Source organism: Microcebus murinus, chromosome 6 (assembly GCF_040939455.1).
Source record: "Microcebus murinus isolate Inina chromosome 6, M.murinus_Inina_mat1.0, whole genome shotgun sequence".
Classification (NCBI taxonomy): Eukaryota; Metazoa; Chordata; class Mammalia; order Primates; family Cheirogaleidae; genus Microcebus; species Microcebus murinus.
The window spans coordinates 93,298,959-93,443,137 of NC_134109.1; the positions used below are offsets into that span (position 1 = coordinate 93,298,959).

At 34.7% G+C, this 144,179-nt stretch overlaps 1 protein-coding gene and 1 pseudogene across 5 annotated transcripts; both read right to left on the reverse strand.

Annotated features, from left to right (window-relative positions):
- Positions 1-15,346: 15,346 nt before the first annotated feature.
- ZNF280D (zinc finger protein 280D) lies at positions 15,347-115,662 on the reverse strand. 5 transcript variants are annotated; one of them, XM_012783057.2, is made up of 22 exons: positions 115,535-115,592; positions 96,762-96,807; positions 96,582-96,643; positions 93,835-93,981; positions 90,899-90,964; positions 90,659-90,798; positions 81,192-81,309; positions 77,832-78,002; positions 77,576-77,685; positions 72,998-73,221; positions 70,439-70,596; positions 69,685-69,785; positions 68,623-68,769; positions 63,295-63,429; positions 61,154-61,461; positions 60,869-61,009; positions 52,923-52,985; positions 46,364-46,482; positions 46,180-46,216; positions 33,168-33,213; positions 26,388-26,443; positions 15,347-23,213 (listed from the first exon to the last, which is right to left on the reverse strand). In XM_012783057.2, the coding sequence occupies exons 3-22, from the start codon at positions 96,607-96,609 to the stop codon at positions 22,589-22,591; spliced, it is 2,940 nt and encodes a 979-aa protein (XP_012638511.2). In that variant the 5' UTR covers positions 96,610-96,643; positions 96,762-96,807; positions 115,535-115,592; the 3' UTR covers positions 15,347-22,588. The 5 variants fall into 5 exon arrangements, with proteins under 5 accessions (XP_012638511.2, XP_012638510.2, XP_012638512.2 ...); XM_012783056.3 differs by having other exon boundaries at positions 96,582-96,650; XM_012783058.2 differs by lacking the exon at positions 96,582-96,643 and having other exon boundaries at positions 115,535-115,662.
- On the reverse strand, positions 102,026-102,165 carry LOC142871587 (uncharacterized; annotated as a pseudogene).
- Positions 115,663-144,179: the final 28,517 nt, after the last annotated feature.

Here is a 144,179-nt window from a genome sequence, read left to right on the forward strand (position 1 = left end):
CCTAGAAATTTTGCCTTGGTGGTCTTGCGTAAGATCTGGGAGAGTTCTTGGGTTTATCAGGCAAACTCTCACTCTCTTCTCTCACTTTCCACCAAACAGAAATAGTCTTTCTTTGTGCTGGGCTGCTTGGAGTTGGGAGAGGGGTGACTTGAGCATTCCTATGGCCACCACAGCTGACACTGCACTGGTTCACACCAGAAGCCAGTACAGTACTGGGTCTTGCCCACAACCTGTGGCAACTACTGCCTTGCTGCTACTATTCTCTTTATGCATGGTATGGCTGGGGAATCAGGAAGGGGTGGTTTAAACAATGCAAGACTGTCTTTCCTACCCTCTACAGTGCTTCTTTCCTTGATATGATGTCAACACCAAGTACTGTGATTGCTCTCCTGAGTTTTTGGTTGATATTCAATTTGGTGTTTCTGCAGGGGCTGATCCCTGGAGTGTTCTATTTGGCCAACTTGCTCCCTAATTTTTTAATACCTACATTCTGAGTGTTGCTTCTTCAATAAAGACTTTAGCAATTCTGGGGCCTCAATCAGTTGTCTCCAGTATAACCATTCCACTGGATCAGTATATGTAGTTTTAGGCTCTTTTCTACATTTCAGCAAAGTACTATTTTAACTAATTTCAGATATTCATTTGGGTTTAGATTCTTTGGCATAATCAATATATTACATTTTTAGCCATCATTTATTTTCTCTATCAGTGAAGTACATGACATGTCTTCCCTAATAGTTCATCAAATTCTTCAATTTAGACTTTGGTTTTAACTGCCTGTTAAAGAACATTCATCTTGTCCCTCAGCACCAGTTCTAAGTTAGTTAACCTATCTTAGCCTTACTTTCCTTATCTTTAAATTATAATAATAGTTGTTTTACCAAAGAAGATTGTGATAGGTCATACACAAAACATTTTTAGTATAGTTCTTGGCACATAATAATAAGGTTGTGAATTATAAGGGTCTTCTGACAAATATACCTTTCTTTGGAATCCTCCAAAACAAACAATAATCTGTTTATTGAACAACAACATGAATTAAATGTTAGGTACAAAATAGTAATATAGAGTATTAGGTAAAAACAGTGGGATATATTCCAAAACTCCAGTGTATGAAGAACTTTTTAAATATCTCTTTTTAAAATGAAGGCTTAGGTTACATAAAGGAAATTTGGTGACTGATACTCTAGCCCTGAGATGATAATTTTAGCAGTTATTTAGCAGTTAAATGCCACAGAATCATTTCAGTGAGCCACATTAACATCTATCTGTTGGATTCTATTACTGTGTTTGAAAAACTTAAAAAATTTATATTCATAGTTTTTATTGACCTAAACTGGCCACATTTAAACTGCTAATGGTTCCTATTTTTACCAGATAAAGGATGGAAAAACATCTCTCTGTGAAATGTGTCATCCTCCAGGAGTTTCATCAAATTGTTTTTGCCCACCAGCTACAATAAAGCTAATGCATTTACTAACATAAAATAATGTGCTTTTTTTGAGGTTTATTTACTGTTCTAATGATTATTTCAGTGAGGCTAGGGCTCCAAATGACAACCACGTGGATAATTGCATTGTAATGTGTTTTCTTTTCAATTTAATCAGGTTTAATGCTGCATCTAACAGAACTAGTGCCTTACAAATGTTGTGGTTGGTATAATATGAATGAAAAAGAAATGATTTATTTGTAAAATGTTTGCACATGTTAGTTCTTATACTATCTACTACATTCTTTTCAAAATACTGCTTAATAGCAATAATAAATATCAACAAGTCATTTATTGTTCATTTGACAAACTATAGAATATAGTCTTTATTGTTCATTTGATAAATTAATTTTTATATCTGAGAATAAGAATTCTAAATTTATTATAAATTCTAGTGACTAGGAAAGGAAAGATTGTCAGCTCTCTCTCCTGCAAACTTTGAGCTCTGTGATTGCTACACAATCCTACAAAGGCCACTTACTGGAACTCTTGCTTGTCATGGAATTGGCCATTTAAATTCTAAAGCACTGTCACTTGCCTCTTTATTCTCCTTACAGTATCTTTTGACTAATAGAAGATCTTGATTGCAATGTAGCAAAATTTATAAATTTTCTTTTATGTTAGTGTTTGTATTCTGTTTAAGAAAGCTTCTATATCCCAAAGTCATAAAGACATTCTTTAATATTATCTCTCAAAGTTTTATGATTTAGTTTTTCACACTTAGATTTATCATCCACCTTGAATTGTTTTCATGTATGATGTGAAGTAAGGTAAATGGTACTTTTTCATCTGGATTGGATTTTCTTTCCCCTCCAAACTGCAATACTATCTTTGTCATAAGTCAAAGTTCATCTATGCATGGCTTTGTTCTAGGCTTCCTATTCTATTTCACTGGTCTGTTTAAGAAGTTAGCAAGCCTTTTTGTAAAGCCTTTCTCATGGGCCAAAAGGTGTGATAGAAAATATTTTGGGCTTTGTGGGCCAAGAGGGAAAATTGAAGATATTATATAGATTTTTATGTAATGAGAGAAAACAAATTTCTACAAATTGCTAATTGATAAAAATCAAAATATGATCATAAAAACTGAGTACAATTTCTTATAATACTGGTCTACTAGTGAGAAGAATGAAATTCTTTTTTAATGGCAGGGGTAACATTTTGCTAAATTGGGATTCAGAGTTAATGTTCACTAGCATAAAAATTAATTGCAAATGTTCATATGGTAATGTAATGAGATTTTATGGATTTCATCAAAAATATCTTTTCCCACAGAAAGCATAGCAAAATACTGATATTAATTCACCCATATTTTAATTAGGCATATGATGACTTGAAAGGCACTGATAGAATTTTTAAATTTTTCTCTTAAGGCATTAGCTTTTAGTATGTCATTACATTACAGGTTAATCACTTCTAGTTAAAGGGTTATGTGGAAACTCCTCAATTGCACAGCTAAATGGATTTTTTGAAATATGGATATTCCCTTTGCACTTGCATCAAGGTCCCCAAAACTCTCCTGGAAATGTAGTTTGAGCTGGGAAAAAATTTCCACAGCTAATTTGTGTAATAATGAAGATGTTTTTTCTTATTTCAACTTTTGCCAGGACAGGAAGTGTATAAAGTTGCTTGCCATTTTATGTGATTCAAAAATTTATTGTCAAAATGAGTTTAATCCAGTATCAGTTTCACATTTAAGCATTGTTTTGCCTTGTAATTTTAGGTTAAATTTATTAAACAACATTACTGATTTTTCAGGAAAAGATAATTTTTAAAGCAATCAGTATTTGATATAGTGGTTGAGGTGGCTCTTATTGTTCAGAGAAATTAAATTACAATCTCAGCCCTGAGCTTAAAAATCACAGTAAAACTTTACCACTACTAAGCCACAGAACTGTTTGGTAAAGAAAGTCTGAGTATTCTAATTCTATTTCTGACAAAAATTCTTGGAAGTGATGAAGGGTAAATCCATAAGAGCATATGAAATTCACTGTTGTCCTACTGGTTCAATATCACAAGATAGATTATAATATTTTTCTCACAGTGCCTGTTAATGGATAATACAATGAAAAACCAAAGGCTTTAAACAACTTACATTTTTGTAACCTTTGTAAATTTGTCCACCTAAGCCTTTTCCTGATCCACATCTTTTTATCACCACCATCAGCTCTAACACATCTTAGTAGATTCCACTTCAGGTTTTACTGAATTAGTGTTTTCCCAATTTCTCTGAAAATATTCTCACTTGTAGTTTATTCTACATAGACTATTCATAGAGTCTAATACCTATTTAAATTTGGCATTGACTCTTAAAATAAATATTAATAGTGCACCAAGCAGCAGGGTGTTGGATACCACACATGATCTCTATTGTAACTACTCAACTCTGTCATTATAGTGTAAAAGCATCAATAGGCAACATGTAACCAAGTGAGTATAGTTGTGTTCTAATAAAACTTTATTCATGATCACTTAAATTTTATATAATTTTCAGGTATCACAAAATATTCTTCTTTTAATTTTTCCCCAACCATTAAAACATGTAAAAACCATTCTTAGCTTGCAGCTTGCATAAAAAAAGGCAGCAGGACAGATATGGCCCATAGGCCATAGTTTCCCAACTCCTGACACAGACAGTCATCCAGAATAGTATTTATCAAAATCTGTTTTGAACAACTTTACTCCTAGACAATATTTCTCAAGAATAAAAAGTAAAATAACTTTATAGAAAGCCATACACTATATATCTCATCTAGATTCATGCTATGCATAGTAAATGCTCTGAAAACTTCTGCAATACAGAAACTCATTTATCTTTCCCTAATCCTGATGTAATGATATTTATTTGCCAGGGAATTGTTATTTACACAGAATTCCTATTTGCATGCCTTTGAACCAAGGTGTGGCACATAATTCAAGAAATGCTGATATAGTCCAGTCTATATATTTTGCAAATGAGTAAAGTAAAAAAACAAAATGCTGAAAATATAAAAAGGTTTTATTCTTCTAGAAAAATGCTGCCCATTAATTGGCCCTAATAACAATAACTTCCAGAACCAGTTTTAAACCCATGCTAATCCACCAATAATGACATCAATAATCAGCCAATCAATGATAGCTCCCTTTAAAAGTTAGCCAAACAACAGCCTCACTCTAGGACACGTGCTTGTGAAAGTCAGCCAATCAACAATACTCTCATTTAAGTATTATAACTACACTTCAATAGCTAAAGGTTAACCAGTCGTTAAACACTGGTTTCAAACCTTCAATCACCTTTTAATATGAACCTTCTCTTAATATTTGTTCCATTACACATAAGCCTAAAGATTTGAACACAGTGTTTAAAGTGTGATTAACCTTTAGCTGTTGAAGTGTAGTTACTTAAATGAGAGGTTAAAGGTTCCCGTCATCTGTCCTAGAAAAGGACTACTTGTTCTCTGCCAGTAGCATAACATAACCCCCCGAATCAGGTTTCAAACCCATCCCAATCTATCACTGACAACTTTGTATCAGTAACCATGCTCCTGAAAGCCAGAACATTTGTCAAGTTTATACTTTCAGCCTGTCCTATAGCCTTTCTTAAGATAATCATTCAACTCTTTATTGAATACCTATTATTTATTATAATGTTTTAGGTCAGTCGTTTTCAACTTTGATCCTACATAGAGATCACCTATAAAGGTTTAAAATTATGATGCTTGGATTGTAATCACAGCAATGCCTCCCCCTTCCACCTGCCTGACACCTGATGAATGCTACTACTACATGTACACGTAAGTGTTGATAAATTAATAACCATTTGATGGTGATCACATGTGCTGCTTGTTTTTCCATTATTGTGATACTTCACTTAGTAGAATGGGCTCTAGCTCTATCCAGGATAATACAAGAGGTGCGAGATCACCATTGTTTTATTTGTTTGTGTGGCTGAGTAGTACTTCATGGTATAAATATACCACATTTTATTAATCCATTCATGTATTGTAAATTTTTAAATTCTTTTTTTCCTCTCTGTTTCATCTTGGACAGTTTCTATTGCTATGTCTCCAAATTCACCAATCTTTTTTTCTGGTATGTCTGATCTGCCATTAATCCCATCAGCATAATTTTTAGCCCAGACATTGTCATTCTCATCCCTAAAAATTCAGTTTGGGTCTCTTTAGTAACTTCTTAACTGTTCTAATGTACTCTACTAATTTTGACATCTATTCCAGTTTTGGTTGGCTATTTTCCTCATTATGATCATGTTTCCCTGCCTCTTTGTATGCCTAGTAATCTTTGATTGGATGCCAGATGTGAATTTTACCTTTGTGGATGCTATTTTCTGTATTTCTATTTATCTTGAATTTTATTCTAGGACACAGTACCTTTACTTAGAAATTACTTGACCCTTACAGGGCTTGCTTTTATGATTTGTTAGCTGGGTATAGATCAATGCTTAGTCTAGGGCTAGTAATTCCCTTACTACTGAGGCAAGACTTTCCTGAGTTCTCTATCCAGTGCCCCATAAATTGTAAGGTTTTTAATTATGGGTTGTGGGATTATGCACTGTTTCTGGCCCTGGTTTAAAGTGCCAAGCACTGTTCCTCTTAATTCTCTCAGATTTTTCTTTCCCCCACCTCAAGTAGTTTCTTCACATACAACATAATAGTACTCTGTTGAATACTTCAAATCTTTCTGATAGCTCCCTCCTCTTTGGAACTCAGTCCTAAGAACTCTCATTCTCTGGGTCTTTCTGGGCTCTCAGCTCTTTCTCAAGGACTCCCCTAGCTTTTCCTTAGTTCCCCTTCTCTGTTCCATGGCTTGGAAACTCTCAGGGCAGGAAGCAGAGGTAATCAAAGGGCTCTCCTCATTTGTTTTCTGTCTCTCATGGATCACTGTCCTTCATTCTTGATGTTACTATCTTGAAAACCATTGTTCCATGTTTTTTTTCAGGTGGGAGGGTTAATCCAGTCCTTATTACTATAAATTGGTCAGAGTGAAAGTCCTAAAACTATTTTTAAATTATACAATATGAGATGATATTTTAAAATCCCTAAAGGGACTAATTATAAAATTACTATGCAGGAGAATAGCTTGCATAATAAAAGATAGAAAATGCCGAGATAGATCTGAAAAGGTCAGAAAATTCTGATATGAGTCCTTTGGCATTCTCATAAAAAGATTTTCATGATGTTATTAAGTCTATCATCAGTTAGGATAGGTTAGAATGACATTGTAGTAACCATCCCCAAATCTTAATGACTAAACACGAGAAAGATTTATTTCCCACTCGTTTATTAAAAAGTCTACTGCAAGTTGGAAGGCTGATTCTCTGCTCATTATAGTAACTCAGATGACAGCAACCACCATCTCAAATGTTGCCAATAAACAAATTAGAAGAAAGACAAAAATCTAGAGGGTCTCAAATCGGCAATTTAACGCTCCAGTTCAGAAGTGACATGTCATATTTTCCCACAACTCACAATCCAGAACCAGACAGATGGTCCCACTCAACCATAAGGGAAGTGTAATCCTGCTATGTGTATGGTTCTCCGGGGAGAACCACTATTATGTGGTGAACAGCTCTAATGACTGTCACAGATAACCCTTCTGGTTAATAGTTATTCAGTTCAGCCTCCTTCTCACAGCCAAAACATTCTCTCTTCTGAAGACAGATAACTCAAAAGTCCCACTGTCATCAGATGGCATAAAAATTGGCATCAAAAGTTCTATATTGGCATCAATGGCATCAAACTTAAAGTCTATGACCTCCTGCTAGTCTCTAAATCAAGAGACGGTATGTATTAGTCTCCTCTTGATCTGTTAATCTATGGACTAAAAAGTTGCCTATAGGCTACATATACAAGTTTGGAAAAGGGATAGAAAAACTATAATAAATACTTCTACTGAGAAAGAGAAAGATGGGAGACACACAGGCAGTCATTGATCTCAACCAATTCTCTGCTACAAACCCCTCGAAAATAGGGGTATGAAAATTCCTGATTAGAATCTGATTCTGCTCCTTGGAAAGGGACCCCCAATTTATTGCTGTCCAAGGCACTTGATCCTATCATCCAGGAAGTGCTTCCTTTTACCTTTATCCTTATTCACCACATTTGAGGTGGCTGATGGGAAACATGTTCTATTTGGGATCCAAACAGCTTGTCTGTCTGCTACCAGCTGTAGTAGCTTGGGGGTTCAAGAGTCATAAATCTTCAAACAGTCATAAACTTTTAAGCCAGGCTCATGGTTCCTTTCACAGTATAACTCTCTCAAAAATTTTGGCTTTTGTTTATATGATTGGAGATAGCAATGAGCCAAGAGGCACATCCACAATTCTTAAAGATATGTCTCCCCCAGCTCCTCCCTACCTTTAATCGGGGTACCTTGGGCCCATCAAAAAATTGGTGGCAGATTGACACTTTAGCACCTGTTTCTAAGCCATTTGTCTAACTGAAAATATTGGTTGGGCACTGGTATTTCCAAATTCCTGACCAACATTAATATTTAGGATGTGAGAATGAAGTATCAAAATTTCTGGGAATTCTAGGGAATCCCCAAATTATATAGCATCACCATTCTGTTTTTTTCATAACATTATACTTAATATATCTTTAAATAATTGTGAGTGACCATAATAAACACTGAATCTTTTTCTGTGATAGTTATACTAAATATTTTAGAAATTTTCTCTTAATAAAAACATAATAATAAATGTATGGTTTATTATTATTATTACTATGAACTAATATATTGTGATAAGATGCTATATTATAATATCATTATTTCTGCTTGTTATAGATATTAATAACAAAAATGAAAGAAACAGTAACATAAATGCCAAATAAAAGTCATTTTAAAAATTGAAGTACCACAAATATTTGTTTAAAAGTTGGTCTCAAAATAAAAGTTTAAAGCACACAAAGCATTAATTGCCATATCCAATAATCTTTATCTTTGTAATAAATGCTTCAGATATAAAAATATTCTCTTATTTTGCATTGATCTTAGTTAAGTGGTTAAGATTTCTGTCAAAAATATGCTCAAGTTAGCGTCACGTTACATGTTGCTTCATAGATTTTTTTTTTCTTTTTTCAATGATAAATATTTTGTCTGTTTTCCCTGATTTTGAGTTTGCTGTTAAAATTGATATTGCTTTTGCTAATTTAGAGTTTAGATCAGTTTTTGATTTGTTTTTGGAATATTCTATGACATTCACATCTTCTTTTCTTTGCATTTCTTATTGAAGCATTTGCCTTTGGCAAAATAATCAAACTCTAGGAAGTGCCAACAAATTTATCTGGTGGTATTTGAAATATGTAACATTTGGATCTCTTGGTAAGGTTAACAGAACTACACAGAATCACAAGTCAAAACTGTCAGTTTAAGGACTTAACTTTGCTCTCACAATGTGTTGTTTCTTGGAATACCATTGATAGGATTTGTATAAAGTATCCTCTCCATATAAACCTATTGATATTTATTATACTTAGAAGGAATGACTCTCCATTAGCAGATAGGACATGAACACATACTTACTTACAACATGGCAATAGTTACAGATAAGACTGAGCAATTAGATCGTGACCACTTCTCTTCTATGTGCTTCTGTTCTGCTTCCTGAAAACCATATCATTACTCTTGAACTTCATGTGTCTGCATTCCCTGCTCTTGCTTTTGAGCTTAACTGTAATAGATTCCTTCAAAGAGTAAATGGCTCTAAGTCGGTTATTAAGCTTTAATTCTCACAAGAGAGTCACAATACTTTTCCCTGTTTCAACAATTTGCTGACTAATTTGTCTTGAGATTCAGAAAATATACAAATTTCCCAAAAATGCTGTTACAAATTCCCACACAGAAACACTGTGGATGGGACTTTTCCTTAACTTAGTTAGAAGTTTTAACAGTTACTATAATGCCCATATTCTTTATTCAATTAAGCTTTGTTGCTTAAAAGACTTCTCCTTTTAATGATTGAGGATGAGAAATTGTTGCTTCTTTCAACCTTGCAAGTATCTGAAATTCTAGACTTTTTCTATTCTCTTTTGTTTTCACTTACCATCCTACCATTTCTCATTTGAGTTCATTTTTTTTCTTAAAATATGTTATCAAATGCAGCCAATATAACCCCAATGAGATACTACCTTACCCCTGTCAGAATGGTCATTGCTGAAAAGTCAAAAAACAATAGATGTTGGCACAGATGCAGTGAAAAGGGAACACTTATACACTGTTGGTGGGACCGTAAACTAGTAGAATCTCTATGGAAAATAGTATGGAGATTCCTCAAAGAACTAAAAGTAGACCTACCATTCAATCCAGCAATCCTACTACTGGGTATCTACTCAAAGGAAAAGAAGTCATTTTATAAAAAATACACCTGCACCTGAAAGTTTATCACAGCACAATTCACAATTGCAAAGATACAGAATCAACTTGAATGCTCATCACCTGATGAGTAGATATGGAAAATGTCACACACACACACATACACACACACACACACATATATATATATATGGCATATATTTATATATGTCATAAAAAAGAATGAAATAATGTCTTTTGTAGCAATTTAGATGGAATTGGAGACCATCATCCTAAGTATCTCAGGAATGGAAAAACAAATACTATACATTCTCACTTATAAATGGGACCCAAACAAGGGATATATATATATATATATATATATATATATATATATATATAGCCATAAAGCTGAGTAATAGAAATTGAAAACTAAGAAGGGGGGAGGGTGGGAGAGAGGTAAGGGATAAAAACCTACCTATCTGGTACAATGTACACTATTCTGGTGATGGGCACTCTGAAAGCCCTGACTTTAGCATGATACAATTCATCCATGTAACAAAAAACATGTGTACCCCTTAAATCTACTAAAATTTAAAAAAATGTAGCTCATATATGAATCAAAACATGCTATTAACATTCTGTTATCCAAAGTATTCCAATAAAGATACAAGTTCATTAAGTACGCTATTTGTCTTCCAAGTATTTTAGGCAACAGTTTAGCAAATCTTCAGCCATAGCAGAATGTGGATCACTTTGTGTAGCCTCACCATCTGTCACCTAAGCCAATGTAATAGTTTAGTTTATGTTTGATTTTTTTATAGCAGCAATCCACTTTCAGGATTAATTCCTCTACTGGTCAAGGTAGTCTAGGTTATGCTGCAGAAACAAAAGTTCCCTAATTGCTGTAGCTTAGAACAAAAATACTTATTTCTCCCTTACATGTCCATCTGAATAAACAAGGAGCCTCTGTTTATAATAATCCCTCACCAACCCAGCCTGATGGAGCAATCACTATCTCAAATATGATTAATTACCAGGCCAAAGGAAAAAAAGAGCTCTAAAGAGTTTCATGCCAACAATTAAATGTCCCAAACCAGAAGTCACTTTCACTCACAACTCAGTGGCCAGGAACCAGTTACATGGCCACACACAAGAGAAATATTTGCTGAAGATCAAGAATGAATATCACATTAAGTTTTCAAAAAGTAATAAATAAAATTGACTTTGAAAAGTCGAAGAAAAAAAATCAAGATGAATAAATCCTTAAGTCTTAGAATTTTATGCTAGGACAAGAAGCTTTCCACAAGTATTGTGGTAGGAGAATTTCCACATGTTACTTTGTAAATGTAAATATTATTTTCATATTTTTCTATAAAGATTATGTTTATTTGATAAAAATCAGTATGGATTTTTTTTTTTTGAGTCTCGATCTGTTGCCCTGGGTAGACTGCAGTGGCATCATCATAGCTCACTGTGACCTCAAACTCCCGGGCTCCAGTGATCCTCCTGTCTCAGCCTCCCAAGTAGCAGGGACTACAGGCGCATGCCACCAAGCCAGGCTAATTTTTTTCTATTTTTGGTAGAGACACAGTCTCACTCCTTCTCAGGCTGGTCTCAAACTCCTGAGCTCAAGCAATCCTCCTGCCTCAGCCTCCAACAGTGCTAGGATTACAGGCATGAGCCATCGTGCCTGGCCCAATATTTATTTTTAAATTAAAAAGCTAAAGACCCTTCAATCCAATAAATCACACACTTAGAATTCTAGTACAGGTAATAAAAATGTGGACCAAAATTTATAAACTAAGTTTCACTGTAGTATTATAATAGTACAAATAAAAAAATGGTTATAAAAGTATGATATGACTATATAAAAATATAAAATAAGGGTTGGCAAACTTTTTCTTAAAGAACCAGACTGTATATATTTTAGGTCTGTGGGCCATACAGTCTCTATCTCATGCTATTGTAGTGCAAAAGTAACAACAGAAAATATGTAATTAAATGGCATGGTTGGTTTAATAAAATTTTGTTTATATAGACAGGTGGCCAAATGTGGATCATAGTTTGCTAGTCCCTAATATAAAGCAATTAAAATGTTTTTTAAGGCAGTAGGTAGGTGTGTGTGTGTGTGTGTGTGTGTGTGTGTATGTTTTTCGGGTTTTTTTTATTTTGTCTTTTTTTTTTTAGACAGTCTTGCTCTATCATCTCAGCTAGAGTGTATCATAGCTCACTGCAACCTCAAACTCCTGAGCTCAAGTGATCCTCTTGCCTCAGCCTCCTGAGTACCTTAGACTACTGGTGCACACTACCACACCCAGCTAACTTTCCTATTTTTTCTAGATACAGGGTCTTGCTCTTGCTCAGGCTAGTCTTGAACTCCTCATCTTAAGTGATCTTCCTGCCTCAGCCTCCCAGAGTGCTATAATTTCAGATGTGAGCCACCGTGCCCAGCCCAAGACTTAAAATATTTTAAAGTTTAAAACTATACTTTATAGCTCCTAAATGCTCCACAAAGGACATGCTTTAATATTTAGGGGAGAAAAGGTCATTTTCAAAAAATGTTTGGAGTGGATGAGTAATACAGTGTCAATTTTTCTGTTCTGTTTTTGGAAAAGTGAAATGATCCCAGATGTACCTGGGGCATCTTCTAGAAACCAAAATCCAAGGTAACTTCTGTGAGCAGCTATCATTCAAGCCATTAACATCTGCAGCTACAGCTTCATTTATTATAGTGTGGTCCAATAATCTTCATAATGATGACATACTGTGTCATCAATGAAGACTAAATTATGCATAGCATATCCTTTTAAATAATGAAGGTGATTTTACAGTACTTTTAACAAGCAATTAAAAGTTAGCTTTAGCTAACTGTAAAAGTAATTTCATCCAGGGTACTTCATCCCTTGATGATATTATAAGTGTTGCTACAAATATGTTCAATTCCTTATTAAATGATCTGAGTGTATCTTTTAATTTTAAGATTTTAAATTGAAAATTAAATATTGTCATGATTTTCAAAAATCTATTTGACTATATTCATTTTGTCTACATTGATCTGAAAATGTGCCTCAGGCGAAAAAAAAATACAGTCGTGCATCACTTAACAACAGGAATCCATTCTGAGAAATGTGTTTTCAGGCGATTTCATCATTGTGCGAACATTACAAAGCGTACTTACACAAACCTAGATGGTATAGCCCTCTGCACACACAGGAGCCTTTTGCTCCTAGGCTACAAACCTGTACAGCATGTTACTGTACAGAATACTGTGGGCAACCGTAACACAACGGTAAATATTTGTGTATCTAAACGTATCTAAACATAGGAAAGGTACAGTAAAAATACAGTATAAAAGAAAAAGTGGTACACTTCTATAGGACACTCACCATGAATGGAGTATGCAGGACTGGCAATTGCTCTGGGTGAGTCACGGAGTGAGTAGTGAGTGAATATGAAGGCCTAGCACATTACTGTTCACTACTGAAGACTTTATGAGCACTGCAAACTTAGGCTACACTAAATTTATTTAAAGAATACTTTGCTTTCTTCAATAATAAATTAACCTTAGTTTAGAATAATTTCTTTGTAAATTTTTAAAGCTTGACTTTTGTAATAATACTTAGCTTAAAACACAAACATACTGTACAGCTGTACAAAAATATTTTCTTCTTTATATCTTTATATTATAAATATTTTTCTATTTAAATTTTTATTTTAACTTTTTTATTAAAACCACAAGCACATTAGCCCAGGCCCACAGAGGATCAGGATTATCACGATGTCACTAGGCTGTAAGAATTTTGCAGCTCCATTATAATGTTATGGGACCACCATCATCTATGGTCTGCTGTTGACTCAATCGTCATTATGAGGCACATGACTATTTAAAAAATAGTTGTTGCTCTTTTTAAGCTTAGAAATAGGTAAGTTAAGTGTTTCATTATTTAACTGAATAAGTCTTAGTGTTATAGTAATCTAGTAAAAACAAAATACTTGAAATCCTCTTTGAGTATGTACATACATACAAAACTCCTATTTCATTAAAGTCAGTACCAATGAGCAGTCTTGAAGTAACAAAGATAGAACAAAAATGATCATATCAGCTATGAAGTCTAACAAGGACATTAAGAATATAATGATATTAAAGCTTCAATAATTATTTTTTATGATAAAATTAAAGATTTTTGACTTCTATATCTTGATGATCTTTTCTAAGCATTTTTTAAAAAATTCAATAGATTTAGGGACTACAAGTGGAGTTTTGTAACATGGGTATGTGGTATAGTAGTGAAGTCTGGGCTTTAGGTGTACCTATCACCCAAATAGTGTACTTTGAATCCAAGAGGTAATTTTTTGCCCCTCATCCCTCCCTCTCCCTTTGGAGTCTCCAATGTCCATTATGCCACTCTGTATGCATAGCCTCCACTTGTAAGTGAGAACATGTAGCATTTAGTTTTTTGTTCCTAAGTTACTTTACTTAGGATTATGGCCCCCAGTTCCATCTAACTTGCTGCAAAAGACATTATTTTATTCTTTATTATGGCTTAGTTATAGTCCACGTATATACATATACACACCACATTTTCTTTATCCAGTCTTTAGTTGATGGGCACTTAAGTTGACAACTTATCTTTGCAACTATGAATTATGCTGTGATAAACATATGAGTACAGGCATCTTTTTGATATAATGAATTATTTTCCTTTGACATTTGACTTTTTAATAGTAGCCATTCTGATTGGAGTAAGATGGCATCTCATTGTGGTTTTAATTTGCATTTCTCTGATGATTAGTGATGTTGAGCATTTTTTCATATAATGTGTTGGCCATTTATCTCCTTTACAAATGTCTGTTCATGTTGTTTGCCCACTTTTTCTTTTGTTTTTCTTGCTAGGTTGCTTAAGTTCCTTATAGATTCTGGATATTAGTCCCTTATCAGATGCTTAGTTTGTGAGTAATTCCTCCTATTCTGTATGTTGTCTATTTTCTCTGTTATTTCTTTTGTTGTTCAGGAGATTTTTAGTTGAATTAAGTCCCATTTGCTTACTTTTGTTGCATTCGCTTTTAGGGTCTTAGTCAAAAATTCTTCACCTAAGCCAATGCCCAGAATTTTTCCTGGGTTTTCTTCTAGAATCTTTATGGTTTCAGGTCTTAAAAGGCAGCCTTTAATCCATCTCAAGTTGATTTTTGTATATGGAGAGAGATAGGGATTCAGTTTTATTCTCCTGAATATGGCTATCAAATTTTCCCAACACCATTTATTGAACATGGTGTGCTTCATTCTTTACCAGTATGTTTTTGTTTACTCTGTTGAAGATCAGTTGGTTGTAGGTATATGGCTTTATTTCTGGGTTCTCTATTCTGTTCCATTGATGTGTGTGTCTACCTTTATGATAGTACTCTGCTCTTTTGGTTATTATAGCCCTGTAGTACAATATGAAGTTAGGTCATGTGATGCCTCCAGTTGTATTCTTTTTGCTTAGGATTGTTTTGTCTATTAGGTCTCCCTCTCCCTCTCCCCCCTCTCTCTCCCCCTTCCCCTCTCCCTCCCCCCACCCCTTCTGGTTCCATATGAATTTTAGGACTTTTTTTTCTAATTCTGTGAGAAATAATGTTGGTATTTGGCTAGAAATTGCACTGAATCTGTAAATTGCTTTAGGTAGTATGGTCATTTTTAACAATATGATTCTTCCAATCCATGAGCATGGGATGTTTTTCCATTTGTTTGTGTCTTCTCCAGTATCTTTCATCAGTGTTTTGTAGTATTCCCTGTAGAGATCTTTCACCTCCTTGGTTAAATATATTCCTAGGTATTTTATTTTAATTTTTGCAGCTATTATAAACGGGACTCAGTTCTTGATTTGGTTCTCAGATTGGTTATTATTGGTATATATAAATGCTACTGATTTGTGTAGGCTGATTTTCTCTGAGACTTTACCGAATTCATTTATCAAATCTAGGAGTCTTTAAGAGGAGTTTTTAAGGTTATCTATGTATAAGATCATATCTTTGACAGATAATTTGACTTCCTCTTTTTCAATTCAGCAGCACTTTGTTTCTCTTGCCTGATAGCTCTGGTTAGGACTTCCAGTATTATGTTAAACAGAAGTGGTGAAAGTGGGCATCATTGTCTTGTTTCAATTTTTAGGGGGAATGCATTCAACTTTTCCTCATTCAGTATGATGTTGGCTGTGGGCTTGTCATATATGGCTTTTATTGAGATTTGTTCCTTCCATGAGTAGTTTGTGGAGAATTTTTATCATGAAGGGATGCTGGATTTTATCAAACGCTGTTTCAGCATATATTAAGATGATCATATGGATTTTATTTTTAATTGTTCATGTGGTGAATCACATTTACTGATGTCTGTGTGTTGAACCACCCTTGCATCTCTAGGGTGAAATCCACTTGATTGTGGCGAATTATCTTTTTGATGTTCTGTTGCATTTGGTTTGTTATAATAGTATTTTGTTGGGCACTTTTGCATCTATGTTCATCAAGGATATGAGTTTGTATGTTTTTTGTTGTGTTCTTTTCTGGTTTTGGTATCAGGGTGATACTGGTTTCATAGAATGAGTTAGAGAGGATTCCCTCCTTTTTGATCTTTTGGAATACCTGCAGAAGGGTTGGCACCATTTCTTCTTTGCATGTTTGGTAGAATATGGCTGTGAATCCATCTGTACCTGGGCTTTTATTTTTGTTGAGAGTTGTTTTTTTTGTTGTTGTTGTTGTTAATTACTAATTCACTCTCACGGCTTGTTACTGGTCTGTTCAGGGTTTCTACTTCTTCTTGATTCAAGCTTGTGAGATTGTATGTTTCCAGGAATTTATCCATTTTCTCTACATTTTCTAGTTTGTTGGCATAGAAGTCTCAGATGATCTTTTGTATTTCTGTGGTATCAGTTGTAATGTCTCCTTTTTCATTTCTCTTTGAGCTTCTTTGAATCCTCTTCTTTTTGTGGCTAATCTAGCTAGTGCCTTTTCAATCTGTTTATCTTTTCAAAGAACCAACTTTTCATTTTGTTGATCCTTTCTATTCTTTTATTTTGGGGGAGGGTATAAAACTTGTTTAGTTCCACTCTGATCTTTGTTATTTCTTTTCTACTGCCAGCTTTGGGTCTGGCTTATTCTTATTTTTCTAGTTCTTTGAGATGTGACATTAAACTGTCAATTTGTGATCTTTTTTATGTAGACAGCACTATAAACTTCCCTCTTTGTACTGTTTACTGTATCCCAGAGGTTTTGATAAGTTGTGTCACTATGATCGCCTATTTAAAAAAGTTTTTTAATTTCCATCTTGATTTCATTGTTTACCCAAAGATCATTCAGCAGGTGGTTTAATTTTGATGTATTGGTATAGTTTGAGAGTTCCTCTTAGAACTGATTTCTAATTTTATTCCTCTGTAGTCTGGGAATATATATGATATCATTTTGATTTTTTAAAATTTATTAAGACTTCTTTTGTGTCTTAACATATGGTCCATCTTGGAAAATATTCCATGTGCTGTTAAGAATGCATATTCTGCAATTGTTGAGTAGAATGTTCTTTAAATGTCTGTTAGATCCATTTGTTCTAGAGCTTTTTTGATTTCCTGCCTCAACTAGTGCTGTCAGTGGAATGACGAAGGTCCCCACTATTACTGTATTGTTGTCATTCTCTTAAGTCTATTACTATTTATTTTATGAATCTCGGAGCTCTGGTGTCAGGTACACATACATTTAGGACTGTTATATCTTCTCGTTGAATTGACCCTTTATCATTATATAATTACCTTTTCTTTTTTTACTGTTGTATTATCTAAGTATAGCTACTCCTGCTCGCTTTTGGTTTCCATTGGTGGAATATTTTTTTTCCACCCCTTTACCTGGAACTTACAAAAATCTTTACCAGTTAAGTGAGTCTCTGAAAGGCAGCTGATATTTGGATTGTATACTTTTATCTATTATGCCAATCTATATCTTTTAAGCGGGTATTTAGTCCATTTACATTCAAAGTTAATACTGATATGTGAGATACTCTTCCTGTCATTATGTTACCTAGTTGCTTTGCATTCTCAGTTGTATTGTGAACTTCTATGCTGAGTTTTATACTTTAGTGTTTTTATAATAGCAAGTACTGACCTTTTGTTTTGAAATTTAGAACTCATTTAAGTATTTCCTGTAGGGCCAATCTAGTGGTGACATAGTCTTTTAGCATTTGGTTGTCTGGGAAGGACTTTATTTCTGCTTCATTTATGAAACTTAGTTTTATAGGATACAAAATTCTCTGATGACAGTTATTCTGTTTAAGAAGACTAAAAATGGGACTCCAATCCCATTTGACTTGTAAGGTTTCTGCTAAGAAGTCTGCTGTTAGTTTGATGGGATTTCCTTTAAAGGTAATTTGATTCTCTTTCTGATCTTCAGATTCTTTCCCTCACACTGACTTTATAGGCTGATGACTCTATGCCTTGGTTGTTCTTCTTACAATGAATCTCCAGAGTTATACTCTTATATCTGGATGTCTAAATCTGCAGCAAGACCAAGAAAGTTTTCCTCAATTATTCCCTCAAATAGATTTTCCAAACCTTTTGCTTTTTCTTCTTCTCCCTTCAGAATCCCTATGAATCTTATTAGGTTTGAACGTTTTAAATGGTCACATATTTCTTGGAGTCTTTGTTTCTTTAATTTTTGTTTTGTTTTGTTTATTTTTGTCTGACTGGGTTAATTCAAAGCCTTGTCTTCAAACTCTCAGATTTTTTCTTCTTCTTGGTCTAGTCAATTGTTAAGACTTTCCACTGTATTTTTTATTTCCCTAAGTGAGTCTTTCATTTCCAGAAATTATGTTTTAAGTATCTATCTCTTTATAACATTTTTCATTCATATCCTGAATGGTTTTTTTGTGTGTTGGATTTCAACTTTCTTTTGGATCTTTATAATCAGTTTTTTGAATATTTTATCTGATATTTCAAATATTTCATTTTGGTTTGGTTTGGATTCATTGCTGGAGTGTTAGTATGATCCTTCAGAGGTATTGTAAAACTGTTTACATATTACCTGAATTGTTTCTCTGATTCCTTCTCATCTGGATAGTCTATTTCTTCTTATTTTTGAATTTCCTTTCAATTGGACTGGGTTTGTTTTTCCTTGCCCACTAAGGATGTGACTATAATGTGTATTATTTATGACAACGTGCCTTCAGCTCTGGGTTCTTTCTGTGGTGAAGACTCTGTATGAGTTCTTTGGTTATAATCTTTGTGTGACAGCTTTCTCAGATGCCCCTTGTAGTAGCAATGTACTGGGTGTGTGAGCAGGTTCACTGCCTCCTTTGGGGCTCAAATGGCAGCATTGTCATGAAGTTCCCCAGTGTTTTGCACTTTTCTTTTCCAGCACTTTTTACACTGGGTCAGGCAGTTTAGCCTGCAGGCCAGTAGGTGACACTCATGAGTAAAAATCGGCTACAGCAGAAGCAGGTGGGTATATGGGATACCTCAATTGCAGGCAAAAGCCCCGGCCCTGATGAACGTGAGGAGAGCTCCTGGTGAAATGTACTGAGGTCTCTGCAGGGAGAAAGGAAGGAGCCACCTCAACTCTACTATCAAGCCATTAGGAAAGCAATCTGCCTCCCCATCATGTCCGTTTTGGTGCTCAAGATATAAAGATCAAACTAACACTACTATCCATCTGCAGAATTCTGCCCTTTCATGTAGAGAGGGGGAAGGATTCCACCCCTTGTGCAAGCCTGAGCCTGAAGGACACACCTCCAGTGTGTAGCTGCTCTGAAATGCCCTAGATACGTTGTCCACACTGAGCTCCTAAAGGAGAAGCCCCACCTGTGTCCCCAGTAGTGGGCAAGGGGGAGGGAAAGTCTCATTCTCCACTTTCCTTCACAAGCACCAGGGCTGCCCAACCTCTACGGCAGAACCACAGCCTTCCCCCACAAATCCCAGCACAGAGCCTGTGCTTCTGCTGAAAGAGGTGCAAGCAGTCCCTGCCTATAGGCAGGAAGTTCTGGGACACAGAAAAGCACATGCTCTTGTTTCCTGTGTTCCATGTGCTGCTCCCTTGGTGGGGTACACTCCCACTTCCTACTCCCTGAAGGCTACACCCACTGGGAATCCTGCTGCTCCTCTGGGTCTAGCTTCCCTGTGGAGCTATAGCAATCCCAGCAGGTGCTGGGAAATGCCTGTGGGGAGATCTGGTGGAGTTAAGACATAATAGTTGAAGGTCTGTGGGCAATACAAAGTCCCACAACAATTGTCAACCCAGTATGGCACCTGCCACCACATGTCGGGTACTAGGGAAAAGGGACCCTGCATGAACTGGCAGCCTGATGTCATGCCTCAAGAAGTCCCCAAATAGCAGTGCATGGCAGTAATTGGGCTCACAAGGGCAAAAACTTCAATAATTATTTTATAAATTATATCTTTATATGATATCTTTCCTATTAATAAAATGATTCACTAACCCCTCCTCTTTTGGTAAAAGTCCTCAATTTTTATTAATAAAAGAGATTATGGGTCCTCTTTCTACAGGTTAAGAAATCTTTGATTCCATATGCATATAGTCACTGCAGGGAAAATAAATAGAACTATAATTAGCACTATCAATGGGAGGGTTATTTGCAAAAAATGAGTTATTTTAAAAGGGAATATTCAATATAAATACTAGGAACCAGAGGAGTGATGGAAAAACAGTAACTTGAATCAGATCAAATCAGGTTCAAATCTTGGCTTGGTAACCTTAGGCAATAATTGCCTTTGGTTTTCTCATCTTTTTACTTATAGCCCAAACAAAGTGACCCATATCTTACTAGTTCATTTTACTAATGTTTAGAATAGTTCTTTTAAAAATCATAGAGTGAAAAAAATTGTAATTTCTTCCTTAAAACACTGGAGAGATGCAAAAGGGAAGAAATAATACAAATAAATAGGGTATGTAGATTTTCAATACAAAAGTACCATCAAACAAAAGGAATACAATGTTTCTTAATGTCATTAAACTGCACTTATAATCGATCATAGTTATATTGTTAGGTAACAGGGAGCTGTAATACATTAAGGCAGCTTGATATTTCTTTGGCAGTCACTAGAGTGCATCTCTGGCTTTCATATTCTTATCAAATAAGTCTAAGTACTCTAAAGCAGGAGTATTCAAACTTTAGTCCATGGGCCAAATCCAGCCAATGTCCTCTTTGTGTTTATAAAGTTTTACTGGAACACAAACAGGTTTCTCATTTACATGTTATCTACAGTTGCATTAATGATACAAGGCAGAGTTGAATAACTGCAACCACATGGCCCACAATTTTTTATCATCTGTCCTTATAAAGAAAAAGTTTCCCAACCACTGCTCTAAAGCACTGCTACCAAAGGTTTGGTTTGCATACCTGAATTGCTTGTTCCTGACTGGAGATGAGATAATTACCACTAATTTTAACATGAAATTTCTTTGAACAAATATACAATTTCTAAAGACACCAAAGGTAATCTGAATCAAGCAGCGATCTGAAAAATAAAATTATTCAGGGACATATTTTTATTGCAAATATTTACTCAAAAACTACTATATACAGCAGAATTTCAATAGACATTTAAAACATATAACATTCAGTGAAACAAAACTGAAGAATTCGAAGCATATTTGAAGAAGTAAAAATGTAGCATTTTAAATAAAATTTTATTAGTACTTCAAAGCAAACTACTGTTCTTCATATTATTCATTTCCATATCTATTATTTTCTAGATGATAAAAAACAACTGAAAAATCAATTTAGCAGCCATCTTATGGATAAATTAGGCTAAATTTCCAAAACCAATTTTTTACATCACTGCTTTAGGTCCCATTTGAAGTTTCTATTTTACAATTAAAGAAAAGTCACTTAAACATGGCTGAATACATTTCAGCACATGTTTTCAGTTTACTGCTTTACAATATCTACATTATACCATACTTTGGTTTGGCTTCCAGACCATTTTTATGGGTCTATTTCTAAAGAAGATCATTAAAACAATATTAAAAGCATAATAGCTACAGGAGTTTCTACAGTGGGTTTCTACTTTATACAATTAGTACATCAAGGAGTTTCTACACAGCTAACACAGACTAAAAAGCACAAATATAAATTTTTATTTTAATAATATCACTTTCACTGAAAGTTTAATTAAGGTAAGCTTACAGCCTGGCAGGCTAACACTTGTATGGAGGTACACAGATTCAAATATTCTGTTTACATGCTTCTGACAGACTGGAATGTTATATTAAATCCAAAATTAAGTTTATGTTGATCCAAATTCTCATTAGATCAATTTAGCACTCTAAGCATGCTCCATTTACCAGTGTCATATGCAAAATAAAGCCTTTATTAACAATGCCAATCAGCCATTATTTTAAATCAATTATTCCCAAAAGGTACAAAGTTTCCAAATCTCTTCCTTAATTAAAAAGGGTATATAGGTAATAAGGATTTAAGGACTGATGGAAGTTTGAAAAGTTTTATTACTATAACTAATATTCTTACGATCAACTCATATTAGCAACTAAGTCCCATTTCCTCAAAAACTATTAAATGAGATCTTTCTGTTGTAAATTTAACTTTCTTTAGAATCCTGTTCATGTTTTTAAAAACTTCTTAGAAATCCATGCTAATAGTGCTATTATTGGTGAATTGACTTGTTTAATGAGCCATTTTGAACATACAGGTAGACTGTATGATTGACCTCCCTCATATTTTTCTGTTTCTTAACTCTACACCACCACCACTGAGTTCACCTGATAGCAGTGTTCCAAATGCCCTTACCGTTGGTATACTAAAACTTAGAATGACTAATTTCAACTTCTTTCTTTTTCATCTGCCGGGTCTACTGTTGTCTCTGTTGTGCTAGGGTTATTTTCTCCAGGAATGTGATCTGTTTGCTCAGACACTACTTCATCAGTCTTGGCTGAAGGATCACCACTACCTTTCTGAAGAATTTCTGTGGCTTCATACTCAAGTACCTCTGATGGAGTCAGAGGTTCCAAATGAATACTGCCTTGCTCGCTAACATCAGAACTAACAGATTCAGGTTCATCTCTTCTCCTTAAAAACTGATCAATGCTAACATCGCCTGATGTTAACCGCAAATCCTTAATATTCTTCGAAGAAAACTTAGCTTTGCTGGAGCTGTAATCTTTAATCTGATCACATAAAGTTATGTTTTCTGAACTTTGGCACATCTTCAACTCCATTTCCTGACAAACATGCTGTATTTGTTCTTCCTTTTCCACTTTATCTACACCAATATTTGAGTCGTAATTGAAGATTTTCTTTGAGCCACTTTCCGGGTCTGCAAGACAAGTAACATTTTCCTTATCTGAAACCGTTGCTAGGCTTTCTTCACTTTTTGTTGCCGATGAGCCTTCAAATGAATTTGCATCACATTCATTTTTTTCTCCTGAAGCAGTTTTATCTTGTTTACTGAAAAAAACAAAGCCATTTATTATCTATTCCATCATAAAACAATGTTTTTGAACCCTATCAAAATAAAGATACACTCTAAAAAATAAAAAAAGTCAAGTTACATTTTCCCACCAAAAAGGAAAACAAATCCAAGTCCCTAGTCCTTGCCATGACATTACAATTTAGAAGGAAGCCAATTTCTTAGGCAAGATTGTGAGAGAAACTCTGGAATCATATATTAAAGGGAGACCTGGGGAGTTCATCAACTGGTTTCAGTCCTGGCTGTCATTATTTTCATCTGTTTATATCTCTTGCTTATTTTTAACTAAAACTTAAGTGTTCTTGTTAATTTGTAAGAGCACCTAAAATAAGGAATATATTTGGGGAAAAAATCTACTTTTCTTCTATGATTTAAACTATCTTGGCTAGGCGTGGTAGCTCATGCCTGTAATCCTATCATTGTGGGAGGCCGGGGTGGACGGATTGTTTGAGCTCAGGAGTTCAAGACCAGCCTGAGCAAGAGCAAGACCCCGTCTCTACTAAAAAAATAGAAAGAAATTAGCTGGACAACGAAAAAAAAATACATACATACATACATACATATATATATGTGTGTATATGTATATATACATGTATATATACATATACATGTATACATGTACATGTATATATATATGTATGTATATGTACGGGTATGGTGGCGCATGCCTATAGTCCCAGCTACTTGGGAGGTTGAAGCAGGAAGATCACTTGAGCCCAGGAGTTTGAGGTTGCTGTGAGCTACGCTGACGCCACTGCATGCACTCTAGTCCAGGCAACAGAGTGAGACTCTGTCTCAAAAAAAAAAAACAACAACAAAAACCCTATCTTATGGTTAGAATTTCTTTTCCTATACACAATTAGATAAGCATTCAGAATCATTTCCTTAAATGTTAATAGCCTAATTTAAAATATATAAACACATATCTGAAAAAATATGTATAAACATACAACATATCTATATTTGCACATATATTTATTTGTGTATGTTTGATCCTGATATGTTAACAGAAACTATTTAGTGAATCATAAAATATGAAAAAAGATTTCTAAGATCTCCAGTTCCTTATCCAGATCTAAGGATGCTTATTCTACCAACAATAAATTTAATGTTCATATACACCTTATGTCTCACATTTAATTAACCTGATATTTGGACTTTTTTCTAATGAATTGCACAAATATCTGAGGAACATTTTCAAATGGCCATTTATTATTTACTTTGTTATTTATTTGTATAAGGTTATTTTCTGCTATTTATATTATTTTGTTCTACTGATCTATCTTTAGACTATTCCTGGGCCAATGGCACATAGTTTTAATAATTGTTGATTAACAATGTACTTATTATCACTCACATTCTACAACTCTTCCCCATAAATTTCATAGTTTAAAAATGTAAAAGATATTTGTCAAGGATGCTCATTAAAACAACGTTTGAAATAGTGAATACAGAAACAATCTAACATTCAATTATAGAGGAATGAGTAAATATAGTATTAATAAATGGAAATAATGGTATTAATAAATGGAAAAATATGAATGTTATTTTAAGGTGTCAGTATCTAAAACAAATCTCATTGAGATTTTCAAATAAATGTTTATTAAATCCATAAATTAATTTGTAAAATGGTCTGTCATGTAAGTTAACGTATAATTTTCTATCACAGTATATTTTTACTTTTCTTCATTTAGCTTCTATAAATTTCTCATTTTTGTTACTAATGTGAATGAACTTGTTTGTCCATTATATTCTGTAATCATATGTTAGTGGTATATTATAAAGATCCTTATTTTTATACCAAGCTACTTTAATTAATACTTTCATTGATTTCAATCATTCTTAGTTCATTTCTTGGATCTTATTTGACCAATCATATCATATGCAAAAAAAATTAATTTTTTTCCTCATTCCAAATTTGTATAGTGCTTATTTTTGTTCAGATCATATTGGACTAACTATGATTACAAAAAATTTAAATAATACAGAGATAACTAGTCTGCATTTTCTAACTCCTTAGTTGAATTGTTCACTTTCATCCCAGAACTGTAGGAAAAATGTCAGGTGAAGAAAAAGCTAGATAACTTTACTAGTGAAGTCTAAGAAACACCTTCATAAAGACGTATTCCATAATTTGCTTTATAGGGGCAATAGGTTAATTAATCTCAAAAGATAAGCAACCTATCATAAAATAAATGGCATAAAAGAAAAGGGAGAAATTACTTAATTTTAAAAGACAAAAATAAAATCATCTTTATCTGGAATAAAGTTCTAATTAGAATGCTGGGTTTCTCTTTTGCTAAAAAGGTTTGTGAAATGTCTTGTGTCCCTTAGTGTTCTACCTAAACATTACAATTTTAAAAACCATCTCCAGGTTTAGAAACTCTTATGTTGAGATCCTACCACAGAAGTAGCTTCACAGCTTTTTGAAAACAGTTAAAAAAAATAGATTTTATGATTACCTATTAGCAATCATTGTCCCCATCTTGTAACATGAAGCATCATGTAACTATTTTCATTTAAAAAGGCAAAGAAAATTTGTTAACAAGGCCGGGCGCTGTGGCTCACGCCTGTAATCCTAGCACTTTGGGAGGCCGAGGCGGGCGGATTGCTCAAGGTCAGGAGTTCGAAACCAGCCTGAGCGAGACCCTGTCTCTACCAAAAATAGAAAGAAATTAATTGACCAACTAAAAATATATATACAAAAAATTAGCCGGGCATGGTGGCACATGCCTGTAGTCCCAGCTACTCGGGAGGCTGAGGCAGTAGGATCGCTGAGCCCCGGAGATTGAGGTTGCTGTGAGCCAGGCTGACGCCACGGCACTCACTCTAGCCTGGGCAACAAAGTGAGACTCTGTCTCAAAAAAAAAAAAAAAAAAAAAAATTTGTTAACAGTTTACTTACCAGTAAGTAAATTTTTTAAATTTAGCAACTTATAAAATGTACTCTATATTTTAAAAGATTTAAAAACCAAGAATCTAGAGTATATTTTTGTTGTATTAAAATTTTATTTTAATTAAAAGCCATTACTGAAAGCAACACTATACACAAAAATTTAAATAGCCCTTCATCAATTAATTGTGAAATAATTCAGCTCAAGTGTTTTTATAAATACTTGAATTTCAAAAGATTCTATTTTTCCTTATATTTACCTTTCAGTATTTGATGTTTCTGTTTCTCCTTCAGCCATATTAGGTCTTGTAACTTCCTGAAAAGATGAATAATATATTTCTTTTACATACATAGCTAAGCTTAAAGAAAACTATGCTCATTATATTAAACTTTTAGATAAAAGGACTGTAAGTGTACAACTTATTATAACTAAGAAATACAAAAATAATTTTTAAATATAAAGTATGTGCTAGAATAATTCTCATAAATAAAAACAGGATTAAAACAATTTTTTTTAACCTATAAGAATTTCAGTGTACCAAAAGGTTCTGAATCAAGGCCAAGAAGCAGTTACCCAATTACATCATACCTGCTTTCCCTAACCTCTATTTCAAGGGTGAGTCATAATTACAATTACTTGAATAGAAAACTAGCAAAATAAAACTTGAATCTGAACACCAAATATATCCACAGTACTTTATGTAAACATATTAAGTACAGACATTTAGATAAAACATTTCTGAATTTATGATTTCATAGTTAGAGTCATGGTAACTCTTCCACTGTCAAACCAAGAATATGAAACCAACAGACAAATTAAAAAAATATTCTTCTTATTTCAAATGTTTTATGAGGACGAAAAAATACAATAAAACCTCAGTAAGCCAGAGGCCAGCCTAACAGTTTGTAACGATTACCAGTTATTGGGCACATATGATGTGTGAGGCAGCAGTATGTTAAGAACTTTACATTCGCTAACTCATTTAATCCTCATATTAGATATTATAAACACCATTTTTACAAATGAGAAATAAGATTGAAGGGGTTAAGCAGAGAACCCAAGGTAATACCACAGTAAGTGGTAAAGATTAAAATCTAGGTCTAGCTCTCAACCACTATAATACATTGACTAGAGCCTGTGAAATTGATAATGGTGTATTAATCACACACATTTATCTCCTTACCTCCCAAAACCCTGCTAAAATGAGGGCAAATAAATAAAAGATTTTCACTCATGAAGACCAAGAAAACAAAATACTAATTGCTAAAGAGATCTGAACAAATTTTCAGAAGATGGAAAGTAGTTGGAGTTGTGACTCAGCATTATGGAGGAAGTTACAACAAAATGTCTGCAGTGGAGGAGTGCAAGTAAAAGAGTGTCCATTTGCCCAGAGAACCTAAGATATCTGGTATTTGGAGGAAGCTGGTACAATATGTAGTACACAAGGCATAAAAATGATGCACAGGGACTGCTGGTTAATCTAAATGCTCCTTCCCCCAACTCACACAACAGGTGCCTATCCCTTCTCCTCCCAAAGAGGCTACAGGTTAACTTTCTGAACTGAAGACAGTCTAGACTTTTGAATATCAGGAACAGCAAAGGGCAGGTATGAGATACTGAAAGAAAACAGAAGGATTTAGTAAAAAGTCAACATACTGAGTAGAGAGATCCACAGTCCCTTCTCCCTGCCTGGCTCCCAGAATGCCAGCAGCCAGCGGACTCACTCTCCATCCTATCATCCCCAGCTAGAATCTAGAAGATTTATCTTTGGAGAAAATTATCAGCCTGAAAGAAAGATTTCTCATAATGACTTTGGAGAGCATCCTCCTCATCAAACTAATCAGTCAGCTCAGCACCTGATTTTCCTACATTGAAGTCTAAACAATTCCCATGCTGATTGTGCAGGTCGTACAGTGCACAAATCCAGAAGGCAAGCTTCACATTGAAATTTACATCAGTGGTCCTCCAAGTGTGACACATGGACACCTGGGGAATGCACGCCACTTTCAGGAGGCAAGCGAGGTCACAACTCTTGGTACATAAACAGTGGTGAGTAAAAATGCTGGCACTTTAACACAAATCAAGGCAGTGACATCAAATTCAAATTGTACTAGTAGTCACTGTATTCTTCACTACCACACACAAGCAATAAAATTTATTTTATTAAATCACAATTTTTGAGGTCATATCTTTTTCAATGTTTTGGGTGACAAAATGGAAATTTAAGCATAAAGCACCGTTGTTGCATACTGGAAACAGGTGGGTCTATGATTGAGTTGAAAGCTGTACTTAGCTACATTTTTTTTTCATGGAACAACATTTTTATTTTGAAGAGTAACAATCAAACTATGGATATTTAGACTTGGGAATTTAGTGGGCATTTTCTTGAAAATTAACAAAGTGAGCCTGTCATATCAAGGAAATAATGAAAGTATTTGTTGCTAATAATAAAATCAAGAAAAATTATCCTTCAGGAAAATTGGTATCAACCACTGATTAGATTAATACTAACACTAATGGACGTGACTGCTTGATATTATATAATGAAATATGCCAACATTTAGAAGATCTATGTAACTTAGTGAACCAATATTTTCCAAATGACCAACGCCCAATGTTACAAAATAATGTATGGATAAAAGAACTATTCAAAGTGTAAAACAGACAAATAGAGTTTTATGTAACAAAGTGCAAAAAGTTCAGTGATATGCAGTCAAATTCCACATTTCAACAAACAAACACAACAACAAATCACTGGGTAAGGCAAAATATTCCTCAGACATTTCAACCAAATCAACATATCACAACAGACTGAATAGACATAAGAATCCAGTTTTCTTCTGCTAAGCTCAAGATTAAAGAGATACATAAAAGTCTAAAATGATGCCATTCTTCTTACTAAATTTGTTTTGAACAAGTTATTTTTCAAAAATATGTTGTTTATATTAATATGTAGTAGGTTTATGATTATTTTTGGTAATTAATAAGTATTTTTTTAATTTCACAATTTTAATTTCTAATATGGTAAACATTGATAATTTTTGAGGATACTAAGCGGTATAATATAGTATCCTCTGGAGTTCTGCCGTACACAATCTGTATGGTTATGCAAGGTAGCCCTGTTCCCATCAAAACACACAGGGTTTTCAATGAATATTTTAGGCTCACTCTTCAATTATGTATGGGCAGCCAAGGATCGCTACACAACTAATGATATCCTTTAACATGAGAAAGAGTGAAATAAACAAAAAAGAATAAAGAAAGAGACTTAGAGACCTCAGAGACATTGCTGGGAACAAAAGAAAAAATATATATATATAATTAATATCCCCAAAGAGGTATGTTGTTTTACCCATTAAAAATAGCAAGAAACTATAAAAACATAATAATTAAAGAACAAATAAAAAATTAAAGAGCTCTTCAAAATTACAAATACGGCAACTAAAATAAGTAATTAAGTTCAGAAAAATCTTTTCAAAAAGATCAAACCAAAAAGACAGAAAGATGGAAGGCATGAAAAAAAATACCATGCAATAAAAGGAACTGATGATTCAGAAGGCCCAATGTCAGATCAATAGAAGTTCCCAAAAGAAAGAGAACAGAGCAAATAAAAGTGAAAATTTTACCAAAGAAATAATACAAAGAAAACTTCCCCCAGACAGAAATCTCCAAACTGCAAAGGCTTGTCAAATGCCTACCAGGATGAATAAAAAAGGACAATGGGTGAACATATGAAATTTCAAAACATCAGGGATAGACATAATCATTAAAGTTCCCAAGAACAAAGCAACTAAATGGAAACTGGAGCGAGAATTTTTATCAGACTTAACAAAAACAATACTAGACATAAGAAGATAGTGGAACAATATTTTAAGAACTGCGTAGGAATTGTTTTCTATATACTTCAGCCAAATTATCATTCAAGTAAATATATTTTTAGATATACAAGGACTGAAAAAAGATACACTCCTTTTGTGGAAGCTAGTAGAGGGTACAATTCATCAAAATGATGAGTAAAGCAAGAAAAGAAGAACTCATGGTTCAGCAAATAGGACATCTAACACAAGAGAGTAGCAAAAGAAAATTTTACAAGCTATATACAAGTTTAAAGAGCAACCAGTTTAACTTGAGGCAAGAGGTCTGAGAGGCAATCTCCAGACCCTCCAACAATTTTCTTTTGATGGGTGTGAATGTTTGGAAAAAATATTTCTAAACATAAATGGATAAATTGTGACATTTTTAAAAACAGCATTGGTGCACAGAAAACTAAACAAATGAGTAAAAAAGATATATATTATTAACTCCAGAAAAATCAAACAAGGTATATAGGAAAGGAAAAGAAATCATAGTATACTTTCTGGCTCAGCATATGTTATAGCCTCAAAAACTGTGATGTAATTATGCTGGGATCAGTGCTGTGCCAAGCTATAATGGGGCCTGAGGCAAAAGGAAAAATGTGTGCCCTATATATAAATTTTGTGTACCTTTAAACTTTTTCCCCCAGAACATTAAAGTAGTCAAAAATATTGAAAAACTGAAAAGTAGGTGAACTGAAACTCAGAACACTAACTTAAGTCTAAACATTTTATTTCTCAGGGAGGAAGGGGGAGGAAAAAACAATAAACATTTTATTTCTACCAAAACCAGAATTTATCATATTATTTTCCTGACCATAATGAAAGGAAATATCAATAATATATTTCTAAATCTAATTCTTTTTTTTTAGATCTTGTTTTCAAATGAGCAAATTGTCCTGTTTGACAACTTCTCTTGACCAAGTGGCAATCTCAAAAATTTTTAAATTAACTTCAGTTTACTAAAACTTTTGATGAATACCACTTCCAATCTGTATAAGATTAAGCAAAATATGTTAATAAGTTTTAGAAAACTCAAACAAATCTTGGTTTTTATATTACAAATTATTCATATTATATGTTGCTTTAAACCATTTCATATGAAATTTCTATAGAACTTAAATTGTCAGAATATTTTAAGGGCCAATTAAGTGGCTGCATTCTGTAAATCAGATGTACTTATAGAAAATAGTTTTCTCCAGCTTATAAATTCAAACTCTGAAGATACTTCATTTAATTTTTCATATCTCTATTTAAAATATGAAATTAGGGTATTTATAATCTTAATTTCTATTTGATAAACACTTTCCTCATCTTTATTGATACCCTTCACCCAGTGATTCATGCATTTCTGATTACTTTTCTTATTACTTTTCGAAGTTGAGAAGAAAATGGATATCTCTTGCTAAAGTTTTATATTCATCAAACATACTTTCCAAATTACTTTTAGTTGTTGTAAGCAAAAAGACAGGCCTTTTATTAAGTGTGTAGCTTTCACATATAGTCAGGATTTCTGATTGTAATTACAGCTTTAACTTCTACTTGTCTCAAAAATATCATCCCATGTAGATAATCTGCATAAAAATTTGTTATCTATTTGTATCAACATACTTTCAATTTCAGCATAATGTATTTTGTCATTTGATAGTGTATCTTTTAATATTTAATAAACATCTCTAATTTGTGTACCAACTGTCTTGATTACATTTGATCTTGATGTCCAGTGATATCTGTATGTGGTTTTACTAAAAATGTTTTTTAGAATAGACAAGAATATCCTATTTGCTTATTGAACTCCCCTGCTCCCAAAATATATATCCTTTGTACAATACTAAAAAAGATGATTATATTTCAATTCACAGATCCAGCATTCTTTCATGTTAAATTCTGATTATGAGTTAAACAAGGCACAAATTTGGCATAATTATTTTAGGGGGAAAATATTGGCCTGTACACCCTTGTATATACCTGCCATATTTGCTCCAGGAGAATTTTTAATGGAAGTGTGTTCTCTCTCTCTCTCTCTCACACACACACACACACATAGAAATGGAGAGCTACATAAACAAATAAAAAGCATAGAAATGGTAAAGATAAAGGTGAATATAAAGTTAATTTTTTAAGTTTTAAATTTAAAGATAAATGTCTAAAGCAAAATTGAAACACTATACTCTGTCTTTATAACACATATAAAAGTATGTCTATATGACAACAATAGGAAAAAAAACCACATATATTACCAGTATCAGGAATGAAACACGGGATATCACTGCAGATCCAACAGACATTAAAAGGATAAAAAGGGAATACCTCAAGCAACTCTATATATGTAACTGTATGGAGTTTAACATCTTTGATAAAAATGTACAAATCCTTGAAAACCACAAGCTAACGAAACTCACTCAAGAAGAAACATGATGAAAAAAATCTTGTGTCTGTTAAAGCAATTTATTTGTAGTTAACAACTTTTTAAACAACAGAAAACTTTACATGGTAATAAAGAAAGCTGCTTGGAAGAAAGCTGCTACTTCTGCCTACATTTATTTCACTTATGTACCATCCAAGACAAAAATAATGTTCAAAAGATAAATGACAAAGCTGTTTCACTTTATTATACTCAAAAAGAGGCAAATAATATTAACCAATATTAAAATAAATTAATATCAAGAAAGCAAGTACTCAAGGAAAATTGTTTCCATACTCAGACTGTCTAGTAAATAATATGTATACAATAATTCTGAGACTTATTAAGAGTATCTGTTTAAGATAGCTGAAATATATTTAATATATATTCAAAATATTTCTATTTTAAAGTTAGTTAAAACCTTTGACAGTTTAAATGTCCCAGAAAATTAAATCATCTGGGAAGATTAATTTTACAATGTACCAAATGATTGAGTTTTTACAAATTTCAGATATTTATAATTCATAAATTTATCTCCCTTACTCACTAGTTGAACTAAATAATAGACAAGTGAAATTTATAATGTCTTTGTCAAAACAAAAACAACTTACAATTTTACTCACTCATCTAATAAAAATTTTAAAGTCTCAATTATCTTCTTCCTGACAACATCTAGTTATTACTGATGCATGTATATTGAAACTGAAATTTTTAAAAAAATCACACCAACAATACTTTCAAATGAATAAACCTTTAAGGTATAAAATTAAACGAACTTTACCTTACACCTAGGTTCTTGTTCCTTGGTGAGAGCTTCATTTTTTAATCTTGAAAACAAAATAAGCATTGAATATATTATTTTATACTTATGATAATAAATTATGAAACACTTCTTTTTTTGCATGCCCAAATAATTAAAACATAAATCTAAACTAATGTACATTTTATACTATAATGGTAAATGACTTCTGTAAAAAATAAAATGTATGAGAATAAACAGTAGATTCAATGAATGTGCTAAATACATAAAGACATATATGAAGGTATTTCGTTCTCTAAAAGCAAGAGCACTTAAGAAATGTTCTCTTTGCTAAGTACAATTTAAAAGATATATACATTAATAAAATAGTTTCAAAAAAAGAATTAACTCTTTAAAAAATAAAAGCAGGTTATATGCTTATATATGTAATATGCCTCAGCATTTATTATCAGACTTAAAAAGCGAAAAAAGGTAAACATTTTATCTTTTGTGAAATCCAATATGATAATGTCATTTCAGTACCTATCACAATTAACTTACTCTGGAGGCAGTAAAATCACACAAATAATAAGAATTTTGAAGGATACATTCTCTTAAAAATTTTCATAAACATTATTCAAATATTAACTATAAATGTTTTAAACTTCTTAATTTCTAAAAAATATTAATTATAACTTATTATGTTAACAAAAGTATATGCCATCTAGGAAATCTTGCAAAATAATCAATTTAATATAAAAGCTAGCTTATCTAAAGGGTCTTTGTTTTAGAAACTGATTCCGAATACTAATTTTGATATTATATACTAAACTCAATTTTAATCTGCATGAGTGTCTACCTGATCTGAAATGCCATTAATCAAGAGTTAAGTGATTCATAACTTTATGAAGGCTTAATAGCTACACCTAAGGAATAATATATTTAACATAAGCAACAAGTATATTGATTTAAGTTTCACTGACAAAAATAAAGATATCTAATAGGATAGAAATGCCAACCTTTATGGCTAGTAAACAAAATATGGAGTTAGCAAACATCTTCCTTCTTTATCCATTCTTTGAGGGTACATTTTAAAAATTAGGGCTATAAATGCTTATGCTTTAGTGGATATTAATAAGCTGTTAATTATCTATATATATTTTATTTATTACATCAAATTACAAACAACTTAAAATAGATCATGTCCTTTTTTTGGCAGAACCACTATATTGGTAGTCCATTACAATAATTTATAAGTAATTTTTCAAACAAATTGAAATGAATAAAACTTGCATAAAAAATTGACAAAATATACAAATGTCAATCATATTTTGGGTTAAAGATTTTATAACTGTCTCAAGCATTTGTGAACAATAGTTTTATAAAGATGAGATTACATTAAGCATATAGTAAAACTTCATTGCTTTAATGACGTACATGGGAAAATAATAACACTTTTAAGAATAACATGTATAAAGCATCAAGAAGAAATCATGAAAGCATCAATAAGAAAACATGAAAAATTATTCTAAAGCAAAAAGTAGACAGTGAATTAAGTTTTGAAATAAATTTGTATATTACAACTGATTTTTATTTCTAAGCATTTAATCATTTTAAATCAGTTTGAAAAACTGAAATAAATTGGTCAAAGGAGTTCAAAAATATTTTATAAAAGATTTTTTCCTTTTCAGCTTACTGTTGTAAAAATTATCAACGTAGGACCTTATATTCTTATAAAAGAAGTATTACCACGCTAATCATTTTCACATATGGTTAGTGTAATAAATTAATTTTATGCAGCAATTAAAATGAGAGCCATTAAGCATGTTTAATTATAACTGCTGGCATTTCAATTGGGGAAACTGAGTCCCCTTAGTATGCAATGAGGGTTGGTTACAGAGGTTTTTAAAATTACCCTCCATTTTACTGGCTAAGAAACTGTGGTAGGTGAAAACACAATAAGTTACTGAAATAACTAGTATTAAAAGGCCCATGATCTTAACTAGTATTAAGAGGCCCAATCTTGTTTTACGCCTTTTTACCTTTCTAAGGGATCGATTGTAATAATGAGTGAAAACATTTAGCAAAACAAATGTAAAAAAAAATTTAGAAAAGTACATTATAAATTTTGAGTTATAAATTCATCACTAAAATGTACACTACATCTTATAACTATAAAAGTATACTTTAATAAATTTTAATACAACTAATAATACAGGATTAATACTTTTAGAAAAGAAGTTTTCTTACCTTTCTTACTCATTAAAGATACCTGCTGAAATAGTAATAATTTCAAATATTCAATTGCTTTAGTAGACAACAGTGAAATTTGCTAAGCTCAAAGTTCTGAGCTAATGACCTGCCATTAGGAATTATACTTCCACCCATGAATGTTGCGATAATTTTGTATATAAAAATGTAGTGTAATATTTAGAACAAACCCTATTTAAGATTTCAATGCAAGGAGGACTGAAGCACAAACTGGAGATTGATTTCAACATCATTATTGATCAAGATTGCAATTAAGTAATTTTTCTCTTTTGTGGAAACCTCCTGAAATAGATCTTTCTGATATATTTCTAGAAGACAAACCTTTCCCTCTAAAGTCTATAATTAAGTAAATGGCCTTATTTACATTTTTCTGCAGGTCATATGACCAATCCAAGGACCCACACAAATGAATATTCTGGTTTACTTACACCAATATGTTCCTTTGAGGTTTCGTTCACACTATAAACATACCATGGGGGTAAGGAGTGGAGAGGTAAGGGGGAAAATATTCAGATTCATTTGAGCAAGGCCACATTCTGTTTTTTCCAATAAATTTAAAAGTTTAGAATTTCAATGCTGATTTTTAAAACATAATCTTCAATTTAAGAATCTTTGTAAATATATTAAAAACGCTGAAAAGAGGCTGTATGATAAGCCAGTAGTAAAGTCAACCAGTTCTCATGACCTTCCATTTAGCTATTCAGGACTAAATTTAAGATAGTAATCATCACACTAAGAAATAGCAGTAAAACAATTATTGTACCATTTCTAAGTATTTGTTCTGAGATGCATTAATAGATTTCTATGCAGAAAGGGTAACTGAGCTAAACATTTAACAGGTTGCACATACATCAGGTACTGTGTTAAATGTTCCAGTCCAAAGTTAAAAAAGACAGTCTCTCCTCTCAAGGAGTCTGTTGTCAAGAAAACAAACTGACGCAAATATTTAAAGAATTGTGAAAAGTTTTAGAAAAGAGACATCTATATGATGCAATAGCTATACAAAGAACTGCACATAGGGGTGGGGAACCTGCAGCCTTCTGATTTCAAGATTGTTCTTTTTTAAGCACCAAATGAGGCAAGAAAAGCTTCATCTTTCTCTGCTGCAGCCCTTTTGATAAAAGGATTTGTTCTGCAAAATTTGTATTCAGTCAAAAAGCTGCACTCAAGGATCCAGAAGGCCAGATGTGGCCCCAAGGCCCAAGGTTCCCCACCCCATTAATGTCATGCTAAAGTGTTCACGCTAAGAATATTAAAGCTAATAGAAAAGTATGGTCAAATTTGTGCATCAGAAAAAGAAAGGGCAGTACTGGCAGAAGACAAGCTCTAGTCTAGGAGTCCTGTTAAGAGACAGTTAATGATCAGGATCTAGAATTTGTTTTAAAAAGAGAGAGAGAGACAGTTAATCACTGTCTCAACTAAAACAGCAGCAGTGCCAATGGAAAAAAGGAAGCCTTAGGGACATGGTAAGTTAAAAACAAGAGAATAGAAGCACCCACTGGATAAAGGTAAATGAGGAGAACAAATATGACCACCCCCAAATGTCTACCTTGAATGGCAAGAGATTAATCAAAATAATGAACTCAGAGGGGGTAAAAAAGTATATTTTATGGAGAAAAATTAATTCCATTTTTGACATACTGAATTTGTGATGCTTGCAGAACATTCGTATGGAAATATTTACAACTCAGACCTTCTCACTCTTGTGTATGTCATCCTTATGAACAATTACAACCATCAGGTAACTTCTATTCAGGTAACTCCAAAATCAACATCCAGAGCATGACACCTCCATTTTTATTACTATTTATTATTTTTCAATCAGTTGACAATTCAGTTCAGAAATATAGTATATTAGAGTTAGACTTGAATCCTAAGAGATTACATCATCCAACTGCCCCCATCTTCTGGATGAGAAAATATGAGTCCTAAAAATGCTTAAGTTATGAAACCATTAAGCAATAGAACCAGAATTAAATATGTGGGTTTATGTCAAATTTCCACTGCAATACCTTGCAGCACATTCCTCTCCTGCGAATCAGGCTCCCTTATGATTATGCCAGGAAAAGTGATAAAGCTTAACAGATCTGCCTCTAAATGTTTTTTACTCTAAAACATGCTGAGTATCACTGCCAAATTAATCTTACTAAAAGAACAATTTATGCCATTCTTTGTTCAAATGTTCTATTGTCCATACATCATAGAAATACTGCCCTAAGATTGGGAGGCTAAATTATTGTCCCAATGCTATGGCTGTGTCAGTTGCTGCCTACCCCTCTGCAGAAAGGTCTTCACAATGAAGCTTAGTCCTACCCAGTTCCTTAGCCAATCATATGCAAGGCAAGTACATTTGGATCCACAAGTACAAGCAGAGAAGCAATAGTGTAAAGTACTCAATAGTTTAGTCTCTGGAGACAACTAAAATTTAAATTGAGGCTCTCCACTTAACAGCTATATGACTTTGGGCAAATTATTTAACATATATCTGTACCTCAGTCTTCTCATCTATAAAATCAGGACAATAAAAGTTCATATTTCACAAATCTGTTAGAATTAAATGAGCAAGTAAATGCGAAACACTTTGAAAAGTGTCCGACATATTGTATGTGCTCAGTAAGTGTTAGCTATTATTACTGCTGCGGGTAGTCTGGAATCAATCTTCCTGCTCAGAATTTGCTTGAGCATGTACAACACAGGCTCCTTTTACAACCTAAGTTACAACCTCTTTTACAACCTCTACTGTTTTGAGATTCCTTTGCCTTTCTTCTACCACACCTTCAAACACATCATATTAGACATTAATTTTGATTGTTGCTTTACTCCCCTTAGGGGCAGCCCTATTTGCTCCACTATGAGATGATTTACCCATTTCAAAACACCTGGGTATGCTTTGGTCATCTAAAGCAAGCAAAGATAGCGCAGAAAAATCATTCTAGATCAAGTGTCCTCAAACTATGGCCCATGCGCCACATGTAGGTGTTTTTGCCCGTTTGTTTTTTTAATTCAAAATAAGATATGTACAGTGTGCGTAGGAATTTGTTATAGTTTTTTTTAAACTATAGTCTGGCCCTCCAGCAGTCTGAGGGACAGTGAACTGGCCCCCTGTTTAAAAAGTTTGAGGACCTCTGTTCTAGATGCACAGAAGAAAAAACTAGGTAAAGACAGGGAGACAAGGAATCAAAAAGACCAAAATATTTGTGTGTAAAAATGTGAAGATAAAAATAAGACAATCAATGTAGGCAGAAGATTTTAATGCCAGACTAGGGCTCTATTTTATTATCTTGCTTTGTTGGCAATATTGAATTACAGCCTGGATATTTAATTTATAATCTATAAGCAACTATCCTTAGAACCAAAAAACAGAAAAAATAGCAGTAACCTCAGAATAGAGGTTGGTATCATTTGTCCTAAATGAACTAAAGTTTCATTTATCTTTCCATCTTGCTGGGTATGATATTCTTCCCTGCTTAGCAGATATCAAAAGAAGTCCACACCACCAGAAACCACCATATCTTGACACACAGGTCCTGTCTACTGACTTGCAATTACATAAGAGGGGCAAATATATTACAACTATTTTGAAAGGGAACAAATATTTTATAATTCCCAAAGATCTGGTTTGAGATATTAACGTCTGGCATAAGATGAGAGAATCTAGGAGCATGAGCCCCCAATATCTCCAATCCCAATCACATTTCAAAAGTTTAGAGAAGGAAACAAGCCCAAAATGAATTGATCAATTTGCATTTTTAAAAATTTCTGCTAAATTAAATATATGAAATGAAGACACACTAACCACTTTCAAGATGTACAACTCTCTAATTTGGATTCTGACCAGAGCCAGTAACTCTTCCAAGTAAATTCAGAATCTCACAGGAAAATAATGGAATGACCTGTTACATATTCTTTAATGGTGACAGATTCAATGACTAAACATTTTTAACTGAAGTAATCTTTTCAAATTTAAGACTTATAAAGTGGTTGAATACAGTGATATCTGACTTTGGGAATAGGTCTAGATTCCCATCTGGTATAGCATTTCACAAAAATAATAATGACATATACATGGCATTAGTGATTTAACTGATTATGAAAATCCTGGCTGGGCATGGTGGCTCACGCCTGTAATCCTAGCATTTTGGGAGCCGAACCAGGAAGATAGCTGCAGCTCAGGGGTCCGACACCAGCCAGAACACAGTGAGACCCCCATCTCTATACTCTAGAAACAAGAAACAAACAAACAAAAAGACAAAAAAAAAAAATACACAAAACCCAGCCGGGCATTGTGGCGTGCACCTGTAGTCCCAGCTACCTGGGAGGCTGAGGCAGAAGGATCACTCACAGTCCAGGACCTGGAGCTTGAGGTGATTACAATCACTGCACTCTACCCAGGAACACTGAGTGACACTCTGTCTCAACAACAACAACAAAAGGGAGGGGGGAAGTAAATCAATTGACTGGCTGGCTCTGTGAAAATGTGGATTCGGTGTCTACATTTCTGGCTCCCTTATTCTGTAATTACCTTGGTGGCATGAACCACATCTATGTTTTCATTTCCAATACCTGACACAGTGTTGTGGACATAGAGTATCAATATTCAGCGTCAAGGAATATATGGAAGAGTTATCTATATATACTATGCAAGAGCCATGTAGTTAGTATCGTGCCAAGTATAAAACTTAGTATCTCTTTTATCCACTATGAAATAAGACAGAGGAACCCACAGTTTCAAGAAATGTCAGTTTTCCATTTTCATTTCTTCCCAGTACTCTTTAAATTAGGGGACTTAATAAAGTATACTTAATAAAGTATAATACACATTTTCATCATATATACATCATATTGTATACACATACTATATTGTATTCATGCTGCATCTCTTTTAAATCTTCAAAACAAAGATTATTTTCAATACTATGTCATAGGTGAAGAACTGAAGTAACTTTACCATAAAGTTAGTGAGACAACTGGGTCCTGAACTTTTAACATTCTGACTCCAGTCAATGCCCTTTCCATCGTATTTTGCTTAGAACAAATTTGGAAGTCACTCAGAAAACTAAATGAAATTTTAAAATCACTTCAAATTGTGGATTTTGGAACATTTGTTCAATAAAAAAAAAAAAAAACAAAAACAGACAACTGGCTAAGTAGCCTAGTTTTCCAAGCTTGAGTTATGAATTTACTATGGATTCTTATGCTCTGAAGATGTGCTACAGGGAATTATCTATTCTCAACTTTTTGTCAAGAAAAAGAAGCTTACAAAATCTTTACTTCTATTCTATGTTATAATTAATTTATCCAGGCAGATATACTGGAGAGAATAGCGGAGGAGGGAAATAGAGATAAGAGGGAAACAGAAGAGAGCAGTTTCATGATTGAGTTACAACATCTCTAACATCTGAGAAAGGCAAGTTTTTAAAAAATCATTTCAAAGTTCTACAAAAGAAACAGCTACATGACTATTGCTAACTAGTGCAATAACACATTTTCATAAGTAGTATTGAATAAGTAGCCAAGATTTCTGGAAATAAATGCCTGGTAATAATTAATAAAAAGTTTTCTTTAAAAAAGGGATTCTTCTCTGAGAAGAGAAGCTAAATAAGCTAAAAAGAAATGTTTTCCTTTTAAACAGAGAGAATTCTGTATTAGTTTTCAACAGGGCAGTGTTGGTTCATAGCCTTTAGATAGGAAAAGCCAAAATTACACTCAATTCTGACATTAGATTCAATTAAAGCACTGTAATAAGATGCCATCCACCCAGCAGTCTGGAGGAATGTACTCCAAGACTTGTGAACTCTTAAGACAAAATTACAAATAACCACAATGTAGATGTATTGCCACTAAAATAGTCAATAATGGGAAGATTTCACTGATAAGTAGTTCTCAGGCCTCCTGTCATTAGGAAGTAGAGGTAAAAACAGTAGTAACAGCAGAAATAACAGCTGCAATAGCAGCAGCAGTAACAGTAATAGTGGTGGTAGTAGCAGCAGCAGTAACAACAACCTGCTGACAACAATAAATGCATGTGTATTTATTGAGTGCCTACTTTGTGTAAGGACAGTGCCAAGTAATTTAAATATTTAGCTAAATTAAATAAATGTATTTAGATTAATAATTTAATTAATTTTGATACCTTATCTCTATTTCTTACTGCTACCCTGCAAGGAATTACTATATATCTTTCAGTGATGAGGAAGCTGAGGTTTACAAGATTAAGTAATTTATTCAAGGCTACAGAGCTGGTTAGACACAAAACTAGTAAATCTTGGACTACCTTATTTCAAAGCTGCACTCCTTTCACAACACCATACTTCACAATGGTATGAATAAACATATTTTTCAGTGTAGAAGATTAAAAACAGTGGGATCCTATATTTTAGTAAATGATATAGAAAACGAGATGTACAGTAGCCTCTCCAAGTTTGCAGATGACAGTAAGCTTTTCCATGGGGTCAAATACTTAAGTGACAAGAGTGCGACTGCAGAAGGATCTCAAAATCAGAGAAGTGAGCTGAAAGTATGAGATGAACCATAATGTAGTCAAGCATGGGCAGTCTAACATAGGGGAAAATATGGATACTATTTATAAGACAGTTATGGCTAAAATGAACCTAGAAGTCTTCACAGACATTTCCTAAAAATGTAAGTTTAATGAGCTTTATACACCAAAAATCTAAAGGTAAGACTAATATGTGATACAATAAAAACTCTAAAGAAAGATATACTGGGTTAGGAAAAGAAAGTTAACAGAAATGATTTATATGGGAAAGTTAAAGTAAAAAATAGATGAAGATTGGAGTAATTCCATTTCAATAATATGTGGGCAGAAATAAAATCATGAAGAGTAGTAGTATAATAATAATAATTTTATACTTGTATGGTCTTTCCTATGTGTCAATTATTTTCCAAGTACTATCTGCACATATTAACTCCTCTAATTACTTCAACATCTTATGAGTAGGTACTTTTGTTATCTGCATTTTGCAAATGAAGAATTGAGACACAAGAGGTCAGATAACCACCCAAAGTCACATACACCTAGTAAGGAGCAGTGCAGAAAGCCAAACTAGGCCATCAGGTACAGAGCCTGTGTTCTCTGCCCACCCTATCACGCTGTTCCAGTAAGGGTCTGAGGGAGCATACTGTGCAGCTGGGCATTAAATCTCCTAATCTTAGTATAAAGGAAGACCACCTGAAGCCATTTAAGAAATAAGAAACTTAACAGCTAATAAAAGGCTCGAATAGTAATAGTCTCAACAAAGTAGGTAAGTGGGTAGATTGATAAGCTAAGCATAAGGAGTTACAGGGAGAAGCTAGAAATAATTATGAGAGAATCTTAAGCTTACTAGTGTGAAATCATGTCAGGTGACCATACTCTCCAACAAAAATATACCTTGCTGCTAGAATCCAAGGCAGAATAGGCTAATAACTGGTCTGTCTCTGTTATGTACTTCTTAGAGTTTACAAACATAATAATATCATTTTTCCTAATATAATTTCTAAAAATATAAATATGTACTTGCTGGAATCTACTAATAATTATAAACTCTACCTTACAAATGATTCATGTACATGAATGAAATGTCTAGTCCTTTGTAGTCAATACTCTACATAACTACTTTTATTTCCCAATTAAGAAAATATGAAAAATGATAAATATAGATCAGCATTATACACACTATTCTATGGAGATTAATGTCAAGAAGTTAATAAGTATTGGAAGAAAAAAATTCTAAGGTCAAATAAATATTCTTAGATATTCACAGGCCACATACAGCATGAAAAAATCCCATATTGAAGAATCTGTTTAACTTGCATTTCCTAAACTTATCTGACCATGGAAACTTTTTTCCCAAGACTGTTTATAAATTAGGGACATTAGTTCTACAGTACAGAATTTGGGAAGCACTGACCTAGTTACCCTCTTTTATAGAAATCCAAGAGAATTTCTTTTACAAAGGTACATGAAGAGAATTAAACATGCCTAGGAGTAATGTGAGCATTAAATTTTCTCAACGTCGAGTCACTCTTTCTGCTACTGGAGTTTTGTGGCATTCTAAATTCATCTTCTCATAAGAATAAATTATGATATTTAGGTACAACCAGTATCGAATAACAGAACCCCACAATCCTAGAACAAGTTAGCACCCAAATTTTATAAATAGGCTCCCTGAGGCTCTAAGAACACTACCACTCCCCTGGTTTTCCTCCCACATCATTGGCCACACCCTCTTAGGACTACCTCACCCCAACTCCACCCCTGCACATCCTCCCATATTAGATTACTTAACCAATATAATGTAAATGCTATGTAAGTAATTATTATACTGTAGTTTTATTTGTATTTTTATTGTTGTATTGTTTTTTATTGTTTTAGTTTTCCAAATATTTTTGATTTGTGGTTGCCTGAATCTGAGGATAAAAAACACCAGGATATATTGGGCCGACTGTACTCCTATACTGCTAATGTTAAAAATGGAAAGAAGTTGCTATTTCTTGGCAAAATTTTTAAAAATTGGGTAGAAAGAGGGCAGATAACAAAAATTCCTCTCTGAGATAGATAAGGAAAAAAAGACTAGCATATCACTAAGTCCACTACTAAAAAGCAAGCCACTTTTGGAGATTTTGGAAAATTTTCCAATTACAATATAAAATTAGTTTGGAAATGTAAAACTAATAGATTCAACTTTTTTATTATAAATTGCAAGGAACGCATTACATACTAAATGGACATATAAATTGGCTTTAAATTTGTTTTAAGATACAAATTAAAAAAGTTCTGATTTGAGAGTAAAAAAACCACATTGAGTCATTATCTCAGAGCCTGCCTACTCTTATCGATTAAGACCACAAAAGGTATTTTGCTAATCTTTAAAATTTGGGAAATTAGTATGGTATAAATAGTAACCTTTTAATTGTGCAAGAAGAAAAAATGCACGGTCTACTAAGTCGATATAGCTATCCGTCTGCAAGCCAAGTAACAAGGCTTCCATATGACAATTAAAGCAATGCTCCTATTTATAGGATATCTATAGCCTTTATTCATTAGCAAGTAATTCCTGAGGCACTTCACAATTTTTTATTAAAAGAAAAGAATAGTGTCAAAAATGTTTAGATCTATATTCAATGAAACTAAAATAAACAAATGGCAAATTTAAAATATATATAGGAAAGAAACACATGCATTATTGGTTACCACATACATATTTTTTTAATATGTTACCTTTACCAAAAGGAACTACATTAATAGCCAAATAGATATTACATATTAGATGTACAAATATATAACTTTAAAATTTGTTTTTAAGGTCTGCAAAAGGAAGTTTTGCCAATTCTTTACACCTCAGAACTCACAATTAAGATTATAATAATAATCCTGATAGGATAGAGGACATAACAATGATCTGAGTAACAGCCAAATTAAAATGCTACACATAATAGGCAGCTATATGAAATCTGTAGCAAATTCTGAAGAATCTCTTGGAGTTCTTAACAAAACAAAGCAAACACTAAACAAATTTTAAAGAATATAAAAACAGACATCATAAAATAGACATCAATAAATTTAGAGAACATAAAACCAAGCTATTAAAATTAAATTAAAATATTTAAAAATCAAAATCTGAGAATTGGTATTGTTGAAAAATTATAGACTTAATACTGTTTAATATATTTTAAATGTCAGTAAAAATAACTGCAATTTTGGAACATAATGGTAGAGCCCTGTTGTTCCAAGGATAAGAAAGTAGCTATGGTTTCCTAACAACCAGAATTTTTATATTCCTTGGACTGCATTCATGCTAGAGAAAGATTTAAGGGCAGCAGCCAAAATGACTAAACTTCAACTTGGATGTTGAAGCATTGATTTGATGGGCTTTTCTTGTTCATAAATGACTCATAAGCTTAAGGTCATGAGCCAAAGCCCCCAGTGGGAAGTGTGCTCAGTTTGGTAGGCCTTGAGGCCATCTCTGGCCAAATCAGCATTAGCCTTATGGGAGGCCAGCAGTGTAGGAAGGGAGTCTCCCCAAGATCTGATTTCTTGAGGCCATAACCTAGAGCAGGTCCCACAGTCAAATTATTCACATTCCTTGGAAAGAGAGAACAGGCATCAGTTGTGTCCATCGAAGGGGGACACTGTCCAGGTGAACCCTGGACATTTTTTGAAATCTCTGGGCTGCTTCTGCATCTGAAAAATAAGAAAAATAGCACAATGACAGACAACGAATGAGGAAAAAGACAATCATCTGGCCTAAAAACTTAAGACTTACAAGAAATTAAGAAAGCAGACAAAACAGACAAAAAGACAAACAGCCATATTATTTGGAATGTATTATTCTGAAGGCAAGTACAGCAGAGAAAAACACAAATTATTTTAAGCAATGTAAGAAAAGACCATAGCAACAAAAGTTATTTTTAGAGAGCACCAACTGGAGAAAAAAATGTATGTTAAGATATGTCAACCTGACACAAAGATAAGGTGGAATAAGAATCTAGTCCCATTTGAAAGCTGAAAAGAGCTAAATAATGAGAGCTAGTGTCATGAACTTGGCTGCTTAACTGCCTTTGTGTAAGAAAACATCTCAGAACTTTGAACTTAGGAAATTCCAACTTGTCTTGCACCAGGTCACGAGCTCCATAGAGCAGGAACCTATTTCAACAAGCAGCTTTAAAAAAAACAAAAAACAAAATACTTTAATATTTTTCATTGCTACTAATGATACATCTAAAATGCAATAGTGCTAATCCATCAAAGTAAAATGCACTGAATAAAAATTAAACTTACTCAGAAAGGTGTTCAGAAGTTGGGATACAAACAGAAACTGAAATTAGAAGAAAAGTTTTATATTTACAATAGCATATGAAATATGATGAGTGAGAATAATGATTCAGTAAAGAACCCACATTTTGGCTGACAAAAATACTGGAATAAATATAAAAAATCCAAAATAGCATAGTTATATACATACCTTTCTCTAGTACAACTTGGCAAGCATGAGTTTCATGTTGACTTAAGTGTTTAGCCATATTATCTAAGCCAGAAACATCAGTTATGAAATCACAATTAAGGCACACTAGAGTAATGCCCCTATAAAAAAAGAGAGAGAGAGAGAGAAAGCAAACAGCATAAAAAGAAAATGTTTTTATCTTTTATGAAAATCCATATACAAGTTCCATGATTATTTTTCCATTATCTTTTTGTGTCAAACTGTAACTTCCCATATTTGTCCTATAAATTTGATACACCTGAAATGATTCTCTAGAAAATGACATAGCCATGTACAAATTATGCTACCATTTATTTATGAAAAGTATTTGTTTTATAAACTTTTACCTCTCATACCAATTGATAAAAGTTAGGAGTCAAAAGACCTACAGCCAACATTGGCTCCACAAACAATGTGTGTGACTTAGGCAAGTCACATTTTGTTTGTCCCTCTGCCCACCTGCAAAGTGAGGATATGCATTCATTCACTCAGTAGATATTTACTGAGGGTGTCTTTATATCTATACTATACTTACTAGGCATTGTGAATATAATGGTGAACAAAATAGAAAGTATAGTCCGTGCTCTAAAGGAGCTTACAATATAGTGTTTTATTTAGTTGAGGATAAAATGAGGAGTAAAACGTGAAGGGTTTAAAAATAGATCATATTATAGCTGCCATCAGTTGTATTCTATGTGTCAAGAGTTTTCCCATATGTTTCATCTGATCCTCACTACAACCATCCATGATTGGTATTATCATTTAATACTGAACTAACCAAAGTAGTTAATAAAATATCGAAGCCCATAGGTTTAAGTTTCTCATCACCCTAGCAATGTGAACTAGCCTACCTACCTACTCATTCCCTTTAACAAAACTTGACTGCATGCTCCAGTTCTTAAATATATAATGATTAGAAATTTTCAGAGAGGTTAAGAAACAATTCCAATACTCATCAATACTTTTTGTTGAGTACAGGAATAGTTTTTATATTCACTGGATCAAATTGTTTAGCATTTGCTATTTGAAGTATTTAAACATAATTGGCATAAAGTAAGAGATGCTGGCCTTAAGATTCTAATTTAAAATGCATTTGGACTTGTGATTTTTGTTGAAAGGTATTTTAAAACATTATTAAGCCTGTGAAAATACTGAAATGTTTCAGAAAACTTAGAAAGCCACTATATGTTTAATTTCTTACAAGAGGTAAGAACTTGGAAGTTTGTTGGGTCAAGCATTCTAAGGGCTATTTAAAACAAAGTCAAATGCAGTAAATGTATAAATGATGTTAAGTTGTTTAAAGTAATTTGAATTGTAAATGGAACCCTTGAAAAAATTTGGTGTGTTCAACTTAAATGAACTTTATCATATATTAAAGATCTCCTTGAAAGTGACTATTAAAAGTACTAGATTTCTAAAGGAAGTATAAGTTAATCTTAAAAGATTAAGGAAAGTTAAAATTTAAAATACTTGCCTTAAATAACTAACCATAGTCTTTTCTATGAACCAACTGCCCTCACAAACACTAAAAACAGTTTCATTGGTAAGTGGTAGTCTACATGCCTCTATTACTAGACATAGTTAATTGGACAAGGGGTCCAAGTCAAGCCTTCTCTTAAACAGGGATTTCTAACTGGGGATTTTAATCAAATTTCTTGATCTGGGAAAATGTGGGAGGCTGGGAATGTAATGTTTGAGTCATTAATAAAGAAAGTTAGTTTGTATTAAGAAAAGAGAAAGAAACCAAAGTTCAGAGAAAATAAGAAAGACAATATTATATTGCCTCAGCAGGTCAAACTAGAGAGAAATAATGTTACTTCTTGATGATGTTCTGCTTCCGTTATCTGTTCTGGCTATACCTCCTCCTCTCAGGGGTCCATGAGCTTCTTTGGAATCCCTCTAATAAATTATTTTTTCATGGGTGAAATAAAACTTGATCATGCAATGTGATTGTTGTTATTACCAGTTTACTAACAAAGCATAAATATGTTTTTGAAGTTCATCTCATGGTATAAATTTAAGTGTTTTATCAGTATATGAATACAAACAAATACCATACCTTAGACTGACTTCTCCCCTGAAGCTCTAGTCCAACAGCAGTCTACGTATTTACACCTAGATGTCACACTGGTACATCAGAACTGACCTTCCTAAAACTAAAATCACAATACTTCCTCCTAAAATTAACTCCACCTGATTTATCTTTCTTATGATGATATTTCTCTTGACCCTAAAGCTCAAACTACAGTTACCTCTGATCTCTCCTTCCTTAGAACATTTAATATGTCAAGTATGTTATAATACTAGCAATTTATTACTTACTCTGTGTCAGGCTGATTTTTAGACATATCACCTCATCTAAACCTTACAACAACCCAAAGAGGTAGATGCTATAATTATCACCTTTTTATAAAAGACAAGAGTTAACTTAGTAATCTTTCTAAAATATAGAGCTAGTAAAGGTCAGGACCAGATTTGAAATTGAGTTTGATTCCAGAGTCCATATTACATCACAAATATGATGTAATACTACCTTACCACCCTAACTCAGGTCCTTACTAAATCATTTATAACTACCACAATAGTCCTAATCTATATGATTCATGCACCTACAACATACCTTGCATACCCATGAATTCAACCTTCCTTCGGTATCACTTGATTTTATACAAAGCATTAATGATTCTCTAATGCCTTCTGAATTAAGTCCAAATGCATAAGCCTTATTTTCAATGCTTTAAAATCTGGCTCTAAGCTCAAAACTATTGTCCCAGACTCCAATTTTATTACTATTATATGAAATTTGTGCTCTATCCATTTACTAATAGCCATCCCCTCTGTATACCTTCTACTTTTTATTTCTGCACCTTTATTTGTGCTATTTCTTCCAACTGGGATGCCTCTTTTATCAGTAGAAACAATAACCATCCTTTAAAGTGAGTAACACCTACCTAGATCACTCCAAGTAATCTCTCTTCTCTCTGAAATAACTCTCACTGTACTTATTAAAATTCATAGTTATTTATGTTCACACCTTAACTCTAACCCAATAAACTGTACATTCCCTGAAGAGTTGGTTTCAACACTGTTTTATCACTGCCATCTTTATAGGACCTGCTACATCATGTATATGATAGATACACAATAGCTACGAAATGAATATTCCATTTCAATTAGAATATAAAAATTATTATTGTATATAATTATAAATATGCTAAGTTTCATTCACAGAAATCAACCATTTTTCAATTTGAGAACTGTCCAAGTTGAGAGAAAAATACCCCAGATCTTTAAAATCACATAATTCATTTAAAAACTAAACATACAACTGAGCTTGACAACAGTGAGGTAAAAATCAAATTAAAATTTCATTTTTACAATGCAATAAAATCCTATCCATTCTTATGAAAGTTTCAGTAAAGGCAACATCTAATATAACTTAATCTATATCCCTAGATCAGTAAAGGTTTTAAAAGTAATACTAACATATTTTTAAAACTGAATCAAATTTTTCTCTCTCTGTGAGCTATTGGTCCAATATCATAGATGGGACCTATTGTCCACATACATCATTTTCAACATATACATTAATTTATTCAACAAATATTTACTGAGTGTCTATTACGTGCCAGGTAGAGACAAAAAACCAAACTACACACAATGTAGTGAGAGGACATAGACAATAAACAAAAAAGTAAAACTTATAGTATGTCTGATGATCTAGGGAAAAATAAAACATAAAAAGGAGACAGAGAGTGCTGGGATGAAACACAGGGGAGAGGATACAATTTTAAATTTATGGCCGGGTGCAGTGGCTCACGACTGTAATCCTAGCACTCTGGGAGGCCAGGGCGGGAGGATTGCTTGAGGTCAGGAATTCGAGATAAATATAGAGTCAAGGAAAAGCTCACTTGTCAAAGTAGAGGCCTGAAGGAGATAAAGGAGCTAATCATGCAATATCTGGGGAAAAGCAAACTACACATACAGAATAATAAATACAAAGGTCCTGAGAGATATCATCTCCTCTTCTATCTTTTCCACTACAAAACAAGTATTGGCTAACCTTATCTCAATAGGTTAGCTTGGCGGAGCAAAGACGTGGACATTTCAAGGAGCAATGGCAACATAAAGAAAGATAAAGTCCAGGCCGGCACGGTGGCTCATGCCTGTAATCCTAGTACTCTGGGAGGCCAAGGCAGGAGGATCGCTCAAGGTCAGGAGTTCGAAACCAGCCTACCCTGTCTCTACTAAAAATAGAAAAAAATTAATTGGCCCACTAAAATATATATAGAGAAAAATATTAGCCGGGCATGGTGGCATGCCTGTAGTCCCAGCTACTTGGGAGGCTGAAGCAGGAGGATTGCTTGAGCCCAGGAGTTTGAGGTTGCTGTGAGCTAGGCTGATGCCACAGCACTCTAGCCAGGGCAACAGAGTAAGATTCTGTCTCAAAAAAAAAAAGAAAAAAAAAAAAAAAGAAAGATGAAGTCCAAAGAAATGAGAAGAATATGAAACAATGGTGCTCAATGGATTCTCAGTGTGTGGTATAACCAAAACTAATTATTAATGCTCTTAGAAAAAGTCATCAATTCAAAAGAAGACAGAATAATGGCCAGCAAACATATAAAAAAAGGTTCAACATCTCTAATCATTAGAGAAATGCAAATCAAAATCACAATGAGATATCATCTAACTCTAGTGAGATTGGCCTCTATCAAAAAATCCCAAAACAATAAATGCTGACAAGGATGTGGAAAGACAGGAACACTCTTACGCTGTTGGTGGGACTGCAAATTAGTGCCACCTCTGTGAAGAAAAATTTGGAGATACCTCAAAGAGCTAAAAATAGAAATACCATTCGATCCAACAATAGCACTATTAGACATCTACCCAAAAGAGCAAAAGTCATTCTATAATAAAGACATCTGCACCCGAATGTTTATCGCAGCACAATTCACTACTGCAAGGATGTGGAAACAACTTAAGTGCCCATCAATTCATGAGTGGATTATTAAAATTTGGTATATGTGTACAATGGAATATTACGCAATTATAAAAAACAACAGTGATCTAGCACCTCTTATATTTTCCTGGATTGAGCTTGAGCCCATTATTGGAAGTGAAGTAACGCAAGATCGGAAGAACAGGCTCCACATGTACTCACCATCACATTGGTACTGACTGATTAACACTATGGTGCTCACATGGTAGTAATATTCTCCAAGGATGGGGGTTAGGTGGGGTAAACTCACAACTAAAGGACATGGTGAGTATTGTAGAGGGGAAGGGCATGCCTCTAACACCCGGTAGGGAGAGGCATGATGAAAATGTAACCAAAATGTTTGTACCCTCATAATACCCTGAAATAATAAAAAAAAAAAAAGTTCTGTAAGGTAATCAAGTTACATACTTCTCTTTATTTTGAAAATAAAAAATAAGAATTATAAAGACTATATACTAATTTCAAGAATTCCAGTAGCTTAAGGAATTTACCTCAAAACTGAAAAACAGTCACTTTACTAGAAATCTTAAATAACTTTTTAATGTTCAAATATTATTGGAGAGCCTTATTTTTGCTCTCATTTTACAAGGCAAATGCAACCAGGTTTCATCTTGATGCGCCAGGTGTACTAAAATAAATCTGGCAAGATAACAATGGCTAATCACCCCTCTGGTCTAAGGATAAAATGAACAGAACTCTGTAATGTCCAGTAGCAGTCATTTAGATTTTCAAATTAGGTACCTCACCAGCAGGTAAAAAAAAGTTATAGCAAACCACAAACAAGCCACCACTTCATACCCACTAGGGTGGCTATAATCAAAAAGAGAAAATAACAAGTATCAGCAAAGATGTGGAGAAATTGGAATCCTCGCACTGATGGTAGAAATGAAAAAAAACAGTGAAGTTACTTTGGAAACAGTCTGGCAGGTCCTCAAAGGTTCAACATAGAGTTATCATATAACCTAGCAATTCTAATCTAAAGTATATACTGAAAAAAAATAAAAAAACATGGTCATATGAAAACTTCATAGCACAAATGTTCATAGCAACATTATTCATAATGGCATCAAAATAAAAACAACCTAAATGGATAAGCTATGGTATGTCTATACAATGGAATATTATTCAGTAATTTAAAAAAAATGAAGTGTTGATCCATTCTACAGCATGGATGAACTTTAAAAACATTATACTAAAGGAAAGAAGACACTCACAAAAGATCGTATAGTATATCATTCCAGTTACATATGATATGTCCAGAATGGGCAAATCTTAAACACAAAGAAAGTAGATTGGCGGTTGCTTAGGGACTGGGAGAGTTGGAGAGAAAAGGGGATGAATACTAATGGGTACAGGGTTTCTTTTTGGAGTGACAAAAATGTACTAAAATTAACTATGGTGATTGCCGTACAAACTCTATGAATATACTAAATGCTATTAAATGCATGAATTGTATATAGTATGTGGTATATCTCAAGCTATTATGTGAAAAAAGTCCTCATTTTTCAACAGAGAAAATAAAAAAAAAGAGCAACTAGTTACCTGAGATCTTCTGAATGCTTCTTAAAAATACAAAACCTTTTACTTGGACGGTTACTATGAAAGCTGCAGAGACAAAAGAGATTTTAATAATCATGTTAATTTATAACTATATTTCAAGTTTATACTTAAGTTTCTAGTTTTTAATAGAAGATCATGATGTAAATAGTAAAATGTTGGTCATTCCTGTTTAATTCCACATTTTATCTTATGTACCATTTTATGAATTTATTTTTTAATGACACATATTTCCCTAAGCATATTCTTAGATTAGTACTATACCCTGCCATTATATAAAAAAGGAAATAAAGACTTTAAAAAAATGTAAACACATCAAATTTAATTTTTTCATTTATTAAGAATTAAAAGCAATTCTGAATTTTTGCTAATAACATTTTTGATATAATATGAATAGTTATCAATAATAATCTTTTTCAATCACTTTCTAATCTTTAATATGCTTGTGTGGGAGGAGGAGAGTAGAACCCAAATGATCTAGAAAATAAATAGTAATTGAACTAAATGCCACTGTTTACCATCCAATGATTCAAACAGTTAAAAGAGAGTTCTCTGCAATTACTGATAGAGGTTTTACAAAGCAAATGAAAGCAGAACTCATGAGTTAAAACAATGCTTCCATGGCTCATGCCTGTAAACCTAGCACAATGGAAGGCCAAGGCAGGAGGATTGCTTGACACCAGGAGTTTGAGATCAGCCTGAGCAAGAGTGAGACCCATCTCTACAAAAAATAGAAAATTAGCTGGATACAGTGGCGCAAGCCTATAGTTTCAGATACTCCGGAGGCTGGGGCAGGAGGATTGCTTAAGCCCAGGAGTCTGAGGTTGCAGTGAGCTGATGATGATGCCACTGCACTCTAGCAAGGGCAACAGAGCGAGACTGTGTCTCAAACAAACAAAAACAAAACCCCCCAAAAAACAATGCTTCTCCTAAGTCCAGAAAAGAAAAACACTAACTAAACTTTGTAGCCAATGACAATAGCTTTTATATAACTTTTTAATTCAGGATTGGAAAGCACTGCTGTACTAGAAGGCCAGGATTAGACTAACAGCATCAACATCACCTGAGAGCTTACAGGAGTCTCCTTATCTAGTTTTAGCTTCTGCAGTTTCAATTACTTGTAGTACAGTACAGTAAGATATTTAGAGAGAGAACATTCACATATCTTTTATTACAGTTTATTATTATAATTGTTCTATTTTATTATTATTGTTAATCTCTTACTGTGCCTAATTTATAAATGCAACTTTAACATAGGTATGTATAGGAAAAACTAAAGTATACATAGAGCTGACTACTATCATAGTTTCAGGCCTTCGTTGGGGGCCTTGGAACATATACCTTTAACGGATAAGGGGGGAACTACTATATTTAAAAATGCAAAGTTTTGAGCTCCCCCTCCCACGAACCTACTGGAGCAGCAGGACCCAGGAATCTGCTTTAATAAGCAGTAATTCTCATGCAAGTGAAAATTCCAGAAGCAGTAACCAACAGGTCAATGATGACTCTCAGATACAGGGTAACTGTCACCACCACAGCGTTTATGTATGGGAAAAGAAATATTCTGGCCAGCTGTAATCCCCAGAAAATAACCTCAGAAGATTTCTAATAGTCATTTCCTCAATCTACAAGTAACTAATATTAATATTAAAGTTTAAATAACTGTAATCCACAAAAGTGAATCCATAGCTCACAAATAAAAACTACCTTTTTTCTTCCTATTAGATCTCCATAAATTTCATAGCAATATAAAAACATATAAAAATAAATCTAAGAAAAGAGAAAAAGGTTTTATTACAATATAGCAAAAACATGTTAAGATCTAAGTTTAAAAAGTCTGCTACCTGGTTACAAGACCATTATAAAAATTCATCAAGCTTTTCTCCATGAATAGGTGAACTTTATTGTGTGCAAATTATACCTCAAGAAAACTGAGGACAAAACTCGCTTTAACCATATTTTCTTAATGTTCTTGCTTCTGTATCACAACTTTACTTTCTAAGAAACACAAAAGGAACAATTTCTTTAACATCCGACAATACTGATGGTATGCCTACTACTTAAGACTTTAGACTAGAGGCTAATGATACAATAACAAAGGCAAATTGCCTGCCCTGGAGTTCATAGACTGGGGAAGGGGAGGAAGATAGGGACTGGCACAGAATAAAAATGCTTAATAAATATGTACTAAATGAATAAACACATATTCTTAAGTCACACAAGATAAAAATCAATAGTGACACATATAAAATTCTAATGAATATCATTTAGTGCCAAGAAATCTATATAAAATGTATAATGAACTCAAGCAGATCTTTAAATTCACTACTCTGTCTCTCCCTTGTGTAGGAACGAATTTTTATACCAACTTTCTTTTTACCTGAAAAACTTAAAAATCATCCTTTAATGGCTAAGCGAAATGTCATTTACAGGAAGTCCTTCCTTTGTTTCTTGCTTAACGAATTTATTCTTACCTTCTTTGTGTTCTCACCATCATTTATCACATTAAGCTAGGTAAATCTATCTCCCCTACCAAAAAAGTCAAGGACTTTACCCTCAATCCTAGAAATGACAACTTAGAAATTAACAGCTATCATTACCTGAATATCCCCTAAATGCAAATCATCTTATTAAGCACTTTAAGTACATTTTCTCTAATAATCACAATAACTTTCTTTTCAAGAAGAGCAAAACTGGAAGTTAGGTTAAGCTACTTGCTCAAATTCACACAGGTAATAAACGGTGAAGCTTGAATTCAAATCCAGATTCTTCTGATCCTTCACCACCATCCCTGCCACAATTCTTAGCAAATTGTACCTTCCTAGTACGCACATAAAGAATATTTATTGAAACAAACCCGGCTGAAATAAACTGCTACAAATTAGAGATATTAATTATGCATTTTGACTTAATTCTATTATCTTTCATGTTTAAAAAAAGCCTTCTTATGCATTATTTTGAGGAATATTATACAGAAATTCTTTTGCATTTTTTCAGGTAATTTCTATTGCTATCTAAAAGCTATAAGCAAATAATGTGCAATACTTTAAACAACTGAACCCAAATAATACATTTTTTAAAAAAGAATCACTTAAAAATTACACATTTAATGATGTTTTTCTTCAAAAAAAGTCTTACTTCAACAATGCTCCAACTTCAAGATATTTTGTGTTTTTTTCTGTTGTTGTTTAAATTACATATATTGTCTTTGCACTGCCCGAGTCAGAGCTACAAACGTGCCCATCCCTGCTCCTTTTGAGATTATATTAAGGGCATTTTATAATTACAACAAATAATGACTATCACCCACAGGTTGTAATGTGCTAGGTGATATGATGAATACAAATAGTCCCCTCTTCTCAAGGAGATAATACAGACACAAATAAATAAAAGGCAAAATAGATGAACAGTATATAATTCAAAGGAAGGAATGATTCTGGTGATCAGATACTTCAAAGATAGACTGAGAGGGAAGGACAGGGCATTCTGGGAACTAGTAAGGAATAAGGAAAAGTCACTGTAGAAAATGAATATGGGAGAAACTGTACTTTGGGGAAGATTAATCAACTTATAGGGATAGGAGACTTTATAGGATGGATTGGGGATAAGAGATCAGAGGGGAAAAGACCAAAAGAGAGGCTACAGAGTTGGTATGGGATAGAAATTAAAGGCATTCATCCTTTGGAGAAAATGAAACTACCATACATAAAGACCTCAAGGCTGTAATAAGAATCCACAATAGACAGAAGTAAGAGTGCACCATTCAGAAGGAGGTACCTAATGCAATAAGGAAAACAAGGGTACCAATGAAGTTAAGAAAAAGAAAAAAGGAAGGCCGGGCGCGGTGGCTCACGCCTGTAATCCTAGCTCTCTGGGAGGCCGAGGCGGGCGGATTGCTCAAGGTCAGGAGTTCAAAACCAGCCTGAGCAAGAGCGAGACCCTGTCTCTACTATAAATAGAAAGAAATTAATTGGCCAACTGATATATATATATAAAAAAAAATTAGCCGGGCATGGTGGCGCATGCCTGTAGTCCCAGCTACTCGGGAGGCTGAGGCAGAAGGATCGCTCGAGCCCAGGAGTTTGAGGTTGCTGTGAGCTAGGCTGACGCCACGGCACTCACTCTAGCCTGGACAACAAAGCAAGACTCTGTCTTAAAAAAAAAAAGAAAAAGAAAAAGAAAAAGGAAAAAGGAACTACTGAACCCTAAGAAGAGTGACAATGAAAGCTTTTAGTTTCATAAGAGGTTAATGAGTAAGAATTACTGTTTCCCCGAAAATAAGACCTACCCATAAAATAAGCCCTAGCAGGATTTCTAAGCATTTGTGCAATGTAAGCCCCGCCCTGAAAATAAGACCTAGTGATGGGCGTGGCTACGCAGCACATGAGCACAACCCATGCATTTCGTCACAGAGCAGTAAAGATGAGCAGCCCTTCTCTTCTGCCCCATCCTTGACAGCTACTATCCCAGAGGTGACGGGAAAGGCACGGGCAGCCCCACCAACAAGGTCGGCTCCCCGTCAGGTCCTGGCCATCCTGTGCGTGCTGCAAGCTGAGGCTCTGAGGGGAAAGTCTCCTCAGTGAAGTGAGGAGTGGGACACTCCGCTTTAAGTATTGTGTGTCCCCAGGGGGAAGAAGGAAAGCTATGGCTGCCATTTTACTATGATGATGTTCCAGAAGAAGAGGACTTAACTATATTTGAATAAATGTAGACTGTTGCACCGTACTTAAAAAAAAATAACACATCCTCTGAAAATAAGCCCTAGGGTGTCTTCTTGAGGAAAACTAAATAAAAGACACTGCCTTATTTTCGGGGAAACACAGTATATGTGACAATAATGAAGTGCAGGGTTGAGGCTCAAAGGGAACTGGAAAAAGGGTAAGGGAGTTTGGGCCCAATTGGGAATGTTTTGAGATAGAAAGTATTTTTAGAGGTTCTACAGGACAAGTGGGAAGCCTATGATAAATGGGACAGGGAAGGACAGAATGGCCTTTGGTTTAAGAAACACAAAATATTTTTAGGTTTAATTTCCTATAAATTAAGAGCAGAATTTAGCCTCTTTTGGGCAGCTGTATGTCTGGCTGAATAAGAGAATCAGCATACCATCCACCAGTTTACTGGGGGAAAGGATGCCTGGGGCCCAGTTGAGAGCAAACAGGATATGGGTACAGAACACTGGAAGGCAGATGGAATCTTAGGAAGCCATGATGCTCAGTGGATAAAGAGAACTTCATGAGATTCAGAAACTTGGGACAATGAATTGTTTTCAACTGGTTCTCCATATTCATGCACATGATGCCCTGAAAGAGATGAAGCTTAAAGAGTACTGAGGTGGTATCATGTGAGTCCTGGACAGACAATAAAGTTTGGCTTGTGTTCTTTTTAGATGCAAGTGAGTCTAAGGTGAAAGTATCTACAAAATAGTTAGAAACCCAGAGTTGGATCTCAGGAAAACTAAGAATTAAAATTGGAAGATTAAAAGTTGAAAGTTAAATTGAGAGTGGTTAGGTTACCAAGAGAGGTAAAGTAAAGAGGCAAGACAAGTTGAAGGAAGAAAAGGCAATGAATTAGAGGAGTGGCCAGATTGGAAGAAGAAAAATGGTAGTAACCGTCTAACAGAAGCTGGGAATAGTTTCAAAAGGAGTAAGATCTAGTGTTTAGTAGCACAATAGGGCAATTAGAGTTAACAATAATTGATTTTATATTTGAAAATAACAAGAGTAGATTTAGAATGTTCCCAACACACAAAAAAATGATAAATGTTAGAGGTGATGGATAGCCAAATTACTCAGATTTGGTGACCTACACATTATATGCTTGTATCAAAATATAACATGTACCCTATAAATATATATAACTATTCTGTATCCATAAACAATTTTTTTTCATAAACAATTTTTAAATAATTTTAAAAACTGTCTACTTCACATGGCTGTCAGAAAAATTAAAGAAATTCATAAAAAAAAACAAGTGAATGACAACAATGTCAAATACTCTAAAGAAGTCACAGAGGAGGAAGAATTGAAAAAAATTAAAAAATGTACTTGACAGATAATCTTCAAAGGGGCTATGTTATTTGGTAAGTAGGGATGATCCTCAAAGAGAAAAGAAATGAATCACAAATTAAGCTGGTAACAAACACTTTTTATAAATGGCAATGGTAAAAAGGAAGACAAAAAATAAGGAAAATAGCCACTAAGGACAAATCTCCCTCAGAGGAAAAAGAAAATACCTAAAAATGTTTGTAAGCAGAAGGAACCAGATATAGAGAAAGAGATCAAACTGCAAGTTAATTGAATAAGGGCATGGTAAACTGGAAGACATAAGAAACAGGATTAACTTGAGAGAAATGGGACATGTTTGATTTCTGAGATTAATGTCTGGATGAAAGTAAGATGAAAAATACTTGGAGTTGAAAAATTCATTTTAGGAAAAGACAAAAAGGATGACCTCCAAGTGAGTTATTCGTAGGGTAGGTTAACAACTGAGAAATTAAATATCTTTAAGGCACTGAAAAAGGATTAAATAAATGCATGAGGTAAAAGCATAGTTCTTTAAGAAGAAAAAGATAGGATCCAATCAAAGTTAAAGATCATGAATTCGGAGTTGATTGAATCAAAGCATTGTTTGGTAGTCTAGAACTGAGCATAGAGAAAGTTCAAAGGGGGAAGAGATTCAAATCTAACATTGGCTTTTATGCCGGGTAAGCTTAACTAAATAAAGGTGTAAAGGATTCTAGGACAAAAAATAAAGCTGTAATCAAAAACAGATGACCACAAGGGTGAGGCTAACTACAAAGCTAGATAGATGAGTGCTGCAAGACTGGAAAAAGAATTCAAAGCAATGAACATCATGGGTAATAGGAATCCAATAAGAATGAACAGGGTATAGGATGAGATTAAAATTGTACTGTGGTAAGGAGAGTACAAGAACTTAAAAGTTGATGTGAAGTGCTGACACTAAAGAGGTCAAGTGCCATAAGATTAGGCTAATCACCAAAGAGGGGAATACACTATAAGAGAAGTGCTGAAACCACCAAGAAAGGTGAGAGAATCCTTAAAAAGCAGCAGCTAGTAATGACCAAAAAGTAACATAGAGGTCATGTTATGATCTGTAAGAAACTCACTTAAATTATATATTAATTCTAATTTTTTAAAAAATGAAACAACCTCATTTTGAATAAGCAACCTATCATGTTTATATCTGAACCTCTGATTATTTTTTAAAAATCAAAATCCATCCTGAAGAATTAAGGTATTGCCCTACTAATGAGATCCAAATGACAGTAATGTGGGCTCTGAAGGCTTTCCTTGGCATAGTATAAATGACAAGTACTCAAATAATCTAAGTTGAAGGAATTAATGAAAAAGAATTCCAAAAGTGGCATCATGACTACAATAGTCTCTCATTTTCACTGAATGGAAATAAGTATAGATGACCTGACAAATGGGATGGATGGAAGGATGAACAGATAGATGGAATACAGAGAAGACAGAAAGAGAAACAAATCCAATAAAGTTCCTAACATCACTGAAAATTCTAAAGTCTCTCGAAGTGACTGCTTTAAAGAAGATGACACTCATGAGATTACATGTATTTATTTAGTAAATATATTTAAAACATTTAAAATTTTGTTTGAAAAATAACCATTTTTGAAACACCTATAGGAAAAACTCCCATAGTAAAACTACTTCTCTAACAAACCTATCCTACTTTTATTAGTTTACTATTCTTACAATTTTAGTCCAGTAATTTCTTAATTACTATGCTGAAAAACAGGACCAGGGAATGTCCTAGAAGTTCCTTATTGCTAGACCCTTTTAGTTCCTTGAAGAGAAACAGTGGCCTCTAATAGGATGACTTTGTTTTCAAAACAAAAACTTGCTGAACTATAATTTTAATTGGCAATGTACATGTTTAACTCATCTTACCTCATCATATGATTTACATAGGCTTTGCTACAGCTAGTGTTGTATCTGCAAAAACTACAGTGGACATATGTAGGAAAGTGGTTTGCAAAATCTTTTATTTCGGAACAACACTCAATGCACTTGTGAACGCCCCGACGATACCTTATGGAGACATAAAAAAAATGATGAAAATATATTTTAAGACAAAAATTATAAGGGAGAGCCTTATTAATGTTCTGTTAACTAAAGTATAAAGTTTTTATATATAGGTTTAAATTAATATTGTATATCAGGAATAAAGATTACCTTAAATTCCTCAATGCTGTATTGACTTTACTCTTTTTATTGCTATTAGCCAATGTACTTTGTTTCTTTTGCATATTGGAGATTTTTGATTTGTATTTAGGTTTATTTCCATTGGGCTTACTTGCACTAGGTTTACTTGGACTGGATTTGGTTGTATTAGGTTTACTTGTATCAGATTTTGTGGGGCTTTTAGTAGTTATATTTTTAGTCCTTGGAGGTGAAAGCTGAAGGGTTGAAGAGCTTGCACTATTGGAAGGTGTAGGTGAAGTTCCTGATTGAAGAGGTCCAACTGAAGCTCGAATAGTCACCTTAAAAAATGAAGAGAACAATTGCTTTAAAAAATTAATCACTACATTGATATTAAAACATCACTGTACTATAAGAAAATTAAACATCAAGTATTTTGAAAAGAGCACATAGAGACAATAATCAGGTCAGTCTTCCATTTATTCTAAATATTCAAACCAACTAAATGATATTAAACTTGATATTTATTCACTTATGATAATATATTTTTATATTGATATCAGTCATATGTTAACACAGTTATTTATGGATAATTAGAAGTTAATGCAAATTAAGAGTATCAAAACAGCAAATTCCATAGCTATTTTAATGCTCTGATATAACTAAAAAAAATTCACACAGAGCTCAAAATTTAAATCTGAAATCCTGAAAAATAACTTCAGAAAGGCCCATATTACCCTTTGACAACTATAAAACAAACAGATCTACAGTAGTAAACGTGACCTCCTCTTTTCAGGGGCTCATTGCCCAGGACACATGCTTACAAATGTTATAGAAGAGATTACATCAATTCATTATACTACTCAGAGAATTTATTTACATCATTCTTAAAGGGAACTAATATAAAGTTTATCATTTAGTAATCAGAAAGAGAAAAATGCTCAATTATATCTGTTAGCCAACCAACATTCTCATTAATCACTTGACTATAGCCTCCACATGTATTTGAGGAACAGCCTATGAGGAAGTCCTATAAAATACATGTGCTTAGGTATCATACAAAAGCACTGGACCAGGAATCAAAAGACCTTCCTAGCCATGTGACCTTGGATAAGTAACTTATCTTTTTAAGCCTCTTCACATCTATAATATGAAGTTTTTAACTGATGTTTATAATAGGAGGCAGTACGTGCCTCGTTAACCTCACTGGATTGTTGTATGGATTAAATAACAATGTATGAAAAGAACACTGAAAGCCTAATTCTAAAGTGCTATGAAAAACATTTAGTATCATTATCATTAATATTATTAATAAGGGAAGAAATGATAGAGGACTGCACTGCTTACATTAGTTTTCTGCATGTCTAGTCCCAGCATGAAATGAATGGATTGCAGGGAAGGATGCTGGATAGCTTCTCTTGCTCTAGGTCTTCAGAGCATGGCTTTATATTGTTTTAGTTAATTCAAATAACAGACATACCCACATTCAAAGGTAAGTACCCAAAGCCAAAAATAAATGTTTTGGGGATTATTTCACTTTGGATTATCCATGCCTCTGTTTCCCTCCACTGGAGCAAATATTCAAGAGCTGACTGTATATAAAGAAGTCAGAGAAAACAGATGTATATAAGGCAAAAAGGGAAAAGTAAATTATAATCATCAGTATGCAGTCAGACATGTGTTTGCTCACTTAAAACACAATGCTATTCAGCAGCAGAACTTGCTTCTCTGAGAGTAGACTCAGAAATAACTTCAACAAACATCTGAGAACCTATGGCATTCAAGACACTATAAAAGATGCTGGAGATCACAAAGATAAATAAAACATGATTACTGATTTCAAGCATCTTATAGTTTAGCAGCTAAAACCAACCTAGACACTGCCAACTGGAATAGCTAAGAAATACCCTTTATAATATTGAAACAACCCACTGACCTAGGAACAGTTAATCTAGTTGCACTTTTTATAAAGTAACACTATTCCAACATAACACCCATCTCTGAACTCCAAACAATGGTTATAAGTTTTTCTTTCTAGACATAATAATAAAAACTAAAGTCTTAATAAAACTCCAAAGTCATTTTTAAAAATATTATATTCAATAAATAAAGACAGGCCGGAGTTAATTTCTATTATCATACAAAATGTTAAAATATAGCATATTTGAACTCACTTTTGTTCCAGGAGGCAATCCTTCTAATTCTTTAGGTTTTATAAATGTTCGATGATGCTGAGTCTTATGATCCATTTTCTCCTTGCATGTCAAAAACTGTAGTCTGCATTTTGTACAACGATGTATTCCTTTTTTCTGTTTAGAAAACAGAAAAAAGGAGGAAACATAATTTCTACAACCACAAATCCTGTGTCCTGAAACTGCTCTAACTTAATTTTAATGAAACCTAAATAATGTAAAAATTGGCAGTTTACCATCTCTTATCATAAATAATACCAAAATATCATTTCATTTTTTAAAACATTCCTTGCATTAGTATTTGGGTTTTAAAAATGTTTGTTACTATATAGGAATCAAATATGTAAGTTCTATTAATAGGTTCTAATGAAAATTCTATTGTGTGAAAGCTCTTTTAATTATAAATTTGAAGTACTTCAACACATGATACTATTAAAATGAGATATACTGTTTTTATTCTAGAAAAAGTAAATTATTTTTAATTTTTGCTCTTTCTAGACATAAATTAAACTCTCTAAAAGAAATTAATCAAACCATACTTTTCAAAGAAGGTTATGTTATAGAAATGATTGTATAAACCAGTGCTGTCCAATAAACCTTTCTGCAATTATGAAATGTTCTAGAGATGTACGGTCCAACATGGTAGCCATGAGCCATACGTGGTTATTGAGCATGTGAAATGTGGTTAGTGTGACTGAAGAACTGAATTTTTAATTTTGTTTGATTTTAATTAATTTAAACAGGCACATGTGAGTAGTGGCCACTAAACTGGGCAATGTAGATATGGAGGCATACAACAGAACTGATTCTAATCTACTTATTGGTTGAAAACACCTTGACCAAGTGTCTCCACAAACCCAGTCCTGTCATTATTCTAAAGATGGGAAAAGGAACCCAAGAGAAATCTAAGTCACTTCCCCAATGTTAGTGACACTGTTAGACTCCTGATCCAATATTCTTTCTACTATGTAATATCAACTACAATCTTTACTCTCATTAATATAAAAATGTATTTAATATATATGTATACAAATACAAATTTAAAATAATATATAATTACAAAGGAATGTTTCCTCCAAAGTTATATCTCTGCCAGATATATCATTTCCATTTAAATACAACCAATTATTTATAAAATGCAAATGAGGTAATGTATAGCAAAGTGCCTAGCACAGTTACTGGAACACAGCAAGCATTTCATAAGTAAAGTTCTTTGCAAAGTTCAAAGCAATATATAAACATAATGTATTACGTCTTAAAACTATTTTAGAAGTGTGATACATTGGATTATATCATAGGTACAGGCAACTTAAACAAATTCACTTATATGTGGCTCAAGGAAGAGGAGGGGGAAAAGGGAGAAAACCTTTTGGCCAAGAAACAAATACCAAAACAACAGAACAGGAAGAAAGGTCACCAGAGTTCAGTTCCCAGAAATCTTGTCTCTATCTATAATCACCCCCTAGGTTACATCATCCAGTTTCATGGTTTTAAATACCATCTATCCAACTGCCTACTTGACATCACTACTTGATGTCTAATATACTTCTCAAATTAGTATGAACAAAACTGAACTCTAAATCTCCTATCTTCTGGCCCCCCTCCTCCAAAAAAATCTGTTTCTTCTTCAGTCTTCCTCATATCTTAGTATAGGAAAAACTCCATTCCTGCAGCTACTCAAGACAAAAAACTGGGTCTCTCTCTTTTAACTATTCCATATCCAACACATTAATAAAACCTATCAGCATTACCTTCAAAAACATTCATAATCTTTCCATTTCTCATTACCTCCATCCATTGCTACCGTACTGGTCCAAACCACTTACCTGAACTGCTGTAAAAATTCTTCTATCTTCTACCCCTCATGTCCTTTCCTCCCTATGGTCTATTCTCCCTATAGCTGCCAGTAATCTTAAAAACATGTCAGATCTTTCACATGCTTAAAACCTCACAGTGGCTTTCCAAAGTCCTGACTGTGGCTTACAAGGACCCACATGAATTGGCCTGCATTCTATTGCTACAACCTCATCCCCTACTACTTTTTCTCCAGTTAGTTAACTATGCTCCAGCCACACTGGCTTCCTTGCTGTTCTTTGTGCACCCCAGGTACACACTTACTTCACTGCCTGCATAATGTTACCTCTCCCAAATATCCACATGGCTTATTCCTTTATTTTCTTCAGAGAGGCCCCTTTTTGATCACCTGTATATAAAATAGCAACCACACCACCACTCCTATCACCTCCCCAATCCCTGGCACTCCTTATCCTCCACATTTTCTTCCCACAGAACTTATCACCAGCATATACATTCAAACATCCACATCCACAAATTTATTATCTTTCTCTATTATATTGTAAATTCTAAAGGACACAAGCTATGTTCTGTTCACTGTTATATAACACTTAAAACAGCCCCTGGCACAGAGTAAGGCACTGAATTAACATTTTTTAAATAAATGAATAGTGAGGCAGAAAGGAAGAAATATGAGCAGCAGGTACAATTTAAATACTTCAAATGTCTACCATTCCATTTAATAAACATTTGTCCAGAATCCTAAGATGGAATACATTATTCTTCCTCAGTTGGACTCAAGCTTTTTTTGTTTGTTTGTTTTGTTTTTTTGAGACAGTCTTGCTCTGTCACCCCAGATAGAGTGCAGTGGAGTCGTCATAGCTCACTGGACCTCAAACTCCTAGGCTCAAGCAATCTTCCCACCTCAGCCTCCTGAGTAGCTGGGACTATGGGCGTTCACTGGTATGCCCCACAACTTTTTTTTTTCTATTTTTTTTTTTTTAGTAGAAATGGAGTCTCGCACTCTTGTTCAGGTTGGTCTCGAACTGAGCTCAAGCAATCCTCCCTGCCTCAGCCTCCTAGGGTGCTAGGATTATAGGCAAAAGCTACCATGCCTGGCCTGGACTCAAGTTTTATATTAATGTATACTTTCTTATGTATGTATGCATTTCAATGCACTAAGAGTGATGAAGTTATGGTACATTTTTTAAAAAACAATATGTTCAATCAAAGAAATAGTGATCTAATCCAAGCACAAAGAAATAATTATATTACCTTTTTTTTTTTTTTTTACAAGCATACTATTATGGTTTCAGAGACATAAGAGAATTAAAGGTAATTCTTACTATATGTAAGTTCTATGTTTGGACCTAATGTCAATGTGAAATCCAACTCTGTCATAAAGAATAAAATCTTGAGCTCTAAAGTCAAATGTTTTTGCCCTTTATTAGACAATGTGACAACAGACAAATTACTTTCTCTAAAGCTCTGTTTCCTCATCTATAAAACAGAAATAATAGCATATATATGGGGGTTGAGAAGATTAAACAAGATAATGTATGTAAAGCACCAGCTGCTGCCATAAGGTAAGTCATCAGTATATGTTAACTGCTTGTTTTATTAAAGATCTAATGAGCATGTTTAACACATCTGAAATTGCTTTATTTCTCAAAAGTCCTACAAACTGGTTGTTAGCTCTAAAATCACCCAAGAAACTATAATATAATCTTTAAAAGAAAAAAAAGTTACAATAGAAACCTTCAAAGACAATAAAATGAGGCATAGCGTCAATAATTCTTTTGTCTAATACTATACTAATAATGTCCTCGTAATTACAACTCTATAATTCCACTCAGATATGGTTTTCTAGTCTTTTGTAAATAATTACACAAATTGTAAATATCTTAAAGGATGCCTGATGATCCTTCTTATTAACAAATTGTCCCCTCTTTACTGCTGGCTATCTAGCTCCTAAGTGCTCCAAACAAACAAAAGAGAAAATTGGGCACCCATGGCACGTTAAAACATATAATTCAATGTATGAAGACTTGATTATAAATCATATAGCCCACGTAATGGGCCCACAAATCTCTATCACAGTTATTATTCTTCCCATATCTATAACTCACTCTATAATAGCTTAATAAAGCATCTGAGAAAGATTATGTTAAAAGCTCCATAATGAAATAGAGCTACTATTTTATATCTCATTCTCCTTCTCAAAATTAAAGTCTAAAGATGAAATAAAGTATCAAGAACAGTGTTTCCCAAACTCTGTTCATCAAGAAATGTTAATAGGTATTGTGCAAATAAAGTGGTTAATGGTCAAATAAGTTTGGGAAATGATACATACTATATCCTTCGCTTGGAGAAATACAATGTCCATTAGCATATTACTCTGAGAAGTCCTGTTTTAAAAAACAAACAAAACTGTTCAATTTTGTAAATCCAGGCATTTACCAAATTTATTTACTGGTGACAATTTTTGAGGAAACACCTATTAACACATGATGGAACACTGTTGGGAAACCCTAGAATAGAAGGTATTGCTAAAACTCAAGGATAGGTGGTTGGGTGATAACATAGGTGATCTCAAATGCATTTGGAAAATCTTTTATGATCTTCCCCAATTAAAAAACACAAGTTGATTTCATGATTAGCTAATAACCAAAACTGACAAACTGAGCACCAATGCTGAACAAACTGGTGTGTCAATTTAACCAATAATTAAAAATTTATTGAGCTTTTTAGTGAGTTGGTAAAACCTGATTACACAATCAAATTTGGTAAATCCATTGGCTTTTGATTTTGGCAAGGCACCGTTATTCTTTCAAGCACTAAAGAATAGAATTAGTGTTGCATCAGTTTTAAGCCCAAACAAAGAATGGGTTAATAGCTTCAGGAAATGAACCAATGAGCATAACACTGTACCCTTCAAGGGAAGAGTACAAATACTAATACTGGATCCCAAAAATTATATAGCAGAACTGCCACAAGTTATCCAGGAAACAAATTATGATCTAAATATAGTTCTCTGGAGCGTTCATATATGGACCAGTAAGTGTCAATGATTACATGTCTTCTCATAATAAGGGGGTTAAAAAGTGGAAATAAAGTTTGAAGAGAAAAAGGAAAACAAGATTCTAAGTCTTCAATCTTTTCTTTGTCCCTTCAAATTCATCTTTTTCCCTCCTCCTGATAAGTCCCTTCAAAATCATTCCCATATCTATTCTTAGACCCTAAAATATCCAATTTTTTGGATATCCCACTCACCTTCTCTTTTTTCTCTCAAAACTAGGTTTCCTATTTCTAGTTCTCTTTCAGAATTTCCATAATTTATTAGCCACACCATCACCAAAGAAATAAGGAAAAGAAATGGAAATTTCACAAGTAATTCAACATAAAGTGTAAGTTAATCACACTATTTGAAACATCTCTGCTTCCCTTGCAGACCAAATCTAAATTATAATCAGTCTTTTAGCTAAGACAACATGAACAAGAACTAGTAAATCTCACCTGATGCTTCATATAATGATGCATATAGGGTGTTGCAATCTTAATAACTTTGAGGCAAAATGGACATAGCAAGTTCTTAGTGTTTTCATGGGATGTTCTAAAATGAGTTTCAACATCAGAAAATGATGAAGATCTAAAATTGCAAACCTAGAAATAGAAAGAAGGCTTAGTTTAACTTGAAAATTTATAACTGATAAACAATTACAAAGTAACAATGATGGATCATTTGTTTAGAAAAACACTACGTACTACCAATCCAGCTCTAATGCCTATACAACCAAGAATCCCACTAATGCAAGTACCAAAAGATAATCTTTGAGACATAAAAGTTATCTTTCAAATTTAAGGTGATGCTTCCCAAAACATAACTAAATTCCTTTCTTTTTATCAGATCTTTTAATCTGTCACCTCCCCTCTTGATTTGAATTTTCAAGTTCTGGTATTTCTTGTTCTATAAAATGTTTTTTTTCTGCTTCATAAAATAGCATTCTCAAAGCATTTGTTAGGGTTCTTTGAAACTTTGAAACTAATTGCATTTTGTATTTCTCTTGTATGCCCACATTTTTTCCTATTTAATAAAATAAGTCCATATGTTTGTCTTTCTCTAAGAGGGCCTCTTTGTCCAGTACAGGGGAAGGCAAAGAATGACCTGTAGACCAAATCCAGCTTACTGCCTACCCCTCATATAATGCATGAATTATGCCAACGGACTTTCTACTAATAAATTATTTACAATAAGGACTTTAATTTTAGTAACCAATTTCATCTAAATGGTTAAACTAATATAATAAAGTATATGAAATTCATATTTCAGCATCTATAAAGTTTTATTGGAACACAGACACTCCCATTCACTCATTATCTATGGCTGCTTTCATGCTACAATAGCAGAGCTGACTAGTTGCAACAGAGATCACATAACCCTCAAAGCCTTAAATATTTACTATTTGGCCCTTTATAGAAAAAAATTTGATTCCTGGTCTAATAGGCTTAAATCTTATAACCGAAACAACAAACAGAAACAAACCAAACACTAAAGAAAACAATAAATCGTGTGTGTACCTGGCAGATATATGGCATTTCACCAGGTTTATGATTGTCCTTCATATGTTGTAAAAGAACATGTTCTGTTTCAAATGATAACTCACAGATTTTACAAATGGCTAAAAGGAAAAGGGAAGAGGTATGACAACATTTTAAGATATAAACATAAAAATTATATTTTATACATCTTTATCAACAACAATAATGGTAGTAGTGGTGGTGGTGCTGGTGAACAGTTATATAGTTTAACTGTGTGGCAAGCAGAGTTCTAAGTAACTTTACCTACATTAACTAAGTTCTTATAGCAACACTATAAGAAAGGTATTTCTATGATCCCCATTATTCGAGTACTAAGTAATGTGGTTGAAATCATGTAGCTGTATTAAGAGGCAGATCTGGGATTTGGATCTGAGCTGTCCAGCTCCAAAATCTGTGATTTTAACTACAATTGTAATTAGTTTTCTTATTAAAGTTTAAATGAAGGATACTGGGATAGTATTTGAAAATGATGATGGGAGGCTCCTAATTTAGTTCCCCAAATATAAAGCACAGGTTATGCCAAGGCAGCTTTCATAATGAATTATTTGCAAGAGGTACTTTAATCTTAGTAACTAACTTTATATAGAAGTTAAAAGTTAACTTTTTCAATTTCACCCTCAAATTCCAAAGTCTATTTCATATTCTTATTTTTCTAACAGACTTCAAAGGTTTTCTCACATTTTATATCATCAAAATTAATAATATTCAATATTTAAATGAAATTGTAACTCACTAGAAAATTCAACAGGGGTATGTGTACTTTCAATGTGACACTGCAGCTGAAATGGTGTGGGAAACTGGCGGTAGCAGTGCTGGCAGGTGGTGTGGTTTTCCCAGCTCTCACTGCTCTGCTTCTCAAGTTCCAAATGGTGTTTCATGTGGTTCATAAACCTATAAATGATTGTCAACAGGTGCAAAAATTCAGATTTAAAAACAAAAAGGAAATCTCACAAATAAGTATTTGAACCTAAATCTTAAAAATACAGGTATTACTCAAAATAAAATCTCAAAATTCTTAAAGTCCTCCAGAAAAGTATCCACTTCAAATAATCACATATGGCTAAATAAGCTTCTTTTCATCTTTGTTTTAAAATAAGTCATTAATGTAATTAATCTGAAACATCACTAATTTAATATAACTTTTAATCATTATTTCAGATCATTAAAAATTTTTTTAGATAAAAAAGGAGGCTTCTTTTGTACCTGAAATACTATTTACATTCTAAAATAGAATACTGAAAGGAAAGAAACTCTACCACTAGAAGCAGCTACAGAGCCATGAGAGAAATCTTTTAAGGCCCTAAAGATACACAATAGATTCCAGCTGCTTAAAAGACAAATTACTGGTATTTTTACTTGTGTCTTTGTTTCTAAATGCATGTAATAGCAATTTTAATGCCTACAATTACAAGAACCTTTTGTTTTATTTAATGATACTGGTTTACTGTTAGCAGAGACTGTTCATTTTAACTTGCAGACTATGCCCTTTGCAGGCAACGTCCATTTTTCAGTTTTACATTCTGCTATTTCAGCTTCCCTAAAAGGCTTCTTATGAGCAGGAACTATGACCTTCAATGGCAGAGACTGCAATATAAATAGGAATCCCTATTTAAAAGAGCTTACTGAAGAAGCTTTTTGCTGAATTTGAGAGTAAAGTTATTCAATCAAAACAATTTTCAGACTAGGTCAACTATTAATAATTACTCACTGTGAGTCCCTAAAGTAAATAATCTTGAAACTAAGTGATAATGTCATCAATCTGGATAGCAATCATTATCAAGGTTATAATATATATCTCTTTTTCACATATTTACAATACTAATTTACTTTAGGATGGGGTTATGGTACACCTTGAAATATCTTTTCCTCCTTTAGTGTTAACACCAGCTCTATAAACACCTATAGAAAATCCAGTATTGGTTATATATTTACATAAAGATCATGAGACGTTAAACTTTAAGCTCACAACTTTCAGCACTTAAAGTCCATCAGTATAAAATAATCCTTTAAACAGCTAGCTTCTGTCAATTATTAGATGAGCCCCCATCAGGAGCTCACATTTCTCAAACCAACAGATGGAAATGAAGGAAACAAAAAAAAGAAAGCAAACTTCAGCTGGGCATGGGGGCTCAGGACTGTAATCCTATAATCCTAGAACTATAGGAGGCCGAGGTGGGAGCACTACTTGAGCTCAGGAGTTTGAGATCAGCCTGGGCAAGAGTGAGACCCCATTTCTACTAAAAATAGAAAAAACTTGCAGGGGTGGGGGGAGGCACATGCCTATAGTCCCAGCTACTCAGGAGGCTGAGACAGGAGGATCACCTGAGCCCAGAATTTGAGGTTGCAGTGAGCTATGATGATGCCACTGCATTCTAGCCTGGGTGACAAAGCAAGACTCTGTCTCCAAAAAAACAAGCAAACTTCTTACAAAGATGTTCAGAGAACAAAAGAGACCTAACTATTTTTAGTGACAGTTGATGTAGAAAAATAAAAAATGCCATATCACAACATGTTGATAGGGCACAGAGAAGAAATATTGAGTTATCAATTTCTTACCATTCCCTAAAAACATCCAGTTGCCTTCCCAATTTTATTATTAAGGTAAAATATTATACAATATGTTTGATTTCTTTGGTCATGAGGTATTTACCATTAAGGCACACTTATTAAATAATCAATATTTTTAAAATGCACAATTCCTGAATGTTATCCCAAATGCAGTTTGCTTAAAATGTCAATATATTCTGATAATCCAGACATATGTAACTGTCTTTGGAAATTAACAGCAAAGGAATTTTTCATTTTTCATGTTTGACATTAAATGAGTTAATCTTAAAGGACAAGCCAAATAACTATGGCTGAAATAACTTATAATATCATCATATTTAAGAATAACAAAGAACTAAGTCAGTGAACCACATTTCTATGCATTTTACCATAATTACTGACACAATTTTCTGATGTATTTTATTATTAAAGTGGTAAAAATATAGGAATAAATGATAGAATTCTTTCTATTTCAGTGTTTTATCTCAAAGCATAATTTTCTTTCTGTTAAACTAGTGGGACAGAAAGGGACTCACTTTGAGTCCCTAAAGTAGATACAGGAGTCAAACCCTAAAATATAAGAAAGGACAAAAGCTTTTCAACAAGAAAATCTGCCTTTCTTCTTAGTAGAAAATGTTAAAATCACTTATGTAGAATGGCACAGAAAAATGCAAGATAGAAATATAACATTTATATCTGTAGCATTCCAATTTTCAAACAGAAATAAAAATAAGTATTTACATACCTAATATTATTTTTTAGAACTTTCAAGCAACTGAAGCATTTAAATGTTGTGTGAGTCTTCTGTTCTTCCTGGACATCTCCTTCATGTTTTCCATAATAGAAGTCATTAACTAACATGATCAATTTTCCTTTCTCTGAATCAATAGTTGTATTTTTATTTGCTGTACTTGAAAATTCTGTTTTAGCCAGTCCCAAAAAGTTATTTATCATGTCTGGACAACAATACTGAAAGAGAAAAAAATAGAAGCCTTATTTATTCTTTAAAAAAATATGCACCAAAAAGTCAATCTGTGCTTACAGATAATGTAAAATTATGTTTGGTTATATATCTGGAAAAACAGTCACCAAAAATTTGTGGTACATATACATATTTTATTTATCTTAATAAACAGAAAAAAAACCCTAAAACCAAGGGTTAGGTATAGATCAAAAAGCTTTTCTCTTGAAATTTAACTTTTCAGTTGTAAATATCTAATAAATATTTGTTCCTTTACCAAATATTATTCGTTTCATATCTGTGTCAAGATATACAGAAAGGAAATGTAATTTTATATGCCTTGATGTATGTATATTTACTTATCAAATGATACACAAAATTTCATAAAGGCTGATTGGAACTGGACTTTGAGCATAGCTAGCCTGCCATTCCACAGATATAAGGTACTAGAAAATGTATAGGACATAAAGAAAGAAGCATCAGTTGCATCTTGAAAATTTCAACAGTTACATCCTGAAATCTAGAATGCTTAAATATTGGAAGGGAAAATTTACCTCCTTATGAGTAAAATCAAGATGTCATAAACTAGTTCTAAGATGGAATACTTTCCTATATGAGCTTTTTAAAAAATATGATATAACTATTTTATTTATTATACATAATTTTCAGTTGTAGGATTTCTCTAGGACAGTTTTCTCAGTGGGCAATCCGAGGAAGACCTGCATTAGAAAAGCCAGAAGTGCTTGTTTAAAATGCTAATTCCTGAGCTCCACTTCAGACCAACTAAACCATAATGGTTTAGTTGTAGCCCTAGAGGTAGGGCCCACAAATCTATATATTTTTTAAACAAGCCACCCAGCTATTTCTTTTATATAAAAATTTAAATGCTTCCTGTTTCATTTGTTAAATTAGTGACAACATAAGAAAGTTTGAAAATCTAAACACAACTCTATTCCATTTCGAAGATAACAACATCCACTTCCTCTCCTGCCACATGTGAAACCTTAGATCATTGATGAAACATTTGTATTACCCGGAAAGCTGGGCCTTTGATCCAAGACAGACCTAAAACATTTCCTTCAAGCTTACATTATACTTACTTAGTTTCACTTGTCAATTTTGAAATCTACAAAAGCAAAACACCCAAAAGAAAAATCTAAAATAGATCTAAAGGGAGAGAAAAAAGAAAAGCTGAATGAAATGGACCCATAAGAAAAGTGACATAACTAACTTGTGTTTAGGAGTTAAGGCTGCACCCATAAGCAAAATTAGGATAAATACATTAGTTCTCAAATATATGATCCTTTTAGTCTTCCACTCAGAATAAATTACAGTTGAAATGAAACTATAACAAAAAGAGGGAGATGAGAAAGGTTTTGTTATATATGTTTCTAGATTCTTCTTGAAATATATATAATATTTAACAGCTCAAACTTAGGAAAGTCAGACTATTTCTTTTAGGGACTTTCTTTTAGGACTTTTACAAGGCTAAGGTCCTTCCAAAAAATACTACCTTTTATTTTAAAGATAAATGGAGAAAAGAATGGTTTAGAGTAACTCCACCAGCACTATTAGAAAAGTTAGTCAAAATTTATGTTTTATGACTAATGATGTATACCAGTGGCATAATTTTGATAAGGCAAAACTCTCCCCTTATCTGCAACCTTCCTATAGGAAAGATCTCAAATAACAATGGGGAAAAATTATAATGTGCAAAAACCACTAATACTGAAAAGTTTCCCTAATTAGAAATGTAGATAATCTTATGTCCCCAAAATTAAATTTGGCTTTCAGTAGAAGTTATTCTGATTCATATTTGGCACTTGATTCTTTTCTGAAATCTACAAAATAATCTATGGTAGAATGTGCCACAAAGTTATAGTCTCCAGAAATATCAAATTTGGAACATCTATGAAAGTAAAGATTATCCTAAAATTCCCATAAATTATGATACACACATAATAGATGACCAATTACTTGCTGCTCTTCTATTTTCTTTTTTTATTATTATTAACTTAGAAAATTAAGATAGGATCAGATTTTAAAATAAACACACAAACTTTGTTCACAGTACCTTTTAACCAATGTTTCAGATCATTATAAAAGAGGTAAACAATAAACACTGACAACCCAGAATGGACAATAAGATGTAGTAAATCAGAGTGGAGGAATTAGTAATTTAGAAGAAAGTAATGTATCCTACAGAAAATATCCAAACTACAAATAAGCAACTTAAGAAATGGGAACTAAGCTTAGATTTAAAGTGTTACAGGAGGACAGAATAAGCCATGGAGAGCATGGCTGAGCTATGGTCTAAGATCAACTGGTCATCTTTTATTCAGCTACTACTTGTGCCCTTTTGGTACTAGCCCTTCACTGCAACTCCTTCATTTATGCCTTATTTTCCTGGGTTAGCCATTCTGCAAATATTCAATACATACCTTTAATGCCATCTACTGTAGTTTGACAAATATCAGACACCATCTATATACCATTCTCATCTTTACTCCTTCCAGTACATAGACTACGTGTTATTGCTTTCTTAGCGCCCTAAAAATTTAGGTTGTATTTCTCAGAGCAAAGGAGGTGGGATGCTATTTTCAAATAGTCAAATAGGACTTCTCATTTGAATGTCCTACATCAGTCAACACTTTCCTCTTTTCCTCCTGGTATTCACCCAATAGCCCCAACAACCAAATTCTACTATTTGATTTTCATTGAAACTAAGAGCCAAATAAATCCATAGACTCCATAATATATGAAGGCACTAGCCAAAGCAGTCAACATTAGGCAGATGGCAGTTAGTTGCAAATAAATCAGAGAAGGCAAGGGTAACATATCCCAGAGAAGTCAATGGTAACAGATCTCAGAAAGTGTCAATAAAAATATACATCCTAAAGTTGAAAGACATATCCTGATGCATAAAGGTATATCCTTTGTTTGCAAAAACAGGTACAGTAGCTGGGGTAAGAAGGATGACAGCGAAGTACTCCAGACCTGGTCCAGTACAAAGAAGCAGCAAAGGTAATGCTACATAAGGAATCAGACACTCAAGTCATACTTAAAGGAAGCCTTCTGCCCAGTAAAGAGTTGTATAAACCAGCTAGCAGGCTGTGAGACTACCCTGGCAACCTAAGCTTCCTCCTAAAAGGAACCTTGTATAAAACAACTGGCCCAAGAAAATCCAGCTTATTTAACATGATAGGAACTCACATCTAAACAAAAAGACGTTATAAAAAAAGGAGACGGCAAATAACATGAAAATGTAAAATTCTAACAAAAACACCAGAAATATGATGCCATGCAGCCGATGCAGACGTAAACAGTAGCCAAAATTTTTGCCACAAATTTCAAAAACATAATGAAGCAAATGTCTCTATTTGGAAGACCACAAAGCAAAGTATAGTATCAGGGGTTACACTCGGGGAGCTGGAAGTAGGGATACACCAAATACAGTTTTGTGCATGAATAAAAAATTGCATTTGAAATTTTTTAAAGCTCCCTTATTTTTTCTACTTTTTTGTAAAATGATGAAATTCAATAAAAATTTGTCAATCTCTAAAGTAGTGAGCAAGATCTTTTCCTAAGTTACTTCTTTACCATTGCATCCTTTTTCTCCTTCTTTTCCTTATGTAATCTACACTGCTTTTGTCTTTTCCCCCTTCCTGCCATTTATATTCCATACACAGAATATAGACTATCTTTACATAGATATAGAGTACTGTAACATCTACCAAAATATTTTAAGTGTTACCTAAACGTTACACTTCATTAGTACTTTGAAAATTTCTTATAACCTAAATTCAAGAGCCTTCTATTCCAATACAAAGGGCAAATTTTAACAATTATATGAACTATATTCTGGAACGAGTTAAAACAATTATTTCATATGAAATGCTCCACCCTCTGGAGTTTAGGTGTGATTATTGAAAATTAAAATCTAAAACTCAGATTTTCATTGTTTAATGTCATATGCACATGTTAACATGGACATAAAAATAAGATAACAGAATGTTTAAGTTATATGAAAGATTAAACACATGATAAAATGCCTGTTTTACAAGAAGTCTGAAGAACATAATTATGTAAATAAAATATTCTGATTTATACAGTATTTTTGTTTAAAATTAGAATAAGTATACATTATAATGTATATGAACTTAATTTTTTAAATTTGATGATTCAGAAGGAATTTTAAAATCTTACATAGATATAATCATTATGAATGTAAATTTTTACCTAAGTTACATGAAAATACAAATATGAAAAAATTTCTAGATAAACCATTATTTACTGTAAATAAATTGTCAATATTTTTAGGGCTTTCTAAAGTTTTTAATAATTAAATTTTCAAAGTTTTACCTTCATGTGATTTTTCAAAGGATCCAGAAGATTGAAATGAATATTACACTTTGGACAAGCTCTTGGAAAAGGTGTTCCATTTTTAGATTGATTTGATGAGGAATTTGCACCTAAAGTAAATTCAGAACATTTATGATTCAAAAGTCATCACTTTTCAACCTTAAATAATAAAAGATAGTTTTTAAATTTATAACAATGTCTAAAATTCATGCATAAACACTATAATTTCTTTTGGTATAGCAGATTTCATATTTACCTTTTGGAGGCACCACCTGGGAAGATGTCACTGAAGGAGATTTTACTGAAGGGCATACAGCTAGGGAATTTGTTCCAGAAACACTTTCACTGGGCTTAGGCTTTTTTGGATTAACACTATTTACTTCAGAAGTAGAAGGACGTTTAGATAAAAACGAACTTTCATTCATACCTGCAGTGGTTTAAATAGTGAGAAGAATATTTTTAAACACTTTAGGATAGTACTTACATCTAAGTAAAAACACTCTGGAGCAAAATTAAAGGTAATATAATAGAATTATCATGTCATACAAATGATAATAATGATAAAATTTGATATGATCCAAATACAGGGGGTATGAAGAAAATACGCATACATTTATTATGGACTACATATATTCGAATAATTTATAAAATAATCTTTCTATGCAAGAAAATTCTAAATATAGTTTAAAATAAAGAAATATGTAAACAGCTATTATAAAAGATGCCAGATCAAAATATTCCAAACTGAAAAAAAGAAGACAGAGTATACTCTGAACTAAGTTCCTACAAATTATCTTTAGATACATAAATTTTATTTGCTTCAAAAATTTAGAGCAACTCTTAAGATGCTTTTTTATTTAACAATTTAAAACATTGGAAAGGAAGTTAATTCTTTTGCCACTTAATAAACTAACAAGTCATATACTCGTGGCTTCATGTGATATAGCCCATTTATGCTATGTACAAAGTAGAAATAACTAATCTCAAATAATATTTTATTCGTTCATATGAAAGGGCACATAATAGAAGTAGTTAGTATAATGATTTTCACACTATGTTCCCCAGAGCTTAATGGCTTCATTTTAGGGAATATATTGAACATGTCTGACGGAGAAACTCTTTTCCATTGTATTTATTACACTTTCACATAAAAGACTAATCATTTATTCATTCCTAAAAATACTTTTCTATTTGAAAACTATTATCTTAAGGCTAAAGGATTTTAGCCTTATTTAATGTATTATCAAGATAAGTAGAGATATTCTGGCTATAACCAGGCCAGACAAAGTCCCTTCTAAAAATAACATACAACTATACTTTGTAAAAAAGATTCTAAAAATATACAGCATATTTTAATGCTTCTAACTGTATACCGAAAGTGGTAAAGTAAATATATTAGAAATATGCCAGGCTTTTTAAATCAGACAAGTTCAAATCCAGACATTGTCACTCACTAACTATGTATTCTTAGCTTATTTAATGAATTTCTCGGAGCCTCAGTTTCCTCTTTTGTAAATTAAGTTATAATATCTTCTTTTACAGAGCTGCTTTGAAGATCATATAAGACAATGTATTTAAAGCACCAAACAAAATATTTGGCACCACAGAAAGCAGTCAGTAATACATGATAACTATTATCATTAATAACAAAATATTTTATATCGTAACTTACTTTAGAAGATAAAAACATTATTCCAATAGATTCACCTGTCAACTTTTTAATAAACATCCCAGGAAAATAAGAGTATTATACTAGTTGGCTATTCTGTTTCACCCTTTGAGGTAACATAAAAAAATTTTTTTTCCATCTTCAAGGTACTTGATTACTGATAGATACACTGAGGGTAAATGGGATAGATTCTGTGTAATCATATTAGCATTCTTGTGAGACGTTTAGGTTACTTTAAAACCAATGAGTGCTAGTATTTTGAATTAAGCAACTGAACATACAACAGATTGAATGATAGAAAAAGATTGTTTTAATGAAAGAATTTTTTTACATAAGAAATCTCAAGGTTAAATAAAATCCTCTGTGTTAGTTTTAAATTCTGACTCTTTTTTTCTGTTGTGTTTGGCTTGTGCTATTCCCTACCCTCAACTGCTCTATCTCTGCCAACAGAAATCCTATTCTCATTCAAGATCAAGCTAAAATTATTCCTCTCTAAACCTCCATAATCTCCCTAGACAGTAGTCTCTTAATCATGCTACTGAACACACAGCACATATCATTCATAATTATCATCATAAAAACTGCTTGTTGTCAAGTCTTATAAAGCTTATAACACGCATTTTCACATTTCATTTATCTTACTTAGGCATCAAAAAATTCCTGAGTAAAGTGGAGCAAGAATTAAAATTGTATCTCCAAATGGTGGGTTCCAGGTATAGAGGATGAATGCATTATACAAAAAAAATTAAAATCTCCATTTTAATAATATGAGAAAACCCAAGTATATAGAGGTTAAGTGACTTAATAAAGACTACAAAAATCTTAAGAATAGAAGTTCAAACCTACATCTTACAAATCATCCTGCTTACTGCTCAGGTTAAAATCTTACTCTCTGCAGTATAAAACTCAGAGGGAAAGTAGGGTTCATTATTTGTCCTTACTCCCAAAAAGTTTCAAAAATTCAGACTTTTTCTATGAATGAAGTCCCTGTGCTTTGTAAAACCAGACCTAAGAAAACTATATTTTTCTCCCTGTTTCTTTTGGTTCTTACCTATTTTCTGAACTAGATTTTTACTAATTATGTAAGTGACACTCAGAGAAATGAATATCAAACAATGTATCATTAAAATGGAAAAACAGATTAAGCATTAGTATTACTATAAGAATAACTGGGGGAGGGTTTGGTAAATTCTCCACACTGATTTATTAATATAAAATCTAAAAATTCCAAAGAATCATGTCTATTAAGTCAAATATTTGAATACAAATAATTGCCTTGATTACAGGAAATTTCAATTAGATAAAATTCTTTTATAATACACTAATTTATTTTAGGTTGATGAAGAACTTTGTTATAAGCATACACTCAAAGAACTTTAAATCTCTTCTTCCACAGGTAAAGTTTATTAATTCTTCAATAGACAATTACTGAGTACTTACCATGTAAAAATCACTATTTCTTTATTGTAGCCACTTTATAACTGTACTTTATAATCATATAATCATATTTAATTATCATATTAAAATCATTTATTGGAATAAAAAACAGTAACCTAATTAAGAAATCAACTATAACCATATGCTTTTTCAGGCTAGTTGTCATAAAAACTAGCTAATACTTCTTTAACAGAGTATTTGGGGTACCTGAAGACTTCTGTAACTCATAGTAATTATTTTAAGATTTTTCAGCCCATGGTTAGCCCTACGTTAGAATACGCTCAAAGCTAGTTAAGCTACTTAATAGAAAGAAATAAAATATTCTATTATTAAATAAGATTTTTTATAAAAATCATACAAGAAAAGCATTCAAGAAGTATTAGTGTCATTTTACCTCATGATACATGAAAAACTTCACACAAGGGTATGGGGTTTCAAAAGCAATCAATCCTATATGCATATTCATCAAGTGTCTTTTCATAATTTTTATGAAAAAGTACTAAAACCAACCTGCTATAGAAAGTGTTGGTCCCCCTTGGTAATGTGATAATCCTGTATCTTGGGTCAAGTCAAACAGTAACTCTGAAGACTTATTACATACAACTCGTGATGAGTTCATTATATAACCCTGTTAAAATAGTTCAAAGGAAGAATATTACACTTATTCAACATAGTTATAATATATATTTATATATAATTATTTTATGTAATTATATATAATGTGTGTACTATATATTATATAATTTCATATAATTATATGAGAATTTATCTCATAAATTTTCATAAAGGTAAATTTAATTGTATGTCAATATTCTAAGGATAATCTTTGAAAATTCGATTATTGTTTTTTTTATTTCGGAGTATCACAGGGGTACAAATACTTTGGTTACATAACTTGCCTTTGCATCACCAGAGTCAGAGCTACAAACGTACTCATTCCCCAGACAGCACACACCACATCTGTCTGGTGTGAATTTACCCATTCCCTCCTCCGCCCTCCCACCTATCCCGATACCCTATGAATGTTACTCCCCATATGTGCACATAAGTGTTGATCGATTAGTACCAATTTAATGGTGAGTACAATGTGGTGTTTGTTTTTCCATTCTTGTGATCCTTCACTTAGAAGAATGGGCTCCAGCTCCATCCAGGAAAATATAATATGTAGTTCACCACTTTTTTATGGCTGAGTAGTACTCCATGGTATACATATACCACATTTTATTAATCCACTGATGTATTGGTGGGCACTTGGGTTGTTTCCACATCTTTGCAATTATGAATTGTGCTACTATAAACATTCTAATGCAGATGTCTTTTTAATAGAATATCTTTTTTTCCTTTGGGTAGATACCCAGTAGTGGGATTGCTGAGCCAAATGGTGGCTCTACTTTAAGTTCTTTGAGGTATCTCCATACTACTTTCCATAGAGGTTTTACTAGTTTGAGGTCCTACCAACAATGTATGAGTGTTCCTATCTCTCCACATCCACATCAACATTTGTTGTTTTGGGACTTTTTGATAAAAACGATTCTCACTGGAGTTAAGTAATATCTCATTGTGATTTTGATTTGCATTTCCCTGATGATTAGAGATGTTGAGCATTTTATATTTGTTTGTTGGCCATTAGTCTATCTTCTTTTGAAAAGTTTCTGGTCATGTCTTGCCTACTTTATAATGGCAAAATATATAATGGTTTGATTTTTTTCTTGCTGATTTTCCTGAGTTCTATATAGATTCCAGTTACCAGCCCTTTACTGGATGAATAGCATGCAAATATTTTCTATATTCTGTAGGCTGTCTTATCTTTTCTGATGATAGGCTGTCTTATCTTTTGTTGGCTGTGCAGAAGCTTTTTAGTTTTATAGAGTCCCATGTATTTATTTTTGTGGTTGCTGTGATTGCCTTTTGGGTCTTCTTCATAAATTCTTTGTCAATGTCTAATAGAGTTTTTCCAACATTTTCTTCTAGGGTTCTTATGGTTTCATGCCTTAGGTTTAAGTCTGTTATCCATCGTGAGTTGATGTTTTTGAAAGGTGAGAGGGTTGTGGATCCTGTTCCAGTCTTCTACATGTAGCTATCCAATCTTCCCAGCACCATTTATTTGTGAATAGGGATTCCTTTCCCCAGGGTATGTTTCCATCTGCTTTGTCAAAGATCACATGGCTATATGTGGATGGTTTTATATCCAGGTTCTCAGTCCTTTTCCACTGGTCTATGTCTCTGTTCTTTTGTCAAAGTTATGCTGTTTTAGTTACTATAGATTTGTAGTACAACTTGAAGTCTGGTAAATTGATGTCTCCCAATTTGTTCTTTTTGCTTAAGGTTCCTTTTGCTATATGGGATCTTCTTTGGTTCCATATGGACCATAAAATTATTTTTTCTAGATCTGTACAACATGATATTTGTATTTTTATAGAGATTGCATTGAATCTGTAGATTGTTTTGGGTAGTATAGAAATTGAAAGTATTCCTGCTCAGAACTGGAACCAGACAAAGTTGCCCTCTATCACCACTTCTATTCAACATAGTGCTGGAAGTCCTAGCCAGAGCAAATGGACAAGAGAAGGAAATCAAGGGCATCCAAACGGGGCAGAAGAAGTCAAACTGTCACTCTTCGCTGATAATATAATTTTTATCTATAAAAAGCCTATTTATTCATAAATAATTTAATTTCACAGAAATGTTTAGTTTACATGCCTTAAATGTCCAATCTTTATGTCTTTATATATATTTTAAGCACTTTAGCATTACATTTACATAAAACATAAATTCTTTATTTTATTCATTTATTTCAGGATATTATAAAAGTACAAACATTTTGATTACATGTTATGACTTTCCCACACCCAAACCGTGATTTGAGGCGTGCCGTTTCCTCCTACAATGCTCACTATGTCCATTAGTTGTGAGTTTACCCATTCCCACCCTCCAATCTCTGAAGAATATTACTATTGTGTGAGTACCATAGTGTTTATCAGTTAGTGCCAATTTGATAGCAAGTACATGTGGAGCCTATTCTTCCTTTCTTGTGATACTTCACTTCCGAGGATGGGCTCAAGCTATATCCAGGATAATATAAGAGGTGCTAGATCACCGTCATTTCTTATAATTGAGTAATATTCCATTGTATACATATACCAAATTTTATTAATCCACTCATGAATTGATGGCCACATCCTTGCAATAGTGAATTGTGCTGCCATAAACATTTGGGTACAGATGTGTTTATTATAGAATGTCTTTTGTTCTTTTGGGTAGATGTCTAATAGTGCTATTGCTGAATCGAATGGCATTTCTATTTTTAGCTCTTTGAGGTATCTCCAAATTACTTTCCACAGAGTTTGCACTAATTTGCAGTCCCACCAGCAGTGTAACAGTGTTCCTGTCTCTCCACATCCTTGCCAGCATTTGTTGTTTTGGGATTTTTTTGATAAAGGCCAATCTCACTGGGGATAGGTGATATCTCATTGTGGTTTTGATTTGCATTTCTCTAATGATTAGAGATGTTCAGTATTTTTTTATATGTTTGCTGGCCATTATTCTGTCTTCTTTTGAAAGTTTCTGTTCATGTCCTTTGTCCACTTATTGATAGGGTTGTTTTTTTTCTTGTTGAGTTTTTTAAGTTCTAGATAGATTCTTGTTATCAGCCCTTTATCAGATTTGTAGAGAACAAATATTTTCTCCCATTCTGTAGGCCGTCTATTCACTCTAATGATAGTTTCCTTTGCTGTGCAAAAGCTTTTTACTTGATCAGGTCTAATTTGTTTATTTTTGTTGCTGCTGTGATTGCTTTGGGGGTCTTCTTCATAATTTCTTTGCCTAGGCCATGTCTAAAAGAGTCTTCCCAACATTTTCTTCTAGGATTCTTAAGGTTTCATGCCTTAGGTTTAACTCTGTTATCCATCTTGAATTGATTTTTGTAAGAGGTGAGAGGTGGGGATCCAGTTTCAACCTTCTGCATGTGGTTATCCAGTTTCCCCAGTACCATTTATTGAAAAGAGATTCTTTTCCCCATATTTTTGTCTTTGTCAAAGATTAGATTACCATATGTCGATGGTTTCATTTCTGGATTCCCAGTCCTGTTCCAAAGGTCTATATATCTATTCTTGTGCCAGTACTATACTGTTTTTGTTACTATAGCCTTGTAGTACATCTTGAAGTCTGGTAGACTGATACTTCCCAGTTCTTTTTACTTAAGATTGCTTTGGCTATACGAGGTCTTCTTTGGTTCCATACAAAGCATAGAATTATTTTTTGTAGATCTGTAAAGAATGATGATGGTACTTTGATAGGGATTGCATTAATTCTGTAGATCATTTTAGGTGGTATGGACATTTTAACAATGTTGATTCTATCAATCCATAAGCAAGGTAGATTTTTCCATCTGTTTACATCTTCTACAATTTCTTTTCTTAGTGTTTTGTAGTTCTCCCTGGAAGTTGTAGCATGGGCCGACAGACGATATGATCTCATATCTAGAAAACCCCAAAATTCTGCCAAGAGACTATTGGAATTGATAAATAAATTCAACAAAGTCTCAGGTTACACAATCAATGTACATAAATCAGTAGCATTCATATATGCCAACAATAGCAAAACTGAAAACTAAATCAAAGACTCAATATCTTTCACAATAGCAACAAAGAAAATCCAATACCTGGGAATATATTTAACTAAGGAGGTGAAAGACCTCTACAGGGAGAACTAGAAAACACTGAGGAAGGAAATAGCAGAGGACATAAACAGATGGAAAATCATACCATGCTTATGGATAGGCAGAATCAATATTATTAAAATGGTTCAATTATTAATAAATTAAAAAACACAAGGTAATTACTACTTTGTCAAAATTTCATCTACTAAAACAGAAAACAAGCTATACTTAAGAGCTGGTTTATTCCTGGCTAAAAACTAAAATGGGGGCACAAATTCTAGTCCAACTTATTCAAGGTAAAAGAAAGATAAACTAAATTTATGTCAGTAAGATTAATATATTTTAGAGGGTTTCTAAACATGCAATACTGCCATCAGGAGCCAATAATAGAACTTGCTAAATTCTTTGGGCAAAAGCAAAGAGAAAACATACTGACACCACTACAAAGCTTTAAAAGCTTCTATACCTCTAACAACTCAACATCCAAAATAAAGCTGGGAGTCAATCTGCAGTAGTGTGCATCAGTGATAAGGATGAATATATCACATGATATAAATTTTGGAAATGCATACATTATGGATCAGAAAGAGAAAGAACAGGCCCCCACACTTTGCCACACTAGAGGAAATCTTGTCTCATAAGGCAAATGTGAAATTAACCTGGCCAATAAGGGGAACAGGTAAGAATGCCAAGTAGATAGGATTTAGAACAGAGGTTGGTTATAGGAGTGATTTGGACCAGCTGTCCCATTCCTGAAGGCCTTGGGACACAAAGGAAGTTTCAGCCTTTCTATTAGGAGGAAGGGTGATCTAAGCTAACAAGGAAGATCTTAAGAGAGGAGTGAAAAGTATGAGATGAATCATAATGTGATCAAGTGCAAAGTATTATAAATTTATATATAATCATATTTTTTATAAATAATTATAAAAAGTATGATATTATTTAGGGCTATATCCTCCAATATTATTATATATTAAATATACCGACACACAAAATGTACTCCAATACTATTTACAAAAGACACTCTGTGTAGAGTAAGCTCTCAGAGTGACTTTTAGACCATTCTATTAATATATGTCACAATATATAACAAGCTAGAGTTTTAAGATTAGATAATGCTTAAAATTTCTCTTAAAAGAGAAAAATAGGTAAAAGACAAACTGAGACAATTCAAAAGTAAAATACAAATAAACAATACATACAAAATACTTTTCCAACTTACTAGTCAAAGAAATACAAATAAAAATAACAGTAATGTTTATTGAATTGGCATTGTTTTAGAGACCATAATATCTACTATAAATAAGAAAGACAAAGAAAAAATGAACAACTGTAAAAACTATAAGGAGACTTAAGAAGAAATAAATAACTACCAGATGGGATCCTAAATACGATCCTGGGAAAGAAAAAAGACACTAATGTAAAAAATCGTGAAATTCTAATAAGGTCTACAATTTAGTTAATGTTAATTACCTGGTTATAATAAGTGAAATGTTAACATTAGGGGAAACTGAGTGAGGGGTATATGGAAACTCTTTGTACTATTTTTTCTATAACTCTAATATAAGTTTGAATTAAAAAGTTAAAATTAAAAACTAATGTCAACATTTACTATAAGCAAAGTAGAAATTATATTTTGGTATAATTTTTCTGCATAAACATTTTGGCAGTAGCTACCAAAGGCTTAAAAGGTTAATCTCCTTTGATCTAATTATTAACTTTCAGGAATTTATGGTAAGGAAATATGTAAAATGCTTAAGAGAGACTTATTTATAATAGCAAAAAAAAATTATAACCTATATGTCCAACAATGCGGGAATGGTAAAATAAATTGATAAACTATCACAGGATCATTAACATCATATACATATACAATATGGTCCTGATGGAAGTATTCTTCTCACTCTTCTAAACTCTCTCCAAAAATACATATTATTTTATAATAGAAACACAAAGATTTTATTTTATGATTATAATTTAAAAATAATTAGGTTTTAAGAAGTTTGCTTTGTTACTAACTTTTCCATTGACATCAGTTTGTTAAGTTATTTGATTCTAACTAATAGTAAAGAATTTTTACATTCTGGCTAGCTTTCCATCTTCAGAAACACCTGTTACATTTTTTACGACATTAGAAATAGTCTGTGGAACCTTACAGGATCCAAGATAGAGACTCAGCAGTCTCCCTTATTGTCTAAAGCAGCAGTCCCCAACTTTTTTGGCACCAGGAAATGGTTTCATGGAAGATCATTTTTCCACAAACCAGGGTGGGGGATGGTTTCAGGATGATTCAAGTGCATTACATTTATTATGTATTTCTATTATTACACTATAATATATAATGAAATAATTATACAACTCACTGTAATGCAGAATCTAATGCCACCACTGATCTGACAGGAGGCAGAGAGAGCTCAGGCAGTGGCACAAATGATGGGAAGCGGCCATAAATATAGATAAAGCTTCCCTGGCTCAACCGCTGCTCACCTCCTGCTGTGTGGCCCAGTTCCTAACAGGCCACAAACTGGTACTGGTTTGTGGCCCAGGGTTGGGGGCCACAGGTCTAAAGAGCAAACCTTTTTTTTAAATTTACTACTATTTTTCTAAGACAGTGGTACCCTCACTCTTTGGCTTCAGCACCCCTTTATACAACTAAAAATTATTCAATCCCCCCCAAATTTTTTATTATGTTGGTTATACTTATCAATATTTACCCTACTAGAAATTAAAATAGAAAAATTTTAAAATATTAGTTCATTTTAAATTATAAACCCATTACAAATTAACAAAAATATTTATGAAAAATGACTTACAAGCACAAAAAAATTAGCACAGTGGCACTGTTTTACATCTTTGCAAATCTCTTGAAAATCAAAAACTGCTACAGTCTCTTACTGCTTCTCCTTTCAATCTGCTAGGACAAGTTGTTTTGGTTGAAGCATATAAAAAAATCTGGCTTCACAGCAATGTATAAATGAAAAAGGGAGTATTTTAATAGCATTTTAAGATAACTTTGACATACTATTTGATTTTATACTGAAACTCAATAGTTGGTACTTAAAGGCTTGTGGTAGTGTGAAATCTAAAGCCACATCCCTCAACTTTTTGTACTCTGTTCCATTAAAATCATTGGTCTATCTTAGATTTTTAAATGGATCCTTTACCAATGCATAATTTTGTAACATATACATTGGTTATTGGGAAAATAATAGTTTCATCAAATTATGCAGATCTTCCAAATGTTAATATAGTTCATTATATAATATAAAAAACCATTATTAATAAATACCACCACCTATCAGAAAAGTCTTAAATTATTAGGAAGCTGTCAAGATCATGGTGGCAGATAAAAGTTTTCTAAAATCCTAATTTTTGCTTGAAAGTTAAAATTTTACCATTAGCAAAAAATATTACTATTGGTTGTTTGCCTTTAAGTGACAGGTTCACTTTGTTCAGTTTTGAGGACATATTTGCCAAACACTCAAGATTAAGTAACTGTGTATGGCAGACAGACTCTAAAGTGGCCCCCATCATGCACAGGTCCTGGTATCCAATCCTTTGTGATTCCCTCTCTTTGAGTATTGGATAGCACCTCTGACTTGTCTCTAAACAATAGCATACGGCAAAGGTTATTGGATACACATGATTTTGTGTACACAATTATCTTACCTAAGACTGTAAGGAAATCTTGCTAAGGACCCTCTCCCCCTTGGTAGCTTTGAGGAAGCAAGCAACCATGTTGGAAGTCCCACCTGGCAAGGAGCCAGCCAAAAGCTAGCAAAATACTGAGACTCTCAGTCCAACAACCCTTAAGGAACTGAATGTTGCCAACAACCACACAAACTTAGAAGTAGTTACTTCCCCAGTAGAGTTTCAGATGAGATGGCAACTTCAGGGACCCTATCTTGAATGCAGCCTTGTGAGACCCTCAAGCAGAGGATCCAGCTAAGCCATGACCTGACTCCTGACCCACAGAAACTGTAATACTGTGAGCTAATAAGTGTGTGTTCTTTTAAGCCATATAAGTTATATGGTAATATTGACATACAGAAACAACTAATACACCATGACTTGTCAGTCATTCAAGTAAAAATGGTATATTTTTTTTTTAAAAAAGCAGGTAGTTTTGCCATTATGCAATCCCACAACTGCTTTTACTCAAGACAATCAGCATACTTCAGACATATAAGCACTTTATGCATACTACCCAATTCATCACACAGAATATTTTAAAAGACATACACTCAACAATAGAGAATTAACAAAATTAATAACATTTTAATACTTCATCAAGGAAATTCAGTACAAGTGGAATATTTTTTGCTATGAATGCACAGTGGGTGACGAACACAAAAACTGTGAGTACAATTTGGTGATACCACCTTGATTCACACTCAGGCACCAGTAATTTACCTACCATTACTTTGGCATCATCAGTGCACATGGCAACACAGTTGAAATGGCAAATAGTGTTTGACTATGATGACAACAGCAATGACTCTCAGAGTCCTGAAAGAGTCTTGGAGAACACCAGGGGACTGCAGCCCACACTTGGAGAACTATTGAACTAAGGCAATTTCTTCCATTTTTTTGAAAGTATACATTTATATACAACATATATGTATGAGTGTGTGTGTATATATACATACAAACTATGGGTTAGCCTGTAACGGAATTCCAGATCCAGCATCTGCCAGCTATGTGATTTTGAGTAAATCATTTAACATCTATGACCCCCAGTTTCCTCAATGATAAAATGGGTATAATAATAAGTGACTACTTCCATAGGGATGTTTAAGAATCAAATGACATTAACTTATGTACAGTTTTAGCACAAAGCCTTATACATATTAGCAGCTCAATAAATATTAACTACTATCATTATCTATTAGTTTCTGTTAAAGTTTTTTTAAAATACCTAAACTATGAAGGAATGTTTTCAGAATAAAAAGCTACAATGGCCTCTTGATAATTTTTCCAACTAAGAACTCCTGGCCCAGTTTACAATCTTAAATATTTTGCCATTATGCAATATTTATTACTGATTATATACCTTTGTGTTTTGTGATGATACCTTAGTTTTCAATACTATACCAATTTAAGCATATTACCTAATTTATTAACAGGTTGAATAAGTAGCTCCCACAGTACTTTGAGTACTGCTTGAGCTATCACAAAGATGGTAACATTTTTGAGGCTGATTATGCTTCTACTGGATGAGTACTTATGACAGTCCAAAATTTTAATGAGGTATTCTTGATATTGATATATCAAATCCAATGTGTCCCTGAGCTGACTGTGTAATTTCAGAAACACTTACAGGTTTAGAAAAAGGCTGAACAATAACAGAACTATCTGAAGATCTAGATTCAGGACGAAAGTTTACTGGCGAGGCAGTCACTGGATTTGATGTTGGATTCATGTAGGGTTGACTTGTAGGCTTGAATGCAGCAGTAATACCTGTATTTTAAAATACCACAATATACTGAATATATTTCTATATAATCAATTTTATCAAAATACTTCGCTTTACAATGAAAATAGTACAATAAAACCGTACCTCGACTGAGTGCACCATTCTTTAGTCCCCTTGAATATGAGCTGGGGTTAACTCTGTTCAAAATATCTACAAAAGATTATATTTATTTTAAAATTTATTGTTTGGATGAAATATATACTAAGGTAATAGAAATCATGAATTGAAAACAAACAGATTGCTGGAAGGAGTATATAACTTAACATTAATTTAAGAATACAGTTAAACACATACATCTTTACTAAAGAAACAAGATTACCAGCATTAATTATTTCATAGAATAAGAACATCTTTCTAACTCAAAATCTAAAAGCTAGAGGTAATAAAATCTGACTATATATAAATAAAAGCATTCTCCATAGCAAAGAAATAATCCACAGAATAAAAATTTTCCAAAAATAAATTTATATACAACCTATAATTGAAGGACAGATCTTTCTTTGAATGATGACTAGGTTGTACATACACGTGGATGCCTATGACTCCAAATCAAAGCCTTGCCCAACTTCCACATTCCATTCATACCTCTAAAAGCCTTGAAGTTTCATTATGGACCATTTCATTGGATTATTTATCATTACTTTTAAATTGTGAAGGGGAAACAATCAGAAATTTCAGATTAAAATGAACCAACAGTTAATTAACCAGAGTATTTCAGTTAAGTAGTTTCAAATCTACCACTACACCAGAAGTCAATCTGAGCCTGACATGACTTTGAGGATCAGTTTAAAGTTTTTTCACTCTTACACACATGTAAATTCTGTCACTTTTAGCTTACTAAACTAAAATTTGGAAGAGTGAAGATTTGCCTAAAATTGCTGGTTTGGAAGAAAGTACCCAAAATAACCACCAAATCTTGTAAAAAAAATTCCTTTTTTTCCCCTCATAGTGGGAAAGAACCAGATCCCATTAAGTAATTCTACAAAGTAAAGGTTCACACAAAAATATGGTTTTCTGGTAATGTCAACGCAGTGCTCTATAATTAACCACTGCAGAAAGCTTATTGGAGAAAACCCTGCTCAAACAAATTGATACTGTTTTCACTCAGAAATTCAACATTAAATATTTACTCAAACCATCAAAGAACTATTGCTAGAGGACTTTTTAGTGGTTTTAATCTACAAAAACAAAAGTTTTTACCCTCCTTTCTGGCAGTTCATATTTAACTCATATTCTATATATGTTAAAATGTTTTATGGCTTACATATAAAATAAAAATTAAATCATTTTAATTCTTCATCTTAACAGTTCAGAAAAATTATACTGAGGTCAATCCCCTTAGAATTATTTTAAACTAATATATACTGTTCTAGTTGAATACTGTTTTTTGTTTGTTTTTTTTTTTTTTGAGACAGAGTCTCGCTTTGTTGCCCAGACTAGAGTGAGTGCCATGGCGTCAGCCTAGCTCACAGCAACCTCAAACTCCTGGGTTCAAGCAATCCTTCTGCCTCAGCCTCCCAAGTAGCTGGGACTACAGGCATGCGCCACCATGCCCAGCTAATTTTTTCTATATATATTAGTTGGCAAATTAATTTCTTTCTATTTATAGTAGAGACGGGGTCTCGCTCTTTCTCAGGCTGGTTTTGAACTCCTGACCTGGAGCAATCCGCCCGCCTTGGCCTCCCAGAGTGCTGGGATTACAGGCGTGAGCCACCACGCCCGGCCTAGTTGAATATTGTTAATAGTCATCTACAATCAGTACAAATTCAACATGAATCTTAACTGCCATAAATAACAATTTTGCAATATGATAATATCCAGTATAAAATAATCAGTGACTAGGAGACAATAACTAAGAGAATATAATATTATGTTCTGCTATCACCAACATGCATGCCATCATGCCTAATTCATTTTATAATCCAAGAGGCACTTCACTTGGTGCTCCATGAGAGATTACAATCTGCCACAGAAAATGGTATTAAAAATTCAATCAGTTAAATTATTCTCCCTCTGGTAAAACTGAATAAAAGTGTCATTCCAAGTTTAGAGGCAACAGAAGTAAGAACTAGGCTTTCAGGAAATTTTAAAGCAGTCTTGTAATCACACTTTTCAAGCACTGCCATGGTAAGTAAAAGCATACTAGTATGCTGGGTACATTACATTCTTCAGTAAATTCTCCTGGCTTAAACATGTAAATGAAATGGAAAAGGATCTATTTTCTCCCTGAAATTTATACATTATTTCTCTGCATTCTATCACACATTTTTGAGCAAACATCAGCATTTTTAATGTTATAACAATGTCAAGTCCAATTACTCAACTGAAAGCTAATAATCCATAAAGGTACCAAGTTATTCTGCTAAAAAGCAATAAAGATTAAAGTGAATTAACTGCTGTATCATCCAAATACAGTGGCTGTACACAATGCTCTTCTCTTTTATGAATATAAACAGGAGTTGCTAAAAAATGGATGTGGTCAGAAGCTACAGCCTCTGTCACTATACAGGCCAGACACTGTGCTATCACTCACTGCCTATACATTTTATAGTCATGTGAGATATAGATGACACCGTAATGAGGCCTAGATGTGAGATCTCCTGTCCGAGACTAACACAGACTCATTTAGTATATTCTGAAATTTTAAGCAAAACATTCCAAATCCTTTCTTTTCTGTGCTTCTGGGTTTAAGTGAGAAAAATAAAAAGGAACAAACATAAATTGGTTGTTACTTAGCTTCACTAAAAATTATGCTTTCCACTCTCAGAAGACCTCCACTGTCATCAGCTAATATTAGTTCATTTCTTTTCTCATATCTGATACTTCATCTCTTACTTCCTTCAAGTCCCCAATCACATCCCTATTCTGATTCTCAAGTTCTTACTCGCCTCCCACCGAATCTTTCATCTCTAACTCCTTACAGTGAAATAAGGATGTCAAGTACTTATAAAATAGTTTACAAGTTCTTCATTAGAAACAATACCTTATAAAACTTGGCTTCACTAAAAGTAAATGCTTACTTGAAATTGCTGGTTTTGAACTTGATATCTCTCCAACAAAGATGGGCTCATCATCGTCATCATCCTCAACCTCTTTTACTTTCTTCTGCCATGGTTCCAGCTCTTCTTCTTCACATTCCATAAAGAGTTCTGCCATTTTTGAATTATCTAATTTTCAAAAGGAGAGAAGTAAACCTTATTTTCAGAAAGAAAAATAAAAACATTTCTGTAATATATAGTGTAATATTCTATGTTAATAATCTTAATAGCAATTTCTGAATTGATATTTGTAATCAGTACATGGTAACACATGGGAAACTCAGAGCTTACTCTCTAAGATATAAACTAGTAAAATTCAGATAGGTAATAGATGACATTAATTATTTACAGTAACAGAAAATGTGGAACAGTCAAATCCAGTCAAAGTGAGTTTCAGTCATATACCTGGAATATGATCATCTCTATAAAAAGCATTGTATCTAACCATTATCTTTTTTTAAAAAAAATATATTAACAAAAGAGAAATAAACTAAGAATAAGAGGCAACATGTGGGAGATCAACTAGAAAAACTGAACCAGATTCAAGAAGGCCAGGCACAGGACAAAGCAGGGAAGAGATGCTAGAATAAAATACGGAAATAAGTGGGGGTTATTTCATCAAGACAAATTAGACATTTTTCACCTGAAGAATGTCACAAATCATTTCTTGGTCTAATGTTATTTATATGTTTACTAGTCCACCTACCCCCACCCAAAAACGCCTTCCCATTTTCCCAAATGACATCAACATCAGGAACTGACCCCTCTTTTCTCTAACTGTACTCTTTTACTAATTAGACAGAGTTCTTCAAGTCAAATAATTAAAAATACTAATTTTTACTGGCAATTCATAGCTTAGCATTTGCATATCTTACATACTTGAAACACCATCCTCATTGTGTATCTCAAGAGCTAATATCTATACTGCTTATTCTGTACAGAATATCCTTCCTTCTTACCTATATCATCTATATCATTCCAGTCTAAAGCAAAGAGAGCATGTAGTTGATATCAAATTGAATAGCACATTCATCTTCTACAGCTATCTTAAAAAAAAAAAAAAAAATTGAACAGCACAAATCTTCACTGCACTGTTTCCAATCATGCGACACTAGAGAAATTACTTGAATCTATTTTCCTCATGTATAATATGGGTATGATATCTACGTAATAAAAATATTACATAGCTTCAAGAAAATGCCATATAATGTGCCTAACTTCAAGCAGATACCCAAAAAAATATTCATTTCCTGCCTCTCTTAACTCTTGGTTCAATTATAACTCCCTTAGCAAACCATAAGATTTTACTTTTCTTCAAATTCTAAACCACACTGACTGTTTATATCAGGCAATTAAATATCTACAATACATTTCAAACTGCTTACCATTTCTTCATGTATCTTAATTTTATATATCCAAGTCCCAACTGAGCTCATTAGGAGTATATTTCCCCCTACATATTAGATGGGCAGTAGGCACATAGCACATGATAATCTACGGACTTGATGAAGTCAGGCAATGTCTAATTTTAAACAATTAGGGAGACCTACTGTATACTGATAATAAAACTTTCATTTATATCCAGTTGGTATATTTTATGGGCTGCATTGTGTTTCCCCAAAATTCATATGTTAAAGATATATGACATACTTACTACCACAGAATTGTGACTATATTTGGAAACACAGTCTTTAGAGGTAATTAAGTTAAAATGAGGTTAGCAGCGTGGGCCTAATCCATAATGACTGGTATCCTTAATAGAAGAGGAGATTAGGACACAGACACCTGTGGGAGGGGATACCATGTGAAGATATAAGAAGACGGCCAAGGAGAGAGGCCTGGAACCCTTTCCTCATGGCCCTCAGAAGAAACCAACGCTATGACATACTAATCTTGGACTTCTTACCTTAAGACTTGTGAGAAAAATCCCACAATTTCCATTGTGTTAGCCACCCAGTCTGTAGTACTTTGTTATGGCAGCCCAAGCAAACTAAGACATTATTTAATAATTCCTTGTTCTTTTTAACAGGACATTGCCATTGTTAATATAGCCATGATAGGCCCGGTGTGGTGGCTCACGCCTGTAATCCTAGCACTCTGGGAGGCTGAGGCGGGTGGATTGCTCGAGATCAGGAGTTCGAAAACAGCCTGAGCAAGAGTGAGACCCTGTCTCTACTATAAATAGAAAGAAATTAAATGGCCATAGAAAAAATTAGCCAGGCATGAGTGGCGCATGCCTGTAGTCCCAGCTTATCGGGAGGCTGAGGTAGTAGGATCACTTGAGCCCAGGAGTTTGGGGATGCTGTAAGCTAGACTGACACCAAGGCACTCACTCTAGCCTGGGCGACAAAGTGTAACTCTGTCTCAAAAAAATAAATAAATAAATAAAGCCATGATACATTGTTGAGGAAAAAAATTAAAAGACACATAATAGCTTTATAAGTTTTTAGAAATAATTTATTTTTTTTGTCTATGAATAGAAGAAACATGTGATCATGTATGCCAAATTGATAATAGTAGTTACCTCTAGGAATGAGGAGAAAACATTTCATATTTCTACTTCACTCACTTTTTTATTAACATTATTTGTTTTTAGGTGAGCATTTGTTACTTGAACAATTTTAAGAGTTTGTGTTTTTAAGAAAACATCCCCTACCTCATCATTTTTCCTGAAGCAAAGTTATACAAAAGCCACGAATACCAGTATCACTCATGTCAGCAACACTTACTCTTTGGTTGAAAAGGGTTGTCGCCCATCAAGTTGCAGAGTTGACTTTCTGTAAATTGTCACCTAAGTACTGACACATGACATCAGTCAATTTTATGAGTCACTTAAGCAACACCAAATTTTGAAACATGAAACTTGGGATTCACAAATTGTTGGATCTAATTTTGATCTCTAAACTCACCATGTGACTCCAGACAAGGCAGCAAGTTACGTCTCAGTTTTCCTTCCTATAAAATAAAGATACTGTTAGGGTGGAATTCATTAAATTAAATGTAGACATACTTAATTTAACCTTTTCCCCTATAAAAAGCTCAATTTTTATGTTTGATACACACATGCAATTTACTTTACATAAATGTTTCATTTCATTCCTGAATAAACCCAAATTTAATAAATAAAATATTAGGCACTTACTACTTGAAGAAATATGATGAATCAGTAAATGACAAATAATTTTTTAAAGTATCCTTTCATAAAAATCAGTAATCACCTCATCATATATTGTAGTAAATTTTACTTTTCAAATGCTAAGTGACATTAATCTTTAACTGTTACCTCTTCTTCACATTTCTGAAATAAATGTAATTATTTCTTTAAGAAAACAATTTTAAATAAATTTTAGTTTATGTTTTTCTGGCTTTTTATTAACTAACTGAAAAAGAACAGAAAATTAGTTGGATATATTTCATCATAGATTAATTCAATTGAAAAATAACTACTCATGGCCTTCTGCATGCAACATTCTAGGGGAAAACATAGATGACTAAGCCACAATCCTGGTTTTCAGAAGTTTACAATCTAATATGTTTATAATTCACTGGGCCTTTAAAATGCTGCTAGAATAAACATTATCCCAAAAAACACATTTAAACCACTTTATTTGAACTACGAATTTGTTCTGTGAATTCCCATCCACACACAACAGCATAAATTTTACAAAATAAGCTTTTAAAAAACGATTTTAGTTATAAAGCAAAAAAGTTCAAAACCTAGACACTGGAAATCTAAAATACTGGAATACACAGCTAACTCAATATTCACATTCCTCTTTTGCCTTAGGCTGAAAAAAGCAAGCTTTCCTGCTTTTCCATTCCCAAATTATTTGGACTGAATTAGTATAAAGGAAAAAATACTTTAATTTCAGAAGTTATTGCTATAAATGTTTGAATTACTGCAAGAGACTCTAGTGAATCTTGTGTTTAACTAAATCCCCCTAGTTCTGAAGTCTACTTAAATCTCTTTTACTCAGTTATCTGAATAGTAGCTTGTCCCTAAACTAGAATCAGTATAATGTTTATGCCAAGTAGATAAATACATAATTTTTGCTTAGCATTAAGGATTTAACAGTACCAAGAAAACAGAATATTTTTAAGATTCATAATTCACACCCTGTGAGACTCATATATAGTATTTTCACTATGTGACCATATAAACATTTTATTATTTAAAAATAGCACTTATTTCATTTGATTATAATGAAGATTAAATGAGATAATACATGTAAAGCACATAGCTCATTGTCTGGCAAACAGAAACCACTCAAAACTCTTAATCATTTTTTTAACTCTAGGCCAATTTTAAAGAACTCTACAAATTGATCCCAATTCTATTATAATACTGGAATTTACATGCCAGCAACTGAGCACTTAGAAATTGTTTTACTATAGTCATGTATCACTTAATGACAGAGATAAGTTCTGAGAAATGTATCATTACACGATTTCGTCATTGTGAGAAGATTATGGCGTGTACAGCTCTTATACAAATCTAGATGGTTATAGTCTACAACACACCTAGCGTATATGGCATAGCCTGTTGTTCTGAGGCAACAAACCTGTACAGAGTGTTACTATACTGAATACTGTAGGAAACTTTAACATAAATCACTAGGTGACAGGAATTTTTCAGCTCCATTATAATCTTATGGGACCACCACCACTGTATATGCCGAGTGTTGTTAACCAAAATGTCATTATGTGGCACATAACTACATAAGATCTTCATTACAGTAAAATTTCTCATGATGAAATTTTAGCTTTATAAATATACCTGCTGGAATGTAGCTGTCAAAGGTATCATGCCATATTTTCATCTTTTTTAAAAAGCATTTCTAAACTAGTTAAAATGCACAAAAAGATTTGTAAACCCTCATAAAAGCAACACACACCCCTAAAACTTATCAACACTGTTAAATTATATACTACTAACCTCACAGAATAAAACAAGTATCTAATTCAAAACCACCAACGTATAAAACTTAACATATTAGTTAACGGTATAAATGGTATCTTATACCATTTCCATTAAGAAAAAAATGCTATTTCATTCTGCATGCATCCCAGTATTATAATTTCTTAAAAAGACCTTTAAAAAAAATGAGGGCCGGGTGTGGTGGTTCATGCTTCTAATTTTAGCACTTTGAGAGGCTGAGGCAGGAGTACTGCTTGAGGAGGCCAGGAGTTTGAGACTAGCCTGACCAAGAGCAAGACCTGTCTCTATAAAAAAAAAAAAAAAAAAAAGAAAAATTGGCCAGGTGTTGTGGCATACACTCGTATCCCAGCTACTCAAGAGGCTGGAACATGAGGATCATTATGCCCAGGAGTTTGAGGTTACTGTGAGCTATGATGATGCCACTGGACTCCAGCCCAGGCAACAGAGCAAGACCTTGTCTCAAAAAAAATAAAAAATAAAAAAGAGTAGCTTGTAAGTAAAATACAAAAGTGAACATGAGGAATATGGTGAATAGTTCAATTCTAGATCTTCTTCCCAGATGCCATAAATTCAAGGTATATACTCAATGAAATAATCCAAGAAATCAAATTATAAAGTCAACCTTTGTTTTCTTTCCCGTCATAAAAATGTATAAGTTAGAGGTTGCATTCTTAGCCAAGAAGTTGGCAACACCAAAACCAGATATGACCAACTTAACACAAAAGGGAAATATAGACCAGGCATGGTGGCTCACTCCTGTAATCCTAGCACTTTGGCAGGCCAAAGCAGGAGGATTGCTTAAGGCCAGGAGTTTGATACCAGTCTGGGCAATAGCAGGACCCCATCTGTACAAACTTCATCTTCCTTTTGTGCCTCAAATGTTTTTTAAAATGTTTTGGTGTTAGAAAACTAAATATCTTTTTCAGAATCAGTCCAGTTGTTACTATTAAAAATCAATCTTATTTTTGAAAAGGGCACATTACAACCACACAAAGCTCATTATTAAAAACATCTGATCACCAGCATTTAAAACATTACAGACAAAATACTGGAAGATCATAGAATCTTAAAAGACTTTAGAAGATAAATCTCACCTAATTTCTGAAAAATTCTAATTTTTATTTTAAGAATATTGCCTCTGGATAATGAGCACTATTTAGAAAAAGAGAAAAGGATTTTAAAAAGGGAGAATATGGATACACACAGTTTTTATTTGTAAAATAAATAAAAAATATAAAATATCTTTTTAAAAAGGATTATACATTTGGGAATCTTAACAGTGAACAAGCAAGCAGAGAAGGGAAAAGTCTGGGACTCAGTCTTGAAGGAAGTGGACATCAAATGAGACCAGGACTTGAATAGGGAAAATCTAGGTCCTGGAAGAGGTTGCTGTAGCTAATTCCAAGAATAAGCCTAGGGTAATTAGGCCAGTTTACTCTGCCCATCTTCTAACTTATACAAAAAACTTCATTCTCTGAAGGTAGCTTATCAAACAATTAGCACTTTTATTCCCTGAAATTAGGAGAAATCCAAATGGATTCCTTAAAGCCAAAACAAATCTCCAAGTTAGTGAACACAATCAAGACTTTCTGAAGACAATAAAATATATTATAATATAAACAATTTTAAAAATGATATGCTTGTTTTCTATCTAATGCAAAGCACAAATCCTAACACTGAATAGGCTATGAAAAAAGGCCCTACCTCAGGAAGTCATCTATTGGAGGATTGTGGTAAAAACATCAATATCTTATAAAAGAGGAGATGGTTGCCATAATAATAAAAATTAAAAGTGCTACAGTAAAGGTTCTTGATAAGGTATTGGGAGCACCATAGGAATAAAAAACTTTGCAAAATGTTGTGCATAATCAATTTCTGAGGAGATAAGACAGTGCATCGAATTCTTAAGAATCTCTAGGTTAGGAGTTTGAAAAAAGCAATCACATCTAGCTGGAGGGTTAGGAAATGACCTACCATGGAAGAAACATGCATTAATCCTTAATGGAAAAATGTTTTCTTTTCATTAGTACTTCTTTAAAAAATAAAGCATGTTCATTGAAAATAATTCAAACATATTAAGTGTATAGAATAAAAAGTAAGAATACTATTCCCTCTCCTGTCCCACCCTCTAAACCTACTCACCAGAGTTTGGATACAATACAATAGATAACAGCAGTGATTGAAGATACAAATATGGTTAAGGGATAAGAAGAGCATTCCAATACCTTGTAAGACTTAACAAACGGCAATATTTAGAGCAATGATTTGAATTAAATCTGCCATACTGTGTGCAGATTAAGTTTATATATGAGTAGATAGTGCAATGTGTGTTATCTAACAGAATGAGGCTTTAAAAGATCTCAACAAGAGAATGAATGATAAAATAATAGTTTGTATTTGCCCCAAAGACAAAATTCACAAAAATACAAATTGAGATGTATTGCTTACCAGTTTTGGTTACCAAAAGACCTTTGAGTCAAAAAGGTTAGCCATTCATTTAAAAAGTATACAACTGGCCCTCCATACCAGTGGGTTCCACACCCACAACCATGGATCAAATATATTCAGGGGGGAAAATGATAATAATGTAACAACAAAAAATAATGCAAATTTTAAAAATATAACAACTATTTACAAAGTATTTACATTATATTAGTTATAAGTATTATAGAGATGATTTAAAAGTATGAGGGAGCATTCACATAGGTTATATGCAAATACTGTGCTATTTTATATAAAAGACTTGAGCATCCTCTAATTTTGGTATCAATGGGGGTCCTGGAACCAATCCCCCTGCAGATACTTAGGGACAACTATACTTATATGTCAGATATACATATATGTCAACTATACTTATATGCCAGAATACAATAATGAACAAAGGCTAATACTTAGTTGTTGCACTCACAAATCTTATGCTCTAGAAATAAGGATAAACACTCATATAAAAAGACATGAGAATGATAAGTACAATGAATCTGGAATTATGTTAGCATAATCAAAACTGGCTTCCCTAAAAAAGTGATGATTAAGTTGTTATCTGAAGAAAAGAGGGGAGTTAACCAGGTAAACAAGAGAAGGAAGAGACGGTTCCATGCAGAAGAAACAACGTATGTGCAAAAGACCTATGGCAGGAGAGAACAGAGCAAACATGAGAAACCAAAAAGAAACCATCATGACCATAAAAACAGAAGCAAGGAGTTATATAGTAAGAGATAAGACAGCAGAGATAGGCAGGAGTCAAACAATAAAACACCCTATAGACCATGTCAGAGAAATTTGTTCTTATCCTAAGAGCAATGAAAAGCCACTGAGGGATTTTAAACTGATAAGAACAGATATACTTAATCTTAGCCAAAAGGCCAAGAAGCAATAAGCAGGAACTTATATCAGTTTGTGATACAGTGTCAAAATGACAGAATCTGAGTCTAAAATCAAAGAGATGGTAGTTTTACGCTAGTCCATATTGATCAATCTTCAACTGGAATACTATCTATTGGCCATGACAACCATGACTCTTAATTTTCTTTTCTTTTTTTTTTTTGAGACAGTCTTGCTCTGTCGTCCGAGCTAGAGTGCCATGCCGTCAGCCTACCTCACAGCAACCTCAAACTCCTGGGCTCAAGCAATCCTCCTGCCTCAGCCTCCAGAGTAGCTGGGACTACAGGCAGGTGCCATCACACCCAGCTAAGTTTTTCTGTTTTTAGTAGAGATGTGGTCTCACTCTTGCTCAGGCTGGTCTCAAACTCCTGACCCTCAAGCAATCCTCCCACCATGGCTGCTCAGCATGCTAGGATTACAGGTGATTTTCTTTTGTATAGGCTAGTCAAGTGAAGCACTGGAAGTGGAAAAGGAACAAAGGAATCAGTAACTGGTTGTGATCAATTAGTTGTAAAAACCACTGCACTCGGACCAGCCAGCCACAACTTTTTCAACTGTGAATAACAGAAAACCCAACTCGAACAGGCTTATGCAAAATGATATTTATTAACTCATTTATAGAAATAACTACATGCATGATTCAAACAATGTCATGTGAATCTGGTTTTTCTCTCTCTTTTCCTGGGCTTTACTTCCTCTATGTTGATTGTATCCTCTAAAAGGATATAAGAATGAGACTGATTATAATAGCTCCAACCAACTTTCAAGATTCAAGTTCAGAACAATGATAATAAGATGAGCTCTTATTCAAGTTGATTTGCTAAGCTAAAGTCATATGCCCTTCTCTAAGCCAATCACTAAGGGCGTGCTAAGGGACTGTGACAAGTTTAGGCCTACATCACATTCTCTCCCTGGTACCAGAGGTAGAATCTCAATCAACAAAGCAAAAAGTATTAGCCCAGCGTGGTGATACTCACCTACAGTCCCAGCTACTCAGGAGGCTGAAGCAGGAGGATCACCTGAGACCAGGAATTTGAGGCTGCTGTGAGCGAGGCTGACGCCAGGGGACTCTAGCCCTGGCGACAGAGGGAGACTATCTCAAAAAAAAAAAAAAGTAAAGACTGGAGGAAGGGATGGTTTTCCAAAGGAAAATCAAGACTTTGTTACCAAGGTAAGGGTGAATGGATGTTGGATGGTAAAAACAACAGATAGATGCCCACTACAAGGAATTCAGAACTAGAGCTCTGTCTAGGTCAAGTTGAAAGGACTAAACATATTTAACCTAGGAAATATGAGACTGTCAGGCTGAGATAGTAAAAGCTGTTTACAGATATTTTGTTTGTCATAAGAAAGAAGGAAAGAAGGTGACTTGTTCTTTGTGGCTCAAGTGGTAATAATAACAGTAATAATAATATTTTCTTGTTTTGAATAAACTGGAGAATTTCATTCCTAGTGATGAGCTTGAAAATAACTATTTTATTCATTATAATCTATAAGTTATCATTATAAATTATAAGATAATAAAAATTATTATACAATTATTTACATTAGCTAACATTAATTAAATGCATACATGATTTCCCACCTAATCTTCAAAAAACTGTAGGAGGTGAACACTATTATCACCCCGCCCTTTAGAGCTGTGGAAACTGAGTTATAGAGAGTAAGTACCTAGCCCAATATAACACAATTAAGTGGTGGGGCAAGGATTCAGAGTTCAAACACATTATCTGCCTCCACTAAGAACAAAAGACTAAAATTACAAGAGGTAGATTTGATCTCAATATAAGAACAAAACAATTAGGTTTTAGAACCTATATTGAGATTTTGTCTCAAAATAAGAACAAAACAATTAGAACTGTAGGTGAAAAAGATCACCACCAAAAAAAAAAAAAATACGAAAAATTCAAGCATTATGTGATAGAAAATGGTCACTTCCAAGATTCCCTCAAGGACCCTTCCAACCTTAATACTGCAAACATTTCCATCTAGAAGTATGTAAATTTCTATCTAGACGTAAAGATTTTTATTAAGCAAAAAAACCTGTCATAATTGAAATGCAGAATTATAGAACTTTTTTCTGGAATTAAGACTAAAATACTTTGGTAAACAACCTACTATATCCAAATATTTTTTAGAAACTTTCAAGTACTTGGTCTGATGTTGATGGCAAAGAGAAAAAGAAAGAAAAGAAAAAAAAAAGAAATTTTCAAGTACAACATAATGAATGAAGCAGTTGGGTTGAAGATCAACACTGAGGATGAAATTCTTCTGAGCTAATTCAAAACAAGTAAATTCCCAAAAAAAAGCAATAGTCAATAATCTTAAATAAACAATACAAATTTCATTTTAATAAAGCTGCTTGATGGTTTAAATAAAAACTCCCAATGATATGAAAATCCACTTCACAGATATTGATTCAGATAAAAGATCTCAAATATTCTTTATCATAGCATCATGATAAATCAACTTTTTAGAATTTTAACATTTTTATTAACCCCAAAATCTTTAATGTAATATTAATAAGTAGAAAGTCTATGCTTCAGCAGACTGCTTAAATTTACAAATCAATTGAAATCAGCAGTCATTTAAAAGCTTCTATATAAAAGGAATCTTGTCTACACAAGGCACAGGGAATATCTCTTTGCATCACCTCCTATGCATCCAACTAAAACCCCTGTACACCTGATCTAGGCTGCAAACAATTTGCTCTAGTTATTGCTACCCACTTTGTCACTCAAAACTGAACTGAGCACAGCAGAAAAGCTACAGCATTATCTACTGCACAGTGCTCTGCAGTAGATACCAAAATATCTAACTGAAGATCCCCAAAACCCTCCCAATAGCCAATTATCTTTTCCTCACTTTCCTTACTTATTTTGCAATTATTTCAACCCCACTTCTTGAAATATCCTGCTCAGTAATTTTCTATACACCAACAGTCTGGCATACTCACCTGTTCCTTTTTAACTCTACAGATTCTCCATATCTTTTCCTCCTTAAATAAAATTTAAAAAGGTTTTCCACAAAGTTTAGACTTCAGCCCTACACAAACTGTTCCCTAAAAGACAAATCTAATAAATTCCATAGTTCCAGCTATCACTTTTCAGTAGCAGCCAATAAAATCACCAAATATTCACCTGTCCAACCTCTGATATCTCAACTAAGCTCTAGTCCCTTCTCTTTTACTACTGAAAACTGCCATCTGGATACTTAAACTTACCTCTAATTCAGTACAGGGATACCTTGGAGATATTATGGGCTCTGTTCCAGACCACCACAATAAAGTGAATATCACAATAAAGCAAGTCACCCAAAATTTTTGGTTTTCCAGAGCAATGAAAGTTATGTTTATAATATACAGTACTATTAAGTGTGTAATAGCATTATGTTTTAAAAACAATGTACATATCATAGTTAAAAAATACTTTATTGCTAAAAAAAATGCTAACAATCTGAGCCTTCAGCGATCTTTGTGCTGGTGGAGGGTCTTACCTCAATGTTGATGACTGCTGACTAGTCAGGGTGGTGGTTGCTAAGGGCTAGAGTGGTTGTGGCAATTTCTTAAAATAAGGTAACAATGAAGTTTGTGGCATCAATTAACTCTTTTTTTCATGAAAGATTTCTCTGTAGCATATGATGCTGTTTGATAGCATTTTACCCACATATCACTAGCCCGGGAAAAGATCAAACTTCAAAATTCAAAGTACAGTTTCTACTGAATACATATGGCATTCACCATGGTAAAAGTCAAAAAATCTTAAGTTGAACCATATTAATTCAGGGACTATCTTTAATCGGTCTCTCAACATCCAGATCTCTTTGCTTTTATCCGTGCTATACAGAGCCACCAAATTCTACAATTTTCTGAAATAATGCATTCATGGTGTCACTTATCAATTCCCAACTCTTGAATAACTCTCCACCAACCCATGCAGAGCTGGGTTAGGTTATCCTAGCACTAAAAGCTTCCAGAGTGCAGTAAGGGGCAGAATAGGCCAAATGTTCTAACAGCCAGTGTTTCTAACAGTAGTTGAGGCTACAATAGCCTGCATTATCTAGCCCCAAGTAGAAGACAGCATGTAATTTTGAGATAGAAAGGCTAAGGCTGAAGTGAGGGAAGACCAAGGCATCATATTTTATAAAATGAATATGCAGTACCTGACACCAAGTATTCCGGTGAAAAAAAATGAACTTTTTCTGAGACTCAATTTCCTTACCTGTAAAAGATGGATGATAATACCACCTAACTCAAAGGAGTATTTGTTTTGATGATGAAATATTTTAATAGGGAATACACTTTACCATCTCTAAAACACTACAATAAAAGAAAGCAAAGGATACAAAGACATCTCTTGTGTAACTTCTCAAGTGAACACATACTAACAACGCAATGTAACAAAAGAAATGGCAATTTCCTGATTTACCTTTTACTATTCAATATGGTGTGAGATCTATTACTTATTTTTCCCATAAAATGTAATAAAGCTATTTCCATGTTGCATTTTGCTTATGAGGGCCCTTTTGGCAGCAACCAGCAATCCTGTATAGTTGAAAGTCAGGTAATCTTAAACATTGAATGGGAAAAGCACAGTGAGTGAGAAAACATGGTAGGAGACACAATAGAGATTAGAATATACCTAAAACCCCCAGACTCCTCCCAAAACCCTCCAGGCTTTGCTTCTTAGACTTGCCAAAGGTAACCACAAAATAAGAAACACACAGGAGGCTAGCCTAAAAGCAAGCGGCAAATTAGTTCAAAGGCTAATCATCTTTGCTTTGGTAACTAGCTCTAGTCAAAATGCAAATCAACTGAAAGGCATTCAGTTGTAATGCTGAAGAAACCCCAAATCTGACCCAGAAAGGTGTGTGGCTGATTAACCTTTAAGGACATACTCTTTACTCATGAGTCCATAAACCCCAAACCTGGAAATCTTTTTTTTTTTTTTTTTTGGTAGAAGGTAGTGCTTACAAAGCACAGAGAGGTGGTATATCATTTATTTCTAACAGTAAACATGTAGGACCTACTATTATTAGGCTCCTGTAGTGCCTAGAACTGAACTCATTTACCCAAGACCAACCACATGGAAGCCAGCACACGGGAAGAAGGAAGCCAAAGCCCAAGTTTCTCCTCCTCTGCCAGCCTGTGGAGACCAGCACACCCAAACTTTTTTTTTTCTTTTTTTAACTAGTTCCAATTTAATGGTGAATACATGAAGTGTTTGTTTTTCCATTCTTGTGATACTTCACTTGGAAGAATGGTCTCCAGTTACATCTACATTAATTTAACAGGGATTATTAGTTCACCATTTTTTATGGCTAAGTAGTATTCCATGGTATACCTATGCCACATTTTATTAATCCACTCATATTATGTGTACTTGGGTTGTTTCCACATCTTTGGAATTATGAACTATGCTACTATAAACACTTGGGTGCAGGTGTCTTTTTCATAAAATGTCTTTTTTTCCTTTGGGTAAATATCCAGTAGTGGAATCGCTCAATCAAATGATAGTTCTACTTTTAGTTCTTTGAGGTATCTCCATAATTCTCTCCATAGAGGTTGTACTAGTTTTCAGTCTCACCAGCAATGTGTGAATGTTCTGCATTACGACACAGAGGACACCATTTTGTTGCTTTGGGCCTTTTTGATAAAAGCCATTCTCACTGGATTAGGTGATACCTCATTGTGGTTTTGATTTGCATTTCCCTGATGAATAAAGATGTGGAGCATTTTTTCTCATGTTTTTTGGCCATTAGTCTATCTTCTTTTGAAAAGTTTCTTTTCATGTCTTTTGCCCACTTTTTATGGTGTTATCTGATTTTTTTCTTGCTGGAGATTTTTTAAAATATGTATTAATTTACTTTAAAGTGACAATAATAGGCTGGGAGCAGTGCCTCATGCCTGTAATCCTAGCAGTCTGGGAGGCCGAGGCGGGAGGATTGCTTGAGCTCAGGAATTCGAGACCAGCCTGAGCAAGAGCCAGACCCTGTCTCTACTAAAAATAGAAAAAAATTAGCCAAACAACTAAAAATAGGAAAAATTAGCTGGGCATGGTGGCGCGTGCCTGTAGTCCCAGCTACCCGGGAGGCTGAGGCAGTAGGATCACTTGAGCCCAGAAGTTTGAAGTTGCTATGAGCTAGGCTGATGCCACCGCACTCTAGCCCAGACTAAAATGACAATAATAAAAGCACTATAAATTAATGTAAATATTTTTATAAAAATATTTCTTAAAACCAAAAATTCAGAGAAGAATGGTATTGTTTTACATTTTGCAAATCTCATTAATACGTTTTAATAAAGACAGCTGGATTCTCTTATCAACTTCTGCATTCAATCTGTTACACTACATGTTCTGCTGAAGAAAATCCAGCCTCACAAAAAAAGGCTGAGTGGTAAAGGAAGAACCTAGTTAAACCCTTAAAAGTATCTCAAACCCCAGACTGCTCTGAGAGAACTACCACACTAGATAAACTAAGTTAAAGCCTTTGTTTTAAAAAGAGGGCTAAAATTACTATACTACTTGGTAAAAAAAAAAAAAAAATGTAAGTTATATACCAATACACCAATTGAGTAAAACAACAATTTTAAACTGGTAGGGAATATTCAAGTGATAAACACATTAAGGAAAAGTATCTATTGAGCATTAATTATTCGTAAGGTATTGTGTTTAAAAACACAAAGAAGCAAAACATACATCATCCCTAAAATCACTTTGTGTTCATCATGCTGCTCTAAACCAGAAAAACAGGAAGGTTTACAATGCAAATTACTGAAGTGAAACATATTTTTGGCTTAATCCAGTTAACCAAAAAGCCTAAATACAACACTTTGATCCTCCAGGGTTTTAGTTAATCACAGAGGATCTCTGAAGGCAAAGCTTGGAAGGAAGGGAAGAGGAAACTGGTAACAACAAAAATATTTTAGAACAGAAACCTTAAGAAACAACTTTCTAAGTACTGCCTGCATTCATTAGAAACGTCTTATGATAGGTGGAAAACCTATCATAGTAGTAGAAAAAGAGGCAGGTAGGTTTAATATGTGTGTTGGAGAGAGGTGGAACTCTATGTCTAACTGTCCAAATTAACCATTAACCTTCAGTATACTATCAGAGTACAAAAGAAACTATTTTAGTTTTTTATTCTCTTTTTTGAGTAGTTCTATTTAGAAAGTTTGACATTTTATGACTTACATTGTTTCCCAGAGATCAAAGAACAGAAAATTTACTTATTACTTTTAAATAAAACAGTCTATCTTACAACTATTAATGCTACATAGGTCTATAATAGAATCCTTTTATAAAGCTAGGATATATTATAGGATTTTATGATTTTATTTTTGCCGAATCTGAAAATATTTTGTTAATTCCATCATCCTATTATTTTTCATGATTGCTCATCAATTAATCCCAATCTTGCTAGAAAATAAGAAAATGGAAGAATTCAGTTGCCTACAAGAATGATACATAGTGAAATAAATCTAGACTAATGCATTATCCTTCACTTCTCTCACTTTTTTTTTTTCAGTTTTCTTATTTTGCACAAAGTTTTGTACTAACTTTTTAAAAGGTACAGAAGACTAAAAACACCTTTGTAGTCTGTGTTAGGAAGGAAAAACGTTTCCTCTACCCTCTTACCTAGGGGCCTGTGAATTAAACTAAGAAAAGACAGATTAACAAAAGAAAATACATACAATTTTTAGGGACTAGGAAATATATGAGGGAACGAATGGAAAATATGGGTTATTTTAGTAAAATATGTTTATGCAAACTTATCTCTGTGCTAACTCTCCATCTCAGGGAAACAGAGTTGCTCTTCTTTCCCAGTTACATAGTAGAAACACCTCAGGAAAGGAAATTTATGCCCTGCTCTCAGGCAGACAAGGGGAGGACAAAGAACTCTTCCTGCCTCTATTGATTTTCAATTGTCTTCAGCTCAAAATAATCCTTATGCGAAAGAGACATATTTGGGGGTAGCACACCCTGGTCCCCTTTATCTGCTTTTAATTTTCACTGAATACAGTCAAGAATGCAGAATTTTTTATTTTTTGCCCATAATGGAAAAGAAGAAAATTAACAGAGGAAGGCAATTCACAATTATTAGATGAACCAGAAGATGAATGCAAAGATGGAAGCACTTTAGACTCTAAAGACAACAGTGAAATTGACTATAGAAACCTCAGACTGAGTCTTCAGATGAGTTATCGTAGGTAAATTTTCTCAAACTAAACAATCAATGAGAGAATAATATAGTTCTAAAAACAAAAAGAAAATATGGTATTCTCATTCAGCAGAAAGGAATTCATCATGCAGCATTTTTGCAGTAAGAATATAGACCATGCTATTTTTGATAAAAAGAATATCTGACAGTATTCTTTCATCTCTTACATGTGTGTGATAAAATTTTACTTGATAAAATTCATAAGTGCACAAGTGTTGAAGGCAGGTGTATGCAAAGGTGACTGGAAAGAAACAGAAGATATAGAAATTTTTAGAATTCATTAGATTATTCCAATTGGTTATTAGTAAATCTGAAATTGAAAATATCTTGCAATTGTGGAGAAAAGAAGATGGCTATCCTTTCTCCAACAAAACTATGAACCACCAAAAGTTTCAAAAAATGCTTACAGTATGACATTTGGATTATGCACATACAAAAAGACCCAGAAGAAATGACAAGCTAGAACCTATTAAGGAAGCATTTGAAATCTCAAGTCAATATTTACAAGACAAATAGTTCCAGGGTCATGTATAACACTTGGTAAGTACAGTCCCTGACTTATGATAGTTCAATTTAAAATATTTTGACTCACACAACCATTGTTTTTCACTTTCAGTACAATATTCCAAAAATTACATGAGATATCGAACACTTTATTATTATAAATAAGCTCTGTATTAGAGGATTTTGTCCAACTGTAGGCTATTATAAGTGTTCTGAGCATGTTTGAGGTAGGTTAGGCCAAGCTATGATGTTCGGTAGGTTAAGTGTATTAAATGCATATTTGATTTATGACTGATTTTGCAATGTTTTTATTGAATATGTTAGATGCATTTTCAACTTATGATATTTTCAACTTATGATGGGTTTATTGGGATGTAACCCTATCGTAATGCAACAAGCATCTGTAGTTAATTGCATTCAGATTATGTTACCCACTTCAGGTATAAACACCTTCAAAATTTGGAAAATATGGAATAAAAATCTGGGTAACGTGACAGTGAAACATCATAGGCGTGGAATTTGCAGATCTACACAGAGATTCAGAAAAAGGGTGAGAGCAGAACCAAGGGTAACAAGCATTATAAGAATTGACAAATTTAAAACTTCTGTCAGAAATATAACTTGTGATAATTTTTTACAAATTTAGTCTTGGCTGAGTATTATCCAGCAAGAAACTTTCCTTAGTTGGCTCTCTTTGGAAGAATAGGGTTGAACTGTGAATTTTCACAAATGGAAAAGCAAGAGAAGTCAGCAGCACAAAATCTAGATTTTAAATATACTCCTTGGGTCTTACTGTCCCAAGAAAAACTACAATTACTCTTCTCAGCTCAACACATTCTCAACCACCAATGAATTCAAAAACCTCTGCAGAAATTAACCTTAAGTGATCTGCATTATAAAAAGACTACAGGAGAGATATATTCAAAAAGAAGGTCAGAAACTATACTTGCAAAAGAATGAGTTGAAGGTGGCTTATGACTGATGTTAGTATGGACAGTGTTTTCATTGTATGGGAAAAGCTTCCGTTACAAAACTGTAAGTTATCAAGAAGAAATTCCTCAAGCAACTAGGATAAGAACTTGCAAGACCTAGGAAGAGAATCTGTCTTACCCTCTAACCACATGTTCTTTTACACAAATCTCAAAGTAGGAAGATGAGAGGAAAGATGTTCTTTGTATAGATACAAAAACCCAACAAACAAAAAAGCATGCTACAATTATAATCAGAATATTTGCCAAAAGCATTCAAATGTGACTTATATTCATTGTACAGGTGTTATGTAATAAAATGTATGAAATAGAGTTTTTGTTTTTCATTTTTCTAAGTATATGCTAAGTAAACACTTTTGCTATGTTTAAATTCTTATTAAAAGCTCCAATAAGTTGTCTTACATTATGCCTTTATTCTTACCTCTATAAATAACTTAAAATGTAAAAAAATAAAAACAGTCCCTTTCAATCTAGATGGTAAACAGTAATAACTATTTTTTTCTGGCACACTGAGGGTTAAAAGAACCCTTAAAAGAAAATGGCTTTGCAGAAATGAACCAAAATTCTAAACATAGTTTTTGATATAAGCTACTGAGTAAATCAAGTCATTATTTAAATCATTTAAAACAATTCAACTGAAAAACCAAATATTTTTGAGCCCCTCTCTGAAGCAGGAAGAGGTAAAAAAAACTATTTAGGATTACATGTTTAGTTAGTGACTATGTTGTAAGTATTTATCTTTCAAAAGTTGCTTTTGAAATAACAAAATATGTTTTCAACATAAATTTCCAATTTCCTGTCACCTAAGACTATAGTTTATTTTTCATTTACAAATATTGCTATTCCTATTAGGTACATTCCCTGCCCAATCTGTATAGAAAAAAAATTCTTGTTATGATTCTAAATTTTCTCTTGAATAAAGAAAACAAGCATGAGAGAGGAAGTACAAAATTATATTTTTTCTTTTGCCCTTCTCTCTCTTTACTAAAAAAGCCAATCCTGAGTAGTAAAAACACTAGACTGAAAAAGGAATGGACTAGTAGCCTAACTGGAATGATGTTCTAGTTGAAGTGGGGGGACACTGAGATTCGCAATCCTCCAACATCAAACTATCTTACAAATTTTCTACTTATCATAGCTCACTAGTACTAAGCAAACTTGGAAAGAAGGCAGTCTTTCTGATGTTTACTTTGTGCCTCCTCAGGCTCTGATACCTTCAGGTGGCAGCAATTCCAAGTTCCTTAAACTAGACAGTTTAGTCTTATCTTCCAAAATTGCCCCTCTTCTTCTTCCTAACTCCCAAACACCCATTCCTAGGGCACTGCTCCCAACTATGTGTTTATCAGATTACTTACAGCTAAATTCATACCAAGTACTAATGCCAAAATATCACCCTACAAATTACTTGCTAATTGCAAAAGGAAAGGCTTACAATGTAAAGATAGATCAGATTTTGGATTACTAACAGGACAATCCTACTTTATGTTGAATGAAATGAAGTACACAGCATGTTTGTGAAGTATTCTTGTCAAAAAATATTAAACCTGAATCTACTCAAGCCTTTAGACCTAACTTCAAGTTTCCAAAAAATACATGGGGCAAGAGGGAACAATTTAAACACCATGAGGACGAACTATCAGTAAAATACAGAATATATAGGTTATTCTATAAGACTACTGACCTGGTCTCTTCAAACAGTCAATGTCATTAGGGGAAAAAAAAAAAAATGAGGGAACTACTGTAAATTAAAAGAGACTAAGACAAATAAATGTAGTAAATGATTGGATCCTGGTTCCAAAAATAGTTAAAAAGGATATTTTGGGAATAATGGGGGAAATGTGAATATATTCTACATCATATATTTAATTTTGGGAAATATTCTTAATTTCTTAAACATGACTATGGTATTGTGTTATCAACATAAAGAAAAATGCCTTAATCTTATGAGACACACACTAACACACATATAGCATTTAGGGGTGAATTGTTTTATCTGCAAGGGACTTAGAAATGTACAGCAAATAAGAGTGTGACAAAGCAAATGTGGCAAAATGGCAATGACAACTGTTAGAACTAGGTGGTAGGTATGAGTGCTCAAATCCGCTATTCTTCTAATTTTCAATGTTTGAAAAAAAAAATCATTACTTGAATAAAAAGTTGCACGTTAAAAAAAATTAACCCAAAAACAAAAATGTAAAAGAAAAAGCAACTGATTAGTATTTCTTAAATTTTTTAGGTGAGCCTCCTTGCCTATTCTCACCCACCTCTTCCCGTAAAAATGGGACATACTAGAGTGAGTTTGAGTACTGGATGAGGAGTCAGAAGACCTAAGGTTCTATAATTGGCCCTGGCTTTTCCTAGCCAGGTGACCTCATTAAAGACCTCTCCCTGAGGCGTTCCCTCACCTTCAAAACAGTTCCATCAATAGAGACCACTACAAAAGGGGCTAGGAGGTAACAATCAGGTGTTTCTGACATTAATGACAGATACAAATACCAGAGACAATTATAACGGTACTTGTAGTGATGTTAAAACACAGCCCTAACTTAATTTTATAATTAAACCAGTGCCTTCACAGGCACGGTTTCTGCGTCTAGACAGCTTGAGTTGGCACAGTGATTCCCCAAAGCAGGACACCTCACAAATGCTAACTGGAGGCTTTTGTACTTGAAAACCCTCCTTCTAGCTTTCAATTTTATGTTTAACGGCACTCAAAAACGTCAAATTCTGTCCAGCTCTCAAACCAATAAATCCAATTTTTTTTAAGCTGACAGAATTTTTATTTAAACAAATCTTCGCAAACAAAGAGAATCCCTTGGCCAAAGATCTCCCGTGCTTGCAGAAACGGGTTCACTTTGACGTTTTTCCTCTCCAGCACATTCCTCCTTAAAAGCGTTAAAACTTGAGGTAAGTTGGGTGGCACTCCTTCCATTCTAGAGCAGGCTAAAACCTCAGAGTGAGATCATTCTTTCCGTCTCATTAAGTGAAAGCTGCAAAAGCTCAGTTAGAAAATTGTGTCTCCAACTCCACGCTTCTCGGGACCCTTCGCCTTCTGCAGACAATAATAACAGGACTTCAATGGCAGAGCGGGCAAGTCCCTTTGACAAAAAATGAGGGTGTAATCGTGGAGTGACGGGTCACCTGAGCAAACTGAGGGGCCCTGTGTCTGAAAGTTCCGAAGGGCCTATGGTCTCCTTTCCTACGACGGAAGACGCTCGGGGATGGGCTGTGGTGTGAGGAGTAATGGTCTCGGCCAAACATCAGCACAGAATGTATTGAAAGACCAAAGGGAGTTGCCTCCAGAGAAAAAGAGCCAAAACCAGGCTGAGGACACACAGGCGCACAGGCCTGGGAGGCGAGGTGGCGGAGGAGCAGGAGGCGGCGGCGGCCTGCGCGGCCCTGGCCAGCAGCAGCCCAGCCGGGCGCAGCGTCGCGCCGGGATCCCTCCCCCGCCTGGGCCGACGCAAGATGGCGGTCTGGCCGCCGCCGCCGCGCAGCCGGCCTCCTCCCCCGCGCCCTGGGCGCTCCAAACGACCCGCGCCGGCCTCAAGACCCCCAGCCCAGCGCCCCCGGAGTGAGGCGGCGCAGGCCGCGCGGGAGGGCCTCTGCCTGCCGCAGCGCGGGGCGGGCGGGGGCGGGGGGCGCTTACCGTGAGCGGAGCGGATCGGCCTGACTGGAGCCCTGAGGAGGAGGAGAAAGAGGAGGAGGAAAAGGAGGAGCACGGAAAACTACACTGCGGCGACAGTGGCGGCTCCCATTGCGGAGCCGGCAGCTGAGCCGGGGAAAGGGGGGGCTCTCGTGCAGCCAGCGCGCTGCCTCATGGGTAGGCTCCGGGTCAGCCTCCCCGCGTCCGGGTTCCCTGTCTTCTCGCGGGCGCGGGGGGCGGGCGCCGGCATGTGCGCCGCGTCCCTGGCCCTCGACGCCCGCCGCGCCCAGCCACGCGCCGGCCCCGGGCGAGGGCCCGGCTCGGGCCCTGACGTGGGTGCGGGTCGGCGGCAGTCCCGGAACCTGGCCGGCACCGAGTCTGCAGGCGCGGAGCCGTGAGTTCTGGGCCCCCCCCGTCTGTCACGGCCACCCCTCTCCGTGGGCTTGGAAAGCAAAAAGGTCACGGAAGACGGCCACCATTATGAAAAGAAATACTGCGCCTGTAGGGCGAAGACAGCGGATGAGAAAAAGGAATAGTCAGGTTCTTCTACCAATGGGCTGCTTTTACCAAATTTGTTTTAAACGTGGCTTTGCTTGCATCTCATGTCGAAGTCAAATAAAATATGTAGAGGCGAATCTCTAAATTTTACATACTATTTGGGATATAAGAATTGCAATTCGTAGCATACATACAGACCTGGTGGTCTTCTTCCCTACGTCCAAAGAACAAAGTGAAGGTTGGAGGTTTTATAAGAAGGAGCAATGTTACCTGTTTTTCCAGACAGTTCTTTGACACTAGAAAAGTTTTGGGGAGCTGGCATGCTGTGGAGGTAGGCACAACTAGTCTTAGAGTTGCAGCTGGTTGGTTCAGAAGCCATCAGATGAAACTGGCTTCAGGTTACAGCAAGCAGCTTCAGCAACCAGACTTCCCGACAATTACATCCTTGGAGCAATGTTATGCACCCGAGGGCTCTCTCCCCTGGCTTCTCTAATCTGTTTTAGTTGAGTATGACAAGAATGACACAATTTGCATGATCAACTTTCACATTCCTCACTCTGCTGTATGGATAGTAACCTTTAATAACAACCAAAATAAAGTTCCCACCGATGTACTTAGAAGAAAAACATTTGCTGTCTTCAAAACAGTGTTGGAAAAAAAGAAAAAAAACACTTGCTAAAATACTGACTTACTTGCATAAACTTGTTGAACATTGTAATCCGATCTGTAAGGAAAGTTTCCTCAAGCAATTGTCCTAACAAGATCAAGGGGCAGTAAACCTGAAATCTCCTATAGCCAAGTCCTCCTCTCTCTCACACAAACACACATACACACACACACACCCACATCCTGTGCAATCACTTAATCTTACTAATTCGTCTTTTTATTTGTGTTAAATTTCTCATCCAGACTGCTCCCAGCTGTCTCCAGGTGTTTAGCATTACTGTAGCACATTGGTTACCACTCCCAAATTAATTTTCCCTAAAGGCAATTTGGATCACCCCCTATGAAACTACTGGTAACCATGACCTCTTCTCCCTTGGGCCTGAAGATAGGCTTTATAACATAGACTCATGAGATCTGTTGAGTAAATTAAAGCTTTGTCTTGGTTTAAGCTTTATCTTGCATAGCCTTAGGCCTGTTGATGAGTTACAAAGGATGTCTCCAAGAAGGGCAAAGGGCATGATAAGGCATGTCTGACCTCCCTTTTCTTGGATAGCAACTCAGCTATAGGGTATTTCTGGAGTCGCCTAGGCCAAGCAGGGGTCCATTCAGTCAGCTGGGGAGCTTAAAATTACATTTTAGTTCATATTTGTTATAGTGTCAAAAGACGAAATTACAAGAAATTTAAAGATTTCAATTTGCAGGCCGGGCACGGTGGATCATGCCGGTAATTCTAACTCTCTGGGAGGCCAGGCAGGCAGATTGCTCAAGGTCAGTAGTTCAAAACCAGCCTGAGCAAGAGCGAGACCCCGTCCCTACTATAAATAGAAATAAATTAATTGGCCAACTAATATATATAGAAAAAATTAGCCAGGCATGGTGGTGCATGCCTGTAGTCCCAGCTACTCCGGAGGCTGAGGCAGCAGGATTGCTTGAGCCCAGGAGTTTGAGGTTGCTGTGAGCTGGGCTGATGCCACGGCACTCACTCTAGCCTGAGCAACAAAGTAAGACTCTGTCTCAAAAAAAAAGAAATATTTCAATTGGCTTTATTGCAATTTTAGAATTGGGGCAATACTTCATTCCATAAAATAGAATAAGGATTCCAAAGAGTTAAGCAGAGGAGTTTGGTTTCATAGACAGAAAAAGGGCTGAAGAAAGCAGAAACAAAGGGAAAAAAGCAGTTTGGCCATTTCAAAATTACTTTCCTTATAAATTGGGGACAGTGAGACAGAAAAATAGAAAGATAACTGGTTAACTTCAGATTACTCTTTGTTGTATGGATTAAAACAGAAGTTCATTATCATGTTGATTGAACATTGCATTTAGCTAGTTTCAGAAATTAGGCTGTTATCTCTCCTGATTTTTTAGAAAGGCCGCTTAACAACTCAGTTTTAGTTTGGTGAGCATGGATGACTCCATCTTGAAAATTAGTCTAGTCTGTTGGGGACTAGTGTTAGGGTGGAAAGGTTAGTAGGTGCTCATGGCACAGGTGAAGAAAGATTTCTCATGCAGAGATTAAGATATAAAAGTAAAAAGTTTATTTTATCCTTCTTAGAGGAGAAAGGGAAAGAGCCGGCGTGGCATCCCAAAGAAAGAGAAGGGAATGCCAGCAGTGAGGCCAAGTGGCTTGCTGATTTTAAGGGGGACAAAGAGAGAAAAAAATAGCAATGGCTATCAGTTGATAACAAAAGCAGCATCAGGTAGATAACAAAAACTGCAAGGAGGTCAAAGTTCAAGAGTTGGTTTCCTACCTTTCCTTGGAGAAGGGATCATCGCAGGAGATGTGACTCTGTCCTTGAGATATATATATGGTTGAGGCTGTAGTTCATTCTTCTGCTGTTTACTCAGGAACTCTGTAAATGCAGATTCTCAAAAAACAATTTTGAAAGAGAGAGATGTACATGTCTTTTCCATTCATTCAGCTCTTTCCAGAAGTTGTGCAAAACAGAACTCCTGCAGGGTGCCTGTTAATGAGAGAACTCATAGGATGGATCTTTAACTGTTACTGGGGAAACTGTGGGATTAGTTATTTTGCTGTTTTTGTTGCAAGGCTTCCCCCTATCATTCCCCCCTTTCTGTTGTTTAAATTAAAATTTTTATTTAAAAAATGAACTCAGAAACAGGGAAAGTGGGTGGAGCTCTTTCTTCTGTAACTGCTTCCAGTTGAGGAGTGTAGAGCTCTTTGGGAGTGAGTTCATTTGAATTATTAAAAGGGAAGGGGTTGAAAGTGGATGGTCTTGAATGCTAGATTAGAGCCAGAATGGGGGGGGGGGTCTCACTGGAGAGAAATAATTAGGGCCTGAATTTGGTTCTGTATGAATGTTGCTAGAATTCAGGGTTTGAAAATGAAAGCTAAAAGCAGAGCCACTGAGGGCATTAGCCAAAAACCTAAGGCCACACATGGTGTGAGAAGAATTCAGTTTTGAGAAGGTAGAGAGTCTCTTAGACTGTAGGCAGATAGAGATGTCATAGAGCACCCATAGTTGGGGTATGGAAGTAAGGTGGTTGTTATTAGGGCTCTTAGCCTGGGCAAACGACTGATGGGCCCAGCATGTAGGCTGGGCCATGGCAGCTTTTACAGAGTGACACGAGAAGTATATAGCAGAGGCAAAGGGCAATAAGAATCCACATATGCCACAGCATTTTATCAGAGTCTGGTATCCATGATGGACTGGACTTTCAGGGAGCTCACTGTGAGTGGAAGCAGATTCTGGATGGTCTGTACGTTTAATTCCAGAGAGATGACTCTAGGACAGGATTCCCAGAAGCTCAGCTGTAATGCTGGAAGCAGCAAGAATTATTTAAAAGGACCTCTTTAAAGGTTAAAGGGGACCCAGTTTGTTTTGGGAATCCTTAAGTAAAATCTAGTCTGTAGGCTGTAAATGTTGCAGTCCCTTTAAGAAGTTGTTCAGTGAGTTTTACTGTCAGGTGGGGATAGAGAAAGACAACAAGGGAACTGAACATTTACTAATTGTATCCCTTGAAATCGGCCCTTAACAGCAGTAAATAAGGTTGGGCCAGGAAGGATTTAAAAGTTTCAATCCTGGAGATATCAGATAAACTTTGTTATTCATTTAATACAGTTTAACATACCAGTAAGCCTAATAAGTTTTTTCTTGGGTTTCTAGCGTCTCTACTATTAAAAGCTAGTTTAAGGTTAAAAATGAATTCAGAATTTTGTTCTTGGAAACCCTGTTAACCTTTATAGGTCTAAAACATCTGTTTAAATAGAATCACAGGTCACTATGAAATAATGGCTTTCATTTACCGAGGAGTGAGAGTCTTTAGAAGACTTTAAAGGCAACACAGGAAGTTATATGAGTATAAGCTTCAACCCTCAAAGTTTACTTTTTCTAGTTAGCTAAAACCCAACAAAGATAACACAGGGATTATTTTAACACAGCATAAAATCCTTGTCTCTTTCAGGCCAGTCACTAAAGAGGCAAAGAAAACCTTTCTGAATAGTATGACTGTCATAAGTGGCCATCTTAGATATAGTTACTTTCATTGATGTATTAATTATGATCTTAAAACATTTAAACTTTAATAACAATTTTTAAAAACTACTTTCATTTACCAAAGATTACCAAGGCCACATGAACTAAAAGGCATTTGAGTTCTTTCTTATGTTCTCAAAATACTTAATGTAAGCTTACTTTTTATTTAAGCCAATTAATTAGAGCTTTTATATATTTTGGTAGTGAAATATTACATACACATGGCACACATGGACACACAAACAAATAGACATATAGACAATTTTTTTTATTAAGGTGGAAAGTTTATAGTTTGAAAGTTCAGGAAAGTTCAGGAAACTTTACCAAGGAAAACATTGCATGTAAAGTTCCAGTTAAGATTTTTCCAGAAGTCAGAGAAAGGAAGCCATCAGACTTTTTCAGTGGGGGTAATTGGAAAGCAGAAAAAGGGCTGGGCAAAGACTTTATCTCCCAGCAGTCAGAGAAGGAACACACAGTGGGTTTATATTTTACCTTTCACTCCGGCAATGGGGGTAGGAGAGAGAAACAGAGGCCTGAAAAATCAGGAAGAGCAGAGGATGTGGCTCCGATGTTTGTTCCTACCTGTGCCAGAGGGAGCTACCTAAGGCTCGGGCATCCTGATGGGAAGTTGAATCTATTCCAAAGCTAGACATGCCCCTCAGACTGAAGCAGTTTCAGAAGGTCAGTGGGTATGGAGGATGCCAGTTCAGGGTGGGTCAGCCAGTTCCAGAATACAGGCGTGGTCTATTTTAGGAAGAGGGCACTCACTCTTCCAGTGCCTTCTTTTCCAGAGGGGGCACGGTCCTGGTGGAACCTGCTTCCTGGGGCATTTTTAGCCCAGTGACACAATTGGTGACAGAAACAGAATGTAGTTCCCAGGGAAGGTCATAGTCCTGGTGCATTCTTGCCTAAGCCTGTAGGGCATCCTCCCTGTCTCTGCAGAGCCTCTCCTCTATGGCAGCCACTATTTGAAAGGCTTTTTCTGCTTTCGTGGCTGTTGCCAGCTCCTCTCTCATTTCCTCTCTCCTCTCGGTTATCAAAGACCTTGAAGACGAGGTTTAAAGTTCCACTTGTGGAGTACAAGGCTCCTTTTCAAGTTTTTGGAGTTTATGTCAAATATTGGGGCTGACTTAGTACATTACTAAGATGGATTGTCCCTCCCTGGTATCAGGCTCTAGATTAGTAAAGAGGAGAATGACTTCAGACAGGAAAAGAGCTAGAATATTATCCCGGCTTCATCCAGTTGGGGACCTGATTTACAAAGCCTTCTGACCCTGTAACTTCCCAGAAAGGGAGCTGGTTGGTGTACAGGGGAGGGAGATCTGGAATGGCCAGCCAGAGCAGGTGTGGCCAGGTGGGAGAAATGGAGACGGAGAAGAGGAAGGAGGAACAGGGGATCCAAAAGAGAAACATCATCCGGAAAGTGAAGACAGTGAGACAGATGCAGGGGTAAGAAGTAACATGAGGCAGGCAGAGTGAGGACCAGAAAGTCTACCAAGTTTAAAGAAAGTTTTAAAATAGAGGACTTTAGACTCTTCACCAGCCACCAGCAATAGAAGGTCAAGTAGCTTTATGCAGAGATTCATTCCAGAGCCAAATTTTCTGGTCACTTAGTTTACTAAACATTTGGGATGGGGCTCGATGACTCCCAAAGTTCTGACCGAATGTTGCCCATGTTGGCAACTAGGAGAAGAAAAGGACAGTTTAGGGATGGCCATATGTGGAAATAGAAGTCTGAGAGGGCGTCCCCAACTCAGATTACCACTGAAGGTCTGATCAGACACCAGGGATCCCCAAAATCTGAAGTCACACCAAAGCCTACTGATCTGGCCAGAAGAAAGGCATCCAGAATTCTGACTCAGATGTGACCCTGAATTCTTACTCATAGCCAAGTGTCCTGGGTCTGGGTGGAGACTGATGGAGGCAATGCCCCCCAGGAAAGAGTGGTTAGGAAGCACCCCTCCATACCACCCTCCTAAGTGGTAGACCCAGCACGGGGTTTCCCTTGACCAAACAAGAAAGCTACCACTCTCCACCTTGTGCATATGACCATTCCCAAAGTTTCCAGAGACCAAATGACTCACCAAATCCCAAAAGATTTGAAGGCACTGAGAGGGCTGGTCTTAGGAATTCCAGAGGAGGGAGCACTTTCAAGGCTGAAGCAGCTTCCCATTCAGAGGCAGAAAAATGAGAGAATAAGACAGTCCCTCTCACAGGGGAGAAAAGAGACTTCTCCCTGTGTGAAGGCAGAGATAAGTCTGCATATGGAGGCAGAGAAATGATTTTCCTTTGTCCCTATGCAAAGGCAGAGAAGTGACTCAGTCTTAGCCCCCCGTAGAGGCCTCCAAATATTAGGGCGGAAAGGCTAGTAGGTGATCATGCCTCAGGTGGAGAAAGATTTCTCAAGCAGAGATTAAGATATAAAAGTAAAAAGTTTATATTATCCTTCTTAGAGGAAAAGAGAGGGGAGGGGAAGGAGCGAGGGAGAGAGAGGCATCACAAAGAAAGAGAAGGGAATGCCAGCAGTGAGGCCAAGTGGCTTGCTGATTTTAAGGGGGAAAAAAGAGAGAAAAAAAATAGCAATGACTATCAGTTGATAACAAAAGCAGCATCAGGTAGATAACAAAAACTGCAAGGAGGTCAAAGTCCAAGAGTTGGTTTCCTGCTCTTCCTTGGAGAAGGGATTATCACAGGAGATGTGACTCTGTCCTTGAGATATATATGGTTCAAGCTGTAGATCATTTTTCTGCCGTTTACTCAGGAACTCTGTAAAAGCAGATTGTCAAAAAATAATTTTGAAAGAGAGAGATGTGCATGTCTTTTCCATTCATTCAGCTCTTTCCAGAAGTTGTGCAAAACAGAACTCCTGCAGGGTGCCTGTTAGTGAGAGAACTCATAGGCTTGACCTTAACTGTTACTGGGGAAACTGTGGGATTAGGTATTTTCCTATTATTTTTGTAAGGCTCCCCCTTTCACGAGTGCAGGAATTTAATCCAGAACACTGGTATCCTATAACTTTTGATTAATAAAAGTATGAAACTGAAGATTTCACCATGTATTCTAGAGTCTGATCCTCACCTTGTCAAGACAAAAACTTATTGTTGCCAGCCTCTAGAATTAATTTAAATCTAGGGGGATGATTCATGCCAACCCAAATTTACTAGAGACTGATATATAAATCAAAATTCCAATTTTTTTTCATGAAAAACATAACTGCCATGAAGACCAGAAAACTGGTCAACATATTTTCCTTCAAAAGGAACATTTACATGAGAAATCAAATTACAAAGGATGCCTCTTAAGAGTGGAATCAGCAAACAGGATGTTATTTAGATGATTTTGATAAAGCCGTTCTTAAAACTCCTACCTTGGCTTCTAGAACACCATTCTCTTGGTTCTCTTGACTTGCTGTCCACACATCTTCTCTTCATTTTTAAGAACTTCTTTTCCTCTGACTCATTATATTTTAGCTCCTTTTATATGCTATACACTTGCTTTAGGTACTTATTCTCACAGTACTTATTCTCTTCAAGTGAGATCATGCTACACTCTCTTTCCTGACTGATTGTAATGGACGTGTGTGATTTCCCTGCTTCCATTCCATAACTCATTTGTGTTCATCCATGTAATTTGGGCAGAATTAATCCTCCCCCCCCCCCAACAGGTCCAAGAATGGTCCCACTGACCCAAAATTATCAGAATTACCCTCACCCTTGTTTTTGTTTCAGAGGCCAATCAGAGTAAAGCCCAGGATTTTTGTTTTATTGCAGGAAAAAGAGAAGTGCTTTCCCCACCCCCATGGTATAGTATTAGAATGTAAATAGTGGAAGAGCTACAATCTTTTTTTTTCCTTGCCACTAAGCAGAGCTGAATGAAAATAAAGTTAATGCATGGAGGAGGGAGGCCTGGGAGAATGAATCATAAGGAAATAAAGCCTGACAGAATCATAAACCACCAAATCAAACAGTACCTGAACCCTATGGTGCCTCTAGACTTCTCTCTTATACAAGCCAATAAATTCCCTTTGTTGTTCAAACTGAAGGGGTCCAGAACAAGCTATTCTGGCATTAAAATTATTTTCAGCTGAATATATTTGAGTTCCTGAAATCCCTTATCTGCTTAAAAGCAGAGCTTTTCAAAAGAACCCAATTGTTATAAATCCCCTCCAGAGAGTAACAAGGAAGACTGACTGTTATCATAGGAGACTATGAGAATTGTCGCCACACCTAAACAGACATTGTCACAGAACTATTATATCTCCTATCTGTTCTCCAAAGGGCCCGTTCGTCTTTCCTAAAAGTCATTTGTTTTCACATAAGTGCTCTTCTGCCCCTCACCTGCAGGAAAGTACATCAGTATATAAGCCCCAAATTCTAACCACCCCTTGCGTCATGTTTCTTTGTGAACTCCCTTATGTACCTATGTGATTACAATCTGTCTTTCCTCTTGCTAATCTGTCCTTAGTCTGTTTAATTCACAGGCCCCCAATTATTGAACCTAAAAAGGGTGGAGGAAAAGTTTTTCCTCCCCTGAAAAGCCAAACTGAGTTGAGTTTTCTGTTAGCTGCAACTGAAAGCGTCCTCATTGTGACAGAAACAATAATACATATTCACCATCTTATTTTCCTCTTTGCACCCAGAAAACCCACGTTTCCTACCTTCCTTACTTCTATATTGGGCTGTGTGATTGTTTCTGGCCAGTGGACTCTAGACAGAAGCAGTGATCATCCAATGTAAGCCTAACCTTTAAAACTTCCAGCAATTTATAGTTTCTATTTGTTTTTCATTCATCAGTCAGCCAGATACAGAGAACCCTCAGAAGCAAGGTGATAGCGACATTAGGTGGGAAAACTCTGGGTCTCTTAATAATTGCATGGTGCAAATCACTGTGCTGATCCTCATTGGGCTGATTGGAGCAAAAAAATAATAATAAATTTTTATTGGATTATGACACTGAGATTTGAGCGTTGTTTGTTACAATAGCTACAATCATTAACCCTGATTAATAATGAAAGTGGTAGCCGTGACCACAAAACCCTAAAACATGTCATTAACTTACCACAGCAATCAAGTAGGAATTTAGGAAACAGATGTAGCCAGCTGGACAATTGAAGATCATATTAAGCAGTGGCTAAACTGTTGCTTACAAAACCTCGGAAGGCAGATTAATATCTATATAACTTGTAGCTCTGAGGGAAGAGTTCAGAAAGCAACATTAATAGTGGATATTGGTGATTTTTATATGTTTAGCAAGGTATTACCAGAACAAGATTAGTGTAGAATAGAATTAACCAGTTTAGAAGTTAAGAAGACCACAGGGCTGCAAAAAGAGAAAGGATTTAGAAGACCTCTATCCACCCACATTAAAGAGAGATAGGGAATCTGCCCACATATATAGCTCACCATTGCTACAGCCTATAAACAACTAGCAACTGAGAAAACCATCACACTAAGGATATCTATAACCAAGGCATCCATCTAGAACCTAGATTGCCATCAAAGCACCCACAAGCAAAGCCAAAAGTTCTTACCCAACGTATGCCCCAGACACTGCTTTACAAGGGATAGAGAGGACATCCTACCTAAACAAAAGAAAATCCAAAAGTAAGAAGTGGCACCTGCCCCAGATGAGAAGGAATCAGCAAAAGAACTCTAGAAGTATGAAAAATCACAGCAAAAGGGCACCCCCAAAATGGAACACCAGCTCTCTAGTAATGGATACCAATCAAAATGAAAATATTGAAATGACAGATAAAGAATTCCAAATGTGGATTGTAGTGAAGCTCAATGAAATCCAAGGCAAAATGGAAAACCAATTCAAAGAAACCAGAAAATTCATGAAATGAATGAAAAATTCATTAGAGAGTGATATATTAAAAAAAAATAAATAGAACTTCTGGAAATGAAAATTTCGTTTATGGAAAAACAAAACACAGTGGAAAGTTTTAAGAAGAGAATAGACCAGGCCAAAGAAAGAATCAGTAAGCTTGAAGACAACTCTTTTGAATTAAATAAGTCAGTCAAAAATAAAGAACAGAGAATTAAGAGAAATGAACAAAGCCTACAAGAAATAGGGATTATGTAAAACTGCCAAATAAGAATCACAGACATCCCTGATGGGGGAGAAGAAAATAAATTCACAAGGACTAGAAAACCTATTTGAGGGAATAATTGAGGAAAACTTCCCTGGTTTTGCTAGAGATTTAGACATCTAGGTACAAGAAACTCAATGAACACCTAGGAGATTTGTTGCAAAGAGGCAATCACCAAGATACATAGTCATCAGTGTGGCCAAAGTCAAAGTGAAGGAGGAATTTCTGCAAGCTGTGAGGTGAACACATCAAGTAACTTAGAAAGGAAAACTCATCAGGCTAACTGTAGACTTCTGAACTGAGACTTTGCAAGCCAGAAGGGATTGAGGCCCCATCTTCAGTCTTCTTAAACAGAACAGCTGCCAGCCTAGAATTTTGTATCTTGTAAAACTAAGTTTCATATATGAAGGGGAAATATTGATAAATGCTTTTCCAGACAAGCAAACACTGAGGGAATTTGTCAACACCAGACCTGTCCTGTGGGAAATACTCAGAACTGCATTATACATGGATTAGCACAATAGACATCCACAAGAGTAAAACCTCCCCAAAACTAAAGCTCAGAGGGTTCATATAAAACAATAGCATAAGAAGTAAACAAAGCAATAAGTTACTGCCCACTAGGATGAACAGAAGAGCATCCCACATATCAATTCTATCAATCAATGTGAACAGTTTGAATACCCCAGTCAAGAGACATAGGCTGGTTGAATCAAGGAAAAAATACAACACAACTATCTGTTGTCTCCATCACATTACCAGACTTCAGTTCACAAGGATCCATACAGACTCAAGGTGAAAGGATGGAAAAAATATTCCATGTAAATGGAAACCAAAAGTAAGCTGTGCTTGGGGGAGGTGGGAAAAGGTTAGAAACTTCTTGGTTCTGAAGTAGCTTCTAAGTCTTTCCAATGCCTTTAATTCAAAAGAAGTCAGCATGCCAAAGCACCATACTTTGAGCCCCAACATTACAAACAGAAATGAAGTAGAATAGAGAGTGTCCAGTATTTAGAGGATTTGAAGGATTGTAAAACACTACTTCTTCTAGATTCCAAACAGAGATATGATTTTAAAAGTCTTTGAGCAAGGAAGCCCCAGTAGAATTTGAACAAAGTGACTCACCTTTAGGAGAAGATGAGATTACACATGTTGTTTCAGATGGATAGCACCTATTGTTTCAGATAGGCTCAAAGTAGCAGCTATTAGACTGAGAGAAAGATGTAGTCAAGAAAGCAGATAAGTAAGGCAGCTTTTAGGACCCTCTCCACAGGAAATACTGTTGGTGCTTCCACCATAAACCCTTTGATATTTATATACCTTTTTTGGTATATAAATATACCAAAAATATATATATTTTTCATATATATATTTATATACCTTTTTTGGTATATATCTTTTTTGGGTGCTCCCATTGCCTCAAGTTTCACTTCCAACAGCCAGGACCTGCAGCTCTTCTTCTGTAGAACAGCATTTTGGCTATTGGAACTACTTTGGCTGCCTTCATTCACAAAGACTGGAAGTACCTGGGAATTTATATTTACCGCAGGGCAGCTCCTGACTCCTGACTAATATATACATACAGGAGTGTGAAAGCTCTAGCTTCCCTGATGTAAGTAGGAGCAACTAGTAAGCATGACTTACACTCCAGAATTCCCCTGTAGGATTAGGTTGAAGCTACCTTCTGTAGCGTTTTGCCTCAAGTTGTATTCCTTGCTTGTGTGCAAGTTAAACTATTTAATCAGCACTCCAAAGCCACCCTTCTTTACTCGGCTTTGTGATGGTGGGGGCTAGGAATCTACAAACCATCTTTGTGCTTTGCCTGCAGTTTCCTGTTAGAAGGAAACTAGAAGGAAACTGGAAAGCTGCAGGAGGAAGAAGGGTTTGCTCCTTATTGTTCTCCTTTGTTTGCTTTATGCTCCTGTCATCACAAATCTAGCAACTTACCATTACTCCAGCAGTGACAATTCATTTTTGTAGCAGAAGGTGAACCCAGTTTGCAGTTTTCCCAATGCTTGCAGAACTATTGTCATTGTGCACCTCCCTCCTAAAGACATCAACACCAACCATCATCACCTCCCTCCTTAGAGGCCTGGCTCTCAACTTTGTGGAACCTCTCCTCCAAGCTCAAAGACTAGTAGCAACCAAGCAGAGCTTACTTCTCAGAGGTCTGAGTTTCAGCTCCATTGAACCAATCCTCCAAGTTCCTAAGTGTTAGTGATTTAAAACTCTTCTCTTTGCTCTCTCAGCCCTTGGGGAGATAGCTGCTTCCTGTGGTTGTGGTTGTGTAAGGGAAAAAAAGGCTTTCTCTCTCTCTCTGCCCTCTAAAGTTTGGATAATTGAGTCTATGAAATAAATTGACAGTAGACAGACTAACAGGAGAAAAAGCATACAAATTTATTATGTTCATGAGGATATCACAGGAAAGAAAGGAGTGTACCCAATAACCTAATGAAATTGAGAAGCTTCTATACCTTTTTTTTTTATATTATGGGGGCACAAACATTTTGGTTACATGAAATGCATTTGCCTTGCTCAAGTAGGGACACAAGAGTGTCCTTCCCCCATACAGTGTGCCCTGTCTCCATTAGCTGTGGGTTTACCCACCCTACCTCCTCTACCCCCATTCTCCATCCCCCCACCTGACCAGCACCCAGTATTACTACCATGTGAGAACCTTAGTGTTGATCATTTAGTACCAGTTTGATGGTGATTACACGTGGTGCATGTTTTTCCATCCTTATGATACCTCACTTTGAAGGATGGGCTCAATCTCTATCCAGGATAATATAAGAAATGCTAGATCACCACTGTTTTTTGTAGTCGAGTAATACTGCATGGTATACATATACCACATTTTATTAATCTACTCATGTATTGATTGGTATTTCAGTTGTTTCCACATCCTTGCAATTGTAAATTGTGCTGCTATAAACATTTAAGTGCAGATGTCTTTATTATAGAATGTCTTTTTTTCTTTTGGATAGATACCTAGTAGTGGGATTGTTGGATCAAATGGTATTTCTATTTTCAGCTCTTTGAGGTATCTCCAAATTACTTTCCACAGGGGTTGTACTAATTTGCAGTCCCACCAGCATTGTAAGAGTGTTCCAATCTCTCCACATCCATGCCGGCATTTGTTATTTTGGGACTTTTTGATAGAGACCATTCTCACTGGAGTTAGGTGATATGCCATTGTAGTTTTGATTTGCATTTCCCTAATGATTAGAGATGTTGAGCACTTTTTTATATGTTTGCTGGCCATTAGTCTGTCTTCTTTAGAAAAGTTTCAGTTCATGTTCCTTTGCCCATTTATTGATGGAGTTTTTCGATTATTTTTCTTATTGATTTTCTTGAGTTCTATATAGATTCTTATTATCAGCCCTTTATTGGATGTGTAGAAAGCAAACATTTTCTCGCATTCTGTATGTTGTCTATTTACCCTAACGACAGTTTCCTTTGGTGTGCAAAAGCTTTTTAATTTGATCAGGTCCCATTTATTATTGGTGCTGCTGTGGTTGCTTTGGGGATCTTCTTCATAAATTCTTTACCTAGGCCAATGTCGAAAAGAGTCTTCCCCACATTTTCTTCCAGAATTCTTAAGGTTTCATGCCTTAGGTTTAAGTCTGTTATCCAACATGAGTTGATTTTTGTGAGAGGTAAAAGGTAGGGATCCAGTTTCAATCTTCTGCATGTGGATAGCCAGTTTTCCCAGCACCACTTATTGAATAGAGATTATTTTCCCTAATGTATACTTTTGTCTGCTTTGTCAAAGATTAGATGACAATATTAGGATTGTTTTATATCTAGGATCTCTGTCTTATTCCAGAGGTCTATATCTCTGTTCTTGTACCATGCTGTTTTGGTTACTATAGCCTTGTAGTAAAGATTGAAGTCTGGCAGACTGATGTCTCCCAATTTATTCTTTTTGCTTAAGATTGCTTTGGCTATACAAGGTCTTCTCTGGTTCCAGACAAAGTTTCGAATTATTTTTTCTAAATCTGTAAAGAATGATGGTGGAATTTTGATAGGGATTTCATTAATTCTGTAGATCAGTTTAGGTAGAATGGACATTTTAACAATATTGATTCTGCCAATCCATGAGCATGGTAGGGATTTCCATCTGTGCACATCATCTACAATTTCTTTTCTCGGTGTTTCATTGTTCTCCCTATAAATACCTCTCACCTCCTTCATTAAATATATTCCTAAATATTTAATTTTCTTTGATGCTATTGTGAAAGGTGTTGCACCTTTGATTTGATTTTCAGCTTGACTGTTATTGGTGTATATGAATGCCACTGATTTGTGTGAATTAATTTTGTTTCCTGAGACTTTACTGAATTCATTTATCAATTTCCTGAGTCTCTTGGCTGAACCCTTGGGATTTTCTAGGTATAACAGCATACCATCAGCAAAGAGTGAGAGTTTGACCTCTTCTGCCTCCATTTGGACACCCTAATTCCCTTCTCTTGTCTTATTGCTCTGACAATGGCTTCCAGCACTATGTTGATAGAAGTGGAAATAGTGGGCAACCTTGTCTGGTCCCACTTCTAAGTGGGAATGCTTTCAATTTTTCCCCATTCAATATGATATTGGCTGTATGTTTGTCATATATGGCCTTAATAATTTTAAGGAATGTCCCATCTATGCCTATTTTGTTGAGCATTTTTATCATAAAAACGTGCTGAATTTTATCAAATGTTTTTTCTGTGTCTATTGAGAGAATGATATGGTCTTTGTTCTTGCTTTTATTTATGTGGTGAATTACATTTATAGATTTGTGTATGTTGAACCAGACTTGTGCCCACGTGGTCATGGTGAATTATATTTTTGATGTGCTGTCGGGTTTAGTTTACTAAAATTTTGTTGAGAATTTTTGCATCTATATTCATGAGGGATATTGGTCTGAAGTTTTATTTTTTGCTACATCCTTTCCTGGCTTTGGTATCAAGGTGATATTGCCTTCAATATCACCTTGAAGGTGATATTGAATAAGTTAGATATCTAACCCTAACCCTAACCCTAAGATATTTTAGAATGAGTTGGGGAGGATACCATTCTTCTCAATGTTTTGGAATAATTTCTGCAGTATAGGTATGAGTTCTTCTTTGTATGTTTGGTAAAATTAAGGTGTGAAACCATCTGGTCTTTTTTTTTTTTTTTTTGGAAGATTTTTTATTGCTGCTCCAATTCTGCGCTTGATGTTGGTCTGTTAGGAGTTCTGTTTCCTCCTGATTGAGCTTAGGGAGGTTCTGTGTTTCCAAGAATGTGTCCATTTCCTCCACATTTTGTAGCTTTAGGGCATATAGATTTTTATAGTATTCAAAGATAATGTTTTATATTTCCATGATGTCTGTAGTGACCACTTCTTTTTCATTTCTGATTGAGTTTATTAAAGTCCTTTCCTTTCTAGTTCTTGTCAATCTAGCATGAGGGCTATCAATTTTGTTCATCTTTTTTAAAAACCAGCTGTTTGTTTTATTGATCTTCTGTATAGTTCTTTTGTTCTCAATTTAATTTAGTTCTGCTCTGATCTTAATTATTTCCTTTCTTCTGCTAGATTTAGAATTTGCTCTTCCCTTTCCCGTGTTTTCAGACAGTTTATTAGTTTGTTGATTTGTGAGTTTTCTATCTTTTGGATGTGAGCATTTAGTGCTATTAGTTTTCCTCTCAGGAGTGCTTTTGCTATACCCTACAGGTTTTGATAGCTTGTGTCCCCATTATCATTTAATTCAAAGTATTTTTGATATCCATCTGAATCTCTCACTTCACCCAGCAGTCATTCAGCAATAGATTGTTTCATTCCCATGACTTTGTGAAACAGAGCATTTCTGTTGGAATTGATCTCTAGGTTTATACCACTGTGGTCTGAGAAGATACATAGTACAATTTCTATTTTTTTAAATTTGTTGAGATCTGATTTGTGGCCTAGGATGTGGTTGATTTTGGAGAAACTTCCATGAGCTGATGAGAAGAATGTATATTTGGCTTTATTTGGGCGGAGTGTTCTATATATATACCTTTTTCATAGGGGAGAGAGGAAGGGGGATATAGGTAACTTAGGGGAGAGTAAATGATTTGGGGCAGAGAAAGAAAGGCCCAAAGGGCAGTTGATAACCTGTGACAAAGTCTATCTGAACATAGTGTTAACCTTTAGTCCTCTTTCCTGTGATATGAATCAATGTCCCCTGATGATGAGATCTCTGGGGAGGAGATCCAGGACAATTAGATTATTTCTGGAGAACCCAGTCTCAATGCAGATAAAGGAAATTTAAGGAAAGCCTCTGCCAGCAGCTTTTGATCCACAAGTGCCTTCAATTGTACTCAGCATACCAAGGCTTCATATTTTAGGGTGCTATTCCCTGAACTCCTTCAGTTGCTACTTCCATAATATTTATTTTTATTTTTCATACTTTAACAGTTCTTTATTGTAAATTTTTTCTGTTAATGTAATTGGTGTGATTTCTATCTTCTTATTGGATCTTGAGTGATACAGTTGGTTTCCTCCCCATCTTTGCCCTACTTCCCCACTACCATAAGGCTCTTAATACATTTCCTAACATCAATGTGCACAAATATTGTCAGGATCTGCATCTGGGGAAGTCAATCTAAGACAGTCTCAGAAAGAACTTTGAATTTTGTTAATGGCATTTTGAACTAAATGGAAATAAACAAATGCAATAGAAGCCTACTACATGTTTGAGGAAATTATATTACCAAAGAAACCATGTACCCAATCTAAAATCAGTTTTCATTATTCAAGCTATAAAACCATCATTGGTTGATCCTAAGCCTCTTCAAGTATAAAAGCTTACAGCCCCCAAGCAGAGCAAACTCCCATTCAGAAGTGGCCATGGAAGATTATGAACAAAGAAAACCTTCCAGAAGGTAGGGCCAAAGGACATGGAGCACAAAAGGAAAGAAATTAACCCCCCTAAATAAGAGTTAGGGTCTGATCACCTAATCAAGGAAATTTCTTCACTCTGGTATAGGAGGCCTTCAAAATGTCTTGTAACCAGGATTTCAGAATTGCTACAGAGCAGTGACTGCTGTATCTCCCATTTTTATCCTTTCTAAGAGTGGTTTTTTTTTTTTGTTTGTTTTTTTGGTGCAATTATCTTCCTTCACTTCTATCATCATGTATTCCGTGTGGGAAGGAGTAGGTTGTTTGTCTTTTTAGTCCATAGATCACCAGACCAAAAGAAGCCACATCTAGACCTGACATAGAGGTCTGTGCACAAACTTGGATTTTAAGCTAGATGCTGTGACTTGAAGGGACTCCTGATTATATCCCTTGGAGATGGGTTAATGTAAGGGAGAAATAAAGAAATGGATATTTGGGGGTCACCATGGTGGTTCACATTCCCAGCACTTTGGTAGAAGGAGTACAGAGTCCAGGAGTTTGGACTTCTACCTCTACCCAGCTGAGGTAGAAGGAGTACAGCGTCCAGGAATTTGAGACCAGTCTAGGCAACATAGTGAGACCCTATCTCTATAAAACATTTAAAAATTAGCTGGGTGTTGTGGCGTACACCTGTAGTCCTAGCTACTTGGGAGGCTGAAGCAGGAGGATCACTTGAGCCTAAGAGTTTGAGGCTGCATTGAGCTATGTTCACACCACTGCACTCCAGCCTGGGTGACAGACTCTGTCTCTAAAAAAAAAAAAAAAAAAAGTGGATATTTGGGACAGGAAGGTGGATTGAGCCAGAGACGATGTTATATGCCCACCAAATCATTTGATTTTCCCTTTTTGAACATTTCCAGTCCTTTTGCCTTCAGGTGGCAACATGTAATTAACTCAGGCCAGTGGACTCTCAACAGAAGTGGATTTACGCCAGTGAGACTGAAAGTGTGGTTTAGAGACCAGCATTATTCCACAAATTGTTTCTGGTCTGCAACAAGGTAAGTATAGGAAATTAAAGTGTATAGAACCTTGACATTTTCACAACATTTTTATCATCTTTTACAAAAGTAATGGTCTATAACAGATTAGAAGCATTTTTTAAAGTGGTCCTTTGCTACACATAATTTGGGAAGCTCGATTATAATATTACTTCTAGTCTGGCCCCCAAAACCACTTAATTCTTCCAAGCTCTCTTTGTTCTTGGCTCAGCGAATGCAGAGGATCCACCAGAGTATTTTTGAGCTCTAGAAGATAGTGAAGCTACTGCATAGAAGTAACCTGGGATTTCTGAATTATTGATGGAATACAAATATTTTTCCCTTCCAAATTCATAGAACTACACTGGACTGTTAGTTGACTAGAAAATAAAGCTTAATATGTTAAGCCATTAAGAATTTTGAGTTATCCATTTTAGTAGCTAGTGTTAACCATATACATTGTTTCTGAATTTTCCTATGACAGTGACTTTTATCTATATGCCCATGATTCCTAAACTTATTATGTCTTCAAAACACACCCCCCTCCAAAGCATTAGAACCATATATCTTATTACATACTTGACAACTCCACTTGAATGTCCCACAGGGCCTAAAAAGTTAACATTTCTAAAACTAATTATGCTCCTTTGTCTTTTTTTTCTTTTCTGTTCCATTTTTGTGAATCATTCATCATCCTTCCAATCATCCAGCACGGAAATCTGAAAGTAACCTTCAGTTTTTCTTTCTCTAGTGCCCACCAAACCCATCCTGTACCAAGTTCTGAAGACTCTACCTTCCTTATATCTTCCCAACCCATACCCTGCTCTGGGTTTCCAGTTCTTCTATCCTGTCTCACTTGATTTACTACAAAAACCTTTTATTGTATATTCTTGCCATTAATTCCTTACGGTGTCACAAAAACACCTTTTCAGAAAGCAAATCTAAGTATGTAATGTCCATGCTTTAAAAATATATCAGCTGGAGACTCAGACTTTCGGGGGGAGGGGGGTAATGGGCATTTATTGAAACCTTAAAATCTGTACCCCCATAATATGCCGAAATAAAAAAATATATATATCAGCTGTTTATATAGTGCTTCAGAAAAAAAAAAAACTCATACAGCTTCACATAGTGGTAGACACTATGAATTGGCTACTTCAATCCCCATTCCATTCTCCTTCTGATTGAAGATGATGGAAAGCTTTTTTAAAAAGAAAAAAAAAAAACTGTATTTCACATACAGAAGTGCCACTAAAGTTCTAGATGTAGTAGATTCTGCCAATTTGATTTGCTTCCACCAGATTTGGAAGATGAAAATGAAGTAGAAGCCATTTTTGTTATTGTTGCTACTGGCAAGCAGGGCTATAAAGATACTAATGTTAAGAGGCAATTGCAGTAGCTGCACTTAGAGTTCTAATAGCTATTCTCCAGGGTCATGGATGTGAGAGGCAAGTGAGGCAGCACCAATGGCAACAGCTGTAGCTTCCTGAACCCTAGATCTCAGCTCTGAAATCATAGCTGCCCCTTCCCTTCTATTCCTCCAGCCCTTCCACTGATACAGTATTTCCCTGAAATACTTAGAGTATTTTCCATTTTCTATATTATCTCCTGACCAATTAACATGACATACAAGGCCTTTCACAATACGCCCCCTACTTCTTTCACCAACCCAATCTCATGATGCTCTTTCCCACCACCACTGCATACACAGCCATCCCACACATGGGACTTAAGCTGTGCTGAACTACTTGCAGATTCACAATTGTACCATGTTTTCTTAGGACTCCTTCTGCTCGAAAGGCCATTTTTACCCTTCTTTAACTCTCCACCTCCTATTTATTCTTTAAGATTCAACTTGAGCCTTATCTACTCTGCGAAGCTTTCCCTGATACCTCTGCCTTCCTCTGGGAGCTTGTAATGGGAAATTCTCCTTCTTATTTTTTGTCACATAGCATCTGAGTCCTCTACCTATGTTTGAGATATTACCCATTATTATGGAGCAGAGGCATCACCTCTACAGAAACTGAAAATGCCAGTTACTTGCTTTCCCTCTTCACTTATAATCTACCAAATCAAACACATTTCTCCCATATTTTGAATCAGAAGCTAATAGCACAAAAAAAGCATTTTTTTTCTTAGAATTCTGACAATGTGTAGCAGCAGAGAAGGCACGTAAGACAAATTTCTAGAGGCAATAGTGCAAATAATTCTAGCAACAGTGTTGTATCGGTGGTGCAGGCAGTTAAAGCTGGAGTGTCTGGCAGTAGCGCTGGTGTCCTCTCCAGCCTACTTCTGTGGGATTTTGGAAGTTGTTCCTGGCTGCATAGTCTCCGAGATTGGTTTTTAAGCCTTTTAAGAGACTTTATATACTAACCAATAGCTCCTTAATAAATTCCTTTGCTGCTTAAATAAGCCAGAGTCTGTTTCTATTGCTTATCACCAAGAATTTTGACTTATTGAAACCCTCCCCACTCTCTTCTATTGCACTTTGTATGTGTGAGTTGGGATTATTGTTCAGCCAATATTTACTCCTATATATTCCAATTATTGTGTCCTGCCCTAATGATGTTAGGTTTAATCACATGTTTTGCTTTGGCCAATCGTATGTCAGCATTCGTAATTCAGAGTTTTGAAATAAGCTTGTGTGCTTGAGCTTGCTCTCCTGCTCCAGTGATGAGAAGAGCATGTCTCAGGTTGCTGCTCAGCCCAGTCCGAGTGACCCTGTGGAAAAGACCACATACCCCAGGCAGCTACTGATCCAAAGACGAAGGACACATGGAGCTGACCTGAACCCAGCCTGTATCCTAGAACCCAGAACCTAGAAGCTGGAGTCTATCCCAGGGGCCTCTATCTAGAGAATACAATTGCTATTGCTGCATTCTTATGCAGCATTGTGTCCATAGCTGACTAATGCAAGTATGTAATTATTATTAATAATTATAGCTATAGTCAGCCTATTTTTAAATTAAAGGTCTACTTGTCTATTGCTCTTTACTAGCCTGTTATCTTGTTGAGGGTGGAGACTGAGTCATATTGGTCTTTACATTTTCAGTGTTTGTCACGAAACCTATACCAACTCTCAGTGAATGCTGGATGAATGAAGAAATGAATGAATGGCAAACATTCTAAAAAACTGCATTTTTTGGTCTATTGTACCACTGTAGAAGCCTTGCAGAATAATATTTCTTTATTAAAATATTTCTTCTTCTTCTGTCAAAATGTAGGAAAATTGACTAGATTGAGCTGGGGTGAATTATAGCATGGCAACACAATCACCCTTTCCTGAGACTACTTCGTTTTTATCTTGTTTGAAATGCTGGGTGCTCCCCAGTGAGATAAAAGCACAGGACCAGCTTGTAATAAATATGCTCAATGAATTTCATTTCAATTTTCTTTTCAAAACTCCTTAGATACTGATTGACACACAGACCTTCCTGCTAATCTATAGGTAGTTAGTAACTTCTATTATGTACGGATTCTACTAGTTTCACTCTCAGATATTATTTTCTTTGCTTTCAAATATAGGCTTATCTGGTAGTATCTCACTGTCACTCCCCTGTAGCAAATACCCAACCCATAGTCAGGATATAATAAAAGTTTCTTGAATGAATTTGACATTTATTATATTAATAATCTCTTGAGTATGTAAAATTTTGTCACAATCATTTTGACTAGGGGACATTTTGGTACAGACTATGATAGAAACCCTTATATATTTTTTTTTCTTATTTTTAAAAAATGTACAAAATGATTGTTTTCAACCCATTCTGGAGCCTCATACAATTTCTGACATCCTCAGTTGGGGTAAAGATCAAGAATGTGATAAGGCTCAGGCCGGATGCTGTGGGTCACGCCTGTAACCCTAGCACTCTGGGAGGCCAAGGCGGGCAGATCGCTCAAGTCAGGAGTTTGAAACCAGGCTGAGCAAGAGTGAGACCCCATCTCTACTAAAAATAGAAAGAAATTGCCGGGCGCGGTGGCTCACGCCTGTAATCCTAGCTCTCTGGGAGGCTGAGTCGGGCGGATTGTTCGAGGTCAGGAGTTCGAAACCAGCCTGAGCAAGAGCAAGACCCCGTCTCCACTATAAATAGAAAGAAATTAATTGGCCAACTAATATATATATAAAATTAGCCGGGCATAGTGGCGCATGCCTGTAGTCCCAGCTACTCGGGAGGCTGAGGCAGAAGGATTGCTTGAGCCCAGGAGTTTGAGGTTGCTGTGAGCTAGGCTGACGCCACGGCACTCACTCTAGCCTGGTCAACAAGCGAGACTCTGTCTCAAAAAAAAAAAAAAAAAATAGAAAGAAATTAATTGGCCAACTAAAACTATATAGAAAAAATTAGCCGGGCATGGTGGCACATGCCTGTAGTCCCAGCTACTCGGGAGGCTGAGGCAATAGGATTGCTTAAGCCCTGGAGTTTGAGGTTGCTGTGAGCTAGGCTGATGCCATGGCACTCTAGCCTGGGCAACAAAGTGAGACTCTGTCTCAAAAAAAAAAAAAAAAATGTGATAAGGCTCAGAGATGAAGTTAGAATAAGGAATGAGGTATAAACAACAAAAGTGAACTTATATTTTGTCATGACCATGGCCATTTTGATGAGTCTGTAACAATTGCATCAAAGAAACCATGTCAAAAACAGAATTCGAAGCTATGCATATGTCCTGTCTCCCTGGCTAAGTTTAACTGCTAAAGCAGTAGTAGGGTACTAGAATATAATAAACAGATATATTTTCTATAATGCAAAAGCAAATCAATTTATCAAGAAAGAAAAACTATACGCAAATTAAAACCAGAAAAAAATTTATCCATTGAGTCATCATAGGCAACATTCTACATAGGGTATGCCTTAATCCAGGGGTAGCTTTCAGTGTACCCAGAGAAATGGATGAATTGCAAATTCTTTAGACAGTCATCCTTAGTGTTTCTTTCAACTGAGCTTTTAAAATAGAGTGAACAGCTCTGAATTTGAGATTAACTCTCCTGAGAAATACCTAGAATACGCTATTCATTGTCTCTAATTAAGTACAAAGCCTTATATTTTAATAATCAGCAGAGCTGGGGGTAGCATTGACATTTTCTGGTGAATATTAAAACATGCAAAAAGCTGCATGGATAGAAAGTCATTCCACCTGGTACTTGGAGTTGTGCCAAAGAAATAAAGTACTATGAATAAGGATGAGATTGTCTTCAGAAAGTAATTTGTTAGCAGTGTAATGTAAGGGGTAGAAAAAAAAAAAAAAAAAAAAAAAAAGAAAGTAATTTGTGTTTCCCCTAAACTATAGACAAATGGGTAACTGATGTTCTAGAGTTCCACACCATAAAACATGGCAGCAATAATTTTAGTATGGAAAATGTTAAATACTACCCCCTCCTTTGCATTAAAATTGTATCCTAAAATATCCATAGAGCATCAAGATGTTAATTTTTTATTATAAAATGGCCCACTTGAAATTTGCTTTTTGACTATAACAGTGGCCTAAGATGGCTAAAGTTGCAATTTATCAAGTAAGAAAGTGGCATTTTAAATGACATATCTAATAAGTAACACATAAGTGAAGCTTCTAATTTTCAGAGCATGAGAAGAGCAGTGTTTTAAAAATGGAATAGCCAATATTGCAAACATTTGAGAGCTATGGTGAGATGGACAAGTCATTTGAAGCAAGTTTCTTTATTAGTTCTGGGATATCCCTAGTCATTATTTCTTAAAGTATTGCCTCTACTCTTTTCTGTCCTTCCTCTCCTTTTATAACTCTGATTAAACAAATATTAGATCCCCTGGTCTCCTCCATGTATCCTAACTTTTCTTCTGTATTTCTTGTCTTTTTTGTCTGTCTATGCTGCATTCTGTATAGTTTCTTATTTTATATATATATATATATATATATGTATATCTTCTAATTTGCTGTTATATTTATCTCCTGATTTTTAATTTTCATTCATTACATTTATTTTTATACAATATCATCAGTTTTCTCAATTCTAATCAGTCACTTTTTAAAGTACTCTGATATTATGTTTGTTTTTTCTTTAAATTTAGTAAGCTCAGTTTCTAAAATAAACTCTGATAATTCATATGTCTGCTATATTTCATTTCTGTGTTTTTTCTCATGGCATCTTTTCTGTGTTTATTTATTTTTTATTTTTTTATTTTCTGTGTTTATATATGTGCATATATGTGTGTTTTACTGTGCACTGCTTATTGTCCCCAAAATATTATGTAAAAGAATAAGTTTCAACATGAGCTTTGCAGGGGACAAATATACAAACCACAGAATTTATATTTTAGGTTTTGTTTTACTCTAAGGGTGGTGCCAGCTCAGCTGGGGAGGGATCATTTGTTAGGCTAACCCTTCCGTAGGCCCTGGATGTCGACTTCGAGATCTTTCCACGTGTAAGTCTGCTAAAACCAAAGTTCAAGTCTGTCCAGATCAATAAGTTCACTCAAAGCAAATGCAGCTTTAGAGCATCAAACCTGGGCTTATCTCTCTAGATTGCAGTGTTTCCTTAGATTTTTGGCTCATAATTCCTCACTACCTTGATAGCTCTACAATACTTTTTAAAAAAATAATAATATTTTCCCCACATTTTTAGTTTTATCAGCAGGAGGATTGAAAATACAAATGGAATGCATAACTTTAAAATGAAGAGAGGAGGCCCGGTATGGTGGCTCATGTCTGTAATCCTAGCACCTTCTGAGGCTGAGGCAGGAGGATCACTTGTGGCCAGGAGTTCTAGACCAGCCTGAGCAACATAGCAAGATCTCATCTCTGCAAAAACAGAAAAATTAGCCAGACATGAGGGTGCGTGACTGTAGTCCTAGCTACTTGGGAAGCTGAGGCAGGAGGATTGCTTGAGCCCAGGAGTTTGAGATGGTGGTGAGCTATGATGACATCATTGCACTCCAGACCAGGCAACAGCGTGAAACTCTGTCTCGAAACAAAAACAAAAACAAAAATGAGCAGAGGAGATAAAAGAAAATGAAGAAAAATTAATCCACAGAAGGCAATAAAAGAAAAAAACACAAAACTAGAAGCATGCTAAATAAAAAACACAAACTAAAATAGAAATGAATCAAGTTGCAAAATGATATAATCGGCATATGTTTTATGAAAAATTTTTTAAAGACACAAAATAAAATCACATATAATGCATTAAAACATTCATGGGAGTGAACATACCAGCTTCAGAGGAGATGCTAGTTCAGTAGAAAAAAATGAGGAAAGGGAAGAAATGGAGGATTTTACTGTATTTGAAATATTGGTTTCTTTAAAAAGAGAGTGAGCCAAAGCAAATGTGGCAAAATGCTAATATCTGTAAGTATTGGTACATATTTTTCTGTTATATTATTGTTTGTACTTTTCAGTATGTTTGAAAGGTTTCATAATTTAAAATATTTTAGGGAGGGGGAAGAGCAACATGGCCAAATAGAAACCTCCAGCGATCTTCCCTCCACACAAACACCTAATTCAACAACTATCCACTCAAGGAAGCAGTTGTTCAGAAGAACCAAAAATCAGATGAGTGATCACAGTATCTGGTTTTAACATTATATCAAGGAAACAAGCACTGAAGAGGGCAGAAAAGGCAGTCTTGTTTTGTCTATGCGATTATACCGTAACTTATTGTTGACTATGATGACTTTGTTGTGCTATCAAATATTGTTCATGCTATCTAACTAGCTAATATATTTTTGCACTCATTAACCATCCCCACTTTATCCCCTCCTCCCCCAAAAAGTCTCAGTAGGCTTTTTTGTCAACATCCTTTATCAGAATAAGTAACTTCCCTTCTACTCCTCATTTGTTGACAGTTTTTACCATGAGTGAAGTTAATTGCTTCTACTGCATCTATAGAGATGTTCATTTTTTTCTTTTTTAGTCTGTTGATATAGTGAATTACATTGACTGGTCTCCAGATGTTCAACTAACCGTGCATTCTTGGGATAAACAGGAATGTTTATTCTTGGTTCTTTTTACACATTGTTGGATTCAATCTGCTAAATTTAAAAATATGTTTGCATCAAAGTGGATGAGGGATATTGACCTGTCTTTTTTTTTTTTTTTTTTTTTTTTGGTATTTGTTTGTTTCTGCTAATATCTTTGACTGGTTTTGGTATCACAGTAATTCTAGCCTCACAAAATAAGCTGGAAGTATTCCCTTCTCTTTAATTTTTTAGAAGTGTTTATGTAAAATTGGCATTAATTTCTTTTTCTTTTTGTTTTCTTTTTTTTTTTTTAAGGCAAGCACAAGGTGAAGTTTATTGAAGGAAGCAAGATAGGATTATAGAGCAATAGCAAGATATAGGTTTACAGAGCAAGATACATATGTCACAGAGGACGACCGGACCTCTTCTCATAGCAAAAGAGGATATTATTTTCTTCCTTAAATGTTTGGTAGAATTATCAGTGAAGGCATCCAGGCCTGGATTTTTTTGTCTAAGTTTTTAATTACAAATCTAATTTTTGTAATAGATAAACAGATATTTAGGGTATCTGTTTCTTCTTGGATGAGCTTTGGTAGTTTGTCTTTCAAGGAATCTATTTTTTCATGTAAGTTGTCAGATTTATTGGCATAAAATTGTACATAATATTCTTTTTATCATTTTAACATCTGAAAGGTAATCTGCATTGATGTCACCTCTGTCATTATTATTTGTGTATTCTCTTTTTTTTCCTGATCCATCTGGCTAGAGATTTATTTATTTATTGTTTTTAATCTTCCCACAGAACCAGCTTTTCACTGATTTCCTTCACAGTCTCTCTGTTTTCTGTTTCACTGACTTCTGCTCTGGTCTATGTTATTTCCTTTCTTCTGCTTATTTTGGGTGTGATTTTCTCTTCTTTCTCTAATTTCCTAAGATAAAAAAGCTGAGGCCGTTGAATTGAGAACTTATTACTGAGTGCTATAAATTTCTAAGTACAGTTTAAGCTGCATTTCACAAATTTTAATTTGTTGTGTTTTTAATCTTGTTCAGTTCAAAACACTTTCATTCAGTTCGAAATTCCTTTTAACTTCTTCTTTGTGACACAGATTATTTAGAAATGTGATATTTAGTTTCCAATTTTTTAAGATTTCTCAGATATCTTTTTGTTATTTTGATTGTTAATTTTTTGGTTTGCTTTTTAAATTAATGGACTTTATTTTTAGAGCAACTTAAGGTTTTCAGAAAAACTGAGCAGAAATCACAGAGTTCCCATTTACTTCCTTGTCTCCCCCCTGCCCACTGCATTTCCCCTATTACTAACATCTTGCATTAGTATTGTACATTTTTTGCAATTGTCCATAGTTTACATTAGGGTTCACTCTGTGTTGTACACTTAAATGGGTTTTGATAAATGCTGCCATAATTGTATCATAAAAAGTAGTTTCACTGCCTCCAGAATCCCCTGTGCACTCCTTCTTCATCTTCTACCCCCTACCAAATCCTTGGAAACCACTGACCTTTTTATTGTCATGATAGTTTTGCCCTTTTCAAAGTATCACATAGTTGGAATCATATAGTGTGTAGCCTTTTTAGACTGGCTTGTTTTACTTGACAATTTTACTTGCATTTGAGTTTTTTCCATATCTTTTCATGGCTTTACAGCTCATTTCTTTTTTCTTTTTCTTTTTCCTGAATAATATTTCATTATATGGATATACCACAATTTTTTATTCATTCACCTATGGAAAGACATCTTGGTTGCTTCTAGTTTTTGGCAATTATGAAAAACTGCTATAAACATTCATGTGCAGGTTTTTGTGTGGACACAAGTTTTAAGATCATTTGCATAAATATGTAGGACACTAAGAGTTGGATTTACTTGCTCACGGTCTTATAGCTGTGGAGTAACACAGATAGAGCTTGGACTCAAACAATCTGACTCAGAATCTGTACACTTAACCACTATGCAAAACGGCCTTTCAGTACTTGATACAAGTCAAACACATCAAAGGAAGATTTCATGGATGATGGGGTTTGAGTCAGATCTTGGAAGAAGACTAAGAGTTGGATAATTAGAAATGGAAAGAAACTTT

Bases quoted from the DNA above. Each gene is read 5' to 3' on its own strand.
- ZNF280D (XM_012783057.2), bottom strand. From the start codon at position 96,609: ATGGGCGACAACCCTTTTCAACCAAAGA. The intron at 61,010-61,153 runs GTAATCTTTATT...TGTCTCCATAAG, and splicing joins ACAGCATTGAGGAATTTAAG to GTATCGTCGGGGCGTTCACA. The intron at 46,217-46,363 runs GTATGTATATAA...TTCTAATTTCAG, and splicing joins CCAAGTTGTACTAGAGAAAG to TTTCTGTTTGTATCCCAACT.